At 34.7% G+C, this 144,179-nt stretch overlaps 1 protein-coding gene and 1 long non-coding RNA gene across 7 annotated transcripts; one reads left to right on the forward strand and one right to left on the reverse strand.

The window, feature by feature from the left end:
* Positions 1–1,741: 1,741 nt before the first annotated feature.
* LOC149531576 (uncharacterized) lies at positions 1,742–61,620 on the reverse strand. Of its 6 annotated transcripts, XR_016358575.1 has the most exons (4): positions 61,166–61,620; positions 60,918–60,990; positions 9,299–9,340; positions 1,742–2,145 (listed from the first exon to the last, which is right to left on the reverse strand). It is a non-coding gene; the product is annotated as an uncharacterized LOC149531576 (long non-coding RNA). The 6 variants fall into 6 exon arrangements; XR_016358576.1 differs by lacking the exon at positions 9,299–9,340; XR_016358578.1 differs by lacking the exons at positions 1,742–2,145; positions 9,299–9,340 and adding an exon at positions 19,641–19,877.
* Positions 11,102–12,094, forward strand: LOC149531577 (brassinosteroid-responsive RING protein 1-like). Its single transcript, XM_089810238.1, has one exon. The coding sequence runs from the start codon at positions 11,306–11,308 to the stop codon at positions 11,789–11,791; it is 486 nt and encodes a 161-aa protein (XP_089666364.1). The 5' UTR covers positions 11,102–11,305; the 3' UTR covers positions 11,792–12,094.
* Positions 61,621–144,179: the final 82,559 nt, after the last annotated feature.

The raw sequence follows: 144,179 nt of genomic DNA on the forward strand, positions 1-144,179 counted from the left end.
ATCTTGTGGCATACCTTGTCTTTAAGACCATGGCCTTTGTTGAGAAACATAGAGAACTTCTCCATTTTTATCAATGACTTTAAACTTAGTAGGAATTGGTTGTAAGTCCAAGTGTGCAATAGACTTACATCTACAATTCATTTTATTTTCCCTACAATGTGGAAAGTATTCAACTAACATGGCATCAACTTCTTCTTTCTTCCTTCTCATCTGCATGGTATCTAGCTGAGTGGCTACATCACTAATGATGTCTTGCTTGAAATCTGACAGCAAACTAGATAGCTTCATCTTTGATACTCCTGAATAGCTATTAGACTTATGTGGTAGGTCTATGTGTCCCTTACCTTTCTTTATAGTGGCCATGGAATAATTCAAACATATACTCTGTATATTAGTCAAGTTTTTCTAAGTGATATCTCCTCTTGCCATAAGATATAGAGCATCAATGCTTCTATCATTTACACCTCTCATAAAAATATGTTTCTTTGATTCCTTGTTTAGTTGGTGCTATGTATTAAGCTAAAGGTTGAACATGAATTGTGAAACATCATCTTCTAAGGTTTCATACTCCTTTGTAGATATTTTGAAAATGTCATCCCCTTTCAAATCTTGACCCATGTAGTATTCTTTATACGTTGTAAGAAACAAGTTTCTCATTGTAGGCCAATCTACTAAAACATCAACACCCAGCCCCATGAATCATCTTAAAGCACCTTCCTTTATGATGGATGGAAATTGCTTCAACTTGTGAACATGATTGTTATAGTCATAACTTCTACAAAGGATGTTAAACTCAAAGACGAAGGTTTGAAGGTCTTCATTAATTAGGCCATAAAACTTGGGAAGTGCAACAAATGGTATGTTCTTCAAGTTTCGATTACCTTGCTGAGGAGGGATAGGAAAAGGAAATGTATGCTATGGTTGATCCATTCTTAGAGGAGGACCTAGTAGTAGTAATTGATAGATGACAAGGGCAAGTGGATTATCCTAGTTTTCAGGTTCAGCAAAAAGATCATTCAGATGCAAGGATTCTTTAGAGGATGAGAGTATTCATTCTTGAGAAGCAGCAAATGGATTTTCAAAAGGTTCTTATTCTTCATTATCACTTTGAGGTTCTTCAAGATCGATATTAATAATATCTTCCTAATTATAATGAGGAAGAAATCTTCCAAGGAGTTCTCTTCTTCTATGCATGTAAAATAATGCAAAAATTAAACTAACATAATGACATTAGGGTCAAACTATATTGACACCATCCCTGGCAACGATGCCAAAAATGGGTGGTCATTTTCATACCTTAGTAATGAAGGATTGAACATCCTTTCACAATGATTCTATGGTTAGAAAACATCATGTATTTTACATAGAATTGTAGACTAACTTTCATTTAATTTATCAATTCGGGAGTGTAAACTTGAAATAGTGACTACAAAGTATATGCTATAACTCTTCTTTAAGTCATTACAAATAAGGCAAAGAAAGTGTTAAAGGAAACCTATGCTAGAAACATAAATGATAGCTTAACTTAAAGATTAATATAATGCTACAAATGGTAAACCTATCTATGCACCTATGTTGTAGAAACAATTCACAGATTTTTTTTATCAATGGCTATAGGAGCAACACAATTCTACCTTACAAGGAAATAAACAAGGAAATGAAATCTATTCTAATAGAATAGTACACTCATGAAGTGGGCCCCCTTGGATGAGAGAACAAAAAATACAATCAAGATAAGAGATATAAACTTGAATTGTGCATTCTATTCATTCATGGTGAAATATTACACTTGATTGAGAAATAGTCTCACTCTCTACTACTATGAAAATTAACTTATTCTATTTCTCCTAACCACTGACTTCAAAGTTAGAACAATCATTATTTAAAGGAAACTACAACTAATTCCTAAATCTAAGATCATTCAATTAATGAGGATCAATTACGAACTCATAAAGTTTGAAACAGAAACATCATTAACCATGTATTAATCCTCCAAGAATATAGCAAGTTGTGGAAGCTACATTCATACACGACAACAATACAAAGTAGGGAATGATTCACTCCTCTTGTGAAGATCTAGCAATCTAGTTGGCTTTGGCTTCTTTAGCACTAAAATGTTGATCTTTGAATACCCACGGAAAATACCTACAAAATAATAAATGAACACACATCCTCCATATACATTTACTTATTTCATCATAAATATTAAAGAAAAAATGTAAAGCTCAAATTACAACTCTTGCAAGTCCTACGACTATAAGACAAAAACTACCCAAGACATAGCATAGATGAGGAAACATTTATCAACATGTAATACTACTTCATTTTACCATTTATATCCATGGATTCAAGAAAATATAGCATATTTAAACTATTAATACTTCTATTTCATTTCTTAACGTGTGTGTGTGTGTGTGTGTGTGTGTGTGTGTGTGTATTATATATATTTATATATATATATATATATACATACATATATATATATATACACACACACACACATATATATATATATACATACATATATATATATATACACACACACACATATATATATATACATACATATATATATATATATATATATATATATATATATATATATGTACATATATATATATATTATATATATATATATATGTACATATATATATATATTATATATATATATATGTGTGTGTATATATATATATATGTATAGATATATATATGTACATACATATATATATGTATGTATATATATATATATATACATATATATATATATGTGTGTGTGTGTGTGTGTATCGAACCATAAATTCATGATTGTTTTGCAAGATAACTATTTGAAAACAAATAAAAAGAACTCTAAACGATGGTCTTTTGGAGGCCTATCACTTATTTCATAATCTCCTACTTCTCTGATATTACACATATAACATCTTATCACATCATGAATAACATCTTATCAAATCATGAATCATTATAACTTTTGGTGGTATCAAAGATAACACACCCACTGAATCTTCTTTCATTGCATTGTCTAGAATAGAATGAAACTTTGGTGGAGAAAACTTTGTTAAAAACAATTGGTTAATTGTGTATTGTCTTTGATGTTACAAAAAATATCATATCTTTATTAGACAGTGTATGCAGAGATCACTCAAGCACTAAAAATAGTTTGTAGTGTTTGTTGAGCATTCTAGAGTTTTCCAAGTTCATAAGATAGTGTCTATCGAGTTCACTCAGGTGACAAAGAGAATTTCACAGAAGTTGAGTGTTAACTAACATCCCTCACTTAATGAAGAAAAAGTTGGATGGAACCAATGTTAACCAAGCTCATTAGTTCCTAAAGAAACTTTGTGAAGATGCAATTTAAACTGAGTTCACTTGGTTAACAAAGGAAAATCATTTCTAAGTTAGTGTCTATCGAGCAGGATCAGCTCACGAAAGATTTTCTTATTTTGACATATTCAATTCAATAGATTTGTTTGTTGGTTCTAGCCAAATGAGGAGATGAATATTTAATTATTTTAAGTTATAATCAAGTTGACTTGACAATGCATGATGTATAAATATAAGGTCAAGTTGAGGACTGAATGTGTGCAAATGAATGGAAGAATAGAAGATTCTAAGAGAAAGGGAATTAGGACAAGAAGAATATCCTTGGAGCTACAAAGATATATTTGATTAGAAAGGATCAGTATATAGGCTAGAATTGAGATATATAATCAACAATTTACTTGCATCAGAAATTAGGTCATCTCATTGTTACTCACTAAACATTGTAGCACTGATATAAATCTCTTAACAGAGTTCACTTAAAAACTATTTGTAAATCCTTTAACAAGGTGGCATTTCTAGATCAAAGTGTCTAAAGACCTCTAACAAGGCCATTCCTAATAGGGTGATTAAATCCTCTAACAAGGTCACACCTAATAGTGTGTTTGGTAACCTTTAATAGGGTTGACTCCTAACAAAGATCACTTCAAAAGAGTGGAAAATATTAACTAGTTGCAGTTGGTGGTCTTTCCCAAATTGGGTTTTCATGTTAAATCTTGGTGTTACTTGTGTTCATGCTATTTATTTCATGTGTATGCAGCTAAGTTAAGTAAGGTTAATCACATATAATATCTTAAGATTTTCATGTTAAAGAATTTATTGAGTTACAACATATTATAAGTAGCAACTGAGTGCCTATGTGTTTGTTGAGAAATAATATTTTAGTAAATTTTATGTTCTATGTTGACATCTAAGGGATCTAGGATTTATTTTAGTGGTAACTATTTCACCCCTCCCCTCACAGTTATTCCTCTTATATTTCCAACACAAGCATCATTCTTCACCAAATGAATTTTAGTAACCTATTGACTGATCCGAGTGGTGGATGAAGCTTCCATCTTCTCTTTTTTAGGGTTTGAAAACTTTTCTTTCTTATGAATTACTCAACACAACTCAAATCTTTACTCAATTAATCTTCTCATCTCATATTTTCTCCAAATCACTTTTAAATCTCATTGCTAATAGCCAAATCACCAAATTTTCTCTATGTTCTTGAAATATGTATGCAAGGCTTGAAATAATGTCTTCAAATCTTTAGATATACCTTATTTTGAATGATTTAGAGTCTCTATTAGTGTTGTTTACTCAGGTAGGTGGAAGCCAACTATCTCAGTTGACATTGGTGCCTTTAAACAAGTTCTTTACTATACAACTCGATCTCTTTAGTCTCACTCTGCCTATGCACCAATTTACTTCTTAAGTACTTGGTCTATCTTGCAATGCTTGGTCAACATAAACAATATTACTAGTGTTCAACATTGACTATATAAATGGTTCTATGCACTAATTCTTTCACAAATCTGTACTCATGCATCTTTACTTATGCAAATATGAACTTTGGTACATTTCATGTTAGAAATTGATGTATGATATATCAATTAAGTATATAGTTCCATACATACCTCTTTTTACATGATCACCTTCTCCATTGGATTGGGTAACCTTAACTCTATTTGCTCCACTATTTCCATCCTTTTCTTTTGTTTTCCATGTTTGATTCATCTCCTTATTTATTTGATCAATGCCCACTTTACTTTTACCTTTGTCTCTTATGTGATTTGCTGATGGTACTTAGTCCTACAATTTTTTTCTTAAATGTCTGAACTTGTGACACTTGCAACATGGATTATTAGGTGCATAATTTTGCCTCTAATCTATCCAATAGGGTTTTATCTATGATCAACATTCATATTCTCTATACTCATATTTCTAATAGTTAGAGAAATATCCTTCAAATCTAAGTGTGGTAGTTGCATTCCTCATTCTTGACCTACACTCATGTATTCGATGTTCTTGTTTCTTGCAGTAAAAATAATAACTAGTACATTTTCGTTTCAAATTAAATGTATACCATGTTTACTTTAGAAAATATCTATAGTATGACCAAGTTTTCCATAGTGATGGCATGTTTGTTTTCCCTTTGATTTTGCATGTGTCAGTTCTCCATTCCTAGATGATTCTCCTTGCTTGGTACATGAATCTCCTAAGCCATCAATACTACCAAATGACTTCATAAATTCTTCAAACTATTTTCTTTTTTCCTTTGGTTTGTTGGATCTTTGCATCAATTATTTTTCAATTTTTAGTTCATTCCTCAATATGTCCTTTTGTGATTTGAGATTTTTTATTTCCTAATCCTTTTGATTTAATTCTTGATTTGTATGCATCAATTGATTCATCATGTCTTGTTGAATGTTTGTGAGATTTTGCATATTTAATATCCTTTCTTCAAGTTTGGTGGCCATAACCCTTTTGTCTTCCTCTGCCATAGCCTTGTCTTATTCAACTTTCTTCTTTTGCTTGATCACTTCACATAGTCATATTCATTGGATTTCATGTTCCATTTTTAGTCATCTTATTTCTTCATTTATGAGTTTTTTCTTTTCAAGTGGATTTGTAGATGCTTTGTCATTTGGATTTATTGGCTCAAACAGTCCTTCAATCTCAACTTCTTCGAATAGGAAAATTTTTTATCCTAAATTGCTAATTCCTTTCTTCTTTTAGCAATTTCTTTAGATCTTGTCTTGCTTTCTCAAGTTTTTGCAATATGAGTTGGATGTCAATCAACTAATTTTTGATAACCTTGTCGAGTTTATAAGCCTTCATCTCCAAGATCTAATCTCCAAGCAATTAAGATTCTCCAAGAGATCCATAAGCTCTTATACCAATTAATGATTGATGGAATTATAAATAGGATAATAAGATACCAAGAGGGGAGGGGTCAATCAAAATATTAAACACTTTTACTTTTCAATAAATTATTCACACATTCACAAGTTGTCTTATAGATTTAAAACTTGTAAAATTAAACTTGTTGTAACGTGTAAATGTAATCCATCACATGCATGAAAACACATAACACAATAGTTGTTACTAAGAAACCCTCCAAGTTGAAGGTAAAACTAGGGTGACAATGACACCCATAAATCTTTACTACTGCAGTAATAAAGTTAACATGTCAAGGTTATAATGTTTGACCATAATACATGATCTACCCAATGAGGGGTTTGCCCTATTAAAATATTTTCAAGCTATTAGGTGTCACCTTGTTGAAGGATTTAACCATTACAGTAAAGTAAGGACTCTGTTAGAAGATTTACAAAGATCTGTTAAAACCACTTTGTTATGAGATTTATCCTAATTCAAGTTGACTAGAACTAATTCACTCAACTCTCGGTATGCTCTATAAGATGATTTTGAGTCTCCTCTTTGTGAACTGATCCTCTCTCTTGATCTAATAAAAAATTTCTTCCCCTTCACTATGCTAATTAGGTCACTTTCTCTACTAAGAAATAATAGAACACTTCCACTTACCTTTGATTTAATCTTAATCCTTGACTTCTCTATTCACATATCACTCATTCTCTATCACAATGTTTACATCTCTTTTATCATCATCATATCATCTATGTTAAGATCTTCTCTATTTAAAGAGTTTCATAAAGAGTTTTCTAGATGCTTCCATCTCTTGCCTCTTCATCTGAGTCATTGATCACAAAACATAGGGATCTATGATCCATGTCATAAATGAGTAAAACTCTCTGTAACAACCTCTACAAATATTAAATGCTTCTTCCATGTTAGCTTGAAAATGGTTTACCTCAATGTTTGTATCATTTATAACTTGTATGTAAACTCTAATTTGCTCGGCACTTGCTATCTCTGATACTTGGCATTGCTACTAATTTTGTTTCTATACTATGCTTAGCACTTACTATGTAACTTAACACTTATAAACCTAAATTTCTTGGTAAGTATTGAACTCATCTTGTATAGAAATACTAAACATCCACATACTTTCCTAGCTTCTATAGATATCGGTACATATATACTTATGTGCATGACTCAACCTATATATAGTAGGTAGCTATCGCAGTAATGACCGTTTGACTCTATCTAGTAAATGATTAATTGTTTGACACTAATAAACAACAATAGTTAGAGATACCAACAATAAATAACATATAAAATAACTTGAAACATAACAATATTCAAACATTTGATACTAAGGATTTTAATATGGAAAGCTTGTAAAGGAAAAAACCAACTTGGATCGGCAACCCAAAATTTTCACTTTTATGAAGAAAGCTTTGCTAGGAGCCGACCTTGTTAAATGTTTATATACACATTTTTTGTATGACCTTGCTAGAGGATTTACACTAAAATATCATCTAGACCTTATCACTCCTTAATCTTGTCTAAAGAGTGGCCTACTCTAAAGGACTTATCAACACCATGAATCTATGTTACCATATAAGATTTCATAAACTTGTTAGGTCCACTCGGTTAAGAATTTTTTCTTCTACAATATTTATAACATAAAAGTACAAATGATCTATTAGGTTTAGCACTACCTTTCTTGATTAGATCTCATTTATGCTTGGTCTCTTTATGATATTGATCCTATGACCTTTTTACTTTGTTGATTCACACCTTGACTCTTCTTCACTTTTCTTTATCTCTGCTATGATCTTCTCTCTTCTATGCTCGGATCACCCAATTTCTTCTTTCTTCTTCAATATCTTTTCACTTTGATCCTTTATTACTAACAACTCAACCAATAATCAACAACCAAAAACTTACTTAAATCTTCCTTAAATACTTGTCTATGTACTTCCAGATTCTTCCAAATACTATTTCTTAGTCACAATCATCGATCTCAAGTTCATTGCATGCAAACACTTAGAAATATAATTTTGTGTCCATCCTTATCCTTTTTCAATTTCCATCATCAAATATTCATTGCATTTTTCCTGTCATTGATTTCGTAACAAACTTTGACTTACTCGTTTGAACATCTTGACTATTTTTTATTTCCATCAAAAGTTGGCCTTTGATTCAATGTATTCAAACTTTTTCATCTTACTATTATGTGATGAACATAAAATTTCACTTACATAATCACTTCATCAATAGTGAACTTACTTGGGCAATAAGGAATTTTCAACTTAACATTGCCAACTTTTCAGCTAACACTAAAGTAACTTAGGGAATTTCATCATCCTTCTTTAACCTTGTCACTCATATAGCTTGTATAGATTAATACATTACAATATTATATGATTGTAAAAAAGCCAAAGCAATATTACATTATCACTATCCAACACATTAAAGTGCCTATTGAATAGAATACTTATCAACTATATCTTCATCATATTTTCTTCAAATCCTCTTCATTAATCAAATCATATAGCTCTCTACTAAGTTTTCATAATTTCTAGCTAGCTAAGAATTTGACATCAATGAAAGCATAACAAGAGAGATAACTCTTTTACATTATTTCATAGAATTATTAGTTGCTTTATCAGTTAGAGCTATCAAATATAGCTAGCAATTTATGGTGATAGTTATCTCTTCTTTAATCCCTTGATTTGATAGTCCTAGGGTTTGACAAATTGGATCATATATAATATAAATAATTTGAGTCAATCTAATTTGTGAAAACCTAGAAATTATGTCTTAATCAGATCATTATGTTTAAATATAAGAAACACCTAGCTTAAATTGATGTGTCTCAATTTAAGTTAAAAGAAAATCACTAGAAGAATTAAAATGTCAATTTTCAGATAGACTACAAGTCATGCATAAAGAACATACAACCATAATGATGCCTAGGAAATAGTATAAGCTATATAAGCATGAAAAAATTGCCCATATAAAACATCCAATTTAATAAGTTTTAGATAAGTAATGTTCTAATAAAAAATTAAAGAATACACAAAAGAGGAAACAAGAAAGATAACATCTTGAATCTTACCAGTCAACATCACCATCCAAAAACCAGGTTTTAAGAATCTACCTAGAAACAATAAAAGAGATAGATTGTTAAGAAACAACCTTTATTTTAAGATTTCTAATAGGAACCTTAAGGTCTATTTACTGGATATATAGAATTTGTAATTGCTTAAATTTAGGAAGATTTTATATATGGTAGTTCATCAGACCCAAATAGTAAACTGAATCCAAAATTAATATTATATCTCCCTATTTACCAATAGACATGAATTAATCTATCAACACTTAATGAGTTTAACAATCATGGGATAATTTAGATAGAATACATGGTTTGTTTACTTACTAATTTTTGTTTGTTTGTTTTCATATACAATTGTAAATTATTTAAAGTTAATTTTTTCTAATTATTATTTGTGAAAGTAATTACTCTATTGTTATTACAATTATTATTCAATGAACTTCAATTTATACTTTACATTTTACACTTTATGATGTCAACATTCTAATAATAATATTCTAATTTAAAACAATTTTAACTTAAATATACAAACATTAAGGCACGAACATTATGCAACTATGCCATCTCCTTATTAAAGTAAGCAAGGTTTTATCTTTCACATTAATAAAGAGAATAAATAAGAATGGTAGGAAAGAAAAACCATTAACTTAAAAAATAGACACTAAAATTAGACACAAACAACAATGGCCTTAATTGAGTGCAATCATGAGAAAATCAAAAGAAAGGAGGCCCAACCACTGAGAATGATTTTCTTATATATTGAGTTTGTGTAAGAATAGTTTTTCTCATATTTGAGATTGTTAGACAATATTTTATGATATTGAATATATAGATACATATATACTAGTAGAATACTATTGAAATTAATACTTAAAAACTTATTTAAACTACACTATTTTGAAAATGTTCATTGCAGATATATTCTAATCTTAGATTTTGTATACATTATACAAGTTTGTGAATGGAAGGTTTTCCTCTCAAAAAACATGAGTAATCTTAGAGTAGATTTGATGCTTTTTGCAAAATCTTCTCTTTAACAACAATATAAGAAATGTGTTAAAAAAATTAAAATTAAAAAAAGAAAAACAATATAAGAAATGTATTCCACATAACTTGTTTGCACACAATTCTTAAAAGAATTTATAAAAAATTATTTCACAGTGGGCGCTCACATTTCTTTTTCCAATTGTGTTTAATGCTTCATGGGTTACGCTGATTCGAACTCGGCACACAATCTTGGATACAGCGTCACACATGGATTTCTGTACAACTGCAGATCTTTTAGAGTATCGGACTCAAACCTTGATATTAATTATTTCCTGCTTTGTAAAGATTGTGTATAAGAAAAATATGTAGCTTACTTCAAGGAGGGGTTCGCTATATTTTTCAAGATTCAGACAAGAAGCCAACTGCTGGATCTGATCGAAAATCATGGCAAGTGGTCGGCCAGTTGCATTACAATCCGTCTTCATCCTTTGGATTGAAAATCATTGGGACCAATATAAAATTGAATAAATAAACAGCCGTTACTCCTTCTCCCCGTGGATATGCATTACTGACAACTATGAGCTGGCTATTTAAACAACTACATTGACTTATATAAACTTGGGAAGACTATTCTAAATCTACTTTTTACATCCTTACAACAAACACAATTGTTTTATTGATTCAAGAAATTAGCAGAATTTAATATCAAGTTTAATGACGGTGAATGAATTACAATTATTTTAACTTACATATAACAAAGACTTGAAGAAACTCATAATGAAAGCTTGCATTACCAAATTAAAAAAAAAGTGGGAGAAATCGCTAAATTCTGCATAGATTTGGTAGTTGAAGAGAATAAGGTAGATTTTAGGGTTTCCACTTACCCTGAGAATTAGGTCTTCAAAATCTTCTTCCACAATGATCTTAGGGATTCCCTAGCCAGGGTACAATTTGGAATATAAATATCCCCACTTGTAATGTAGAGAAAGCACTAAGATTTGAGCCTACACATTTTTGTAAGCCATGGGATTTCCTGCAGGCCACCATGGCTTCCTTATAACAAAATTGCTGAGATGCTTAGCGTTTGTGTTTGCTTTTATAGAGAGTGCAGTGAGTCATCTAGTTTCTTTTCGTGGGATGAGCAGTGGAAACAATGGGCGGAGAGAAATTCAAGAAAATATCCCTTGCGTCAATTCAATGGCACCAGATGGTGAGATGCTTAGAAGTAAATTGGCCGTCATAAAATTTGGAGAGAGTTGTAGGGAGATAGAGGAGGATGTTATGTGCGCCGTGTGCTTGAGCTCGTTGGAGAGAGATGATGAAATTAGGGAGCTTTGTAATTGCTCTCACATGTTTCATAGGGATTGTTTGGATAAGTGGATTGATCACCATCAGACTACATGCCCTCTCTGTAGATGTCCTCTGATTTCACAGACTCAAATGGATCACAATGATGAAGATTGGATCTCCTTTCTATTCCAAGCTGGAGATTTGGTTTATTCAGTTTAGCACAGATATGGAGAATCTGCTTGTAAAAATGAATATGGGTTTGACAATTCCAGAACAAAGATGTATACACGGTCTCTGTTTTGATCACAATTCAGAAGAATGTTGGCTCGGAGGAAATTGAATCAGCGAAAAGCCCACAATACAGCCGTCAGCAGAATTTCCTTCATAGTTTTTTTCTGTTCACAACTTGAAGGAGCTCCAGCACAGATGGCATAATGCAGATTGAAGCATTGTTTTTTACATTTGACTAAGGTCAATTGTTTTATAATTCAATAAAAGTTGTGATATTGTTATCAATATTTATTTCTGTTTCACGAGTGGTAGTTTATATGAATGTATTTCTTATAAGAATGAATTGAACACTTAGAATTCATTAAATTGAATTAATTGTCATAGATGTGAAACACTAGTCTTTCCCAGTACATTTCAATAAATATCCTACATTTCTAATCTAACAACATTTCATATATAAAAATATATACCTTCGAAGAAACTCATGCTGAATTTGTGACAGTATTTCTTATCCTTTGTTTTGGCTATTAGTCATTTGTAAATACTTGAATCATCCATGATTATGTTTCCTAAATACAGTTCTAGATGCCAGATTTCGGATATAGAGGGTGAATTTTCTCAAGTGCTGTTTTCTGATAAATATATTTGAATGGACACTGTGTAATAGAATAAGCCATGAGACATGAAACGGCAAAGTATTTTTTGATCTTATTCTCTTACCCTCTAAATTTTGTAAATGGTTACAATGACGACATTACGATCTTCACTATTCTTTGAATAATTGACCTCTCGTTCAAAGACACCTTCTATTTTAATAATACCATTCATAATTTGTGTGTTGTTCCCATGCTCAACATGTGCTTGATTTATCAATTTATAAAGAATGAAAAGCCAGCTAGACAATCATGGTTTACAGACTAATTGTGAGAAATTATATTAAAATCAAACTTAAACTCACAACCCTAAACCTAATCTTTGCTCAGCACTTAAAAGTTGCTCGGCACATGAAGGTGCCGAGTGCCAGTTTTACTCGGCACTTGATGGTGCCAAGTGGTAGGTTGCTTGGCACTTGATGGTGCCGAGAGTGACAGGCAATAGGTGCCGAGTGAACTCGGCACAAAAAGGAGCTCGACACTTGAAAGGTCAGCAGCAATAGATGCCGAGTATGCTCGGCTCCAAAGGAAATACTCGGCAACAATAGATGCCGAGTGAGCTTGGCTCCAACTAAAGTTTATAACTTAGAAAATTCCAACATGAATGCATTCACCATTAAAACCAGAGAGCCAAAGCTTTAAGCTTTCAAACAAATTTCTCAAATGCAACATACAAGGGAAGATCAATAGATTCAAGTATGATTGCTTGCTTTCTATTCAATCTTTCATTAAACTATTACAAAATCTGGGAGCATTCGGCTTCAACCAGAAAACTCTAAAATAACCCTACACTGATAATACTTCAAACTTCAATAAACTTTAAACCTACAACTCTAATGGCTGCATACAATGGTGCCTGGAGCAATCACCGCTTCAACAGGACCAAAAAAAAAAACAAACAACAACAAACTCACAGAATGAACAAAGGAGACACGTGCAATTGCAGACACAAACTTCCTTCCTCTTCGTTCTCTGCTCAGCTCTGCAACTTCTCTCTAATCTGCTTAATCTGCTAACTCTCTCTGAATGAATGAATAAAAACATTCCTTTTTGTCATATCTTTCCCCCTCAACGTCCAAATTCAAAAATCTCACCTACCAAATTTATGTTTTCTATCTGTTCTGCTACTCGTCAGGTGGTAGGTGGGTGTTTGGCTTCAGGGGCAAACGTCAACTGCTGTAATAAATATTACAACACTCCCCCTTTGTCCCGAGCCAAACAAAATAAGGATCACAACTGATCTACATCAACTACACCAAGACACTCTCTTAGGTGTACAAAAATTCCAATGCCTAATGGCTTGGTGAAAATGTCTGCTAGTTGCTACTCAGACTTGCAAAAATCTGTTTTGATATCACCATTCTCCACCAACTCTCTGATGAAGTGATATCTAATCTCTATATGTTTGCTTCTCCCATGGAAGACTGGATTCTTGGACAATGCAATTGATGAGATGTTGTCACAATAAATTGTGGTTCCATCCTCTTGCCTTTCATTCAAATCTGTCAAGATCCTTCTTAGCCAAATTGCTTGACATGTTGCTGCATTTGCTACTATGTATTCAGCCTCTGTTGTAGATTGAGCAACAATAGGTTGCTTCTTGGATGCCCATGAAATTGCACCCGATCCCATATGAAACATGTATCTAGAAGTGCTCTTCCTATCATCTATACTTCCAGCCCAATCACTATCTGTGTATCCCACCAACTTGAAATCATCGTTTACAATATATAAAATTCCAAATCCCTTGGTACCTTTCACATACTTTAGGATCTTTTTTTCCACTTGCCAATGGGAATCCTTTGGTGTTTTCATAAATCTGAAAATCAGACTTACTGCATGCATTAGGTCTGGCCAAGTTGCAGTCAAATACATTAAACTTCCAACCATACTCTTGTATAGTGTTGGATCCACTCTCTTGTGAGAGTCTTCCTTGCTCAACTTCAGACCTATTACTGTTGGTGTGGAGGCTGCCTTACTATTCTGCATTTTAAATCTGTCCAAGATCTGCCCTACATACTTTTCTTGAGAGATGAAGATGCCATCATGCATTTTTTTTACTTCTATGTCTAGAAAGTACTTCAAGAGACCAAGGTCTGTCATTTCAAATTCACTTTTCATGGCCTCTTTGAATTCACCAATTAGAGCCTTGGCATTACTAGTAAAAATTAGATCATCTACATACAAGACAACAATCAATACATTACCATCTGTTGCCTTGATGTAAAGAGTGGGCTCACCATTGCTTTTGCTAAAGACATTACTCATCAAATATGAGTCAATCCTACTATACCATGCCTGTGGAGCTTGCTTGAGCCCATAAAGAGCTCTCTTCAATCTATATACTTTGTTCTCTTCACCTGCAACTTCATAAGCAGGTGGCTGCTCCACATCCACTTCTTCTTTCAATACACCATTTAGGAAGGTGGACTTCACATCCATTTGAAATACCTTCCATTTGTGTTGAGCTACAATTGCTATGACAGCATGCACGGTTTTCATTCTTGCAACTGGGGCATAGGTCTTATCATAATATCTTCCATACTACTGTTTGTAGCCCTTGACTACCAACCTTGCCTTATGCCTATCAATCTTGCCTTCAGCATTGCATTTGGTCTTATAGACCCATTTCACTCCAATCACTTGCTTCTTTGGAGGCAGTTCAGTTAACTCCCATGTCTCATTCCTTTCTATGGCATCTACTTCCTCATCCATGGCATTATACCATTTTTTCTCCTTAATAGCTTCCTCAAAATATATTGGATCACTATGAGAAAATAATGCAAAATTAACACTCTCATCATAATCTTCATACCTTTCATCTTAGTATATCTCCCTAAGACTCTTGGTCTTTCTTGGTAACAAGGAGGAGACTATGGGATTAGAATCTTCATTGTTGTTGCATTGTCGACTAGCTCGGTCTTCACTAGTACTTGGCACTGACACTCGGTCATGCCTAAAGGAGCTTGGCAATGACTGAACCTGCTTGCCTTTTCTTCTATTTTCTCCTTCTTCTTGCTGTTCATCAGCATCTTCTTCACTCATAATTGGCACTTTACTAGAAGTTCTTGGTGACTCATCAATAGAACCATACCAAGACTGATTTTAAAAAAATTTCACATCTCTTAAAAGCATCATCTTGTTGTTCAATGGGTCATACAATCTATATGCCTTTGATTCTGAGCTATACCCTGTGAAGATGCACTTCACACCTTTATCATCAAATTTTTGCCTTTTCTCTTTAGGCACATGTGCATATGCAACACATCCAAACACCCTTAAGTGCTCAACTGTCCATCTTCTTCATGACCATGCTTCCATTAGAATTCTATAATGAACTACCTTTGTAGGACACCTATTAATTAGGTAAACTGTTGTTGCCACAACCTCTCCCCAAAATTCAGTTGGAAGACCTTTCTCTTTTATCATGCTCCTTGCCATTTCAACAATGGTCCTATTCTTTTTTTCAGCCGCTCCATTCTGCTGTGGTGTATAGCTGACTATGAGCTCTTTTTTAATGCCATGTTTCTTGCAAAAATTTACAAAATAATTGGAGGTATACTCCCCTCCTCTATCTGATCTAAGGACCTTGATATAGTGTCCACATTCTTTTTCAGCCTAGACTTTAAATTCTACAAATTTATCAAATGCTTCAGATTTATTTCTTAAGAAATACACCCATGTCCTACGACTGAAATCATCAATGAATGTCATGATATAAGTACTCCCCCCAATGGAAGTAACTTGCATAGGACTGACTAGGTCAGTATGCACTAACTCTAATGGAAATTTAGCCCTCCTAGAATTTTTAGAATTAAAAGGAAGCCTATGTTGCTTACCAAAAATACAAGCCTCACACTTGTCACAAGAATTTTTTACACGTGGCAAACCATCTACCATTCTTTTATTTGACAATAAATTTAGACTAGCATAGCCAAGATGACCATACCTGAGATGCCACAACCGTGAAGGGTCTTCTATCACACTCCTTAGAGCTGATTGTGTGTGAGGTGCAACACAAACTTGAGATGAGAAACATGTCTCTATCCTCAAGGGAAACATTCTGTTCTTTGTCATTTGAACTGCTGTAAGTAATTTCTTGCTCCCATCCTTTTCATGAAAGACACACCTGTCATTTTTTATCAGCACTTTGTATCCATTTTGAATGAGTTGACCAATGCTCATCAAATTGTGCTTCATACTAGGGGTGAAATACGCATTTTGTATTTCTCTTTTCTCACCTTTCTTGGTGCGGACCGTAATAGATCTTTTGCCCACAACTGGTAGGGTTCCATTGTTACCCATTTTAATTTCAGATTTGAAACTCTTGTCAATGAATGAAAACAAGGTTTCATTGCCACTCATGTGGTTGCTACATCCACTGTCAAGGTACCAAACCTCAGGGCTTCCTTCTTCACCAACATTATACATCATGAAGGCAGTAGCATTAGGTCCACTTCCCATATTCACATCAGCCACATTTGCTTGTCCTGAGTGATCATTCTACTTTTTCCAGCATTCATTTGCAGTATGCCCATATTTATGACAGTAGTAGCATTCTACATTACTCTTATTTGAGTTGTAGTTTTTCTTACCTCCTCTTGAAGTATTTTGAGAGCTACTTGCTCCATCTGCTCTTCTTGAGCTTTCTATTGTAGCATTCCTTTGTCCTCCATTACCTCGGCCTCTGCCTCTAGAGTTCCTGCCTAAGCCATTTCTTCCTCTCCCCATTCCTCTTGGATTTGACTAAGCCTTGAATGCTTGCTTTTGAGAAGTAGAAGATGTAGATCTATTGATCCTATGCTCATGGGTTTGAAGAGAACCCATCAACTCATCCATTGTCAAAACAGTGAGGTATTTTGCCTTTTCTATGGTCATGACCAAATTGTCATATTTATGAGGTAAACTCCTCAATATATTTTCCACTATCCTCTGCTCTTGATAGTCTTCTCCATTTGACTTCAATTGGTTAATCACTTTGGAGGTTCTTGAACTGAAGTCTGCAACTGATTCATTCGCCTTCATCTGAAGGTTCTCAAACTCCCTCCTTATGTTCTGTAGCTTTATTGTATGGACTTTATCAGTCTCCTTCAAGTTCATCTCAAGGATATCCCATGCTTCCTTTGCATAATTTGCTGCTGCAATCTTTGAAAAAATTGTCTCTGTCATTGCTGCTTTAATAAGACTTAATGCCTTTTCATCTTTCCTCCTTGACTCTTTCAAATGAGTCTTCTGTGCATTTGTGAGAGCAGCATACTAAGTTGGATTAGTCACATCATTGAATCCATTGACCACAAACTCCCACAAATCATTTGCAATTATTATGGTCTTCATCTTCTTTGCCCATGTATCATAATTTTGTCCATTAAAGGATGCTGGCTACTACCATATCTTTCCTGCATCTCCTACCATGTCAAATATCTCAAGAAAAATAAATGCCCTAACTCACTGTGGATGTGGGGCCTCAAAGCTCTGATACCATGTGAGAAATTATATTAAAATCAAACGTAAACTCACAACCCTAAACCTAAAATCTTTGCTCGGCACTTAAAATTTCCTTGGCACATAAAGGTGTCGAGTGTCAGTTTTACTCGGCACTTGATGGTACCAAGTGGCAGGCTGCTCGGCACTTGATGGTGTTGAGTGACAGGCAACAAGTGCCGAGTAAAAAATTTCTCAAATGCAACATACAAGGGAAGATTAATAGATTCAAGTATGCTTACTTGCTTTCTATTCAATCTTTCATTAAACTATTACAAAATCTAAGAGCATTCGGCTGCAACCAAAAAGCCCTAAAATAACCCTAAACTGATAATACTTCAAACTTTAATAAACTTTAAACCTGCAACTCTAATGGCTGCATACAATGGTGCCTAGAGCAATCACTACTTCAACATGACAAAAAAAACAAAAAACAAACAAACAACAACAAACTCACAGAATGAACAGAGGAGACACATGCAATTGCAGGCACAAACTTCCTTCCTCTTCATTCTCTGCTCAACTCTGCAACTTCTCTCTGATCTGCTTGATCTGCTAACTCTCTCTGAATGAATGAATAAAAATATTCCTTTTCGTCATATCTTTCCCCCTCAATGTCCAAATTCAAAAATCTCACCTGCCAAATTTATGTTTTTTGTCTGTTCTGCTAGTCGTCAGGTGGTAGGTGGGCATTTGGCTCCAGGGGCAAACGTCAACTGCTGTAATAAATATTCCAACACTAATTACTCAACTTTGAAATAGGGTGGAATTTCTTAGTTTAAGGTTATCTTTCCGATTTCAAGTATGTTTTTTTAATTATTTGTTTATGATTTTAATTTTTTCTATATTTTGGTTGTAATTTCATGGGTCCATTTTAATGTGTTCATATTTTAATATGTTCACTGTATTCATGGTTTTAATTTTTATTTCAGTTTTAAACATTATCATATAGTAGTTTATGTGAGAATTTTAAACATCTGAGATTGTAAAAATAGCAATACACATTGATGTAAATAAACACTTTGAAGAAAATAAAATAAGTTTATATAATTATGCATTATAGCAAGATAAATTTATTGTTTAGATTGTTGATAAGTTCATATAATTATGTATTATAACAAGGAAAATTTATCGTTAAGATTGTTGAATTGGTTGTTCTCAATTTTTATAGGAGTCAATTGGAAGGAAGCCAAAGTGTAGAAACACTTCCAAATGTTAATATAACAAGAGAGATGATGCTGAAATTTATCTCAAAAAACTTTAAACTATTGCAAGCTGAATAGAATTATACAGAAAATCAGTTATAGACATAAACACATAATAGCAAATATACATGGGAAACCCTTTCCAAAAAAACCCACCACTCTGAAGTTTGACTCATTTGTATTATTAGCAACGAAGTTACATTACGAGATCTAGAGTCATAACTCTCTAAGAGTAATCATCTAGATATCTCAATCCAACTTCTTTTCTCTGTCTCATAATTCTCTACAAGAATGCCTTTACTTAGATAATTTTCATATAAAAGGAAATAGTTTCTAAAGCATCCGCATTTAGCAGTCTACAAATTATTTTAGAAAGTTCATTTATGCAAAACACTTGTCTTAAAAGAAAAGCAAAGAGAATAAATGAGAGAAAAAGAAAAATTGTTTATTTTCTTCTCTAAGAGCATCCTTGTGGAAGATTTCTTCTTCATTTAGAAATTTCTTGAAAAAGAATAAATAAATAAAATAGTAAATCATGGTAAGGTTGATTCGCCTTCTCCTAACAATCTTCCACTTGACAAAGACCTTACAAGAGTTACAATATCGCATCATTGGCCCCAAAGCCCATAGAACCAAAACACCATCTAAACTTCTTAGTGCTCACTAGCTTTGTCAATTCATCTGTTACATTCTCCAAAGTAGCAACGTTTTTCAACTTCACCTTTCCATCTTCCACTATGTCATGAAAATAATAATATTGTACATTAATGTGCATTAAATATTTGCATGTAAATAGCATTATTTGCTAAATAGATGGCACTCTAGCTATCACTACAAATAGTAATCTTGTGTGCATCAAAACTACTATCAAAACACAATCTCTTAATCCAAATGGTGTCAAGACAAAAGATGGTTTGTATGAATGGTTAGTTATGCCTTTTAGTTTGACTAATGCACCTAGTACTTTTATAAGGTGGATGAATGAAGTTCTCAAGAGATTTTAGGGTAAATTTGTGCTTGTTTATTCAGATAATATTTTGATATTTAGTAAGACTAAGGAAGAAAATCTTGAGCATGTTAGACAAGTATTGCAAAGATTGAAAGAGGAGAAGTTGGAGATTAATTTTTAAAAGTGTTCATTTATGCAAGAGGAACTTGTACATTTTAGGTTTTGGATTTTAGGTGATGGTTTTAGAATGGATGTTCAGAAGGTTAAAGAAATTTTAGAATGGACTACACCTAAGAATGTGGTTGAGGTAAGTGATTTCATGGTTTGGTTAGTTTCTACAGAAAGTCAGTTTAGAATTTTACTTTTGCTAGTAATGCTATGATCGAGACAATGAGGGGAGATAGAAAGGATTTTAAGTGGACACATGGGTTTGATAAGGGTTTTGAGACTTTGAAACAAAAGGTTGTTTAGTTACCTATCTTAGCTTTTCCTGATTTCAATAAGGTATTTCAAGTTGAATGTGATGCATGTGGTAGTGCAATAGGAGTTGTGTTGAGTCAAAAATTTGAACCTATTTCTTTCTTTAGTGAGAAGTTGAATGATGCTAAAAGGAAGTATTCCATGTATGATCAAGAGTTTTATGATATTGTTCAAGCCTCAAATAAATGGAAACATTATTTTATTCCTAAGGAGTTTGTGTTGTACACTAATCATAAAGCTTTATAGTATTTGAGAAGTCAGCATAAGTTGAATCAGAGATATATGAAGTGGGTTGAATGCTTGCAGGGTTTCACATTTGTGATAAAGCATAAGAGTGGAGTTCCAAGTTGTTGATGTAGTGAGAAAAAGATGTTCTTTTTTTATCGAGATGAAGGTTGAAGTTCTTGGTTTTGATGAAATAAATGATTGTATGATACTGACCCTAATTTTTTAGAGGCATGGAAAGAGTGTAGAGAGACAAATATATCAAGTCAAATGAGTAAGTTTGATGAATATTTCAATTAAGAAGGTATGTTATGAATTTAGTTGTGTATACTAAGGAGTTTTATGAGAGTTAATTGGATTAAGGAAAAGCATTATGGTGGATTGGTTGGACATTTTAGAATTGTTAAGATATTGAGTTTCTTGAAGGAGAACTATTATTGGCTACATATATATAAGGATGTTTAAAATTTTGTAAGGTGTTATAGAAATTATCAAGTTACAAAAGTAGTAAAGTAAAATACTAGATTGTATAAACCTATTTATGTTCTTGAGAAACATTGGAGTGACATCAATATGGATTTTGTTCTTGAAATACCTAAGGCAACAAGAGGGTATGATTCCATATTTATTATTGTAGATAGATTTTCAACAATGGCATATTGTTGATAATGTTGATATTTTCTTCAAAGAGATTGCTAGATTTCTTGGATTACCAAAAAGTATTATTTCTCATAGAGATAATAAGTTTGTTGGTTATTTTTGGAGGATTCTATGGAAGAAGATGGGTATTGAGTTGAAGTTTAGTTTTACATTCCATCCATAGATTGATAGATAGGCAGACGTTGTCAATAAAAGCTTTTGTAATTTATTGAAATGTTTAGTTAGAGATAAACTAAGTAATTAGGATATGATATTGACACAAATTGAGTTTGAATATAATATTTTTTTGAATATGAGTACAAGAAAAATAATTTTTGAGAGTGTTAATGGAATGCATCCAGAATAATATCAAATTTGAGGGATGTTGTTTGTGAAGAGATGTAATGCCATGCTCGCGAACCCAAAAGAAATAAACCTACTATGTTACAAAATTTACAAAACTATTTTTAAAAAAATTTAAACAATATCAAAGTAATAATAACATGGAAGTAATATATACATACATGTCAAGAGCACGTGATTAGTTACACATATAGTTTCAACTCCTCAAAGGTTTCTTCATGTTGACTCACATTTAAGAAAGTTTTATTAATAAGTTTAAGTCTCAATTACAATGTCCATAATCATAAAATGATTAAACACATACATATTCATATAAGCAAATGCATAAGTACAAGTAATAATATGAAAGCACATCTAGTGAATAAAATCCATTGTACATGTAATTAAACCTATTTGTTACACTCATTCATTGCCCTAGCCATGGTTGCAGGCTCCATGCTCGTGCCTGAGCCCCTACTCATGCTCCTGCTCATGCTCGATCCTAGTTGCTATGTGTAGGGGTTGGAGGTGCTAGTGTTTGTTGAGTACCCTTGTTGTCTGCTATCATGGTGCCCTAGCCACTGATTTTTCCTTTTCTCATTATTGAGCCAGATTTTTGGAACACATTGGGAATCTGACTATTCACATTTATAGCATGTGCTCTCTCACTATTTGATATATGCTAGGGTCATTGGTTGTTGGTATTATGCCTTCTACCCCCATTTCAGCTAGATCTAGGTCAGCTTCTCCTATGCCTTCAGGGGGTAGGGCTACCTCTTATGCCAATGTGGTTGCATTCGAAGTGAGTCTTCATGGTGTTGTTCAAGTTGCTCATGTTGGGCCTTCTTGTACCCGTAAAGTTTCCCCTATAAGTGTACCAAACCCTATAAGGGTATTTTTAGACCTAGATACAATTGATGATATTTACAGTATGACAAAAGAGCTCTCTAGCTTTGCTATTATTTTTTGCTTTCGATGTTTTTGGTCCTCTCTTGCTAATCTTCATGCTTGGATCACCAAGCATTGGGAACCAATTTTAGATTGTGATGTCCACATCTTTCTGATTGCTAAAGAATTTTTCATAGTAAAGTTTAAAAATGCTAAAGATAAGAAGACTATTTTGTGTGATAATAGTTTTTCATAGTTGGACAGATATCCACTTATGGCCAAAGTGTGGCATATGAATTTTGATTTGCTTACAAAATCATTTAATAGGGTTCCTATTTGGGTTTGAATTTTGAATCTCTTGATGCATCTCTAGTTAGATTCTATTTACAAAGCTATTGGGGATGCTATCAATGATTTTTTATATGTGGACTCAGACAATTTAGATATTTTTCATTCGATGTGTGTACGAATTCTTGTAGAGATGGATATGTCAAAGGGCCTTCCAGAGAAGGTTTGTTTGGAATCATTGAGGGGCTCTTGGACCCAAATATTGGATTATGAAGGTATCCCTTTTTGCTGTAGAAAATGTCATAAGACAGGTCACATTGCTACTCACTATGCTACTGTGAAGACTAAATCAAGGTGACCACCTTCCTGGTGGTTAGGGGCCTCTTCTAAGCACTATATGATGCTTAAGTCCATGGATGCACCTCTAGATCTAGTGGATGACCCTGTGGATGATTCCCCTATAGATGATCATTTGGTGCCGGTGTTAATGGAGGAAGTCTAGACTCCTGGTTAGGACCATGTTCCTTCTCTTGCCCTTGTTCCTATATCAGATGCTCCTCCTAGTCCTGTCGAGGGCCAGGACCTTGTTCCCTCTCCTACCCTTGCACCTATATCGGATGTTCCTCCTAGTCTTGTTGGGGGCCAGTTGGTTCTGGGCTCTCCTATGGAGATTGTTGTTTCTTCTAATTCCACTAGGTTCCATTGTTCAGTTCCTTTTAGGGATTGGATTGTTGAGGCAGCTAAGGTGGAGGATGGTCGGACTATGGTAAAAAGGGAGAAAACTAAGCCATCTACTCCTTCTTTAGAAATGAACCTCTGATCATGCAAGGGAGGATCTAAATCAAAAGGCAAATCATAAGCTCCATTGTAGTCTCTGGCTCTTAGTTCAATCTTTTACCCTCTAGCTAGGTCTTTGTTTTTGGCTAGTGATAGGCTTTTCTATCACCTTGGTTACCCTTTGTTTGGGGGGTGACCAATTTCTCATTTGTCTATTGTACTTTTACTTCTGTACTTATTAAAATTTTTAGACTTGTACAAGGTTTTAGGCACCCTTCAAAACTTATTTTACTTAATCAAAAACATCCACTGCACATGTCACAAGGTATGTGAAAATAGATACAAGTACATCAATATACAATACAATATCCTGTAGGATCTCAAGTCACATGATACATAGATACATCAAATGAATAGAAGTCTTCAAGATAAGATAAGATAAGATAAATTTATTAATGTCCAACAAAAGACCACAACATGGGTCTATGGGACTAGAAGCTTACAACAAGGAAAAAGAAGACAAACAGAGCACCAAACGGTGTCCAAAAAAGAACAAGCACAACAAAAGAAGAAGAAAGCAGGAAACATCAAAGAAAAGATTAGGTATCTGTCTTCACAGGGAAAAAGTCCAATAGTGATTGATTTGTGTGGCTACCAGAAGCCTTGTAATGAAGCTGAGCGCTATGAGAGGAGTGTGGCTGGCAAAAAGGTCCCCTACAAGGTCTCACCAATCTGGAACAGCCTATGCTAGGGAAACTGTACTATCGCTTCACACCCTGAGCTAGAGTTAAGGGCGAGAAGAAGGTCATAATAAGCTGTGCCTGGGTCTGACTCCTGCGAAATGAAAGTTTTAAAGTATGGTCATGAAGCTGTAAGGACTCATGAAGATAGAGTGCAATGTAACACTGATCAGTATACCTAGAAAAATTTGAGAGGGATCTGCAATCTCTAAACAGACAATAAAATCTCCCTCTAATCTCGTAGTATATGGGGCATGTGAAAAGAAAATAAATCTCAGATTCAACCTCTACTAAGGTACGAAGTGTACACACCTGATCCTCTCTAGCAATATGGTGATCGACCTAAATTCAGAGTTTGTGCGAGCCCACCCTAAAGGAGCCAAAGGAGATATGCAGGGCGTGAGTCCAGTATCTATGTAAGTACTTAGGGCATACAATAATCTCATCTCAAATGACTAAGAAGTGCTCAGCGTAGAAAGCCATCCTTGGACATAGTCCCCCTAGAGGATCCACCCAGGTCCGTGTGATATACTTCCTATAAATGTCAAGTATGACATGCCCGTTCAACTCCTGTCGAGAAGGGAGTAGATGAGCAAGGGCATCTAATGAAAACTGGTAGGGAGGAAGATGATCAATGTCAATCCCCACTGAACTCAGTAGGATAGTAGCCTGAGCATACCAACCGCGGGCTCTAGTGGCAAGATCAAAGTCAGCAATAGCAACTGAAGAGTAGTATGCTAAATGATGGTATATGTGTTGGCCTTCCTTCGAGTCAGAAAAGCCACAAAGACGGTGGAGAAACCAGATCAAGTCAAAAATGGCTACAAGTCTGAATGGGTGAGCACCGAACTCGGCCAAAATAATACTATGGGGGATAGCCGTGACATCCGATAATCCAATGGAGGAGCATAATCTAGGTACTCTCAATCTTGGCCCAATGATAGTGGTATGGCTGTATCAAAGAGCATCCAAAATCTGTCAATCTAAGGGGGGCCCAAATGGTAAAAATACACTACCTCCCAACCACATGGTCACCTAATCAGGGTCCCACTCCCATCATGTAGGAGAGATAATGTAAGATCCACACATATATAATCAAATCATAAAATAATCCTAGGCAAGGAATCTTGATAGCCAAAACTACCTCAAAGGTAATATATATTATTCAAGAAGAAGAGATCATCAAAATAGAAATAATACTCATCCAATACCAACACCATAAGTGAAGTCAACATCTAGATATGTAGACCAAAAATTTACAACCACCTCGAAATCAATGTCAAGTGTCACAAGCACAATGACCAACAGATAACAACTATCATCAATAAAAGTAAACCACCAATCACTAACTCCAACAATAAAAACACCACCAATGAATAATTGATCATTCATTAATAAAATTCAACTATCAACAATAAATAATATCCAATAAATGAGTAGCAACTCACAATAAATGCATCATCAAAAGTAATATCCAACAAGTACACTAGTAGATGCAAATATTAAAAAAACTATGAAGGAGACTCAGGCTACATACTATGGAGTGTCATCACATAAGCTAACTCTAAGATTACTCTGGCAGTCTCTCAAGACCCCAACCCCTTGGTGACTCTATGTAAAACCAAAATACCCTCTCATGAAGACAAGAATACTAGTCATACCTCTCAAGGTATCATCTCCATCTCATCCTTAGTCTATACAAGCACTCAAGGCATGGACAAATAAAAATCTCTAGCTTATATGTTTAATGTATCTCAAGGAAAAGGGCTAGGCAAGATTTTATTATTATTAGATATAGACAGTAAACAAATACAAAAGTTAACACTGGTTCACAATGAGGAGACATTGTCTCACACTCCTATGATCAAAAGGAAGAACCAGAGTATCAATTACAACCACTTTGGGCCCCGACCCCCATTGCAAGCCACTCCCATAGATATTTACCTATACTACCTTCTCAAAAATAACAAACCACAATAGTGTCTCATACCACAAAAGTAATATTGATTGAATTTGGTTCCTTAACAGGCAACCTAAAAAATAACATTGGTTCTTGAAACCCAAGTTCTCATAAATGCTCAATAGCATAAAGCTCATAAAACATAAATCTCAATTCAAATTATAAAGTTCATCATGACATCTAATCAAATAATCATAAAAGAAATCTCAAAAAATGCCTCTAGTGCACATCGTAATTTGGCTAACTAAACAACTCAACAAGAAAAACTATCAAGAAAATAAACATCACAAGACTATAAATAGAATATCAGAAAACACATAGTTTTTAGCCACGTGATTCAATTTCAACAATTTCTCCTATTTAGTTTGGGTCATAAGGATATGTTTAAAAAAAAATTAAGAATATACATGTTAATATAAATTGTTATGCTAATATACTTATTTAAAACAATAAGTATTTAAATGTCCAATCTTTTTGTGCATATAAAATATCATGCAATATTATCATGTTATTAATTTAAATAATCTTAAATCATAAATGATTTAATTAATAAAATAAATGTATATTATTATATTTAAATACTAATATCAATTTCATTTCTAAAATATTAATTTGACTTCTATTTAAGTGCAATATTAATACTTGTTTTTTCTTTAATTCATAATGCAAATAGAGATAAAATTATAAATTTAATTTAATTATTTATAATTTCTCTCATAAAGTCAAATAGTTATTAACTAAATGATTACAAAGTGAACTCTACCACAACTTCTCTTAAAATATAATAAAATTATATATATTTATTTGATAACTTTCCTCTTGCATTAATAAATATAAAATTATTTATATGCAACTAAAATTTTAATTATACTTAAAGAATCACTAATACTAACATTTACTTTATAATTAAATGTATAATATTTATTTAATTTTAGAAATTAATAAATTATTATTATTATTTTAAAATAAATAAATATAAAAATTATATTATATTTTTATAAAATAAAAATATGTATACAATTAGTATTTTCACATGTCTTTGACCTCTCAAATAATGCAACCATTTTATACTTAGTTTTCTATTTTTAGCATATTTATTTTCACATGCATGTATAAGTTTAGTTACAACATGTTTTCCTCTCAATTAATCTTTTTTTCTTTTTTCAATAAATTTTGTAAATAAATTATTTTAGATATAAGAATAATATTTATCTATATTAAAAAATTTCATGATAATCACATAGTTCTAATGACAAATATAAAGTTGAAATCATAACTAATCAATTTATTGTTTTCTTCATAATTTGCATAATCAAATATTCCTTATATTATCTAAAGGGGTATAAAAGAACACAGTTATAATATTTTTCTATAGTTTTTCTATAATTTTCCTTAGTCAAGTTTTCTTGATTAATAAGTTTTTCTTTTTCAAAATCTACAACATAATTCCTTATTCAACAATCACTACAGTAAATTAATAAGCAATATGCAAAACCCAGGAAGACATGGAGTAGATAGATCGTTCAATAAAATTCTACAATGAATTTTCAAAGCCTACCTCAAAACCATAGCTAAAATTTAAGACAATCTGTGAATGCATGCAAATTAAAACCCTTTCAAACTTTCAACAATTCTTTTGATCCAGTTCTTAATTTTGTTCCCCAAAACTTGTGTCACTGTAAAATGAGCACTAGATCTCTGATAAAGAGTTCGCCCCTAAATTTGGGCACTAATTATGCATTCACGAAAGGGAACTCACTGATAAATTATAGTTTATTACTTTATTACCTTTTACCTTTTCATGCACAACTATTTTAGATATTTAATTACAAAATATCTTAACTTAAATAATTAACTTTATCTCTTTAATTAATTTTCAAAGAAATTTTTTTAAATATATTTATTAATTTAATTAATAAAATTATTTAGAATTTATTACTAAAATCAAATGCCTAAATAATTATCATTAAATTAAATAAATATAACTATGCCACAATTAGAGCTATAACTTTATCTGTAAATTTCATTCTTTTATATTTTATTTTCCTCTAGTTTATTGATTAGTATTATTAATTAGTGCAAGCACTAATTAAAACATAGTTTATTATTTAAATTAATGATAATAATCAAAGTACATTGTTTAAATGCAACTCTAATTTAATTATTATTAAATAAATAATTATAATAAAACAATATTTAATATTTAATATTTTAATTATCTCTTTGTCCAACTTCTCTAATTAAACTTTTAAACTAAAGAACATATTTAATTAATTTATCATTAAATAAAAATCATCGTATTCTAATTTCTCTTTAACCAATTTTTTAAATTTAGACTTCTAAATTTAGATTAATACCTTTAAATTAAAGCACATATTTAATTAATTTTTTAATCAATTAAATATTGTCATACTTTAATAATATTTAATAATTCTCAATATTATATGATTAATTAAAATATTATAATTAAATCATTTACCTAATAAATCACATAGCAAAATCTACATAAAAGCAACATTACCAAAATAGACCAAAGCTCAAAATCAATCAACATAGACAAATATAACATCATGGATTTTTAAAAGTAGGGAAAGTCAATTACGAGTCCTCCTTGCAAGACAAGTATTTAGACTATGGTTTGGATTGGAATCTGAACATTATCTCCCCATTCTTACCATTGAGTTATTGTAAAAGGGCATGCTCATCCTGACAATTCAAGAAAGTTGATGCCTAGTACCTACATTTTTCATAAATGATGAGCATGTACATATATATAAATATATCTAAACTAAACAAGTAATGGTAGGGAGTGGTACATTGTATAGATTTTGACTAGTATGTGACTACAAATCCCTCCTTTAACCACATCAAAAATGACAAACAAAAAGATAAAATAGACAAACACCATACACATGCAAGTATAAGGTAAGTATCATAATAATTATAAGTCAAACATCAAATGCTCAAATAAAATAATACATTGTTATGAATATGAAGTAATCATCATTAAAACATCATTTGACATTGCTATGAAAGAAATCACATTTATTAACTATGAATCATTAAAGCATCATTAATGCACTAGTAACCATAATCATTAAACAACACATGAGATATAGTCAACTAGGTAATCATCATTAATATATCTCTAGTCCAAGTTATGAAATAATATCCTTGAAACTTACACATCCATGAAATAGGCATAAAAAGAGTTTGGTAAATATAATGAGAAAACAAACTATGGGTGGACGCTACAAGAGAAGAGAAGTGTTGAAGGGGAAAATTTTTATGGTTTTATGAAGTCTTTGCATGAGGAAGTTAAGTTGAAGTTCGAAAAAAGTAATAAGAAGTATAAGGAGAATGTAGATAGATCTAAGAGACATCATTTATTTGAAGTTGGTGATGAGGTGATGGATCATTTGAAACAAGGTAGATTTCCTTTTGGAACATATAGTAAGCTGAGAATGAAGAAATTTGGACCTTGTAATATTTTGATGAAGTTTGATAATAGTAATGCTTATGAAGTTGAGTTACGTGATGGCATAGATATATCTCCTACATTCAATGTTGCTGATTTATATGAGTATCATGAGTCTGATGATGAAGTTTTTGTATCAAATGATTATTCTAAGAAGAATATTGAAGAGGTTGAATAGATATTAGATTAGGGAATTGGTAAAAGAACAAGAGGAAAGATTATGATGAATATTTAGTGAAGTGGAAGAATAGACTAGTTGAAGATGTTACATGGATTTCTCAATCTAAATTGGATTCAGCAATCATAAAACTAGAAGAATGAGATATTATAGAAAACACATGTATACATGGGGAAATCCTTTCTAGGTAAAAACCCCACCCTCCAAACCATCAAGCTAATGTGATATTCAACAAAGAGTTATAATAAATTTTCAACCTTCATGTAGAGATTTAAATTTTCTCCATCCTAGAGAAAATCTAGCAACTTAACCTTATGCAAAGAACTTCTCTTCTCTCTCTTACATCTCTTCAGTAACTCATTATATTTTAGAGTTTTTCATACAAAAGGAAATAATTTTTAAAGCATCTACATTCAATGTAATTACAAATTATTTAGAAACTTCCTTTATGACAACTCTTGCATAAAAAATAAAGCAAGGAAAATAAAGCCCAAAAAATAGACTTTTTGTTCCAAAGTCTATCATTGTGGAAGATTTGATCTCATTTAGCATCTTCCAAAAATGTATAAATAAAAATCCAATAAAGCATCATAAGGTTGAGTCACCTTAACCCAACATATAGGAGGTACTTTGTTAGAAGATTTACAAAATCCTTTTCTAATGAAGCATGCCCAGTTAAGAGCTTACAAGATGATTGTAATGGTAAGATAAAACAAAATGGTATATTTAATAGGTGGCACACCTTGTCTTGTAGATCTCTTGGGTATACCATGAATATCTCTAGATCTCCCTGTCTATATTGGCTTTCCCTATGATCACTATTGTAACACCTTTTTCTCTTGCATATTCTTTTCTAACTCTATTCACTAGTCTATTGTTCAACTCTCTTTTTGAAACTTTTTAAAATCCTTCTTCCTTGCACAAAATGAAAAACAAGAACACAAAAATTAAGTGTATAATTTGTTTACACTTCCTACCATATGGGTGCTAAAACTCTTTTCAAACAATCTTGCTTAGAATGATGCTTGCAAACTAGTCCTAAATTACCCATGCCACCTATGAGTAGGGATCCAGACTGGTAGGCCTGCTAATTTCCCAGTTAGCCTATTTGTAGCTCTTGACCATCACATTTGAGAGCACTCAAATCATATGCCTCATCAAATCAAGTTGTTTAAATATTCCTCTCCAATATCACATCAATGATGACTCAAATTCCTTTCTCACTTCTTATTTTTGTTTAACTCACCTTTTGTTTTTACTACCTATCTTTAACTCTCCCCATATTTTGACCGATGTAAGTGTTTATCGATTGTCATTTGGTATTTGCATCCCCATCTTCCTTTATTCACCAATTTCTAATCAATAACAACACCATGAGATGCCAAGTGATATGCATCACCAATCTTCATGCCAATTTGATTTATAAGTCTAAAAATTTCCCCTCTAGCATTGATGAAAAAATCTCCAAGTGTCCCTGGCCTTTATGCCTTTCCCTCTTTTATTCCTTGAACTATTTCAGTAGAAGACTCTTATACCAGTGTGGACCTATTCAAAAATTTGATGGGACTGCCCCTCAACATAGTCTTCTTTGTCTTGTTTATTTTCTGCATGAATTTGCATCCTTGTCATCACATTTCATTCTTGATCTCTTCTCCCCCTTTCTATGATACTTGTGTTCTCCTCTTTGTATTTTCCCCTTATCTAGTTTGTGTATTCCCTTCATTCTATATAAGCCATCACTTATGTTTGTGTACTCCCCTAGTCTTATTTGGATGCTTCCTTTCCTCATCCTTCTCCTCTTAATCTCCTCTTTTTTGTAATCCATGAAAAAATGTATTAACACAATGGTCACAAATTGGTGAGGATCCCTTTGTAACATGATCAAGCACTTTTAGGTTGTGCCTTCTATGACTCTTGGAGATACTTGGGAGAATTTATCCCACTTAAAATGTTTGTCAGATGTTCTTCAACCCATTCAATGTGCTAATTATTTCCTTGGAAATTTATATCTCAACATTCTTTATTTTTTCTTTAATAATTCCTACAAGGGGTTATAGGAAAGATTTGACTTCTAAGAGCTTGAGTGTTCTCTTCTCATTTTCATAGATGGATAATCTCTTGAATCTTTATTGTGAGTTCCATTGTTTAACTAGTCACAATGTCATATGTGCTTTACATTTTATTAAGATCTTGTTGAGATTCCTTCATGATTTTATCCAAGCTAAGCATAAATATAGATGGATTTGATGTTTTTTGCGGTATTGGCGTGATTTCCTTTACTGCTTCAACCATTGTTTCTTTGGCTTGTGATAGTGATACCTTTCTTAGGTCAAGAAGATTCATGAGATTTTCCATCTGTCTTCCTTCAAATTTCTTCACTACTACCTTCTCAATGTCCTCAGCCTGTCCTTCAATGTTGTCAACTATTTTATTAAGTCGACTTATCATATTAGTACTAGATTCATGGGTGAAATTTGTAGCTAAATCCATAATCAAATATTTGGTTTTAACCAATGTCCATGCTTGCTCATGTCTCTTTATTTCTTGCAAAAGGATTTCATGTTAATGAACCAATTTGAAATATTTCTTCAACTCCTTTGAGTTTATCTCTCCTATGTTTCCTTTCATTTTGTCAATCTTCTCTTTGAGTGATTGTTTTTCCTTTTCTTCTTTTGTATCATGCTCAAACAATTCTACTTCATCTTCCAAGCTAGAGGATGATGAGATTGAAGAGTTTTGACCCTTAATCTTCTTCTTATTTTCCTAATAATATTTTTATTCTAGGCTTACCTTACACTTTGATGACTTGGGTTTCTTGACACTTTGTTGTGCTTGGGACTTACTATCTGAAACCTTGGAATTTGATGGCACCACCTCTCTTATAGGTGACTTGTGTGTGTTTGTGAGTTAGGAAGGAATGTATGTCAAAGGTGGAGATCGCCCATCAAAAGAAATCACCGACCAACGTCAGTCAAGTTTCTTCAGCATGTGCCAAAAATCACAGTGCAAGATCAAAAAATTGTTGGGCTTCTTCACCGAGATGCTTCTCCACAACATGAAAGAGAGATGAAGTGGCGTACACAACCCGTACCCATGGAGACTAGAACGTGCTCAAATGACACATTCTCCTTGTGTGACACTAGTTGGACTGCAAGGATGGCCATTCTCGATTCCCTAACTACATCAGTGGTCACAAGGAAATGATTAACATTGCTGAGGCTTTGAAAAATGGTAGGCTTGTTGGTAAACAGATTTGTCACTATATAAATTGCCCAATGGAGTGTATGTGGCAAACCATTCATAACAGTTGGATAGGCCATTGATGTCTAGCCTTCCTTTGCATTTAGAGGGGCAGCTCCCTCGTATGATATGATTTTTAAAGGGTTTTTCGAATAAATAATCTAAAACTTTAAAGATTGAGAGAAAGTAGTTCAGGATAAACGTATCGTATGACATCACAACTTTCTTAAGTAAATAAGAATGATAACAAAGGTGATCAAGAACTATGCTTGAAAAGGACTAGTATTACCATGCAAAGTCATCATTCATAAACATTCGCACAATACCATGAGAATGTTCACTAAAAAAGAATCAATAGTTGATTTTATAACAAGAAACCAAAAGATCATCTCATTTCATTTCCTTGTACCAAGAACATAATAGAGATTTTTTATTTCAGAGACAAAAACTGTACATACTTTTCAAAATTTATCTCTTGATCAAAATTTCAGCATAGTGTTCGCTTATTCTAAAGCCAAAAAAGTCCCTTTACAAAGACAAAAAGAGTCCTTATATAGACATAGATGTTAATAACTACCTCTTTGTGGTTAATAACCACCTCCAAAGTATGTAATTTTGGAGAGGTTAATTAACCTCAATAAAATTAACCTATAGAAGGACAAATTTTTAAAACAAAACATTTAGCTAGAATTTCTAAGGATGTATACATATCCAATTACTGGTCTTCTAGCTACTAACTCTATCTACTCGATACAATTGACTTATCCTAAAAAGCCTTGTAAGCATCGAGGATGATAATCATTGATTCATAATTTGGGATGAACACATTCTCCATCCTGAGTTTAGCTATGAAGTAACTATCCTAAATTTCTTCTGACTCTTGTCGATAGGCTAAAATGTTACAATCTCCTAGAGTGATTGCAACTAGGCTGAGCTTCATCATAATTGCAGCATCTGATACATGATTCTCTATTTTTGAATGAATTTGGATACTAAAGGAATCAAGAAGAAACTGGAAATCTATATGCTAAAGATCATTTACTACTGCCCCACCTGTGATAGTAGAGACTCATTCATCTGTGGCTTTTGTTTTTAGCTACTCCCAAGAAGCTATTAGTTTTTCAAACGTAGTGATCCCTTTGCTGATATTTATCATTTTCCAACCAACACTTTTACTCCAGATATGTGTTTGGTTCTCACTTGGATCAACAATAATCTTCTCAAGAAGTAGGATACTTGTATCTAACTTGGCCATTTCTTTTAATTCATCAGCTACTTTTTGCCAGGTGAATTTTTGTTCCTTGCTTCTTTCTAGCTCTTTAGAAATTTCATGTATCTATTCAATGGCTTTTCCATATATTTCCTTCACTCTAGTTATGAGTTTTGAAGCATCTTCTATCATCCTGTTTATCTAAGCTTCAATCATCATTCTATGTGACTTGTGTTTGTTTACTCTTTCAACAACAATATGATCTAAAATACCATTAGGGCCTACTAAAACTAGTGAAGTAACCACTGCTTTGGCATTAGAGGAATCAATGATTGAATTGATATAAGATACCAGCATCTGAACTTGTTCCTTGAGTTGCTCCTTGGTTCTTTTCTCTTTCTTCACCCTTTGTAACATCTAGGTAGCAGTCACTTCAAAATTTTGAAAATCTCTTTCTATAGTAGATGGACCAAGATCAACCTTATCTAGAATGAAGTTTGATTTGGATGCTTCATCAAAACTCTTTTCAATTATGGGCTTGGCTATTTCTATGCATAGGTTGCCTGAAGTTTTATCAACGGCTAACCTGGACATCACTTTGGTCCTTTTCACCTTAGGAGGCTTCTGAAGGAAACTAGAGATCACATCAAATGGAGGCGAGATCATTTGAACAACTTTCTTCTTCTTTTGAAAACTAGACTAGAACCATGATTGCGTAGTATCCGAAACTTTCATGTCACCTATTATATTTTCAGAAATCATCATTAAATCTTTTGAATTGGATAATTGATTATCCAGCTGTGTGATGTCTATTAATGATATCTAAGGAGGAGAGAGACTCAAATGAGGGATTGCTACATCATGAGAGGATGTAATGGAAATGTGTGGTTCAATAGCTTGGGGAGTTCCTTGATCCTTCATATTAGGCTCATTCCCTTCCTAATTTGATCTAGTAGATTTAATTTTCATCTTTTTCCTCCTTTTCTTTACTATAAACTTAGCTGGATGATTTAGATCTTCATCTTGATCTAGAACACTTGCATCTAATTGCTAAATTTTCTCACCAGAAGTTTCCTTTAATGCCATTTGAGATGATTCTCCTTGATTACCTCTTCTCTCCCTACTTTGGAATTCAACAGCTATTTTTGGCTTTGACTTTACTAACCCAATCTCTTATTCTTTTAAGGACATAAGCAGTTCTTTCTTTCAAGCTTTTTAACTTCCAAATTGACCAATCAATAGGAGGAAGATCTAGTAATTTGATTTTCTCATAGTAGAATGGATCAACCAAGGAACCTTCATCATCATCTACACTTGTCACATCAATATCCACCTTGAAGTCTATTACCTGCCTTACTGTAAGTCACATCCAATCTCTCTTCCCAACTTCAAAATCATTTTCATAATCCTTCCAAAAGTCCTCTAGAGCTGGAAAGTGACCCAAGCTGGGATTGAGCTTTAACTCATTAACTGCAACGAGTAGATGCAAGGAGTCGGGTCTCAATTTCGTGGAAGTCTACAGATTGAGATTGTACTCCTTTAGAAAAGGGTACATGTTTTTAAAAAATGGGTACCCGTTTTAGGCTCGAGCACTTGATCCTAGATTTAAAAATTCGGCACCCATTTTTTCAAAATTGGGTACCTATTTTTTATTTTCAAAAAATGGATAAAATTGTATTTTTTAAAAATGGGTACCCTTTTTTTACTTTTAAAAATTGGGTACCCATTTCTAAAAATTTAAAATTTTGTTTTTTGTGGGGATTTTGTATGCCAATTTGACATTTTCAAAATGGGTACCTATTTTTTGAATTTCAAATAATGGGTACCCATTTCTTACAACATTGGGCGGGACTTTTTTCTTCCACTTCAAATTTTGGTTTGGGATAGGCTTGGTGAGGCCAAACTTATGCCTTGACCTCCCAAGATTTGGCTAAGGCATTGAACTGACAAATTCATGCCTTGCAATAATTTTTAGAGGGTCTTCCCGATCAAATTTTTTTATGAAACAAAGACCCATTAGAGCTCACACTATCTTGATTTCAAAAATATAAATTTTATAGTGCTATAATTTTATTTACTAGTTTTGCATTATTTTTTAATGAAAGGTGGTACCTAATGTAAAATAGTGAAGTTCACTAAAACATTAATAACTTTTTTATTTTATAATTTTTCTTAAATTAATTTATATGTCATCAATCTACATACAATTCTTTTGAGGTTAATTTTTTTTTTTTTTTAAGTGAAATTTTGATCAAATTATGGTGTCCGTACACGAGAGGTTTTGAAATTTACCTTTATAACCAATTAATAATTAATAAAAAATAAATTTTTTAATAAAAAATTAAGGAAAAATATTTTCATCAATATTAGGTGTATTAGGTAACTCCCTTTAAAAGGATTTATGAAAATTCATTCATTTGTGTCAAATTATGGTGTCTGTACACGAGCATGGTATGGTCCTGAAACGGGCATTTTGAAAAAGTGGTTTTTAAGGATCTATACCAAAAAAAAAAATCTATCATATGGGTACACAAATAAATTACATATTCAAAAACTAGATTTCAAACACTAAAAATTTTATTTCTAAAGGTTTTTTATAGTCAATCTCTAAATACCTCAAATTTTGACATCAATTAGGTTTTGAAACTTACCTTTATAGCCAATTAACAAGTAATAATAAAAAAATTATTCAATAAAAAATTAAGGAAAAAATATTTTCATCAATCTCAGGTGTATTAGGTAACTCCCTTTAAAAGGATTTATGAAAATTCATTCATTTGTGTCAAATTATGGTGTCTGTACACGAGCATGGTATGGTCCTGAAACAAGCATTTTGAAAAAGTGGTTTTTAAGAATCTATACCAAAAACAAAATTTATCATATGGGTACACAAATAAATTACATATTCATAAACAAGATTTTGAACACTAAAAATTTTATTTCTAAAGTTTTTTTATAGTCAATCTCTAAATACCTCAAATTTTGACATCAATTGACAAAAATATCAAAAATAGGAAAAACACTTCCACTTTTTGCCCAAAAGTGAGACCCAGCTTCTTGCACTTACCCCAATGGATCTCTCTATATTCCTTGCATCTAATGCAATGTCACAACTATAATATCTGATGCCGATAGGAAAAGGTATTTCATCTATCATCCTGTTCCTACAAAGTTTATTGATTTGACTAATCTACCTACACATTTCAATCAAGAGCAATTTATCATCAACTATTCTAGGTAGCATTAAGGGACACCCATCATAGGCAACTAACCTAATATAAGTGAACTTCGGGAACTATATGAAGACACTTCCATATTTTTGTACTTTCATTGTTGCTTCTGGTGAAATTCTAAGTCCCATGTTTCTTTGGATTTCTCTTACAGTCAGCATTGTGAATGCATCATTCACTCTTCTAAAATGATGCAGGCTATTGTCATACTATATCCGAGGAAGATGATTGTGAATTATAGAGGTATCATCATGTATACCTTGTCGGTTAAGCCCTGGTCAACTTTTGGTACTTGTAATAGCGTATAAAAGGTATGAAGTCATATAGAAGCAATCATTTTCTTGAAGTTTCATGAGTTGTCTATTCAATGAGTCACTAACAATTTCAACCCAATCAATGTGTTGCTTCCCTTCGCATACCATGTTAATAAACAGGGACATCCAACCTTCGAACTCATGTGAATCTCTAAGTCCAACTATCCTGCTTAATAGAGTTACCATGTTTGCTATGTCTTCTTTTTGCAATGATCTGTGAATGGATTTGGCCAGTTGAGATTTCCCTTTCCCTGGTTGCAAGAGCCATGACCTAGCAACAGTGTTCAAACACTAATTTTGATTTAAGATAAAGTACTCCTTAGCGGTTCTTAGATTGATATTGGCATATTGCACTCTGGTAGGCAATTGGAAATGTTAACCTCATAATGGTTTTTGACAATTGAGTGCCAACACACTTAATTACATTCTACATTGGAGCCAAGTACATCATGTATGCCGAGCCACAACATGAGCTGAGTTAGAAAAGACATCAGGTGCCGAGTAGCCTTTAGGTGCTGAGTGAAGATCAGGTGTCGAGTGAGTACAGGTGTCGAGCATGATCCAAGTGTTGAGCATCATTCTAGTGCCGAGTCTTAAAGGATGTTGAGCAAGATAAGAGCATATACAGAAGCCAAGTTACAGAAGGTGTTGAGCATCAGGAAGCAGTAAGTGCCAAGTAACATAGAATCAACATATGAGTTTGAAACTTCACAAACTCAGATGTAAAACATTTTCATAGCCGAAATAAGAAAAATCTCAAAGGATCTAAGTGATAAGATCAAATCATTTATATTTCCTATGCAATCTACATGTAGCCAATAAGAAAAATGGAGAAGGCATGCAACCAATAAGAGATGTGCAAGGAATAAGCAAAAATCAGAGATTAAATATGGATTGTAGATCCATACCTAACCCTAAGTCTTCGAGTGTCTTTATAAGGAAGACGAAATTAGATTGAGAAATGAGAGAGCATGAAAAAGTGTATAAGGAAATCTAATATCAGAGAGAAGAGAATTAGATCATAGAGGATCAAGATCACATAAGAGCAAATCAAGTGCCTGTATTCAGCAATCGAAGGATTGTAAGCCATCAGGTTTATCATACCTAATCCTCTTTAACCATTGTATTAGAAAGTAAATCCTATAATGATAGGTTAGCTTAGTAGCTATTTTGTAAATCCTTTCAATAGGTGATTAAATCCTTTAACAAGGTAACACTTCATGTAAAGTGTTTGAAATCCTTTAACCAGGTCACTATTGATATAGTGTAAAGCCTTTGATATGGCATGCCTTTAACAGGGCCAACCATCAGAAGTGGTTAAACATTATTACTGCAGTGATTTTGTGGGTATCATTCCCACCTCAGTTTTACCTTCCTGTTCCTAGAGGGTTTTTAGGTTAACAAATCTTAAATGTTATGTGGTGATGCATATTTGTTTCTTATGATTGCTTAAAGTTTATATGCATGCATGCTCATTTCAAAATATGTTATTAAGGATTTGAATCAGTTAAAAGGGCTAATACTTCTGATTCACCCCCCCCCCCCCCCCCCCCCCTCAGAAGCATTCTTTCCAACAAGACAATCCAACAATTGGTATTAGAGCTCAGTTTCTCTCACAGAGAAGCCTAACAGCTTGGAGGAAAAGATCTAAGGATGGAAGTTTTCAAACTTGAAAAGATCATTAAAAACCAAGTGATAGATGTGCATCTCGCTCTACAAAAGGTAGAGGAAGCTAGAGTGGAATTAAGAAAATCTTTTAAAAGAAGAAAGGAGATAGTCATAGCTGAAAATGGCATACACTACAAGGAGATTGATACCACACAAGTGTTTGCCAATGGAGACACTAAAGAATTTGATGCAGCAATAGTAGAACTGATGGAGAAAAAAAAAGATCAAGCAAATGAGATAAGATCTCTCAAGATGGAACATGAATGACAGGCCATAATACTATGTGAAATCACTGAACAAAAGAAAAGAGCAGTTGAGGACAAAGTCATGATGGAAGATGACAAAAGAAATCTTACAAATAGACTGGAAGAAAAGAGTGTTGAATTAACAAGGATTTCAAACATGTAGATGGATACACTTTCTCAAATGATGAACCTTCATCATGAACTTAATATGAAAGATATTGAGATCTCTACTCTGAAGATACAAAATGAACAATTACAGAATGAACTAAATAGAGAAAAGGAGATAGTAGAAAATCTCAACAAGTCAAGTGAAGCCATAAAGTAATTTGTATAGTTACTAAAATTCCCAAGATCAACCCATGATACATCAGGACTTGGATACAATAGCACTGAGGTTGGTGAATCATTAAAGAGTGTTGAGCAAAGAAGTGACAAAGGTAAGGATTCTAAACCCACTTGTCATTACTGTAATTAAAAGGGACATACTGCTAATATTTGCAGGAGTAGAAGAATCAATCAGCCAAATAAAAGCAAGAGTTACTGTCAACAAAGTTAGTAGATGCCGAGTAAACATAGCTGCCAAGTGGATGTTGAGTTGAAGAACATTTGGAAGCCGAGTGACAGGTGTAGGTACTAAAATGCATTAAATGCAAAAGTTTCTTCTGTTGTTAAAAAGTAAAATTCAATTCATTCCTGAGTCATTCAAACAAAGAGCGATTATTTCGAGCACGTCTGAGCAATTTTCAAGCTTTCAACCAGTTATTTGCAGCAAATCAACATCCACCCAAGCGATCAAAGTATCTATTCAGGTATTTCCCACAAGTGTCGAGTTTTACAGTTTGAAAAGTTTTTCTTTAAAATTGTTAAAACCCTAGTTTGGATACAAATAGCAACAAGCTCAAAAATGACCCAAGAGAAAAAGAGTCATGAAATTCAACTTGTCAGCAACGAAGTTAAGCAACCTGAGTTTAGACCAATACCAGAGGTTGCATACAATAATGATCTCACTGGTGCCCTATCCACCATTCCTGAAAAAGTCATTATGGTTTAGGATGTGCAAAAATGCTACAACTGTAAAATATGAGCCATAGGAGATTTGGAAATCTTCAATGCCTATGACAAACTCTGCGAAAATGGTATTTTGAAAGATGAGTTTTATATCATAGAAAAGAAGGGTTTAACCAAAGCCCTAGTTTTCCCAATCATATTCAAAAATGAGTGGATACGAATTATACTCAGCAGAATCTATGATGGATCATTATGGCTAGAACAAGGGCAAGTTAAGATTACTAAGAAAATGGTTCATAGGGTTACTGGTTTTCCAACCCTAGATCAGCCAAAAACATTGAGGAGCAAAAAGAAGGAAACAATTAAGAAAAATACAGGTGCAAAGTGGAACAACAGAGGAATGACCATAAATACTGTCACTAATCCTCTTTTAGATTTTTCTGCAAGGATCATATCACATAAGCTCTATGAATCCAGCAGGTTAAATAGTGTACTCTGCATAGCAGTTGATGTGGCATACAAAATTGTAAAGAAAGACCACACTTATGATCTTGTAGAACTATTGCAACAGATCAATGAAAATCTTGGAGCTATTAGAAAATCCAAGGGAGCACAGTGCGAATTTGGTTCAATATTGGTTTGCATGTTCTTCTATGTAATCAAGGAATTCCCTTCATTTGGCAAAGTCAACTGGAGTCAAAATGAAACAATTGTTGATCAAATTAATGATTTTATTGGACAAATGGGAGATAGCTTTGATGATCAAATGTCTATCTATTTTGAGGATTTCAAAAATGCAATGAAGAACAGAATGAGGATACCAGTCTCCTTGGTAGAAAAGCATATAAATGACATATGTTTTCTTGTTGATATTGATTACACCTACATACAAGCAGTCCTTCCTAGAACAAGATGGCTAAGACCATTAGGATATGAGCTTGATGTTGACCAAGCTTCTGCAACCATCACAGCTTTACTTGCAGAGGAAATGGACAAATCTGCCCAGGCATTTGGGACATATGACACTATAAAATCAAGAGTTGTTATAGAACTCAAGATAGCCTCAGCAGTAAAGAAAAAGGACAAGTTGGTAAAATAGATAAAGAAGAAATTTGGTGTTGAAGAATCAAGTGCAGCAAGTGAAGAAGAAGAGATCAGTGAAGGAGAAGAAGAAGGTGAGCCAGAACAAGAGCCACCCAAAATGACTCAAAAACAAGGTGAAGAGAAAGATGAGAGTGCCGAGGAAACAAAAACCAAGGAAGCACCCATCAGAGGCAAAGTCATTAAAAGGAAAACAAAGACCTCTCTTGCCTCTCAGCCCTCACCAAAGAAAGTTGTTATGCAAATGCCAAAGAAGCCAACAACCAGAGCTACAACAAGGACCTCTACCCAGAAGGCTAAAGAGGAAGCCACAAAGAAGAAAAATACAAAGGCACAGGAAGGGCCAAAAAAAAGGAAAAGATATGTGGCCCAACCTGATACTGATGAAGAAGATCAGATTGAAGAGGTAAGTCCTCCTAAATCTTCAATTGATATATTATGTAAGAAGATTAGGAATGGAGACCTAAATGAAATGAAAATGCTTGATTTCAATAAGTTTAATAAAGAGGAACAAAATAGCATAGAAGAATCAGTCTATGCATTTATGGCACAGTTCAAGTATACACCTCTTGAACTAGATGGAAAATTGCCAAAGGAATTGTCTAAAATTGTAGAAGACAGATGGCATTTCTGCCTAATGATGGAGAAAGAAATGAGGGAATCAACCCTAGCAAAATTACTACCTGATTTGACAAAAGAACAGGTAACTCAAGCAGTCAAAAGGCATAATAAAAGGTTTACACCAAAATATAGAGCATTCTCCATCCTGCAAAACAAAATTGAAGAAGTTGTGCAGAGAAAAACAAGAGTATGGAAAAACTTATACAAAACATTTGAAGATGTTATTGAAGAAATATACAAAGAAGAAGCTACTGCCAAATCGGAAGAAAGAAGGAAGAGAAGAGAAGAGAAAATCGAAGAAGAGAAAAAGGTTGAAGAAGAGGAAAATAAGAAAGAAAGAGAGGAGGAAAGGAAAGATGAAGAAAAAGGAACTGATGAATAGAAAAGTGTGCAAGACACACATCCTTCACCTCCTAGCTTGCCTCACTCACCTACCACACCTACAAAAATCATAAAGATTAAGGATATTGTTGACACCACTTGTCAAAACATCAATCCACTAACTACAGCGGATCTTACCAAGATCCTTGACCAAACAAATCTACAAGCACAATTATGTACAAATTCCATATTGGTTAGTGTGGATAGTCTTCAAAAGTCAGTAGATAAACTTAAAGAGGTCAAGGTGCCATCAAAACAACCACCTCAAATCACACAAACTACTGGACTTACATTTCTACCACCTCCGTCACCACCAAGATTAGGCACTCAAACTCATCAGGAGCCAAGTGCAACAATAGAGGTTATCACAGGGACAATAGCTTAGATAGTGAGTACACCCCCAGTAGCAGTAACACAACAAGAAGAAGACAAGCAAGAAGAAGAGGACAAGGAAGAAACCCAGAATAAAGAGGAGTCTACAATACAAACTTTGATAGAATTACCAAAAACAAGAACTCCCACCAAATCTAGTCATGAGCAGAGCACTGAAAAGATAATTTTACATGTCAGTACTCCAAGTTCAAGTTCTACAAGGGTAGCCAGGACCATACATTATGGTATTCCTGAGCTTGATGAAGAAATCAAAATACCCTATTATGATTCAAGCTCTGTCAATGAGGAGAAGATGAATGAAATACAAAGTGCATTGGATAAGAGGAGGAGACAAGAGGCAATGAGAAGAGACTACAAATACAAGCAGGCACTGAATGAAATAAAAAGATATATTCATGGATGCTTTTAGTCTTTAACCTTCAAATGCAAACAGGCCAATACTTGAGCAATTATCTGATATAGTTGATCAAGTAAATAATGAAGACCATGATACTAATGCAAAACTATTGGAATCAACCAAAAAATAGCTAATAACATAATTTTGGGACAGGTTGACCTAGCCAAGAAATTAGAAAATGTAAAAAGTGTATTAGGGAACATATTCACCCTTTACAGTAAATTGTGTGATTTTTCCAAGTTCACACACGAAATAAATCATAAAATTTTGAATCTTGAGAGCAAATTAAAACTCTCCAGCATGCAACTACCCTCCGATCCTGCACAGAGTGCAACACAATTTTCTCATACCTTACACACTCAGAGGGAATTAGCTGTATTATCAGCAGAAGAGGCCACTATCAAAGAAAAGCTAATGCAAATTCAAGCCTCCATAACTCCTCACTTAGAAGTATTGCACAAGGAGAAATTGTATGCAAAAATAGTCCTGAAGAAGGATCCCAATATTTCCACACATGAAGGACTTGTTGATCTTGTAGCATAGCTTGCAATCGAAAAAAAGTCATTGGATATTGCCTTAAATAACTGGGATGCAGCTCTCCAAATACTCCTTGAGGTAAACAAGACATTTTTGGCCAAACATGGCATTACTATTTAGGACCCTTTGACATAAGTATCAAAAAGGGGGAGATAAGTCTAAGGGGGAGATAATATGTTGAAGATATATTAAAGAGAACATTAAGCATAATGGCACAAGACATTGGCACAATCGACTCAGGGGGAGTTACACAAATTTTGAGGTATATATACGTTTTGCAATTTTGAGTAAGTTTTTTTTTTAATCTCTGTATATACCGAGTAAGTTTAGTACATGTACTCATAAGGTTAGTTAAGTGTTTTTGTCACTCATGTCAAAGGGGGAGATTGTTAACCTCATAATGGTTTTTGACAATTGAGTGCCAACACACTTAATTACATTCTACATTGGAGCCGACTACATCATGTATGCCGAGCCAAAACATGAGCCGAGTCAAAAAAGACATTAGGTGCCGAGTAATCTTTAGGTGCCGAGCAACCTTCAGGTGTCGAGTGAAGATCAGGTGCCAAGTGAGTACAGGTGCTAAGCATGATCCAAGTGCCTAGCATCATTCTGGTGCCAAGTCTTAAAGGATGCCGAGCAAGATAGGAGCATATACAGAAGCCAAGTTACAGAAGGTGCCAAGCATCAGGAAGTAGTAAGTGCCGAGTAACACAGAATCATCATATGAGTTTGAAACTTCACAAACTCAGATGTAAAACGTTTTCATAGCCGACATAAGACAAATCTCGAAAGATCTAAGTGATAAGATCAAATCATTCATATTTCCTATGTAATCTACATGTAGCCAATAAGAAAAATGGAGAAGGCATGCAACCAATAAGAGATGTGCAAGGAATAAGCAAAAATCAGAGATTAAATATGGATCGTAGATCCATACCTAACCCTAAGTCTTCGAGTGTCTTTATAAGGAAGACGAAATCAAATTGAGAAATGATAGAGCATGAAAAAGTGTATAATGAAGTCTAATATCAGAGAGAAGAGAATCAGATCATAGAGAATCAAGATCACAGAAGAGCAGATCAAGTGCCTGTATTCAGCAATCGAAGGATTGTAAGCCATCAGGTTTATCATACCTAATACTCTTTAACCATTGTATTAGATAGTAAATCCTATAATGATAGGTTAGCTTAGCAGCTATTTTGTAAATCCTTTCAATAGGTGATTAAATCCTTTAATACGGTAACACTTCATGTAAAGTGTTTGAAATCCTTTAACTAGGCCACTATTGATATAGTGTAAAGCCTTTGACAAGGCAGGCCTTTAACAAGGGAGACCATCAGAAGTGGTTAAACATTATCACTGCAGTGATTTTTTGGGTATCAGTCCCACCCCAGTTTTACCTTCTTATTCCTGGAGGGTTTCTGGGTTAACAAATCTTAAGTGTTATGTGGTGATGCATATTTGTTTCTTACGATTGCTTAAAGTTTATATGCATGCATGCTCATTTCAAAATATGTTATTAAGGATTTGAATCAGTTAAAAGGGCTAGTACTTCTGATTCAGCCCCCCTCTCAGAAGCATTCTTTCCAACAAGACAATCCAATAGGAAGGCAATGAATGGCAATAGAAACATGATCTAGATAGACAATAACTTTATTATTTGATGAAATAACTTCTCTAGTATTTGGATGATAAGCCTTCATGCATTCCAATACTAGGTCTGGGCACTGTGCTGAAATGGGATGCCCTCCTACTCAAGTTAAGCCACTTTCCAAAATCTTTCCGGCGAAAGGAGTCTTTTCCTCGCTCTCAAGAGATGACCAAAACTCTTGAAGGAAAACACTTCCTAAAATGGTATCACCAATGTCTGGAAGCATACCTTTTAAAATGGGGGCATAATCTAGCCTCTGATATTTATACTTCATGGCTTGATTATTATATTTTTCTCAAATATGTCGAATGTCTTCAACCCCACACTGTACTCTTTATTTCCTGCTTCAAAGTGACAAACCAACTATTCTATTAAAAAGATCTACCAACATTACATTTGACTGAAGATGACCATGTTTTGTATTAAACATTCACAAGAATTTTTGTCATGCCCAGCCTATCATTTACTCATGGATCTGTATGACATTCATGATGCTCCAACCTATATGTAGGTTGCCAATTGTCAAAGAAAACAAGGATGCTAATCTGAATTTGGATGACTTAATGTTTGGAGACAAACTCAATGAAGCTCCCCGAATTATGGGTCAGTAATGAGCATTTCATTTTGTCAAACATTTTGTTAATAGTCTAGATGCTTTGTCCATGTTCTCCACTTTTCTATTTAGGCATTACATCAAACAAGTCAAGTGCAGTCTCATGTATTGCTTACATCCTCCATAACATGTCCATGGATTTGAAAATGAACCATTAGAATTCTCTTCGATTCAAGGCTCTTGAAACTTTTAGAAAGAGCGCCACAGAACTCAATGGTATCGATATGAAAAAGGACAAGATCTATGACCAATCTTGACACTGCACTCAATTTCGAAAGCATGAAATGGCCCCAGTGGTCTTTGCACATTTCTAATGTGAAAAGCTTGAGCATCATCGCAGGTGCATTCCTTTCTTTACGTCATCTCAAAGCCACAGTCCTGTCATGCCTTTCCTTCACTCATTCAGATAAAATTATTACTGAACCGGACTGCCACCTTCCACCACTCAGGCTATGGCACCAATCTTATCATTGATAATGGTCTCCAAACTATACAAAAGCTCTCACATTTATCATTCATTCCATTTCTGCAAAGGTTCTCATATTTATCATCAATTCCATTTTGATGTCTATGAAAGCTCTCTATTTTCCTTCTCTATCAAACGAGAAAGATAAGCATTGGTAAATCGTAGAAACATGGATAATCATTTGGGAAAACTATAATCTAGAAATGGATTCATCCACAAGACCATACAAGAATACCCGCAGGCTTATTCACCTTGGTGCACTTAAGTTGGCGGTAGAGTGGACTGGGTGGCAAATGACTGTTTTGATAAACCGCAGGTTTAGTTTTTTTTTTTCTTTTTCAATTGTCTTTATCCTACTGGCGTGGAGAGAACAGTGTGCTCCTTTATAAAACTTGAAACTTGAAACTGTTGCCGTCAACTTTGTGCAGTGGGAAAGTGGCGTAAAGGCCCTAGGTTGAAACCCCAGTGAATGTGAAGTACTGACTTCAATAAGCGCTTCAATATTATCTTACTATATGAGGGATATTACTTCACTAACGCCAAAGATATTACCCTCAGTGCCACATTTTATACACAAGCTGGTATCTAATGTACGACAGTAGAAGAGCTTAATTCAAGCCTTTAAGAAACTTCCACATTGTTTATACAATTTGAATTACCTCCCACTACGCATGGTGGATTATCAGGAACTTCATCACAGGTTAATTAAAATGGAATTCAAATCAAATGCTTTGTGCGGCAGGGTAGCAGATAAGAGACCTCTTCTCTTTGGTAATGTCGTACATTTATCTTCTTACTGTTCCCACTTTCTGTTCACTTGTTTTATTTCCTCAGATATCCGCCTCCCAAAAATTTTAATAACTTTCATCTTCTTATCAGGCGGATCTTTTAATCTCTCTTTTTAAATTTTATTTCAAGCCATTCACATATCTAATTTATCATGGAGAAATTTCAAAGAGGTTAATAACCATCTCAAAGAGGTTAATGATGATAGAAGGAATACGTGATTTTGGAGAGGTTAGTTAACCTCTTCCAAAATACATAATTTGAAAGTTATCATTGACCTGTTTGATAGGTTAATGGTTAATGATAAACTTGTAAATGCGTAATTTGGGTCCTCTCCATTAACCATTAACCTGCAATAACTTGAGGTTCAGAAGCCTGATTTTGAAAATTTCGAGTGCTAGGTGGAGCTGAGAACGAGCCGAAGATATGAAGATTCAGAAATTCACAAAAAATCAGAAATAAAATAATCATTTCAACTATTAAAATGAGATGTATTTCACAAATAACCATAAGATCAACCAGATCAAAATTGAGACATTTTGATAACCGAGTAACAAGGCTCAAAATGGCCCAGTTGGATGACCTAAATGGTCAAATTTTTTATGTCTTTCATTAGTATGTTATATCGGTCTTTTGTTTCAAAGATCCATAATTATTTTTCTCTTCCTTGCTTTGTCTCCTTTCTTTATTTCTCATGATGTAATATTTCCAGAGAGAATTGAGCTTGTAAGCATTTTCCAGTTCTGATTGATGCAGCATTCCAATATTTGTTAAATATGTTTAGTAAACATGATTACCAGCCTTGCTCTTGAATGGAGTTTTAAAATATTTGTTGGTTTATTTATATCTATTACTATGTATGTTTCCTGATTGGAACATTTGCTAGTTTCTATTTTATCTTTAGTAAACATGATGAACAATCTTACTCTCACACTAAGTTTCCTAATTTTATTGTTTTTGCCAGTTTGTTTAGATTCTTCGTATTGGTTATTTTGCACCCCCAAAGGTCTTCACGTAATATGCAAATATTTATGTTAAAAATGGTGATAATAAATAGTATAATGTTGTTATACTTATTATAATGAAAGTACAGTGAACACTTTGCATGCATATGATATTTTCAGAACATTAATTGTATGAGGCATACATATATAAAATTTAATACAGAGAAGAAGGTAATTTTAGAGTGGTTTACTAATGCTCTATGTTCTGGGTCAGCTCCAGCAAGTATAACCCAAAAGTTCTAATTCCACTTTGAATTGTTAGTTCTATAATCACTACGTAAACGAAAATTTGTGAAATTGAGACACAGAAGGGCACTATCTTGTTATGTACAGCAACAACACCTCAACCTTTACCTAGATCTGAAAGATTGCCAGGTAATGATTGAGGAGACTCCAAGTAACTCAATAAAGAATACATAAAGCTAGACAAAAACCGGTCGCCACAGCTTCAGATCTTATACAAACAACTATGTCAGCAGTTGTTTTCTCTGTATCCCCCATCATGTCTGCAACTGTTTATTTTGCTATACATTGTTTGAATTTTTAGATTGTATCCACTCTCTCAGTCAAATCCAGCTCTGTAGGCTATAAGATGCATTAGTTGAGAAAAGATAATGTAACTATGGCTAGAAAGAGCCAAAGTTCAAACTTGTGCATAGTATCATTCTAATATTTAATATAAATTTCACACTTCTTCATTTATGCTTCTCCTATTTTCATCATTTTGGATTTTACATTACCAAGAGATTAAAATGTTAGAAAGTAGTTCAAATGGTTCCAATAATAATGTCAGAACAGAATATGTTTTTGAAGGAACATATTAATTGTATCGAAGACACTTCTCGTTATTGAATGCTTAGAAATCCCATACTGATCTACCATTTCCTGAAATTAATTTGATGATTGCTTCAGTTGGATAAAAACTAAGTAGCAGAATAAGAGGCAAGCTTTCTAATTTGAACTTGTAGCTCTTTAAATCCACCATAGAATCGATTCTTATATTTCATCATATAACTCTGATAAAAATATCTATATAACACATTGCATGCTTCATACACCTTTCACTCTCCATATTTCACTCTCTCAGTGGAATCCAGCTCTGTAGAACTGTAGGATGCAAGCTTGAAGGTTGAGTATGAAATATATGATACCATGAGTTGAGAAAAAATAATGTAATCACTCTATGAAAGAGACAAAGCTCATATTGGTGCATAGTTTCATTTCAATATTTAATATAATTTTCATGTCTCTTATCTATTTCTTCTTCGCCTGTTTCTATCATTTTTATTATAACTTTACCATGGGATTAAAATGTTAGAAAATAGTTTAATTGTGGATATAATAATAATACTGTTTTTGCTTTAACATATTCATTGTATCAAAGACATTTTTGATTGGTGTATGCGTAGAAATCAAGAGCACATCAGTCTTGGTCTACCTATTTCTAATTTTAAGTTGTCTATATCTAATACCAATCTGCCATATAATCCAATCTGCCACATAATTTAAGCCTTCTGCAGGCCTCAAAATAGATCGCTTGATGTCATCCAGTTATAAAATTTTAAGTTTTTGAAATTAATTTTATGACTGCTTCTATTCCATGAAAATTTAGTGGAATTAAAAGGCAAGCTTTCATAAGACTTTCAAACTACCGTACAATTTATTATTATATTTTTTCATAACCAAGTCTAGTTAACATATCTGTACACTTGCATGCTTCTCAATGATGTTTAATATACAAACACAAAATGTACAGAGGGATTAATGTACGTGACTAAAATAACAAAATCGCTGCTACTTAATGCGAACACAGTCCATTGACCTTCCAGCTACACGTCAACTTTATATAGAATTAAATGGTAGCCAAGAGAAACAAACAATATATCAGTAAATTAGCATTGTATTAGGTGAGAGTTGGTCCATCTGTTGTATGTATACTAGAGGATATCCATGACTGGCCAGAATTTACAAACCAACACGAGTTTGCTTGTTGGAAAGGTTTATTATTATTGTTATGGCATAGGGCATGATTTCGCTTCCTCGAAAAGTTATCCAAGATAAAATATAAGCCCAGCAACAAAATAGAATGCTCCATGCAAAATCTTTGCTTTCTCTTTGTCAGCAACCAGGTGGCATTTCTCATAATGCACATTACTACAATTAATATATGGTACTCTGATCCATAAAACAGAAAATCCAACATCCTTCAAGATTAAAAAGTGTTCCTTCTTAGACTGACCATCCTCCATGTCAGTTTTTAAACTACAAATTTTTCCCTCCAAGTAACAAACCTGCAGCATCTCCCGCAAGAACTTGGCTGCTCTGCGCCTCTTGTTTAAGCTAGTTCCATTTTGGGAAAGCAACAAATAAATGGTTTAGAAACTGATTCCTCAAGAGGCTGTGATGCCTACGCCACTTTACTCCAACATCTCCTTTATGAAATTTGGCATTGATTTGAGTCTTGTTTTTAAAATGTTATTTTAAATTGGCGAAGTTTGTAACAATTTCTGGAAGCCAATGAAGGCTAGAATTAGTCCATATTTATGGACACTGGAAAATGCTTCATTAGGAAAACCTTTCATGGAACTTTTTTTTTGGGAGTTATCTAGAGGAAGAGATCTAGTAGTCGCTCAGGCTAGATCTTCTAAACTGTAAGTCGAATTATGTCAATTATTTTGATGTACCTCCTTAGGTGACTGAAGAGATTAAAGCTAAGATTTCAGTGTTTGGGCATTTACAAATCTCTCTTTGTATGGTGTGGACTGTGAAATAGTGGAAACGTATCATTTTACAACACTTGCCCATTACCCATTATATTTATCCCTCAATAGTCGCTCACCAAAAGATACAGTACTTGTGACACAAATAGACCAAACAACAACCCAAAAGAATAAAAAATGATCAACTATTAATATCTGTGTAATTGACTATTAATACATGTGTTATCATTTTCCATAGCAAAATCGTTAAACTCCTAACCATTACTGAGTCTCTTCCCTAAATCATTCCTCTGTTTTTTATTATTTGGGATTTCAGCAAATACCATTTTTAGGCGCAACTTTTGGTATGTTCATCTTTTAGCCATCTTGTCCTCATTCTGTCAAGCCTAAATTATGGATAGATGCCGTTAGGAATAGTTTGCAGTAATATGCTGCTTCGTTTCAACTTAAATTATTTACCAGAGGCGCAGTCAAGTACATCTGGCCAAAGTGAATTGGATTCTGATGCCTCTTCTATTAATTTTTATTGTGTTTGGGATATGGAAACTTTCGTGTGCTCCTGCGTTTCTTTTGAAATGCATCTTTGATCAATATATGGACATCTATCAGAGATATATTTGCTGCTACTTGAAAGAGTGCATCAATTAAATATATTATCATCGGATGCACATGATCTGTTCGAAACAAGAGTAACCCATCACAACACATTGTGGGTAAACCAAATATGATAAATGCAAAGGTCTATGTCAAATGCAATTCGAAGAAATTCAAATCTCAGAATAGCATACAAACATACAGCATAGCATCTTGAAGATTTAGGAAGGATGATGCGCGAGTAAAATGTTTGACAAAATGTCTTCATTAGCTGTCACCTCATGAAATGCCCTCGCAGATATCGCATAGAATGTCATGATTGCAAAAAAAACCTACACTGACATTAATTTTGTGGGAAAGATTTGCAAAATGACATTGTGTAACGGAAATGAGATTTAAATTTGTAAGGGTTATGGGATTGAGGGACTCTGAGGATTATTACAAGATGAATCTTGATGGCATTCGAGGCTCTTAGATGACCATTTTCTTAATAAGGATTTGATTTGACATTGTGTGATGTTAGGTTACTTGCTGAGGCAACACTTCTGTGTATTTTGGAACACATCTTGATCACTGTCATTTTTGCCTAATCACTGTAAAGATTGTTTGGTTGAAATGGACCACAACCTGCACTTTATTGTGCCATTTGTTCACCCCACTTTCCTTTGAACAATGCTGGTTGTAATGCTTTTATCTAGATTGCTTAAGAAGTGTGATTTAAATAGTTTGAATTCTTGACAAATATTGAATTTAATTGTATTCAATGGTGTGCTATGTTTCAATAATTGGAAGATAATGAATTGCAGTCTAGTGGTTGAGAACTCTATGGTGATATTATTATTTTTCTCTATTTTGATAGTAGTTTTTCTTTGTTTCAATGAGTTGTGTGATCCATTGAAGCTCTTATTTCTTCTGAACATTGAATGCAATAATCACTTCACATAATGCACTGATTTGGTTATACTTGCAGGATATTTTCAAGCAATTTGATAATATTTTTAAAGGATTGGATTAAGTGGATTGTCCTTAACGTTTCAAAGAGAGTTACATATTCGAGATGATTGCAATGTGAGATGTATTTTAATGTTGGACATAAATTGTGAAGATCTGGCTATTGAAATGTTTCGAGTTTGTTTTCTGTAGCATAAGAAATGAATACTCCATAAGTAAGAAAATCATGTTTGCAGAAGCTGGTAAATTTGAATTTTAATAATTGGTATAAATATGATTTACTGGGCGGTGGTATGCTTGTTTGGATTAATGGGTTTCCATCCATTTTACCAGTAGTTTCGTGTCACTGCATTTGAAATAGGTATATTCATTGAAAAATGGTTTTCTAGTTGATTACTATTGAAAACGTAGAATCCTACAATATAAGAAAGGCAAAGGAAATTTCTATTACTCATTTTCTCTTTCTGAGATACCAGCTTCTAGCAAGCTTGTTGGGTGTGTATGTGAAGCCCAACAGTCATTCTTTTATTATGCATATTTTATTACGTTTCCTTTCAATTGTTTGTCTCTTCACTTCCTTTGAGACTCTATAAATATGTAATGGAGGTTCATTATTTGATTCATTGTATTTGAAGAGCTGAAGCAACAGCTGTAATGTAAAGTTTAAATATTTACATTAATAGAGATCTTCCCTGCAGTGTGGACGTAGCCACAATTTGTGGTGAACCACGATAAATTGTGTGTTTGCATTTCTCTTTTCTTTTGCTTGTTTTGTTCATTTCCAGTTTACAGTTTCAGCAAACTTCAAAATTGGTATCAGAGCTTGGTTTAGATGCTGGGATTGATTTTGGTGTTTGAAAATCTGGAGTCATGGAAGATTTGCGAGTGCAGAAATTCTCAGGACAGAATTTTAGCTTGTGAAAAGTTCAAATGCATTCATTGTTAGTCAAGCAAGACTTGGCAATAGCAATTGATGGAAAGGCAAAGAAATAGGCTGCAATGAAGGATGAAGATTGAGTTAAAACTGATGATTAAGCAAAGGCAACAATATTTCTTTCTTTATCACAGAATGTTTTATTCAATGTTCACAACGAATCTTCGACAAAGGAAGTTTGGGATAAACTTCAAACTATGTACGAAATAGCCTCAGCTGCAAATAAAATATTTATTATGAAGAAGCTCTACAAGTTGAAAATGAAGGATGGGACTGCGATGTCGAATCATATAAATGATTTGAACACCTTGCTATGCCAAGCAACCTCCGTTGGCATGACACAAGATGATGAATCTAAAGCTATCATCTTGTTGTGTTCATTACTGGATAGTTGGGATCCCGTTGTTATAGCAGTTAGTACTTCTAACTCCTTAAACAAGAAGTTTGTCTATGATGAAGTTATGGCAACTCTACTTCGTGAGGATATGCCGAGAAGCAATAAGGAATCCTCATCCAGTGAAGCCTTGACAGCGGTCAGCACCGAAAATAGAGGAAGGAGCCAAAATAGAGGAAGAAACAATCATCATAGCAGATCAAAATCAGCTAAGTGCTCAAAGTCAAGCGAAAAGAAAGGAGGAGACTGCTGGTTTTGTGGTAAAAGTGGTCACGTAAAAAAGGATTGTAGAGGTTATAAGAGAGCACAAGAACAAGTGCGGGAAAGTCAAGCCAACACCGTCTATGACAAAGATGATAGTGTGCTGATTTTATCTACAATCGAGACCACTTCAGCCTCATGGGTTTTGGATTCCGGCGCATCATTTCATGCCACCTCATGTACGGAATGCTTCTCGAATTATCAAGAAGGTAAATTTGGTGAAGTATACTTGGGTGATAATAAGGCATGTGAAATAATAGGAAAAGGAGATATTTTATTATCCTTGAAAGGAGGCGTTAAATGGCTATTAAAAGAAGTGTGTCATGTTACAAAACTAAAAAGAAATCTGATTTTCGTAAGTCAACTATTTGCATAAGGTTTTGTCACTTCTCTAACTGATTCATGAAAAATCACAAAAGGATCCATGTTAGTTGCAAAAGGAGACAAGATTGGGAGCTTGTATATCGTAGAAAATATCGGTGAAGTGGGGGCTGCCATGACAATTGAAGATAGCAATTCAGAATTGTGGCATCAAAGGCTTGATCACATGAGAAAAAAGGGCCTTGCTGTTATGTATAAAAGGGAGCAATTACCGGGCCTAAAATCAGTTGACTTACAATTTTGTGAACATTGCCTTTATGGAAAATAGAAGCGGGTCAGCTTCTTGAGGACCGGACATGAAAAGAAAGGTACTCTTTTGGCTCTTGTTTATTCTGATGTGTTCGGACCCACCGATGAAAGCTCTATTGGAGGAGCAAACTTCTTCGTCACCTTCCTTGATGATTGCACAAGAAAGGTATGGATTTACATATTGCATAAGAAATCTAATGTTTTAGCAAGTTTAAAAGCTTTAAGGCTTTAGTTGAGAATCAGTCTGGCCACAAAATAAAGTTCTTGCAAACGGACAATGGCGAAGAGTTTTGTTCATCGGAGTTTGATTCATTTTATGTGGATAATGGCATTCGTAGAATTAAGATTGTTCCATTCATCCCGCAAGAAAATGGAGCAGCAGAGAGGATGAATAGAACAATCCTTGAGAAATCTCGATGTATGCTCTCAAATGCCAGTTTAGGCAAGGAGTTTTGGGCAGAGGCATGCAATACAGCGGTATATTTAATCAACCGAAGTCCTACTTCTCGGTTGGATTTTGGCATACCTGAGGAAGAGTGGCTAGGAAAGAAAATATCATATTCACATATCCGGGTGTTTGGATGCGAGGCTTATGTACATGTTTCGAAGGAGAAAAGGAAAAAGCTTGATCCAAAGTCACAAAAGGGCATTTTTGTGAGCTATGGTGAAGACCAGTTTGGTTTTAAAATCTGGGATCCAGTTGGGAAGAAAATCATCAGAAGTAGAGATGTCATCTTCAATGAGAAGGTATTTCCAGCATTACACCATGAAGAAAAAAAAAAATGTGAATATGCCCCTTTCTCTATATTTGATAATAACTCCAACATTGAAAGAAATCAAAACAATGTTCCTTCAAGCAGTTTATCTCCTAATTCAGTCTTAGCTCTTGTCCCTCTATTCTCTTCTTCTACTAGTATGTGGAGTCATTCTAACACTAGTGGTGAACAGAGTAGTCATAGTTTTGAAACTCCAATTTCAAATCAGAATAGAGATGATCATCCTCTGTTTGAGTACAGAGAAAATGGCAATTATGTTGATGAAGTTACTCTCCCTATTGATGCACCTAATCACAAGCATGAAGTAAATGTTGGGAAAATAACTTCAAATGCTGGATCATCTGCACATACAGTTGGCCACTTGGATGCAGACAGAGACATGACAAATTCCCATGCTCCTCCTACAATACACGATGAGCATGGGCTGAATCTCCCAATCGCTGGAGGAGCTTGGCATAGTTACTGCAGTCAGTAGTTCACCCATGGCTCTCCAGCTCCTCATTATGTTTCGCAGGGTAACATTTTTAATAATGCTCACCACCACCGAAAGTTGACTGGTCATGCACGGGAAAGTGCCACCGATGGAAGCATGAATCTTTAAAATACTGTCAGACTTGGCTGCCGGCATCTTTCTCTCCCTTACGGTGGATCATTAACCTCCTCAATAGGTCACGCAGGGGATTTACAATGCAATAATAGTAAGCATGTTCCTGCAGTTGTACCGAGCCTGCATACGGTTGAAATCATTAATCAGAATGATTCAAATGTCGAAGAACACGTCCATTGTAATCTCTGTCCCCACATGGGTATAATAACAGAGCCCAATACACCCTTTTCAAAGAGCATGACTGTTCTTGGCAGAGGCAAGGGTGAATGCGGTGGTTCCAATTGCTCACATTGTGGTCCCTCTGATCAAGATCTTTATAATACTCAGCCACAGGTTCCTCATTATCATACAATTCATGAGTCAGGTGATAATACTGTCAGACCTGCAGGAGAATTGGATAATTCACATTATGGGTTAAGTCCACCCATGAGTCAGCTTGAAGCAAGGGCTCAATTTACTAGTGAGTAGAGTCACTCACACAACTATGATTCAAAGATTGATTCTGTGCATTCAAATTTTAAGAGGAGTTCTTACACATCTTCAAAAGGCAGTGAGTTTGAACTCCAAACACAAAACTCTTTGGATAAAGAAAAGGAACATACTGATCATAATGAGAATGTTTAGGGGTGGAGGAAACCTACAAGACAGAGAAGGCTTCTTGCCCGATTCTCTGATTATGAACTCTTGTACTCCGAAGAAGCAAAGTCAGAACTCTTGCTTTCAAACCAAGTTGAACCAGCAAGCTTTAAAGAAGCTTGTAAAGCATTAGATTCCCACAAATGGGAGGCAGCAATGTAGGAAGAGATGAATTCTCTAATGCAAAATAATACTTGGGATTTGGTTTCTTTGCCACCAAATTGGAAAGCTCTCAAAAATTGATGGATTTATCGATTGAAAGATGAAGGTAAAAATCAGAAGCGGTATAAAGCCAGACTGGTTGTTAAAGGTTTTGATCAGCAAAAGGGGATAGACTTCAATGAGATCTTTTCTCTCGTGGTCAAGATGACTACGATCCAGGCTATTCTTGGTTTAGTTGCTGCTCATGATCTTGAACTTGAGCAGCTGGATGTCAAGACCACATTTCTCCATGGTGATCTAAATGAAAAAATTTACATGATGCAGCTCAAAGGATTTATTAAACGTGGTAAAGAAAACTTATATTGCAGATTGAGGAAGAGCTTGTATGGTCTCAAGCAAGCTCCGAGGCAATGGTACCTCAAGTTCGATCAATTCATGAATGGAACATAATTTCATTCGATGTGAATCCAATCCATGTGTCCATTACAAGAAGTTACCTGATGGTTCCTTTATTCTTTTACTTCTCTATGTTGATGACATGCTTGTCACCGGTTCATCTATGAAGCTAATTTCAGAATTGAAAGCAAAAATGTCAGAAAGGTTTGCCATGAAAGATTTAGAGGCAGCGAAACGGATACTTGGCATGGACATTATCCATGATAGGCACAAGAAGGAAATAAAGCTTTCTCGAGAACACTATGTTCTTAAGGTACTAGAAAGATTTGGCATGGCAGATGCCAAACCGGTCAGCACCCCTCTCGCTAATCATTTTAGATTGTATTTAGCCATGTGTCCCAAGACACAAGAAGAACAAGACTACATGAAGAACATCCCTTATTCTTGAGTAGTCGGTAGTCTTATGTATAGAATGGTGTGCACTCATCCGGATATTGCCCAAGTAGTGGGGGGTGTCAGTAGGTTCATGAGCAATCCGGGTAAACAACATTGGGATGCAGTAAAGTGGATCTTGAGATATCTTAAGGGCACTTCTAATTTTGTACTGTGTTTTGGTGGCAAAGACACTTCACTCAGAGGTTATATAGATTCAGATATGGCTGAAAATTTAGACAATAGAAGATTGACTACTGTTTATGTTTTTACATTTGCTGGAGCAGCAATTAGTTGGGCATCAAAGTTGCAACAAGTGGTCTCACTTTCTACTACTGAGGTTGAATACATTGCTCTCACTAAAGGAGCAAAAGAGTTGATTTGGTTGCAACGTCTGTTTGGTAATTTTGATTGTCCTCAACAAGGATCAGCCTTGTATTGTGATAACAAAAGTGCCATTGACTTAGCAAAAAATGCAGTGTTTCATAGCAGGACTAAGCATATTGAGGTTCGCTATCATTTCATTCGAAGTAAACTTGAAGAGGGAAAACTTTGGGTCTTGAAGATTAACACCGAGGAAAATCCAGCTGATGCACTTACCAAGGTTGTTCCACGAGAGAAGTTCGAGTTCTGCCGAGCTTCTCTCGGCGTTGTAAAGAAATAACAGTAGGGAAATTCAAGGGAGACTCATAAATTACCGCTGTTGGACTTTAAGTGGGGGTTTGTTGGGTGTATATGTGAAGCCCAACAATCATTCTTTTATTATGCATATTTTATTATGTTTCCCTCCAATTGTTTGTCTCTTCATTTCCTTTGAGACTCTATAAATATGTAATGGAGGTTCATTATTTGATTCATTGTATTCGAAGAGCTGAAGCAACAGCTGTGATGTAAAGTTCAAGTATTTACATTAATAAAGATCTTCCCTACAGTGTGGACGTAGCCACAATTTGTGGTGAAACACGATAAATCTTGTGTTTGCATTTCTCTTTTCTTTTGCTTGTTCTGTTCATTTCCAGTTTGCACTTTCAGCAAACTTCACAAAGCTAACCAAAGCCTACTAGGAGACAAATAAAGAAGAAGAAATACTCAATTCTACTATTTATGTGTTACAGTTTTCAGATTTATGAATCCAATAAGTTGTTTGTTTAATGACAATGCGACTTTCTTAGGATGGTATAAGAAATGATTATATATGCACACATTCTAAAAGAGCTTTTTCCTTTTCTTGTTGCTTCTTTTGCCCCTCTCTAAGAAGATGGATATTTGGTACAAGTTTCTTCTTATCTGCTAGTGAGATCTAGTGCTGTGAAAAACATGAGCTATTGCTTATGTCGTAAATGAGAGTTGTGTCTTTTGTAGCTCCCTCCAAACCCATAGATATTTCCACATCTGTTATTGTTTATTTCGAGGCATCAATTTGACCACCTATCTAATTGGGCATGAGCCTCACTGTCTCCTACTTGTACACCATTACCACAACAATGTTAACTTAAAAAGTATTTTTATATCGGTATATCCCTTGCACTGCTTCTGTTGCACGTAAAAGTTTTATTCTAAGGGAAATTAAATTTTCAAAAGTCAAAAACAGTACATTGTCATGGACCCAAAACCCCTTGATTCAGAGAATTTTTTGTAAACTTCTTGACACCTTACCTACATGGCATTGGTTTTATTGATTGTATGGCTCTCTTAAAATACTGAAATTACCGGAAACTCTATCTTTTTCCTAATTCTAAGAGTTCTACTACATCAGCAGTATTTGTATTAAAACTTCGTTTCTTTATGAAACTTTTACAATTTAGGGCCACAACTAAATCGTTATAGGTCTTTATCCTTATGAGATACGTTAAACTGATGTAGACGGATCTTCTTCATCACTTTCTAGATCTCTGAATCTGAGAAACGAAAGAGAGAAACCAATTTGATATACAATCTTTTAACCAACCGTTGCATTTTTTTGGTCTAGATTGAAGTGAGACACCAAGTTTGCCGCTGATACATAGAGATTAGTCTAAAGTGACCAGACATTGTCTTCTCTTAATTGGTCCCTTGGTTCATGCGCGGGATCCTTATAACATCCACTGCAATTATCCTATTGTGTCCTTTTATACACTTGTCACTGTAACATTCATTATTCGGGTGGGGAGTAGCTTGATTGATAAGCTATAAATTTTGGGTTATGCCCAAAGTAGCAAAACAAAATGGAATAGTATGCATGAGTTGGCGACTAGGCTATTCAACTCTAAGCAGGAAGGGTTCACAATATTTTTGGCATGTCCTATCAGAATCTTTAAGGAAATCCAACATATAAAGATGGTATCGATTTGCAATTTTGAAGAAGAAATCCTTAATGAAGTCAATTTATTTTTATAAACCCATCTTCCTAATCGAGTAAATTTGAATATAACAGAGGATGCAGAACTCAATCATTACAAAAGCAATCTGGGCAGAAGTATTTGACACATACTTGTCAGTATGATTGAAGCTTGCTGTCCTAGTCTTTCTTACATTTCTCCCATTAAAATACGTATCCAATTTGGCTGCAATACAACCCACTCTTTCTTATTCAACCAAGAACAGTCAAACACAAACCCATTAAAACACAACAAGTGTACCACAACACATTAAAATGACACCCATTCAACATGTATTTGATCTCAATCAGAATGTTAAAACTTTCAGCAAATTCAATTGAAAATGGATAAAATGCCTCACCTCTGGATTTGTCAAGCTCAAATATTGTCACAACGCTAAAACAGAGCAATGCCGCCAACACCCATGACCATAAAATCCACCAAAATTAACCATTCTCTCCATGGCACCCATTCAATACTCAATTCCAGTAAATCCAATGCATTAGACACTAGGAATCGAGATTCAAACCAAAAAAAACATTAAACCAAAAACCTGAACACTATAATCTTCACCAATTCAGAGATATCTCACACTCCATTTGTTCTGTTTCTGAGGAAAGAAAATGGAGAGCCAAGCAAGCGATTAAATATTCGTTTTCCAGACATAAAACCATGCGAAAGAGTGGAAGGATTGCCCAACAAGAAACATCTGCCATTAAACCACTAAAATAAAAATATCAAAGAGCCAAGAAGGAGGATCTAATGGAAGTCAAACTGTTTAAAAAAGCTTCTCCACCCAACGTCATTGAGAAATGCTAGAAAAAAAAATGACATATACAGAGAACTGTCGTAGGCTTTTCACACCATCGCCCCATTGCAAATGGGGGGCCCCCTTTTGTCTCTTGGTCTTGTTCTTTTGGCTTTAGTTCTTGATAGTATTGGGCTAAATCTTCTAAAGTTCGCTCTTTCAAATGAGAATTGATAAAATTGGTCAAATGTGAAAAGTGTTGTCCATGTGGCTCTGAAAATGGAAATTATTTGCTTGTTTGAGAATTGAATGTCTTGACTTACTATTTTTAGAAATTCTATTATTAGTAAGTCTATTTTTAGTAAATTTCATTGCCTCTCAGATTGCCCTTATTTTGACTTTTGGGAAACTTACTATTTTTAGAATGTCTATTTTTGGCAAGTCTACTTCTGCAACAAGTGAGCTATGGTTGATAAAGAGCCAAAAGGGTACGTGTGTCTATATCCAAAAGAATGAGCAAGCATGACAGTCAATAAAAAAAAAAATGCTTAAGTCTGTAATCACCCATGAAATATCCAAAAGTAGAAAGGCATGAAGATAATAGGAAAAATGGTTGTCGTGGAATTCTTCCATCATGGACAAAATCCATGATCTTTCAAAAAATCCAGCCTTGGAGAAAAATGGTGGTTGCAGAATTCTTCCATCATGGACAAAATCCATGATCACTCAAAAAGTCTCACCTTGGAGAAAAATGGTTGTTGCAGAATTCTTCCATCATGGACAAAATCCATGATCTCTCAAAAAATCCAGCCTTGGAGAAAAATGGTTGTTGTGAAATTCTTCCATCATGGACAAAATCCCCGATCATTCAAAATTTTCAGTCTTGGAGAAAAATGGTTGTTGCAGAATTCTTTCATCATGGACAAAATCCATGACCACTCAAAATTTCTACAAGCAAGAGAATTAGAAATCATGGAAGCAAATATGGCTAAGTGTTGGAGATTTGTCCTTCATAGAAGCAAAAACAGCGAAGTGCTAGAAATTCCTCCTTGATGGAAGAAAAAATGCTAGTGTTGGAAGTTTCTCCTTCATGGAAGAAAAATTGGCTAAGTGTTGGAAACTTTCTCCTTCATGGAAGGAAAACTAGCTAAGTGTTGAAGATTTCTCCTTCATGGAAGAAAAAATGCTAGTGTTGGAAGTTTCTCCTTCATGGAAGAAAAATTGGCTAATGTTGGAAACTTTCTCCTTCATGGAAGAAAAAATGGCTAAGTGTTGGAAACTTTCTCCTTCATGGAAGAAAAACTGGCTAAGTGTTGGCAATTCCTCCTTGATGGAAGAAAAAATGCTATTGTTGGAAGTTTCTCCTTCATGGAAGAAAAATTGGCTAAGTGTTAGAAACTTTCTCCTTCATGGAAGAAAAAATGGCTAAGTGTTGGAAACTTTCTCCTTCATGGAAGGAAAACTGGCTAAGTGTTGAAGATTTCTCCTTCATGGAAGAATAAATGGCTAAGTGTTGGAAACTTTCTCCTTCATGGAAAAATCCTCCCTCTGAGAATCACCCAACTGATAAAGTTTTCTTAGCAGAAGCCACACTATCTGGATGGTGTAGATTACATGAGACTAGTCAACATTCTAAATTACTGTGTCACGAATTTCAAAGAGCAGTAGATATTTTCAAGGGAGAAGTGAGGAACACTACCACATCTAAGAATCCTCCTCCTACGGGATATGAGATGGTACCCTCACCAAGATATGACTAAGCATTGGTTTTTGATGATTTTAAGTTTCCTTCTCCTGGTTCTCAGGATTACATGCCAATACAAGCTAATAAAAAATTCCCACCAACTTCAGCAAATGGTCCTATAGAGATGCCACGTTATCAAGTCCCACCAGAAAATCAACCTCCACCAGTATCCCCAAATGAATCATTGCATAAGGATGGATTTTTATTCCCTCCTCTATATAATAGTGTCTTGGTGGAAGGAACAAGTGAAGTGCAAGCTTATCAAAAAACATCTAGTAATACTCCAATAAAGACGTATCAGAGGAATTATAGGAACCATGAGCCATTAACATCATCAGTTCCTCCAAATAACTTTTCAACTCCCCCACATCCAAATGCGAACAATAATCCTGAGCCTCTCAGAGATTCCCCTGAATATCGACAACTCACAAGCTCTCAAGGAGATAGAGGCCAATCTCCCATGACAAATTTTTCACAAAGTGATAAAGGAAAGAATAATCTTCAATCCTCTGCTCAACAAGGAGAACAAAGGCAATGTGAAAATCCAGGAAAAAAATAGAAAGGAAGTCCTTCTAGAGAGGAATCGAAAAGGTTTAGTTCTTATGTACTAGAGGAATTCAAGAAAATTAAAGCGAGTCTTTCACTATATGAATTGATGAGGATTTTAGAAATTAGAGATACATCATTGGAAAGTTTCAATGATGCCCCCACAAAGATTGTCTCTCAAAATGTATCATATCCTCCAAGAGGGGTATCCAATCTCCAACAATACAATTTTGCGCAAAACACCAATGTTGTAGATCATGTATCACCATATGCATCTAAGCTTGCTGAGAATCCTTCAAGTTTCATTGGAATGGTGCAAAACTCTCAAGATGATCAGAAGGTTACATCAAATAGACAAGTATCTTCAAAGGATCCATCACTAGAAATGATCAAAGATAATTCTCCTATAGTGGAAAGTTCCATGACAACTCAAAATGGGAGAAATTCTATACATAACAATGAGACATTTGATTCAAAAGGGTAGAAGCCAATGGTTTTTTATCAAGGGAAGGAGGAACCTGCACCTTTCCTAGTATCTGTTAGAATTTTCGGAAAAATGTTACATAATTGTTTAATTGACTTTGGCGCATCAAGTAATGTAATGCCATTGGACATATGTAGAAAGTGGGGATTGATTCCACTTCAGACTGACAAGAAAGTCACACAATTCGATGAAACTGAAGTCCCAGTCGTGGGAGAGTTGAATAATATTCACATGCAATTAGCCTCTGATCCATGTATTCAAAGTTGTATTGACATATCTGTTGTGGATATTCCTGAAGGGTATGGCATGCTTCTTAGTAGAGATTGGGCAAGGAAATTGAATGGTTATATTGCAAAGGACTTTTCACACATGTGGCTCCCATGGAAGGGAATTCCCAATCAGATAAGGATAGAGAGCACTCCAAGGCTCTGGTTGTTGATCATTGAGTATGGTGAACACAATGAGATCTTGTTTATGGAAACCACTTTGGGATCATATATTCCCAAAACTGGAGAGGTTTTAATGTTGCAAGGTTACAATCAAGGGGGATGTCTTGATGTGACTCCAACTTTCGCTAAGGTACCAATTATGGTAATTCAGAACCCTCACTGAATGAAGGAATGTTTGAGAATTTTAGGAATTTTGTCCTAAAAAGCATTAAGCAGGAAGTTGAACTAGGAAAAGGTGCATCCATTCAAAATCTGTTGTTACCCAACTAGTGTAGAATACATGATGCTTTTCATTCTGAGATATCATGCACCATGTGCAAAGAAGCAATTGCACAAGTTTCCAAAATGGTTCCACAAGCATGGATAGCAGAAAATGTGGTCAAAATGAACTCATCTTGTATGAAAATTTTAGACCCACAACAAGAAAGAATTCGAGAAGGTGAAATAGGACAAGAAGAACATCAAAAAGAATCCAAGGATTCAAAGATAAAATCACCCATGGAATATGAAAATGATCAAGCATGGACTCTATCCTTTGATGGATCCAAATCAAAGAAAGGTAGTGGAGCTGGTGTTGAACTCATTAGCCCAACTGGAGAAACATATTTGGCATCACATAGGTTGCAGTTCCCTTGTACTAATAATGTGGCTAAGTATGAATCATTGGTCATTGGATTGCTCCTCGCTATCCAAAAGGAGGCCAAAATCCTACATGTACGTGGAGATTCAGACATAGTCATTGGACAGGTACGCAAGAAATATACATGCCATGATAAAAGATTGGGTCAGTATCAGAATAGAGTTTGGGACCTAATCGAAAGCTTTGATGCTTTCAATATTAAAAGGATAAGCCGAACAAGCAATCTAGTAGCAAACTCTTTGGCTCAATCTGCAAGTTCATTAGAACCATTAGCCATGGATTGTGTGAAGAAATTTACAGTTGAGCTGACTTCAGTACCATCACAAATTTTCAAGTGTTTGAAGATGACAAGCATATTCTTGATTTTTTGACAAGCTCGAGGGTATTTGAAGCACAAGTCATAGATGAAGGAGAACAACAACAAGCTCAATTTGAAATTGATGAGATTATGAATTTAAGGACAAATACCATTCCAAAAGGAATGATTGAACTAGAGAGAATTTTTGATGCTGACAGACTAAGTTCCCTCAAGTACCAAAGTAATGAAGGAGGGGAATGTGAAAAGGTGAACTTGGGAACGAGGGAAAATGTCAAGAATGTATTTATCGGGAAAGTTTGTAGCCCCATAGAAAAGGAGGAAATATTGAAGCTTATGAAGGAATTCCCTGATGTAATTGCTTGGGGATATGAAGATCTGAAGACATATGATACATCTCTCATTAAACATACTATTCCATTAAAGCCAAATAGTAAACCATTTAGACAAAGGCAGAGACCAATGAATCCATTTTTAGAACCACTAATACATCAAGAAGTGAAGAAGTTATTGTCAGCAAGGATTATATTCCCAGTTCAACACAAAATGTGGGTCGCCAACCTTGTACCTGTTAGAAAGAAGAATGGAGAGATAAGGTTGTGCGTGGACTTTAGAAATCTCAACAGAGCTTTAGAGAAGGATAATTATCCAGTGCCGTCATTAGATGAAGTGATACAAGTTGTTAATGGTTCTGAAATGATGTCATTTTTAGATGGTTATTCTGGATATAACCAAGTGATGGTAGAAGAAGAAGATAGACTAAAGACGGCATTCACAGTTAAGTGGGGTACATTTGCTTATAGAAGAATGCCTTTCGGTTTGATCAATGCAGGAGCCACTTTTCAAAGGGCCATGGATTATGCTTTCAGAGGCTTGGTAAAGAAGTGCATCATCATTTACATGGATGATCTCATAGTATTCTCTCAACGCAGGGAAGATCACATTAGTGATTTGAGGAGAATCTTCCAAAGATGTAGAAGATATGGGATTTCCTTGAATCCAAAGAAATGCATACTCACTGTCACTGAAGGGAAATTGTTAGGACATGTAATATCAGAACGAGGAATCTCAATTGATCCTAAGCGCATTGAGGCAATATCAAAGATAGGATTGCCAGCTAGTCAGAAAGAATTAAAGTCATTCTTTGGTAAAATTAACTTTGTAAGGACGTTCATAACTAGAATCGCAGAGATAGTAAGGCCATTAAATGACATGCTAAAGAAAGGAGCAAGGATAGATTGGACACCTACAGCAAAAAGGCATTCGAAGAAATCAAGCAAGCAATTGTGGATGCTCCTGTTTTGTTGAGTCCTGACTACACCAAGCCTTTTTATATATATTCTTTTGCCTCATAACACACTTGTGCAGCTATCCTCACCCAGAAGGTAGATGATCAGGATGAACATCCTATTGCATTCATGAGTTCACCCATGAAAGATGCAGAATTGAGATATCCAAATGTTGAAAAACAAGCTTATGCTTTGGTGAAAGCAATAAAGAAATTTTGACATTACATCCTAAGAAGCAAGGTTTATGCAATAGTTCCTAATGCAGCAGTAAAGACTTTGCTAATGCAAAATGAATTGGGAGAAAGAAGAGGAAAGTGGATGACAATTATTCAAGAATATGACATGGAGATACAACCAATGAAGTTAGTACGAGGACAAGCTCTAGCCCAAACCCTATCTACAACTGGTCCCGAGTTAGTACAAGTATATGTGTTAGAAGAAGTATCCCCGGATGAGTGGTATGATGATATTGTTCATTATTTGTTGAACCATAAGTCTCCATCACACTTGAACTCTGTTCAAAAGTATTCATTGAGAATAAAGAGTCAAAATTTTATGCTTCAAGGATCTATGCTATATAGAAAGAATCAAGATGGGGTTTATTTGAGATGTGTTGGAAAGGAAGAGGTTGGACACATCCTTGAGCATTTTCATAGTAAATATGGAACCAGACATGGAAGTGGTTTGGCTATGGATCATAAAATATCAAGAGCAGGGTATTATTGGTCAACCTTGTTTAAAGACACTTATGAATATGTGAAGACTTGTCACACATGTCAGATAGCTGCGACACGTGAAAAAATCCTGCTATGCCATTACAACCTGTTATTGAAGTAAAACTGTTCGCAAAATGGGGGTTAGATTTCATCGGTCTCATTAATCCACCATCATCAGGACACCACCAGTATATCCTGACTACTACAGACTATTGTACCAGATGGACTGAGGCTCAATCGCTAAAAAATTGTACAACAGAGGTTGTTATCAAATTTCTTGAAGAAAATATCATTACCAGGTTTGGATGTCCCCATGCATTTGTATGTGATAATGGGCCAGCATTTAGATCATTGAAGTTCTCAAACTGGGCATTTGACTATGGGATCACACTAAACTTTTCATCAAACCACTATCCACAAGGGAATGGATTGGCAGAATCAACAAACAAAAATCTATTGAGTGCAATGAAGAAGTTATTAGACAATAACCCTAGAGATTGGCATACGCAACTGAGATTTGCACTTTGGGCAGATAGGATCAGAATAAAGAGTTCTTTGGGGACATCTCCATATCATTTGGTCTACGGACAAGATCCAATTTTTCCTATCCAATTGAGGATTCCAACACTACAATTCATGCAAGATTTTATGGAAGGAGAAGATAGAGTGCAGACACGTTTGACCCAATTATTGCACTTGGAAGAGAAGAGGGATGAAGCATTAGAAAAGTTTGCTAAACATCAAGGAGTTGTTAAGAGATGGTTTGACAAAATGGCAAAGGTTAAAGAATTTCAAATTTTAGATCTGGTACTTCGCTGGGATAAGGCACATGAAAAGAAGGGTGGACATGAAACATTTGATAATCTGTGGAAAGGTCCTTATCAGATTTCTAAAATTTTGGGAGATAATGCATTCAAGCTTAAGACTCTAACAGGAAAGGAAGTCCAATTGCCTATCAATGGGCAATTCCTCAAGCATTATTTCTGCCCTTAGGTTTTCTTTGTAAAGCCTAACTTGTTTATAGTTAGTTTAGGTTTTCCTTTGTGGTGTGTTTTTGTTTTTGTTTTTTCCTATTTTTAGTTAGGTGAGGGTTTTGGTTTGTCTCCCCTCTCCTGGTTAGGAGTTTTGGCTTTGTGTAGTTTAGGTTTCTTTCCCTTGTTTATTTTGTTTTCTTTTTCCCTGGGTTGTCTTCCTCGGGTGGTTTGGTTTTCTTTCTTCTTTTGGTTTTGTCTTCAATTTTGGCTTTTGCTAGGTGGCTCATAGTTGTGAGAATCTCTTTTTGCAAGTGGGGTGATATGATGATTTGGTTATTTCATCTGAAGATTTCACCAAGTTTTGTTTATTTCATTTCTTGGATAATTATTATGAAGAGCATTAGAATCTTGGCTATCCTTCATATATTTTCAGTGGGTTAGAAAACATACTTAACTCGAAAGGTTAATCATACATTGTGTCTTGACACATGAACTCTGAGGTTGCCACATATTTCACACTCTTAACTATTGCTCTAAGTCCATTTATGTATCTTTGGAAAGGTCATGACTTGTGAAAATTTTAAAATCTTGCTTTAGCGCCACTGTAACTCCTAAACCCATTGTAAGCTTCATTGCTTACAAGCCAAGAGAAAAGAAAGAATTGAAATACCAATTCAAAAGGAATAAAAAATAAAATGATGAAATAATGAGATTGGCTTTGGGGCTACACAGAAATCTCCATAGGTGTTATAAAGAATAATTCGCCGGAAGTGGAGCAATCTCCATTGGTATTATAGCGACAACTCCACCGAGGCTATGGACGCCTGACTGGCAGCGGGGCAATGTCCAGGATGCTTTTGAAGTCAAGAGGAGCCAATAACTTGTCATAATCAATCCTAGGATTTTTGAATGGTCTCTTCAAGCTGGAATTAATACATTTGCACACACTTAGGTTGTCGCAGAGTAAATGTGTTTTGATCCAATATATGATTATTCTCCCCTTTTGAGCTTGTTTTCTCTCTTATTGATGACGTAAGATTGAGAAACCAAAGATTCTAAGTTTGGATTAAGTTTTATCCTTGAAATGTTTGTAACATTTCACCTGTGGAGTCGCCAGATGTTGTGACCACTAGTCACACCATGCCCATGCCTGGGACCCCCACCATTTTGTTTGGATTTTGCCAGCTTTTTTGCCAGCTTTTTCCTTTTTTCGTGTAGCGTAGTTTTAAAGAAGTCATGGAAAAAATGAAATCCTCCAATCCTTAAGAATCCTGCTTTCCATTAAGGCACGAAGCACAGTTTTAAAGAAGTCATGAAAAAAATTAATCCCTCATTCCTTGAAAATTCCGCTTTCTATAAAGCGTGGAGTGCAGACTTGAAGGAGTCATGGAAACATTTCATAAAGGATAAAATCCTTCATTCCACTAAAAGCCCGCTCCAGCAAATTTCGAGCACAGAATTAGGGATTGCAATTTTTATCTCCAATCCACGCGTAGATATCAGGATTGATAGCGCAAGCCTGAAGATAGTAAGCGAAATGTTTTAGAAAAGACAAAATCCTCCAATCCTCAAAAACCTCGACCTATTAAGGCAAGGAGCGCAGTTTTCAGGAAGTGGAGGAATGTTTTGAAAAAAATGAAATCCTTCATTCCTTGAAAACCCCAACCTCCTGAGCATGGAACACAATTTTTTTTTGGGAAATACCATGAAGAAAAAATCCTCCATTTTGGGAAAAGTCGGATCTCGTGAATTATGGAGCACAATTTTAGTTTGGCATAGAAATATTATCATTAAAAAATTAAATATTAGTTTAATAATATTTAATTTGATTTTTTTTGAAGAATAATCCAAAAAAAATAAAAATGGAAAAAAAGTTGCAAATGAATTTGATTTTTCATTTAAAAATGGAAGTTAATTAAATATTGATTTTTTTTTAATTGATATTTAATTAATAAAACTAAAAAAAATCAAAATAGAAATACTTAGCTTCATCATGAAGTTAAGAGCATTAAAGATAGCAACTTTTTGAATCAAGTAGCAAAAAGGTGACAAGTGGCACAAAAAATGGAAACCGTAATGGTTAAGTAAAGTAGCTGCCTAATCTTAGTCTACAGCTTTAAAGGCATCTTTTTGAAGAATGATTTATATAAGATACCCTCTCATTCATTCAGGCTCACACAGAAATTTGAAGAGCAGATCAAGAATAGGAATAAGATTTGAGGAATTCAAGGAAGCAGATTTTGAATCCTATCAGTAAGGAATTTTCTTCACAGTGAGTTGTGGAATTTCATTTTTTTTGCGAAAGTGTTGAAAAGTGAATCTTGAAAGGAGTATGGAAATTTTGGCGAAAATCCAAAATCTTTGTCTTATGGACAAGTCATATATGTTGTTTTTAATGCTTTCCTTGTATAGTCTTATGTATGTATGTTTTCTATTTTGCAGGAAAGGAAAATGGCAGAGCCTAGGGGAACGAGAGAAACACGAGGACAATTGATAAAGAATGAAAGGAGAGGTTTCTATCCTAAATCCAAAATCATGTCAAAGTGGACAGAAATTGGAGATACAAGTCTTGGCGGCCTTGATTTGAAAGATTTTAACCAGAGAATGCTTGGATATAAAGACTATCACCCAACATACCTGGCTACAAAAATTGTGAGAAGTGGAATTTTTACTGCAGCTGGTTTCCCTCCTTCTTTTCAGTATCCAGAGTTAATCATGGAATGTACCAAGCATTACAATCCTAGAGACAGAACCATCCGGGATTTAGAACGAAATATTTTGGCAGATTTTTCTTCGACATCCATTTCTGAAGCATTTGGAATTCCTTCAAATCCAAGGATGGTCACAAAAACACAAGAGCAAGCACTGAGAATCTATACATATGGAATCAATTTTTGTGAAGAAATAATCAACAAAAGATGGTTGAAAAAGAATAGACCACATCATTCCAAGATTCCTAAAGAAATAGTATGGCTCAACTTGTAGAGGGAATATAGTGATATGGTCATGATGTTGAGTCGCATATTTGGCATGCCTTATTCTTATAGGTTTGAATCTTGGATGTGGTATTTTGTTGAGCAGGTAATGGAGGAAGGTGACAGAATAGATTGGGCTGGGCTCATAAATGATAACCTAAATGAGCAGTTGATGAATCTAGAGCATACAAGGAAATTTTACATGAGCTCCTATTTCATCTACATGCTAGCACGGAGGACAAATTATGATGGACTACGATGCAAAGGACCAATTGGAAGCGGAAGCCAATACCTCAAAGTCCACGAATGTTACCCGCAGTTGTATTTGTATTCAAAGGATGATTACATGAGGGTTAATGATATATTTGCCATGCGCATAGTAAGAAAACTACAAAAGAGGCCACATATAAGAATGTCAATGGGTGCAATGAAGTTGGTTGAAGAATATGGCACCTGGTTCATTCAGTTTCCCACCTTTTCATACATCCAAGTTCAAGGATTCTCCACGGAGCCATACAAACTTCCTAGGTATCCAATAGATAAGATGGTCTTGTTAGAGCTTACACGACAACTTACTAACTATGACAACATTCAGAAAGGGAAGAAGAAGTTGGGATTGCAGTTTCCAATTTGCATAGGAGAAGGGAAAACTGAGGTATGCCCATGTCTAAAAGTTGCAGAGAAATCATCAGATGAGCTCCACTTCTTTTGCCTTCTGCTTTATCCAAAGAGGAATGATTTTGATCCTTTCAACAAGATCTCATCAGCAAGAGGGTCAAAGTACCAACACAAGGTTCACCTTGAAGACTTTTGGGCAAATGCAGCAGACGAGAATGAGATTAGAAAAAGATTGCATTCAAGACTACCATTGAACATTATTAGAACATGCAACATATTCAAGGTTCCTGATCAAATGGAGGAGGACCCAAATGTGATGTGAAAAGGATTCAATCCAAAAATGACAGCTCAACCATTTGATTGGAAGAAGAAAGAAATTACAGATCTCGAAACTCTTTCAAAACTAGTCTTAGATTTTACAAAGTGGTGGATCGAGCGTAAGGTTGAAAAACTAGTTGCACCAGCTAATGGATTCACATATAGGTTGCTTGGCCACAGACCACTTAGGGATGAAAGATCAAGGAAAATATTTGAAGGGACTATTGAAGAAAGGGGAACTCCATCCGAAGATGTAGGAACCTAGAAAGGGAAGGAGGTACCTCGAGAAAAGCATCCTAGGATTGAGGAAGTCATCCATGAATCTCAAAATAAGAAGCAAAAACACGGAGATGCTCCCTCTTCTCCAAGTCGAACTCCAAGTGTCCAAGAGATAGAAACTTTTGAAAGGCAGGATGTAGGGACAAGTATAAGGAGATTTGAGCAAGAAGAGAATTTGGATAGACCAATTCATGATAGGTTGAGTATAAATGCTTATGAAAAATCCATGCAAGAAAGAGGGAGAGATCAAGATCTTGCTACAAAAGAAAGTCTTGCCACGATCTTAGAGCGAGAAATGATTAATGATGGAGATGGTCCACTAGAGGAAGAAACTCCAGGGGTAGCAATACATCTTCCAAGAGTCGAAGCTATAGTTCCTGAGGTTACAATGGATAGTCCAGGAGGTGAAGAAGAGATTGACATTCAAGCAGTCCAAAGGAAAGAACAATTGGTAATTCTGAGGGACCAAAGTATACCCATTCCGGAATGGTTGAGGCAATGAATTCAATTGCATCAAAAAAAGGAGGTTGATCTAGCAATTGAATTACAGGAAATTTTGGACCGATCAAACCGATCAGAAGAACAAGGGAAAGCAAAAAGATATACTGAATTCATCAGAGGAGAATCAGGATCCAAAATCTTGCAGATTGCGACTCCCACAGTTGACAAAGGGAAAAATCAGATTGCTCCAGATGAATATCGTGTTACAGAAGTAAATCTTGGTCGGGCCTCCCAAGAGCAAATATTGGAAGAATTTGATGACTCCACATAGGCTTTGAAGGATAGGCTGAAGAAAGTAGAAGAAGGGTATGAAAAGAAGAAAAGAGAAATTCGGGCCTTATGTCAGTACATCAATAACTTGCCTCATCTAGCATGAGAGGAAGGTCCATCATTTGTCCCTCCAACAGGTGTTTCTAGTGAAGTGGTAGGTGATATTGATAGAATCAAGCAGATTGCTTAGGGTGCAAAGATTTGGATCGAAGGAATTTAGGAGGTAGCCTTCAAACATGCAGAAGAATTAGTGCAAGTGCACAATAGGGCATTGGCTGCAGTCTTTAGGATTCAGTGCATGGAGGAATCATGGGTGGATGAGTATATTTACCAAGAAGAGGTGATTGTCGACATTCAGAGTCTGATGGATACCCCAAAGCAAGAATTGATTGATGGTCGAGTTATCAGGGAGGGGGATTTCTATGATTTTATTTGATGGTATAGTGCAGTGATCATGGCTAATGAAATGTTTGAGAGCTTTACTAGGGAATCCAATCGATGGAAAAAGATTGTTGATAACATCAAGCAAGGAATATCAAATGTAGTTGCATCCTTGTTATCACAAAGATTAGGGGAAGAGGAAATGACAACTGATAATCTGAAAGTCAAGTTAGAGGAATTCTTTTAGCTAAACGTATATGGAAGAGATGATTTTGAGAACTTCTCCATCTTCTCAAATACAATGCACACTACTAAGGACTTACTACCAGATTGGGATGAAAGCTTGGGAAAAGCAGAAAGAGCAATTGCAGTTCTAGAATTCAAGCAAGAATCTGCACCAAGCATCAGTACAGAGGATTTGGAAGTAGTATTAAATTGATTTCGATCTTTCAGGCAAAGAAATCAAGGATAGATGCATTAAATGTAGAGTGGGTGTGCATAGGGATCATTTATTACACCCACCTCCTTCTTAAATTAGCATGCATGGTGAGCATTTATTACCCACTACAGTAGTGGATTCCTTATGGCATTGATGTAGATTCCTTTCCATTGCCTTAACCCTAATTAGGGCTGATGTGGCATGATCTCGGCCATCGGTTATTGTGATCATCTGAGCCACCTGTTGTAATCGAGGACCTATATAAAGGCCTCATTTCTCATTTGTAAGGGAGATTTTTTTTGAGATTGTTGCTATGAGTTACTAAGATAATAAAGTTTTCATTGGAATTTGGTGAATACTTGATGTATCTTAGTTCTTGCTTGTTGTCCTCAAATTTCTTCAAGTAGATTAAGTTTAGCATAGTCAATGTGTGGTGATTACAATGGAGAATATGATGGTGTATTGATGAATTCCTTTGATTCATACTTTTGACGTTTTAGCGATTCTAATTTTTTGTGTAAAGTTAGCCTGAACCCCTTTCATGCATATGCTCAACTTCTATCATTTGTATACATTGTTCTTTATGATGGTGTATGTAGTGATGTGAAAATCTTTGGCATAACCCTTGAAGATTGCACTGGTTCATGCTTAGTTGTAGTATAACTTGGCGAAGCAAAATTCAGTAAGTTGAGGAATTTGTCCACTAGAATACTATTTTTTGTTATCACTACCCTTAGCATTAGAATAGAATTCCTAAACCCATCCTATTTAATTTTTGTATATTCTGTGAAAAATCCAAAAAAAGTGCTTCATTGCAAAACCTTAAGATAGCTCCCACATCCAGTATGGCTTGAAATGAATATGAATAAACACGTAAGGCCCCTTGTGATCATCAGCAAATCACATCAACCACCGATCTTATCCATAGTCAAGACCTGGCATTAAAGGAACCTTGAAGTCATTGTATGATCTTCTAGCAATCTTAGCATACACAAGACTTTATTCAAGAGAGGATAAGATATTTTGATATTTTGTTCTACTATTTGATGAGTCATAAAACACACATCAACAAGAACTTGTAGGGAAAATCATATAGCAAACACAAACTATTCAGCATATTTAAATCTCTATATGACGCTCTCTCTCATTTTTTTAAATCTTCTTGTTCTTCAATCGAATCCTTATAGAATTGTTGAGTAATGGAGCAGGTTTGCCTCCAATGGTAACAATTTTTTAAATTCTAATAGTACAATTGGGATTTTTTTTCTCAACAATAATCTTGAATTCTTTTTTCAAACACTAACTATAACACATTAATAACAACAAACTTAAAAATTTAATTTTTTTAAATTATTCATTCATCTAGGCAAATGTAAAAAGGTAAATTGGAAATAGGCCTATATCAATAAATATAAAAAATATTAAATAAATCAATTATAAGTTAATTTAGTAATAAATGTTAATTTAAACAAAAATAATTGAGAATAAAGGTAGTTCAGGTTAAAGTTTCAATAAATTTGAATTGGTAACAAATTATTAAACTTAAAACATTCATGAATTTTAAATTTAGGTAAAATTTAAATCTAAATTTCAATAATATTATAATTGAGTTGATAATTATGATAAAATAATATAATTGGTATAGTTGATATTATGCATAATTTTTAATTAATATCAATTTGTAGAGCATTGTTTGAAAAATTATGAAAACTAAAAAAAAAAGTGCATATCTTACATAAATTTTTGAATGAGCTCTACAACCCGCGCCCATAGTGTGTACTTCTGGTGAGGGTCCCTCTCCTCTGGATCAGGTGCAAGTATGTTCAGATTTGTGCCTTGTCCTTTTTGCTCAATCTTTTTTTATTGAATCCCTTGCCCCCACCCCCAGCTTGGAGCTGCACTTTCCTCATCTGGTTCCTCCTAACTGCCAGATGATTTGGCTTTCCTTGGTGTTTTAGCTCCCAAGGAGACTGACAAGAATGTTGACTTAGGGAAGGTGGAGATCCCTAAACTGGGATGGAAAAATAGATTGCTTTCTCACAAGATTTTCGTCTCTTTAGAAGGGCCTAGGATTTCACATTGGAAAGATGGGCCATAGATCTATTTACCTAACTCGATGGTCAACAATATCTCACTCGGGTTTGCCCATGCTTTGGTGGGTTGCTTTGCTTCTTTTTGACCATCCATTGAGATGGTTAGGAAATGGCATTCAATGAGATAGAGACTCAAGGGCTTAGACAATATCTCAGTGATAACAGGCAATCCTTTTCTACTTAGCTTTCTATTTGAAGAGGACAAGTGTGCCATCTTGGTGGGATATTAGAGACTAGGAAATCATGCATTTACTTTGGCCAAATGGAAGCCTCAGTTTGACATGACTACATACCTTCTCTGTATGGAACCAATATAGATAAGAGTCCATGGTCTCCTGCTAGAGTTCTAGGATGAGAATATTTTCAGATGGATTGGAGACTCTTTTGTGCATTTCATTAGAGTTGATAGTGTTACTCTAAGAAAATATAGACTTGTTTTCACAAGATTTTGTGTGAATGTGGACATCAGAAAAATCCTACCCAGTGTAGTGGTTTTGAAATCCAAATGGAGGATGTGGACTGAACACATCACATATGAGAATACCACTATGCTATGTCAGCAATGCTCCTCATATGGGCATGTTATCTCTAAGTGCCTTTTGAACTAGGAGAAGGAGAAAGGAAAGAATGATAAGGAGAAGGCGATAGTGGTAGGAAGGACTAATTTTGGAGAGTCCTCTAGCACTTCCCCCCACTAGAGAATCAAGGGGAGGTAGAGGAGAATACAGTGAGGGGGATCCAAGATAATACAAAGCAGAAGATAGTGATGGAGGATTACCCTTTCTTTGAGGCATTAGCTAAGCTTGTCTCTTCACCATAAAAACATAGTCAAGAGGAGCCTCAAGAGACTCTAGAAGAAGGAGAAGTTCTGAAAGAAGCGATTTGGAGCTTAGAAAGGACTCCCTTAGCGAATATTGGGTTACAAAATCCTTTGGTTGGTCACTTAAGGAGTTAGGAGGGAAGAAAGTGTTTCTCCCAGTTGGGGAGGTAAGGAATGTCCTTCCAGTTGTGGACCCAAAGGATTCCAAGGATGGGAAGGTTTGCATGCTGAGTATACCTTATAGGAGTGGATTCGGGTAGGAAGAGGTGGGGGGATTGTGCTTCACCTATAAGCTCCCGAATAGTGACTCTTCAAATCAGTGAGGAAGTGTTCTCCCTATCTATGCCAATATTGAATTACTTGTTATTCCTAACCCTAGCTATGGGGGGACCCTTCTATGGGCTGGAATACAGTGAAAAGAATGACTTGTGCAACAATTAAAGCTGATGTGCACTTTGATTCTAAGATCAAGAGACCTCTAGAAAAGAATAGTAGGAAAAAAGCAACTACAAGGAACATTACTCAAGGTACTCAACTTACCTTGGAGGATACTCATAGATGTAGGAAATGAAGATTATTTCTTGGAATATGAAGGGGCTTTAATAGCCCTAGGAAATAGTATGTTATTAAGAAAAAAATTGTTGAACATAAAGAAGATATCATTCTTATTCAGGAAGTTAACTATTAAGAATTTTGAAATTTTGGTGGCCTACATTTTCCAAGTCAAGGAAGAGGCCTCTAGGACTATAGGATCTCTAGAAGTTGATAATATGATCCATGCTAGTCACTTTAACATGCCTCTTTACCATTTTGATAATTTTGGATAATTGGAGGATTAATCTTTAAGAACATGTATAATTTGAGTGACTTACTCATTCACAATGACCTCCTTGATATTAACCTCCAAGTTTATCCTTTCACCTGGTCTAATAGTAGGATAGGCAATAACAATGTAGGAGCATCCTAGGGTTGTTAGCAATCCTAGATATTGGAGGGATTTTGGATTTGGAGTTGAGGACTTAGTCACCAAAGGAGTGGTGCTCAGTCATTATTAATGGGTGTATTGTTAGATGAGGTTCTTAGCCATTGAAGGGGCTTGGTCGGTGAAGGTGGTCAAAATATATTGTTGCTCATCAATACTTGTGGGAGCTTGGCAATGCTTGTGGTGGTTGTTGATGGTTGACAACATGGCTCGCGGGGATTTGTTTAGATGACTTGGTGCATTAATTGCATGAGGATTGAGATTGTAACATGGAGTTTGTGTGGACCTATTTGGGTCTTGGTTAATTGTTCTAGATGTATTTATAAGTGTTGTAAGCTTTTTAAGGCATTTGGTATTTAATATCTATTCTAGGTCGACTTGTGGCTCAACATGTATTTAATGTAAGGTTTAATTTAGTTTGTAACTTACTAGGCCAAATTATGGCTTAGTTGGGTACAAGTAGGGGGTCTTGTGGAGTCTTAAGGGAGAATTATCTAGCTTCAAGAAGAGGATGAAGTAGATGAGTGAACTTTGAGAAGAGTGAGTAGCCGAGGGTTGGAAAAAAATGGGATTGCTTCGTGGGCTTGCTAGCACAAGTTTAGATCTTCTTGGAGGTTCTACCAGCGTGTGGTTCTAGATTAACTCGTGTTTGGGTTGGATCTCAAGGGATCTTGTAGAACTATTATTGTAATTTTTATTATATTTGGCCATAACCAAGAAGGCCTTACAACATCACACATTGCATGTAATTAGTTATTTTATTAATAAAGAGTTGCATTTGGAATCAAATTGTGCATCTTGTGTTGTGTTTTTGCTCTATGGTTATTTGTTGGGGGCTAGGACATCTCTGTTGGGGATTCTCTTGGCTTTTATTGGATCAGATGGTATCTAAAGCGAAGGTTTTTCTAAGTGTGTGGACATATCACTGAAGCTAAGGTTGCTTGCACTAGGAACTAGGGTGAAGATTATCTGATTGAAGGTTTGATTTGATTGATTTGTTGTGGAGGGTTTGCAAAAATCTTGGAAGATGCCTCTAAGACAGTTGGACCCTAGGGAAATTGAAGATCTTTGTGATACTGTGGAAACAAGGATCTTAGAGAAGATTAAAGAAGAATTCAAATTTGAGATGGTACTGATGAAGAGTGATATGATCTCTATGATCATAAGTACTATAGGTGGTGTACGTTGACATGTGGGTACTAAAGATAGTTATGAGGAAGTTGCTGAAGACTTTGAGGTTTCTAGATCAAGTGCTGAGGATATAACAGATCATGTGGAGAGACCTATGAGAAATAGGGCTTGTCAGTTTGATAGACCTAGATCTTAGTTGAAGCTAAAGCATAAGATAGAGGGGTTACTACAAGAAGTTGGGTCTCACTTTTGGCCAAAAAGTGGAAGTGTTTTTCCTATTTTTGAAATATTTTCTCAATTGATGCCAAAATTTGAGCCATTTAGAAATTAAATATAAAAAAAATTCAGAAATAAAAATTGTAGTGCCTGGAATCTTCTTTTTGAATATGTAATTTTTTTGTATACCCATATGATAGATTACTTTTTTGGTAAGGATCTTTAAAAACCACTTTTTCAAAATGCCTGTTTCAGGACCATACCACGCTCGTGTATGGACACCATAATTTGACACAAATGAATGAATTTTTGCAAATCCTTTTAAATAGAGTTACCCAACACACCAAAGATTGATGAGAATATTTTTCTTGAATTTTTTAATGAATATTTTTTAAATTAATTTTTAATTGGCTATAAAAGAAAATTTTAAAACCTCTCGTGTATAGACACCATAATTTGATCAAAATTTCACTTTTTTCAATTTTTTTAAACTTCAAAAGAATTGAATGTAGATTGATGATATATAAATTAATTTAAGAAAAAATATAAAATAAAAAAGTTATTAAAGTTTTAGTGAACGCTGCTAATTTACATTTAGGTACCACCTTTGATTAAAAAATAATAAAAAAATAGTAAATAAAATCATAACTCTATAAAATTTATATTTCTGAAATCAAGATAGTGAGAGCTCTAATGAGTTTTTGTTTTGTAAAAAAATTTGATCAGGAAGACCCTCTAAAAATTATGGCAAGGCATGAATTTGTCAGTTCAATGCCTTAGCCAAATCTTGAGAGGCCAAGCCATAGGCTTGGTCTCACCAAGCCTGTCCCAAACCAAAATTTGAGGCGGGAAAAAAAATCCCTCCTCATGTTGTAAGAAACGAGCACCCATTATTTGAATTTCAAAAAATGAGTACCCATTTTGAAAAGCTAAAAGTGGCATGTAAAATCCGCCAAAAGTTTTTAAAAATAAATTTTTAAGAAACGGGTACCTATTTTTTACTTTTAAAAAATGGGTACCCGTTTTTTATTTTTAAAAAATGGGTGCTCGTTTCTTAAAAATTCAAATTTTTAATTTTTTGAGAAACGGGTACCCATTTTTTGAAAATAAAAAATAGGTACCCAATTTTAAAAAATAACAAGTGCTCGGTTTTTAAATTTAGGGTCAGGCACCTGAGCATAAAACGGGTGCTCATTTTTTAAAATTAGGTACCCATTTCTAAAAGGTCTCATTTTGCAGATTTGACTTCCACGGAATTACGACCCAACTTTGTGCATTCACCCAGAGGTTTCAAATTTCTTAAGTACTTTGAATCCTAAAGACCTGATTGATTGGATTGGTGAATTGGAAGACTACATTGAGTTAGACAATATTGGAGACCTACTCATAGAGAGGTTGACACAAACTAAGCTGGAGCGACATGTTGCTCTTTGGTGGAATGAATTGTAGAGAGATAGGGAAGAGGAAGGTGAAATGAAGATCATTAGATGGAGATCAATGGTGACTAAACTAAAGGCCAACTTCATTCCTATGGATTATGAACTTGAGTTTTTTAAGAAGTTGTAGAATTTGAAACAAAAGGATATGATTGCGAAAGATTACACAAAGGAGTTTTACAAGTTGACTATTTTGTTTGGGCATAGAGAATTGTCTAAGGAGAAGGTGGATAGATATATTAATGGTTTGAGATTCAATATTTAGAATGAGGTTGGTATGTTGAATATTTCTTCAATTGAGGATGCTTATCAGTATGCTTTGAGAGGAGAAAAGAAGTTGAAGAGGAAAAATCAAGGTAGTTCCTAAGGGGAGGAGAAGTAGGACTACTCGATAAAGGCTAAAACAAGTGTAGATGATGAACCAAACCATATTGATCAAAAGAGAATGACAAGTTGAGGTGAGTTTAAGGGTACTTGTTTCAAATGTCATGAAGAAGCACATAGAGCTTATAAATATTGTAAGGCTAGTGACAAAAGAGTTGTTATTGTGAATAAAGTTGAAAACCATAATAAACCTGAGAAAGGAGATCTAATTTATTGGCTCAATGAGTACTAGTTGGTTAGGAAACATTGCAACCTTATCAAAGTCATAATTTTTTTAGGACTCGTTGTAAGTTTGGTGGTAAAGTTTGTAATATGATAGTGTATAGTGGTAGTACTAGTAACTTGGTTATTGAGGGGATGGTTCAAAAACTTAGTTTGAAGTGAGTAAGACATCCTTGTCCTTATAGGATTGGATAGATAAAATATGAACATGCTTTGGAAGTAAGGGAGTAATGTCTTGTTGATTTCTAGATTAGGCAATATAAGGATCAAGTGTTATGTGATATTGTGGACATGAGTAGTTATCACATATTACGTGGTAGACTTGGTAGTATGATTGCATGGCTATGCATGATTGTATCAAGAATGTGATTACAATTATGAAAGATGACAAAAGGCATTCCCTCTTTCCTTTGTAGAATGAAGAACTTGGTAGAAGGAACTTGAGTATTGGTACCCAAGTTGAGTTGAAGGATTCTAAAAGGGTTGGATATCAGAGTGGAGAACAAACCTATGGAACATTGAGGATGGATGTGAAGGAGTGGAATAAGGAAAAGAGTGTACAAGTTGAGGACCTGTAGGACATGTATGTGAAGAACTAGTTTGGGAATTATATTTGAATACCAGAAGATGTTCTTCTAACTTCTGAGAACATCTTTTCACACTTGGGGTTTCTAATGCAGGAGCATCTTAGGGTTGTTACCAATCTTGCAAGTTGTTGGGATTTTGGATTTTGAGTGGAGGACTTGGTCACCAAAGGAGTGGTGCTTGCTCATTATTGGGTGTAGTGTTGGCCAAGGTGCTTAGTCATTGAAGGGGCTTGGTCACTCAAGGTGCTTAGCATATATTGTTGCTCGACAATGTGTGTGGGAGCTTGATGATGCTTGTGGTGGTTGTTGATTCTCAGTAGTGTGGCCTATGGGATAGATTTTTCATGGATTTGTCTGGATGACTTGGTACATTAATTGCATGAGGATTGAGATCATGACATGGATTGATTGTGGGAGTTTGTGTAGACCCATTTGGGTCTTGTTTATTTATTCTAGATGTATTTATAAGTGTTGTAAGCCTTTTAAGGCATTTGGTATTTAATATCTATTGGAGGCCGAGTTGTGGCTAAACATGTATTTAATGTAAGGGTTAATTTAATTTGTAACTTACTAGACAACCTTGTGGCTTAGTTGGTGTTAGTGAACAGATTGTCCTTCGAGAAAATGCATACAAATCTGACCTCGAATGCCAAACAAAAGGACAAATTAGCACCAACAGTTGGATAGGTTATTATTAGCTTAATAACCTTCCTCTGAATTTTATCGGGTATAGCTCCCCATGAAAGATTTACAATGAATTAATTATAGGTACTTTTGACCAGAAAGCACAAAAGGATAACAAGCCTCTAGCTGTAAACACAGAATAGATGTGAAACCTAAGAACTAAAAAGAAAGGAAACAGAATAAAATAGATTACACAAAGTTAATCTGCCGTACACTGCATTACATAATGTAAACAAAAATGTATCTTCCATCCTCTTGAGAGAATTAAAAAAATCAGAGCTTTAAAAGACGTTTTGAAAAGATGATGCAACAAGAAAACAACGATATTGAAATGTAAAATTCAGAAAAAACTGAAAATGATGCAAATTTCATGATTAGTGGAAGGAAAATGCACCATAATCAAAGTTCTAATGTAATTAACCTCCAGCCTCCCTTCCCTGACTACAAAAGATCGCAAAGTATCTTGTACACATTACAACCAAATCACTATTTCAAGAAAGGCAAAAAATTCTTTCACAATGTTACATCAACCATTAAAATCCTATCTCTAAATTCGACACAAAGTTCTGGAAAAGAGAAATAACCCCTGCTCTGCCTCTTACAGCCTCTCAAGAAAAATGGAATAATTTGCAGAATCTCCTTCCCTTCTAGAGCCCAAAGTCTACAATCGGAAGTAGGAAGAATGGAACCCTGTTTGCTTAACGATTTCAGTCTTTATAGAATTTGGTGGAAAACTGTTCAATTTCTATAACTGATTCTTGCAACTATCCCCTCTTTGGTTGCTTCTATTCCCATCTTTTCAGTCCTTGCATTCCTTTAAAATTCTCCCTCTCTTTACCTTGTTTCTTATTTTAATTAAGGATTACAAAAGATATACACTGCTCTCTGGTAAGTGACATATGGCTGATGAATCATCAAATATTTTATTTAAGATTATCAATTCTCTGAGTTAACAATCACTTCCTAAGGTAAAGTGACTTTTTCTTTATTTAAACTAATAATCGGCCAACTGTTTGTTGCCACGTGTTTTGTATTTTGCATTAATTTTGGAAGCTCGAACTGACTCAGCCATCATGATCTCGGGTATCAAAGGATGCGTTTGAGCATATGTATGTGAGAAAGGCACCACCTCTTCTTATAGAAGATTCAAACTATCTACACCAGCTATTATAATGATTGTATTTGCACTCAAGGAGGAATATTGTATGCTTTGTATTGACCATTGTGTCAAATGGTTCATCTACATCCTTTGGGCCTTTGATCAAAATGATTGTAGAGGATTTCAAACATCATTAACTCACCCTTCTTTTGTTCATGCCACGGGTTGGGGTATCTTTGCACAGGTCTTCTATATGTCCATTCACTAAAGTGACGCTGAAAAGGGTGTCAACTTACAACCCTCTCTTGAGCATGCATAGCTTTGGAGCTATTTGGACACACTTCTATCTCCATCTTAAGTAACTGACTATGCTAACAACGTTGAATTTATACACATGTGTAGGCATAAGCAAAGAATGACTTAGAAATGTTTCTTTAATAGAGTAATGGTGACAGATGCATCAGATTCTATTATGGAATCCTTGCCCTGTACTTAACATTGAGCACGCATCCTTTATATTTTTGCAGTCCATACCCGATTATCTTTGACTTGAAGGTCATCTTCATGCCCAACGCTATACCTAATGATTGTCACACGTATTGAGCCTAAGACCATATGGGTTTTCGAATGATGCACACTGCACTATTCTCGATTAAAGCCGAGCTTGAGCCTAAGTCTTATTCACCTGATAGCGTATCATATATTAATGTTGAAGTCTTTCATTTGATTTTATTTCCATATTGATATGAGATGAATGATTCGTGGCTTTTAAACATTAGTGCGTGGGTTCCATCCTTGTGAGTCTTAGCATAGAGTGGGCTAGCATGATCGATACTCATATGCCTTTGCAACTTACTCAATGACTACTCAGATTGGCAACATTGTTACCTTATGGAGATATCTATCCTTACCTCTATTCTCAGATTTTAGTTGAACAGTATGGTGATGCTTTACAACTCAGGTTTTATAATAAACTATGGAACTAAGACGTGGTGCATAGTCTTGATTCATGTTTGGTGAAGCCTATCCCAGTCGAGCGGTCAGCATATACTTTGCTATAATTTTATGAATGCTTCCATGCTATAGGATGTCCAATTGTTAATTCTCTGATATGGGAGAATCTATGCAGGTTCCAACACTACTTTTCCACAATGTCTCCATTCATAGACGAGTCCCTATGACTTGATATGTGCTTACTCTAATGCTCTTTGTTGAACACTCCACATACATTCATCCTGAAGCTTAAATGATACGTTGTCCAAGTTCTGTGTAGCTTGCAACTTTAAGAATCTCCAATAATGGATTGGCAATTATCATCAAAATCCTCTAGCTCACATGTTTTCTGGCAATCTACTGCAACAACGTAAGTCAAGATGTGAGAGGGACACCCGATTTGTGATATTTTAGGGAAACACTTTTAATTGCTCTCACTCATAAAAATTTCACATGCTCGAGCTCTGTCACTATTGTAGTCACCAAGAATATGTATGTATTTTTTCATCTCTCTCTTTGAATAACCTCATTGAATGATGGATTATTGTTGGTTGTGGCTCTCTTTAGATGTTGGATCTTCAAACATCAATATTGAACTCATGTTGAAAACTAGAATTTTCACTTCAACTTTTGTCAGCCAATGAACTTGGGAAATGAACCTTTCTAAACCACTGAACTGGCCTTCATCTTGACCTGTACTTTGCACTTTCTCAAGTCTATGAACTGGCAGAACCTAAGCTTAAATGATGAAATTCTGAACTTTTTGAAACTGATCCTCCATTTTCAAACGCATTTGAACTAACAAATCTATCTCTCAAACCACTTTGAACTATCAAACTTCTTTCAACTACTTTAAAATGAGTTCAAAGTACTTCAGAGAGATTCAAAACTTGAAATTGAAAGTTTTAAAACCATGTCCACATTGATTGAACATGAACCATTCAATCAAGACTGAGCTCGAAAACTAATCATGTATCCTAAACTTTCTTGAATTAATGGATTTGCATTTCGAACTTTGATTGAGCCTTTGAATCATCGGACTCATTGAATCTTTGAAATTTTTGAGCTGGTGGAATCTGATTCAGCCAACCAAGTCTGAGCTTAAAACATGAATTGAGATTGAATCCGGGTACTAAACTGAACATGGGCTCTGAACTTTTATGTACTAAAAATTCTGCATTTCAAACCCAGAATCTGAACTTCACTTGTATTGAACCTGTAGGATGGGTTACCTAAACCATTGAACTACTTTGAACTACTTTGAACTGAAGTTTGAAGTGGTTCAAACTCTGCACTTGAAGTTTTAAAACTATGATCATATTGGATACTAACAGGGGCTCTAACTGTGGGACTGATTTTGATACAAAATTAGAGAACTGTAGCAATCTCTGGGAGAAGAACAGTGCCTCAACCAATGGGAAAATAGAGTCAATAGGAAAAAGAAGACCAGGAGTTGCTTGTAGAGAGGGCAGAGCGGAGCAGGGCAACACCAACAAACCAAAACCAACAACAAACCAAAATGACCAGAAGGCCTAAAGCTTGCGCATTATTCCAAACTACCACTACGCACAACAAAAACTTATTTACAATATTTACAAAGGTAGGAAAAGAAACCTACCATAAAGACCAGAAGAAAGAAGAACTTAAGTGAATCAATTTACTGGTTGAAAGAAATAGGAGCCGTTTCTAATCAGCAAAGTGTACCACAATGGAATAGGTCCAAACCATTGCTTGATGATGACTCTTTTAATACTGAACTTCAAAATGAAAAGATACATGCATATGCTGAACCAATTCTCTTTTCAAAAAAGCTATGACTCATCATAGTACTCATCTCCATTGAAGAAGTAATCCTTCACATTGGCAGGATCTGATTCCACCTCAGGCTGAAGAATATGAAATGGAAAAGCCTCTCCAAAAGATGATGTGTAATCCTAAGAAATATCGTCATGCAAGCTCAACTCCTGTGCATGGCCATGACTAGTTTGTATCCATAATGATGCCTCCTTCAACATAGGATCATCTCTCAGGTATATATCTCCTTCACTTCTTTCAAGGAACCAACTATCATCATTCATACCACAAATACCATCCATCTCTCTTTTCAGAATGTCATCACATATCTCAACATTTCTTTTACATTCCAAATCAGCAACATTATGCACAGATGAATGAGAACGGAAGTCTTCAATACACGCTTCATTCTGGAACTGATTTGAATAGGTACCTAAGGTATGATCAAGAAAATGATCCAACTTAAGTGATGGTAGAGACATACCTATGGTTTCTTCTTCTTAATAGGTGAGATTTTCACATGGTGTTTCAGCAGAGTTTTCACCTGGCCGGGGACTATTGAACAGACTTTCATTATTTAAGTGTGATTTTTGAAACTGGAAAAGAGGATTTTCTTTGATAGCAGTATTCTCATCAAACCCCATTGGCATGAAAAGTGGATTAAGGTGACTCCAAACAATTTTATCCTCATTAGCATATGACACCTTACTATCAGCACAAGTTTCAAAAGAGGAATATGATACAGCTTTAGCATCACATATGACAGATTCTTTAACTTACTGATTACAATTTTCAAAATGCAAAGAATCATCAATATTCATTCTTTCAGTGTGATTAAACTCCTAAATACCATTCTAAAAATATTTATCATCTAGACCATTTGAAACTAGATAACATTCCATACCTATAGATTTGAGAGATCTAGCCTCTAGAGTAAAGAAATATTGCGGTAAATCCTTGTTACTTGAATTTACAAGCTCTTCAGCATTGCTTTGCTCCTCCTCATTAATTTCAAAATGGACGCAACAGAATCTTGATATCTTGGGAGTAGGATTGGCTTCTTTTAGAATGCGTTTATTTTTTGTAGCCTTTTCATCAAGGCACTGTCGCTATCCACAATGGTATTCTTTCGTTGGGGGAGTCCTTATAGATTTCATACCTCTAAGAATTAGAGCATCATCTAATTTGGTTGCTTCTTTCTGCACATTTACCAAATTTTACATTCCAAAGCGTTGTAACCAAAACTTGACTTCAACATACATAGCATCAATAAAGAAGCATACTTGATTTCTTTCATTTGGTTGGTTGGTTAGAGGAATTTTACCAAGAGTCTAATTAAACCTATCAATGAACTCCCTTACAGATTCATCATCTTTCATCTGAATTTGAAGAAGGGTCACCAATAATTGATGGGAATTAATTGTGGGCTGAAATCTTTCCAGAAATCTCTACTTAAGATCATCCCAAGTTGTAATACATCCATCTTGCAAATGCTGAAACCATTCTGCTGCTTTTCCCATGAGGCTTTGACCAAATAACCTGATGAACACATCTTCATCCTACACACAAAGAATCCCGAATGCAACAATAACTGCTTTGATGTGATCTGTCAGATCTTGTGCTTTGTCTCCATCAAACTTGGGAAGATATTCCCATGACCTTTTAGGTAAAGTTGAATAATGGGCTAGGGAAAATGGTCCAATCTGAGCCCCCCATGGCTGTATTGCAACTATCACCATAATACACGTTGGAATTCCAACAACAAAGATTCAATAGGTTCAAATTATAGAGTCGCCAATCTCCTACACATGGAGATAATCACAAAACTAAGGAAGCAATTGTTAGGCAATTAAATCTTCACTTCTTCCCTAGTAGAGTTGCCAAAAATCTGTTAGTGAACAGATTGTCCTACGAGAAAATGCATGCAAATTTGACCTCGAATGCCCAAATGGAAGGACAAATTAGCACCAACAGTTGGATAGGTTATTATTAGATTAATAACCTTCCTCTGAATTTTATCAAGTACAAATCCTCGTGCAAGATTTACAATGAATTAATTATAGGTACTTTTGACCAGAAAGCACAAAAGGATAAAAAGCATCTATCCGTAAACACAGAATAGATGCGAAATCTAAGAACTAAAAAGAAAGGAAACAGAATAAAACAAATTACACAAAGTTAATCTACCGTACACTACATTACATAATGTAAACGAAAATGTATCTTCCATCCTCTTGAGAGAATTAAAAAAATCAGAGCTTTAAAAGATGTTTTGAAAAGATAATGCAACAAGAAAACAATGATATCGAAACATAATTCAGAGAAAATTGAAAATGATGCAAATTTCATGATCAGTGGAAGGAAAATACACCATAATCAAAGTTCTGATGTAATTAACCTCTAGCCTCCCTTCCCTAACTGCGAAAGATGGCAAAGTATCTTGTACACATTACAACCAAATCACTATTTCAAGAAAGATGGAAAATTCTTTCACAACGTTACATGAACCATTAAAATCCTATCTCTAAATTAGACACAAAGTTCTTGAAAAGAGAAATAACCGACGCTCTGCCTCTCACAGCCTCTCAAGAAAAATGGAATAATTTGTAGAATCTCCTTCCCTTCTAGAGGCCAAAGTCTACAGTCCAAAGAAGGAAGAATGGAACCCTGTTTTCTTAATGCTTTAAATCTTTATAGAATTCGGTGGCAAACTGTTCAGTTTCAATAATTGATTCTTGCAACTATCCCCTCTTCGGTTGCTTCTATTCCCATCTTTTCAGTCCTTGCATTCCTTTAAAATTCTCCCTCTCTTTACCTTGTCTCTTATTTTAATTAAGGATTACAAAAGATATACACTACTCTCTGGTAAGTGACATATGGCTGATGACTCATCAAATATTTTCTTTAATATTATCGATTCTCTGAGTTAACAATCTTTTCCTAAGGTAAAGTGACTTTTGCTTTATTTAAATTGATAATCGGCCCACTGTCTGTTTCCATGTGTTTTGTATTTTTCATTAATTTTGGAAGCTCAAACTGATTCAACCATCATGATCTCGAGTATCAAAGGATGTGTTTGAGCATATGTATGTGAGAAAGGCACCACCTCTTCTTATAGAAGATTCAACCTATCTGCACCAGCTATTGTAATGATTGTATTTGCACTCGAGGAGGAATATTGTATGCTTTGTATTGACCATTGTGTCAAATGGTTTGTCTACATTCTTGGGCCTTTGATCAAAATGATTGTAGAGGATATAAAACATTAGTAGCTTACCCTTCTTTTGTTCATGCCGTGGGTTGGGGTATCTTTGCACAGGTTTTCTATATGTCCATTCACTAAAGTGACTGTGAGAAGAGTGTCAGCTTACAACCCTCTCTTGAGCATGCGTAGCTTTGAAGCTATTTGGACACACTTCTATCTCCATCTTAAGTAACTGACTGTGCTGACAGTGTTGAATTTATACACATGTAAAGGCATAAGAAAAGAATGACTTAAAAATGTTTCTTTAATAGAGTAATGGTGACAGATGCATCAGATTCTATTATGGAATCCTTGCCCTGTACTTAACATTGAGCATGTATCCTTTATATTTTTGCAGTCCATACCCGATTATCTTTTACTTGAACTTCATCTTCATGCCCAACACTATACCTAATGATTATCACACGTATTGAGCACGAGACCATATGGGTTTTCAAATGATCCACACTGCACTGTTCTCCATTAAAGCCGAGCTCGAGCCTGAGTCTTATTCGCCCTATAGCATATCATTTATTAATGTTGAAGTCTTTCATTCAATTTTATTTCCACATTGATATGAGGTGAATGATTCATGCCTTTTAAACATTAGTGCGTGGGTTCCATCCTTACAAGTCTTAGCATAGAGTGGGCTGGCATGATCGATACTCATATGCCTTTGCAACTTACTCAATGACTACTCAAATTGGCACCATTGTTACCTTGTGGAAATATGTATCCTTACCTCTGTTCTCAGCTTTTAGTTGAACAGTATGGTGATGCTTTAAAACTTAGGTTTTATAATAAAATATGGAACTAAGACCTGGTGCATAGTCTTGATTCATGTTTGGTGAAGCCTATCCCAGTTGAGTAGTCAACATATACTTTGCTATAATTTTATGAATATTTCCATGCCATAGGATGACCAATTGTTAATTCTCTGCAATGGGAGAATTTGCAGGTTCCAACACTATTTTTCCACAATGTGTCCATTCATAGGCGAGTCCCAACAACTTGATATGTGCTTACTCTAATGCTCTTTGTTGAACACTCCACATACATTCATCCTGAAGCTCAAATGATACATCGTCCAAGTTTTGTGTAGCTTGCGACTTTAAGAATCTCCAATTATGGATTGGAAATTATCATCAAAATGCTCTAACTCACGTGTTTTCCTTTAATCTACTACAACCACGTAAGTCAAGATGTGAGAGGGACACATGATTTGTGATATTTTAGGGTAACACTTTTAATTGCTCGCACTCATAAAAAGTTCACATGCTCAAGCTCTATCACTACTACAATCACCAAGAATATGTATGTATTTGTTCATCTCTCTCTTTGAACAACCTCATTGAATGATGGATTATTGTTGGTTGTGGCTCTCTCTACATGTTGGATCTTCAAACATCAATATTGAACTCATGTTGAAAACTAGAATTTTCACTTCAACTTTTGTCAGCCAATGAACTTTTGAAATGAACCTTTCTAAACCACTGAACTAGCCTTCATCTTGACCTATACTTTGCACTTTCTCAAGTCTATGAACTGGTAGAACCTAAGCTTAAATGATGAAATTCTGAACTTGTTGAAACTGATCCTGCATTTTCAAACCCATTTGAACTAACAAATCTGCATCTCGAACCACTTTGAATTATCGAACCACTTTGAACTGCTTTGAAATTAGTTCAAAGTACTTCAGAGAGGTTCAAAACCTAAAACTGAAAGTTTTGAAACCATGTCCACATTGATTGAAAATGAACCATTCAATCAAGATCGAGCTCGAAAACTAATCATGTATCCTAAACTTTCTTGAATTAATGGATTTTCATTTCGAACTTTGATTGAGCCTTTGAATCATCGGACTCATTGAATCTTTGAAACTATTAAGCTGGTGGAATCTAATTAAGCCAATGAAGTCTAAGCTTAAAACATGAATTGAGATTGAATTTGGGTACTAAACTGAACATGGGCTCTGAAATTTTATGAACTGAAAATTCTGCATTTCAAACCCAGAATCTGAACTTTTCTTTTATTGAACCTGTAGGACGGGTTACCTAAACCATTGAACTACTTTGAATTGAAGTTTGAAGTGGTTCAAACTCTACACTTGAATTTTTAGAATTGTGATCATATTGGGTACTAACAGGGGCTCTAACTGTGGGACTAATTTTGATACAAAATCAAAGAACTCCAGCAATCTCTGGGAGAAGAACAATGCCTCATCTAATGGGCAAATAGAGTCAACAGGAAAAAGAAGACCAGGAGTTGCTTGTAGAGAGGGAAAAGGGGAGTAGGGCAACACCAACAAACCAAAACCAACAAAAAACCAAAACTACCAGCAAGCCTAAAGCTTGCACATTATTCCAAACTACCACTATGCACAACAAAATCTTATTTACAATATTTATAAAGGTAGGAAAAGAAACCTACCATAAAGACCAGAAGAAAGAAGAAATTAAGTGAATCCATTTACCGGTTGAAAGAAATAGGAGCCTTTTCTAATGAGCAAAGCGTACCTCAATGGAACAGCTCCAAACCATTGCTTGATGATGACTCTTTTAATACCGAACATCAAAATGAAAAGATGCATGCATATGCTGAACCAATTCTCTTTTCCAAAAAGATGTGACTCATCATAGTACTCATCTCCATTGAAGAAGTGATCCTTCACATTGGCAGGATCTGATTCCACCTCAGGCTTAAAAATATGAAATGGAAAAGCCTCTCCAAAAGATTATGTGTAATCCTCAGAAATATCGTTATGCAAGTTCAACTCCTATGCATGGCCATGACCAATTTGTAGCCATAATGATGCCTCCTTCAACATAGGATCAGCTCTTAGGTATATATCTCCTTCACTTCTTTCAAGGAACCAACTATCATCATTCATACCACAAATCCCATCCCTCTCTCTTTTCAGAATGTCATCACTTATCTCAACATTTCTTTTACATTCCAAATCAACAACATTATGCACAGATGAATGAGAACGGAAGTATTCAATACATGCTTCATTCTGGAACTGATTTGAATAGGTACCTAAGGTATGATCAAGAAAATGATCCAGCTTAAGTGATGGCAGAGACATACCTATGGTTTCTTCTTCTTCATAGGTGAGATTTTCACATGTTATTTTAGTAGAGTTTTTACCTGGCCGGGGACTATTGAACAAACTTTCATTATTTAAGTGTGAATCTTGAAACTGGAAAAGAGGATTTTCTTTGATAGCAATATTCTCATCAAACCCCATTAGCATGAAAAGGGGATTAAGGTGACTCTAAACAATTTTATCCTCATCAGCATATGACACCTTACTATCAGCATAAGTTTCAAAAGAGGAATATGATATAGCTTTAGCATCACATATGACAGATTCTTTAACTTGCTGATTACAATTTTCAAAATGCAAAGAATCATCAATATTCATTCTTTTAGTGTGATTAAACTCCTAAATACCATTCTGAAAATCTTTATCATCTGGACCATTTGAAACTAGATAACATTCCATACCTATAGATTTGAGAGATCTAGCCTCTGGGCTAAAGAAATATTGCAGTAAATCCTTGTTACTTGAATTTACAAGCTCTTCAGCATTTCTTTGCTCCTCCTCATCATTTTCAAAATGGACGCAGCAGAATCCTAACATCTTGGGAGTAGGATTGGCTTCTTTTAGAATGCGCTTATTTTTTGAAGCCTTTTCATCAAGGCACTGTCGCTGTCCACAATGGTATTCTTTCGTTGGGGGAGTCCTTATAGATTTCATACCACTAAGAATTAGAGCATCATCTAATCTGGTTGCTTCTTTCTACACATTTACCAAATTTTGCATTCCAAAGTGTCGTAACCAAAACTTGACTTCAACATCCATAGCATCAATAAAGAAGCATACTTGATTTCTTTCATTTGGTTGGTTAACTAGAGGAATTTTACCAAGAGTCTGATTAAACCTATCAATGAACTCCCTTACAGATTCATCATCTTTCACTTAAATTTGAAGAAGGTTCACCAATAATTGATGGGAATTAATTGTGGGCTGAAATCTTTCCAGAAATCTTTGCTTAAGATCATCCCAAGTTGTAATACATCCATCTTGCAAATGCTAAAACCATTCCACTACTTTTCCCATGAGGCTTTGAACAAATAACCTAATGAACACATCTTCATCCTGCACACCAAGAATCCTGCATGCAACAATAATCACTTTGATGTGATCTATTGGATCTTGTGCTTTGTGTCCATCAAACTTGGGAAAATATTCCCATGACCTTTTAGGTAAAGTTGAATAACGGGCCAGGGAAAATGGTCCAATTTGAGCCCGCCATGGCTGTATTGCAACTGTCGCCATAATACACATTGGAATTCCAACAACAAAGATTCAACAGGTTCAATATATAGAGTTGCCAATCTCCTACACACGGGGATAATCAAAAAACTAAGGAAGCAATTGTTAGGCACTTAAATATTCGCTTCTTCCCTAGCAGAGTTGCCAAAAATCTGTTAGTGAATAGATTGTCCTTCAAGAAAATGCATGGAAATCTGACCTCGAATGCCCAAATGAAAGGACAAATTAGCACCAACAGTTGGATAGGTTATTATTAGATTAATAACCTTCCTCTGAATTTTATCGTGTATAGCTCCCCTGCAAGATTTACAATGAATTAATTATAGGTACTTTTTACCAGAAAGCACAAAAGGATAACAAGCATCTATCTATAAACACAGAATAGACGCGAAACCTAAGAACTAAAAAGAAAGGAAACGGAATAAAATAGATTACACAAAGTTAATCTGTTGTACATTGCATTACATAAGGTAAACGAAAATGTATCTTCCATCCTCTTGAGAGAATTAAAAAAATTAGAGTTTAAAAGATGTTTTTAAAAGATGATGCAACAAGAAAACACCGATATTGAAACGTAATTCAGAGAAAATTGAAAATGATGCACATTTCATGATTAGTGGAAGGAAAATAAACCATAATCAAAGTTCTGATGTAATTAATCTCCAGCCTCCCTTCCCTGACTGCAAAAGATCGCAAAGTATCTTGTACACATTACAACCAAATCACTATTTCAAGAAAGATGGAAACTTCTTTCACAATGTTACATGAACCATTAAAATCCTATCTCTAAATCAGACACAAAGTTCTGGAAAAGAGAAATAACCCACGCTCTGCCTCTTACAACCTCTCAAGAAAAATGGAATAATTTGCAGAATCTCCTTCCCTTCTGGAGCCCAAAGTCTATAGTTAGAAGGAGGAAGAATGGAACCCTATTTACTTAATGCTTTCAATCTTTAAAGAATTTGGTGGCAAACTGTTCAGTTTCTATAACTGATTCTTACAACTATCCCCTCTTCGGTTGCTTCTATTCCCATCTTTTCAGTCCTTGCATTCCTTTAAAATTCTCCCTCTCTTTACCTCGTTTCTTATTTTAATTAAGGATTACAAAAGATATACACTACTCTCTGGTAAGAGACATATGGCCGATGACTCATAAAATATTTTCCTTAAGATTATCAATTCTCTGACTTAACAATCACTTCCTAAGGTAAAGTGACTTTTTGTTTATGTAAACTGATAATCGGCCCACTCTCTATTGCCACGTGTTTTGTATTTTGCATTAATTTTGGAAGCTCAAATTGAATCAGCCATCATGATCTCAGGTATCAAAGGATGTGTTTGAGCATATGTATGTGAGAAAGGCACCACCTCTTCTTATAGAAGATTCAAACTATCTACACCAGCTATTATAATGATTATATTTGCACTCAAAGAGGAATATTGTATGCTTTGTATTGACCATTGTGTCAAACGATTCGTCTACATCCTTTGGGCCTTTGATCAAAATGATTGCAGAGGATTTCAAACATCATTATCTCACCCTTCTTTTGTTCATGCCGCGGGTTGGGGTATCTTTGCACAGGTCTTCTATATGTCCATTCACTAAAGTGACTGTGAGAAGGGTGTCAGCTTACAACCCTCTCTTGAGCATACGTAGCTTTGGAGCTATTTGGACACACTTCTATCTCCATCTTAAGTAACTGATTGCGCTGACAGTGTTGAATTTATACACATGTGTAGGAATAAGCAAAGAATGACCTAGAAATGTTTCTTTAATAGAGTAATGGTGATAGATACATCAGATTCTATTATGGAATCCTTGCCCTGTACTTAATATTGAGCACATATCCTCTATATTTTTGCAGTCCATACCCAATTATCTTCGACTTGAAGGTCATCTTCATGCCCAATGCTATACCTAATGATTGTGACATGTGTTGAGCCTGAGACCATATCAGTTTTCGAATGGTCCACATTGCACTGTTCTCCATTAAAGCCGAGCTTGAGCCTGAGCCTTATTCACCCGATAGCATATCATATATTAATGTTGAAGTCTTTCATTCGATTTTATTTCCATATTTATATGAGATGAATGATTCGTGGCTTTTAAACATTAGTGCATGGGTTCCATCCTTGCGGGTCTTAGCATAGAGTGGGCTGGCATGATCGATACTCATATGCCTTTGCAACTTATTCAATGACTACTTGAATTGGCACCATTGTTACCTTTTGGAGATTTGTATCCTTACCTCTATTCTCAGCTTTTAGTTGAACAGTATGGTGATGCTTTACAACTCAGGTTTTATAATAAACTATGGAACTAAGACGTGGTGCATAGTCTTGATTCATCTTTGGTGAAGCCTATCCTAGTCGAGCGGTCAGCATATACTTTTTTATAATTTTATGAATGTTTCCATGTTGTAGGATGTCCAATTGTTAATTCTCTGCAATGGGAGAATCTACAGGTTCCGACACTATTTTTCTACAATATCTCCATTCATAGGCGAGTCCCTATGACTTGATATGTGCTTAATCCAATGCTCTTTGTTGAACACTCCACATACATTCATCCTGAAGCTCGAATAATACGTTGTCCAAGTTCTGTGTAGCTTGCAGCTTTCAAAATCTCCAATAATGGATTGGCAATTTTCATCAAAATGCTCCAGCTCACGTGTTTTCCTGTAATCTACTATAACCACATAAGTCAAAATGTGAGAGGGACACTAGATTTGTGATATTTTAGGGCAACACTTTTAATTGCTCGCATTCATAAAAAGTTCACATGCTCGAGCTCTGTCACTACTGCAGTCACCAAGAATATGTATGTATTTGTTCATCTCTCTCTATGAACAACCTCATTGAATGATGGATTATTGTTGGTTGTGGCTCTCTGTAGATGTTGGATCTTCAAACGTCAATATTGAACTTATGTTGAAAACTAGAATTTGCACTACAAATTTTGTCAGCCAATGAACTTGGGAAATGAACCTTTCTAAACCACTGAACTGGCCTTCATCTTGACCTGTACTTTGCACTTTCTCAAGTCTATGAACTGGCATAACCTAATCTTAAATGATGAAATTTTAAACTTGTTGAAACTGATCCTGCATTTTCAAACCCATTTGAACTAACAAATTTGCATCTCAAACCACTTCGAACTATCGAACCACTTTGAACTACTTTGAAATGAGTTCAAAGTACTTCAGAGAGCTTCAAAACCTGAAATTGAAAGTTTTGAAACCATGTCCACATTGATTGAACATGAACCATTCAATCAAGACCGAGCTCAAAAACTAATCATGTATCTTGAACTTTCTTGAATTAATGGATTTGCATTTCGAAATTTGATTGAGCCTTTGAATCATCGGACTCATTGAATCTTTGAAACTGTTGAGCTGGTGGAATCTGATTAAGCCAACGAAGTTTGAGCTTAAAACATGAATTGAGATTGAATCCGGGTACTAAACTGAACATGGGCACTGAACTTTTATGAACTAAAAATTTTGCATTTCAAACCCAAAATCTAAACTTCGCTTGTATTGAACCTGCAAGATGGGTTACCTGAACCATTGAACTACTTTGAACTGAAGATTGAAGTGGTTCAAACTCTACACTTGAAGTTTTAAAACTGTGATCATATTGGGTACTAACAGGGGCTCTAACTGTGGGACTGATTTTGATACGAAATTAGAGAACTCTAGAAATCTCTGGGAGAAGAAAAATGCCTCATCTAATGGGCAAATAGAGTCAATAGGAAAAGGAAGACCAGGAAGAGAGGGCAGAGGGGAGCAGGGCAACACCAACAAACCAAAACTACTAGCAAGCCTGAAGCTTGTGCATTATTCCAAACTACCACTATGCACAACAAAATCTTATTTACAATATTTACAAAGGTAGGAAAAGAAACCTACCATAAAGACTGGAAGAAAGAAGAAATTAAGTGAATCCATTTACCGGTTGAGAGAAATAGGAGCCTTTTCTAATCAGCAAAGCGTACCTCAATGGAACAGGTCCAAACCATTGCTTGATGATGACTCTTTTAATACCAAAATTCAAAATGAAAAGATGCATGCATATGCTGAACAAATTCTGTTTTCCAAAAAGCTGCGACTCATCATAGTACTCATTTCCATTGAAGAAGTGATCCTTCACATTGGCAGGATCTGATTCCACCTCAGGCTGAAAAATATGAAATGGAAAAGCCTCTCCAAAAGATATTGTGTAATCCTCAGAAATATCATCATGCAAGTTCAACTCCTATGCATGACCATGACCAGTTTGTAGCCATAATGATGCCTCCTTCAGCATAGGATCAACTCTCAGGTATATACGTCCTTCACTTCTTTCAAGGAACCAACTATCATCATTCATACCACAAATCCCATCCCTCTCTCTTTTTAGAATGTCATCACATATCTCAACATTTATTTTACATTTCAAATCAACAACATTATACAGAGATGAATGATAACAGAAGTTTTCAATACATGCTTCATTCTTGAACTAATTTGAATAGGTACCTAAGGTATGATCAAGAAAATGATCCAACTTAAGTGATGGCAGAGACATACCTATGGTGTCTTCTTCTTCATAGGTGAGATTTTCACGTGGTGTTTCAACAGAGTTTTCACCTGGCCGGGGACTATTGAATAGACTTTCATTATTTAAGTGTGAATCTTGAAACTGGAAAAGAGGATTTTCTTTGATAGCAGTATTCTCATCAAACCCCATTGGCATGAAAAGTGGATTAAGGTGACTCCAAACAATTTTATCCTCATCATCATATGGCACCTTACTATCAGCACAAGTTTCAAAAGAGGAATATGATATAGCTTCAACATCACATATGACAGATTCTTTAACTTGCTGATTACAATTTTCAAAATGCAAAGAATCATCAATATTCATTCTTTCAGTAAGATTAAACTCCTAAATACCATTCTGAAAATCTTTATCATCTGGACCATTTGAAACTAGATAACATTCCATACCTGTAGATTTGAGAGATCTAGCCTCTGGGCTAAAGAAATATTGTGGTAAATCCTTGTTACCTGAATTTACAAGCTCTTCAGCATTGCTTTGCTCCTCCTCATCATTTTCAAAATGGATGCAGCAGAATCCTGACATCTTGGGAGTAGGATTGGCTTCTTTTAGAATGTGCTTAGTTTTTGTAGCCTTTTCATCAAGGCACTGTCACTGTCCACAATGGTATTCTTTCGTTGGGGGAGTCCTTATAGATTTCATACCACTAAGAATTAGAGCATCATCTAATCTATTTGCTTCTTTCTGCACATTTACCAAATTTTGCATTCCAAAGTGTTGTAACAAAAACTTGACTTCAACATCCATAGCATCAATAAAGAAGCATACTTGATTTCTTTCATTTGGTTGGTTGGCTAGAGGAATTTTACCAAGAGTCTGATTAAACCTATCAATGAACTCCCTTACAGATTCTTCATCTTTCATCTAAATTTGAAGAAGGTTCACCAATAATTGATGGGAATTAATTGTGGGCTGAAATATTTCTAGAAATCTCTGCTTAAGATCATCCCAAGTTGTAATACATGCATCTTGCAAATAGTGAAACCATTCCGCTGCTTTTCCCATAAGGCTTTGAACAAATAACCTGATGAATACATCTTCATCCTGCACACCAAGAATCCGGCATGCAACAATAACTGCTTTGATGTGATCTGTCGGATCTTGTGCTTTGTCTCCATTAAACTTGGGAAGATATTCTCATGACCTTTTAGGTAAAGTTGAATAACGGGCTAGGGAAAATGGTCCAATTTGAGCCCCCCATGGCTGTATTGCAACTTTCGCCATAATACACGTTGGAATTCCAACAACAAAGATTCAACAAGTTCAAAATATAGCGTCACCAATCTCCTACACATGGAGATAATCTAAAAACTAAGGAAGCAATTGTTAGGCACTTAAATCTTTTCTTCTTCCCTAGCAGAGTCGCCAAAAATCTATTAGTGAACAGATTGTCCTTCGATAAAATGCATGCAAATCTGACCTTGAATGCCCAAATGAAAGGACAAATTAGCACCAATAGTTGGATAGGTTATTATTAGATTAATAACCTTCCTCTAAATTTTATCGGGTACAGCTCCCCATGCAAGATTTACAATGAATTAATTATAGGTACTTTTGACTAGAAAGCATAAAAGGATAACAAGAATCTATTCGTAAACACAGAATAGACACGAAACCTAAGAACTAAAAAGAAAGGAAATAGAATAAAAAAGATTAAACAAATTTAATCTACTGTACACTGCATTACATAATGTAAACAAAAATTTATCTTCCATCCTCTTGAGAGAATTAAAAAAATCAGAGCTTTAAAAGAAGTTTTGAAAAGATGATGCAACAAGAAAACAATGATATTAAAACGTAATTCAAAGAAAACTAAAAATGATGCAAATTTCATGATCAGTGGAAGGAAAATACACCATAATCAAAGTTCTGATATAATTAACCTCCAGCCTCTCTTCCCTGACTGCAAAAGATCACAAAGTATCTTGTACACATTACAACCAAATCACTATTTCAAGAAAGATGGAAACTTCTTTCACAATGTTACATCAACCATTAAAATCCTATCTCTAAATTAGACACAAAGTTCTGGAAAGGAGAAATAGCCCACACTTTGCCTCTCACAGCCTCTCAAGAAAAATAGCATAATTTGCAGAATCTCCTTCCCTTCTGGAGCCCAAAGTCTACAGTTGGAAGCAAGAAGAATGGAACCCTGTTTGCTTAATGCTTTCAATCTTTATAGAATTTGGTGGCAAACTATTCAGTTTCTATAACTGATTCTTGCAACTATCCCCTCTTTAGTTGCTTCTATTCCCATCTTTTCAGTCCTTGCATTCCTTTAAAATTCTCCCTCTCTTTACCTTGTGTCTTATTTTAATTAAGGATTACAAAAGATATACACTGCTCTCTGGTAAGTGACATATGGCTGATGAATCATCAAATATTTTCCTTAAGATTATCAATTCTCTGAGTTAACAATCACTTCCTAAGGTAAAGTGACTTTTTCTTTATTTAAACTGATAATTGGCCCACCGTCTGTTGCCACGTGTTTTGTATTTTGCATTAATTTTGGAAGCTCAAACTGACTCAGCCATCATGATCTCGGGTATCAAAGGATGCGTTTGGGCATATGTATGTGAGAAAGGCACCACCTCTTCTTATAGAAGATTCAAACTATCTACACCAGCTATTATAATGATTGTATTTGCACTCGAGGAGGAATATTGTATGCTTTGTATTGACCATTGTGTCAAACGGTTCGTCTACATCCTTTAGGCTTTTTATCAAAATGATTATAGAGGATTTCAAACATCATTAGCTCACCCTTCTTTTTTTCATGCCGCGGGTTGGGGTATCTTTGCACAGGTCTTCTATATGTCCATTTACTAAAGTGACTATGAGAAGTGTGTCAGCTTACAACCCTCTCTTGAGCATGCGTAGCTTTGGAGCTATTTGGACACACTTCTATCTCCATCTTAAGTAACTGGCTGTGCTAATAGCATTGAGTTTATACACATGTGTAGGTATAAGCAAAGAATGACTTAGAAATGTTTCTTTAATAGAGTAATGGTGACAGATGCATCAGATTCTATTATGGAATCCTTGCCATGTACTTAATGTTGAGCACATATCCTTTATATTTTTGCAGTCCATACCCGATTACCTTCGACTTGAAGGTTATCTTCATGCCCAACGCTATACCTAATTATTGTCACACATATTGAGCCTGAGACCATATGGGTTTTCGAATGATCCACACTACATTGTTCTCCATTAAAGCCAAGCTCGAGCCTGAGTCTTATACACCCGATAGCATATCATATATTAATGTTGAAGTCTTTTATTCGACTTTATTTCCATATTGATATGAGATGAATGATTCGTGGCTTTTAAACATTAGTGCGTGGGTTCCATCCTTGCGGGTCTTAGCATAGAGTGGGCTCGCATGATCGATACTAATATGCCTTTGCAACTTACTTAATGACTAATCGGATTGGCACCATTGTTACCTTGTACAGATATGTATCCTTACCTCTGTTCTCAGCTTTTAGTTGAACAGTATGGTGATGCTTTACAACTCAGGTTTAATAATAAACTATGGAACTAAGATGTGGTGCATAGTCTTGATTCATGTTTGGTGAAGCCTATCCCAATCGAGCGGTCAGCATATACTTTGCTATAATTTTATGAATGTTTCCATGCCGTAGGATGTCCAATTGTTAATTCTCTACAATGGGAGCATCTACAGGTTCCAACACTATTTTTCCACAATGTCTCCATTCATAGGCGAGTCCCTATGACTTGATATGTGCTTACTCCAATGCTCTTTGTTGAACACTCCACATACATTCATCCTGAAGCTTAAATGATACGTTGTCCAAGTTCTGTGTAGCTTGCAGCTTTAAGAATCTCCAATAATGGATTGGCAATTATCATCAAAATGCTCCAGCTCACGTGTTTTTCGGTAATCTACTGCAACCATGTAAGTCAAGATGTGAGAGGGACACCCGATTTGTGATATTTTGGGGCAACACTTTTAATTGCCCACACTCATAAAAAGTTCACATGCTCAAGCTCTGTCACTACTTTAGTCACCAAGAATATGTATGTATTTGTTCATCTCTCTCTTTGAACAACCTCATTGAATGATGGATTATTGTTGGTTGTGGCTCTCTATAGATGTTGGATCTTCAAACATCAATATTGAACTCATGTTGAAAACTAGAATTTGCACTTCAACTTTTGTCAGCCAATGAACTTGGGAAATGAACCTTTCTAAACCACTGCACTGGCCTTCATCTTGACCTGTACTTTGCACTTTCTCAAGTCTATGAACTGGCAGAACCTAAGCTTAAATGATGAAATTCTGAACTTATTGAAACTAATCCTGCATTTTCAAACCCATTTGAACTAACAAATCTTCATCTCGAACCATTTTGAACTATCGAACCACTTTGAACTACTTTGAAATGAGTTTGAAGTACTTTAGAGAGGTTTAAAACTTGAAACTAAAAGTTTTAAAACCATGTCCACATTGATTGAACATGAACCATTCAATCAAGACCAAGCTCGAAAACTAATCATGTATCCTAAACTTTCTTGAATTAATGGATTTGCATTTCGAACTTTGATTGAGCCTTTGAATCATCGAACTCATTGAATCTTTGAAACTGTTGAGCTGGTGGAATCTGATTAAGCCAACGAAGTTTGAGCTTAAAACATGAATTGAGATTGAATCTGGGTACTAAATTGAACATGGGCTTAGAACTTTTATGAACTGAAAATTCTGCATTTCTAACCCAGAATCTGAACTTTGCTTGTATTGAACCTGTAGGACGGGTTACCTAAACCATTGAACTAATTTGAACTACTTTGAATTGAAGTTCGAAGTGGTTCAAACTCTACACTTAAAGTTTTAAAATTGTGATCATATTAGGTACTAACAGTTGGGTATATGTAGGGGTTCTTGTGGAGTGGGAGAATCATCGAGCTTAGAGAAAAGGATGAAGTAAAGGAGAAAACTTTGAGAAGAGTTAGTAGATGAGGCTTGAAAATCAATGGGATTTCTTGGTGGGCTTGCAAGCACAAGTTTAGATCTTCTTGGAGGTTTCTACTAGAGTTTGGTTCTAGACTAGCTAGTGTTTCAATTGTATCTTGAGGAATCTTGCAAAATTGTTATCCTTATTATTATTGTATTTGGTCATAATTGGGAAGGCCTTATAGCCTGACTCATTGCATGTAATCAATTATTTTATGAATAGAGAGTTGCACTTGGTATCAAGTTGTATATCTTGTTGTTGAGTTGGTGGTCAGCACCTCCTTTGGGGTTCACGACATGGCTTAACCACCTTTTTTAGATCTAGGTAAATCTAGTCTTTGTGATATTTGTTGAGAGCTTGAGCTTTTGGTGCAACAACAAACATATCAACAATTGGTATCAAAGCCATAGGTCTCGGGTTCAAATTTTTGGAGGTCTCCTTCATTCCATCGATGTGGAACCCCCAGTCAGTGCTAAGAGAGATATTGTTGACTTGGTGGTCAGCACCTTCTTTAGGGTTCACAACATGTCTTAATTTCCTCTTGTAGATCTAGGTAAGTCTAGTGTTTTTGGCATTCATTGAGAGCTTGAGCTTTTAGCACAATGAAAAACGTACCAACACTTGTGTTATCATTCTACTATGTGGTTATTGGCATGGGGCTAGGACATCTCCTTTGGGGATTCTCCTTCCTTGCACTGCATCAAATAAACTTATCCAAGTAAGGTTAGATATATATCCTCATATCAGTATGTTGGGACATTCTCCCTTCCTCTTCCAAGCATTCCCTAGGACAATATCTAATTACTCCATGATCTTATTTAGCTAGGATAATCATAACTCTCCATGTGATAAGCCCTTCAGATATGAGATTATGTGGCACTTGCACCCCTAATTTGGTGAGTGCATTAAAAAATGGTGGAAAACTATGGTAGAAGAAACAACCATGTACAAAATATCAAGGAATACATAGAAAATATTAAAAGAGAGTTGTGTAGTTGGAGAAAATCAACCTTTAAATAGAGACTTTTTAAAGTATAAAAAGGATATTTAGAAAAAGCTTGAGGATTTTTAAAATGCAATAGCAACTATTGACATCTCTGAGGAAACTATTAGATTAGAAAGTGAGCTAAGAAAAAAATGGAAGTTGTAGGGAGGGAAGAAATTTTCTTGAAATAAAGATCATGTATTTAATGGCTTACTAAAGGGGACATAAACACAACTTTCTTCCATTCATCCTCTAAAAAAAAAAAGTAACAATATATTCAAGCTGCAAGGTGATCGAAACAAGGAGCTTACCAAGGAAGTAGATTGGGAAATTGGGCTACTATATACATTCAGGACATCTACAACCAACCAACAATTCCTTGAAACTGAAACAAAAGTGAGGAGCTATTGAGAATCATTACCTTGATGGTGGATTAAGGTATGAGTCAATATTTGATCAAGAAGGTGGAAGTGAAGGAGGTGATTTATAGACTGTATTCTCCATGGGATCCTACAAGGCCTCAGGCCCTAATGGCTTCTGACATATTTTCTTGAATAGGAATTCTAGGAAATCATAAAATATGACTTGACTAATGTTGCTAGAGATTTTATCAATAAAGGAAGATTCTTGAAGGAGATTATTCAAACTTATATTATTGAGGGCCCAAAAGTTTGTGAGATTGTTTGGATGGAGGATTTTCAACCCATCACTGTTTGTATCAAAGTGTATAAAATCCTTTTGAAGGTTCTTGTTAATCAGTTGAAGCCTCTATTGGATAATTTTACTAACTCATCTCAAAATGGCTTTGTTCATGGTTGACAAATTTTCAATGCAGTTAAAATATTTTAAAATAGTTTTTCAAAATTTAGAATGCAAGAGATAACTATCCATAGCTAAACTTCCTTGTTTTGCTTCTCCTTGTCCACTACGATTTGTTTCACTACCTTCTAGCTCCTGAAGGTGAATGTAAATTCCTACATTGCATGAGAATGGGGGTTCTTTAGATTGAGCAACATTGATATGCACACATCCATTTGCCACCTTAGTTCCCTGATACTCTGACTCTGCATTGGGATAACCTCTTTGTTTAGGTACAACATCGATTCCATGTTAGCTATGGTTGTGAAGTCTCTAGGAGCAGGAGTACTGTTATCTTTGATCCCAGACATAGTGTCACTGAAACTTTTGGTTAAGGTATTGGAATCCACATTACCATCATCAAATTGTCAGATACCTATGGGGTTTATAATTTGCATATCTTTCAATATCTCCTTGTCCATCCCAGTGACTTCAAGTTTGACCACTTGAATTTCTTCTATGGCTGCCCTATAGATAGAATTCTTCAAATTCATATTTCTTTTTAGGATAAATAACATGTAAGAATCCATGACCTTTATGGGGTTTTCACTTGGGAACTTCAAAATGCCATACATTTCTACTTCATGTACCTAAAACATGATTGCCTAACACTGACTCTGATCTACCTCCTATATTGAAATGAGGGTCTAAACTTCTCCCAATAATACTTCTCCCTCTACATATGTAGTGGTAAAGTTTAGGATAAATTTACTTCCTTCCTTCATAGTGGACTCCACTCATTCATTCATTTCCTCCAAGAGTAACCTTCTTCTCTAAATTTTCCTGACCAATTGTTGTTTGTCTGATGAGTTAGGATCAAAAGATTGTAGTGTTTGAATCAATGAGAGAGAACTAACATTCATCAAGGAGTCTATACACTTAGCCATGGTGATTATTAGCTTCTTCAGTTCCTTCTCTTCATTACTATATTTTTAAAATTGAGTCAACATATCGTTTGCAAAAAACTTGAAAAAATGATTCCCGATGTCTCTGGAGATGGTCCCCAAATCCACAGTAGTAACCTTGAAGTCTTTAGCATCAATTTCCCTAGAGCCTTCTTTCTACCTATAGGTAGCCACTTCCACTATAACCTTATTCGTTATAGATTCCTAATTAACCGTGTCTCACTCTTCACCTTATTATTCTTAGAGACGTGAGCTACATACTTCGTGACTATGTCTTTAATAGGTATGGACATGGGTTGGAGATTGCATTTCTTAGTCACTGAGTTAGATAACCAAGGTAGAATGGTGGAAGTTGCCACTATTGCTTGGTTATTTTTGGGAGGAGTCATAAAACTAGAATGCACTATGTTTGGAGCTTCTATTAATTCCACATTCTTGTCTTGATTGTCCGATAGAGTAAGTTATTCCCCTTTGTTCTATTCTTGATCCATCGTAGTCTCTCTTTGAACCTTTTCTTGAGATAGCACCATAGACTTGGTTTTAGACTTGGTCCTATGATCTATGAGTTGCTTAGGGAATGTCGTTTCTTTTTTCTTTTTAGGAGTTGAAGTGTCACCTACAACATGAGACAAAAATGGGATGTAAGAGGTTAATGGTTAGAGAAAGAAAATTGCTTTGGAGATTTTCAAATCTATTTCTTGTCGACTGATATCATACTCTTCCTCGTCAACCACTTGTTTTTATAGGCTAACATGGATCTAGTCCTGAGATTTATATCATCCTCTTTTACTCTATTCCAATCTACTTGAAGTTTAATTTTCTCATTTTTTTCTTCCCTGCCTAATTCAACGATTTTTGAATCATCTTCAGTCATTCCATCCAACTTGAACTTTAGTTTTAACGAGCTAATCTAGGGGAGCATTGACCTTGAATGATCTCTCTCAACCACTTCACGCTCGTCATAATAATTTTTCCACAAATCCTCCATGTGAGGAACTAGTTGAGACTGACCCTTTGTTCTGAACAGTAATGTTGAATAACTTTTACTATCAAAATCCCTCCTCCATTGATAAAACTCGAGATTAAAACAGAGTAGGTTACTTTCAATTATAGAAGCATTAATCATAGTGCTATATAAGCCAGAGTGTTGATCTTGATAGATAAAATAGACTCCCATTTTTCTTAAGGAAGATTATCTTTAATTATAGAAAATAATTGTCTACATATCTTCACTCTAAGAAAGTAGTCTAAGGCATACCAAGGTAATTTCATAGGCTCTTCCTCAAATCTGCCTACTCGCAAGTATGTGAACCTTGGAAATTGGATGTAAAAGCTCTCATAGGTTTGGATTAGCTTTTGGGCCTTTGGGGGTATCTTCAGCATTAGGGTTTTTTTGAGACTTAGATGCACATTCCCTATCAAAACATCATGTACTTTTCTAAATTCTTCTAACACTTTGTGCTTCTATAACAAGGGGCAATATTGATAGACAATTATATCTTTACTCCAAGGCTCATGAGGAATGGAGCTAATATTACTAACTCATGCAATGGAATAAGTTAAGTAAGAAGACATATAGAATTCTTCTCTTGAGATCTTTCAGTATTTAAGTTGATTTCTTAGTGAGCTAGCTATCAAATTTTCCCAATCTAGAAATTGCCCCCCAATTCGGATAATATATATGTAGCAATACATCCAATCCTCAAAAATTAAGACATCAACAAATGCCTTAGCTCAAATGCAGCAAAGCCATTAGGTAATGGATATGAGGTTTCATGTGGTCTTTGGTAACTATTTTGTGTAGCCTCAAACTTCAAATTTTAATTTGTTTCTATCAACTTTTAGGCCATGAGGTTGCAATACTTTTTAGGGTTCTCTTGGTACTGAAGTAGGGACTCAATAGGGCCAAAAATAGAAAAGGTACATTCAGGTACACACAAGACTGATGAAATGTTCCCCTGGTAATGGAAAATACTAGCTCGCCATTCCTATTTAAAATACTTTTGGTTCTTGCATCATAATGGTCAATACAAAACTAAAGCAATTTTGGGCTTAAAAGAGTAGGGGGGAAAGTGGCAGCTTCAAGAAAATCATTTGTCAGAACTTCTAAGCATCCTTTAATTCATAAACATCTTAAAGAAAATTCTCTTGTAACTTCTCATCCCTAACTCCCATAAGGTTGGTGTCATAAATTATGAGCCTTTTGCATTCAATACTAGAAACATTCCCAAAACAATGTAGAACATACATCATTATAATCAAAACAAAGAAATTCCCCATCAATGCTCTTGTTTCTCAAAATAATAACACAGAAGAAGAGACAAGAGATTTTTTACATTCTCACCTATAATGTGCTGAAAGAAAACCAAAAAACTTCCCTTCTTTCACTATTGCTCCACCTTCAATTCACCTCAATGCAGGATAATATAATTAACTGGTAAAGTTGGTACTTTTAAACGTAAAATAACATACTAGCAAGAGTACCAGCTCATAATGAGGTATTGATGATGAGATTGTTGTGGCCTAGCATGCACGTTTAAAACTATGATGTTTCTTATTAAATGATCACCTTAAGGGAGTGTCCTTGCAATAATTACAAACCTCTAACAACTGATCTAGCTTCAAAGTAAAAGATTTTCCCTTTTATCACTCTTGATAACAAATCACTATCCACCTCAAGAAATGATGAATTGGAATGGATTCCTTAATCATTATTTTGACATTGTATCTAACATCTTGGGAACTGTCATCTTTTCATGAACCATTAATACTCATGTGCATAAATCCTTAGTAGTAAAACCACTTTGAACTTCTTTGAATCAAGGTTCAATGAGGTTTGAAGTGGTTTAGAAAAATATCTCTACCACACTTGATGGGTCATGGGTAAAAGCACAAAACTGTGTCACCCTTTTGTAAAGGGAAAGGCTAACAAAAGTATAATTGACCACCTTCAATTATACAAAACTGGTATTATTATTTAGAATCTGAAAATGATGGTAACTAATAAAATGTGTAGAAATTAATCAAGTTTAAGATTATAATTTTTAACAATTATTTGGAATAAGAGCTGATATATTTTCATAATTTTTATAGAGAATTCTTTAGCTACTGAAAAATGCTGAAAATTAAGGCTCTAGATCCCACCACAAAACTATATGGAAATAAACTTATTTGCCTTTAATCTTAGACTATGTTATAGATAACATATATATCTAGAACATTCATAAATAAAAATGTCCTTTAGACCTATATTTTCTCTTTTATAATGATTTAAATTTCAACTCACCTAAAATTGATAGTTTTTATCTCCCACCACATTTTTCAAAACAAATATATTTTTACTAGAATAAAAATTATACATTCTAGAAGAGGACGCTCTCCTCTAGAATGTCATATAAGTTTCAAATTTATTTGATATAAGTATGGAAAACTTGCTGAAGCAGATTTTTGGAGTTAAAGGAGAAAATAAAAAACCACAATGGCAACTCAAAACTAGGGCTAAGAAAACCCCAACTAGATGAGAGGCAATAAGTCACCTATTTTAGATCTTTCAAGATGAATAATCTCATGTTCATTCTCAAAAGAAACTAACACATAATTATCAAGAAAGGCAGGGTTTCCATTGTAGTCTTATACAACCACAAGAGGTTGTTAAGCCATGTTGCGAACCCTCTGAGGGACACTAGCCCACTTCCAACAATCCCCCTCCCAGTGTTACTCGTCGTGGCTTACAGGATTCCAACTTGTGACCAAGCTTCGATACCAATTGTTAGAATAGCTATGGTTGTCATTGAACCAAAAGACCAACCTATTAATCCCCAATACAACCAATAGTCTTATAGAACCACAATAGGTAGTTAAGCCATGTCACAAAGCCTACGAGGGACCCTCGCCCACTACAAACATTAATGACCATGTTGGAGTGTGTGTAGCCCATTTAGACACATACAATTGTAACCAATTGGAATATCATTCTCAATAAATATTTTAGGAATACTTGAAGGAACAAGCTGTAATATATTACAAGCTAAGTCACTAGGTTCAAACTTGCTAAGGATGAGTTAGAAATTATTAGAAATGAGACAAATAATTATGAGATATTAAGAAAATCCGTAAATGTGTTTACTAAGTAATGAGATGTCTTTATTCAAGTTATTAATTGATGGGGCACATTCTTGAATTGGGATCAATTATGGTATGATTTTACTCATGAGGAGATTAGATTCCTAAGTCTTGTCAATGGAGCCAACAATAAGAATCATAAAAGTTGATTGCATAGGAGAAGGTTTTAATTGTAAGACAAGGAACTTAGAAAAGAAGGACTCTAGTAGAGGACCAAATCCACAAAGTGAGAAGTAATTGTTCAAGATTAAGTGTTATTGTCATCATGAGTTTGGAAATTATATTAGTGATTTCTCTCATATCCACTAATTTTTTTCGCTTTAGGGTTTTTTAGCAACAATTTTGACAAAAAATATTTTTGTTCATTGTGTTTCAAGTTTCTTTTGGTTTCTTTATGTGTGAATTTTTTATTATGTTATTTTCAATATTTTCTTTGAATAATATTTTTTTTTGATGAATAGTCCTTTTCAATTAATAAAATTTACTAAGATTGCAATTCACAAAAAAGGGCCGGGGGATACAGGATCACCTCGCGAATGAGTTCAATCGACCAAAGCCGAAATAAACAACATGGCCGCAGCCAGAAACTATAAACTATTCATAAAAAAAAACATTTTAAACAACCTCAAGCTGCCAAGGTAGTACCAACAGAGGGAGGAGGATCATCTTTATCAGGAAATCCCCACGCATCAGTGGGATTGTGAGGCAGACTAGGAACAGTCCAGTTGTCAGCAGCATCTGCAGGATCTGGGGTAGTTGCAGTCTCCGCATCCTTCTTGTCTAGCCACGGAGGAGAAATTGCCAAGGCCAGCTGGGGAAACTTGCTAGAGTGCACCCATCTAGGGGGAGGAGTCGAAGACCAGCCAGAAGCTCGCCTAGGGGGGGGAGCCGGGGACTAGCCAAAACCACCACGTAGTGGGGAAGAAAAGCGGTGCTGCCAACTGCCATGACCACCACTAGGAGAGCGATGGCGGGGACCCTGGGAGCGTGGCGTCTGTGAATGGTGGCCAGAGGACTAGTGTCTGGAATGGCGACCGCGAGATGAGGAGGCATCAGCCGAGGCATCTAGAGGCACTCTGGAAATGGTACAAGGAGCATTGCCCCGGTGGTTTAACAATTCCTGTAAGTGGGCAACCTCCAGGGAAACTTTATTAGCTTGCACTTGTATCTGCATAATGACATTGTTACAAATGCATGCCTTAGTGTACATTGCAATGTTAACATCCAAAAAATTGTGAGTGAATAAAACTGCATTCCTATCTTTCCATAGAGAAAACAAAATTTCCATCCTGAAAGTATGCCAAATCTGGGAAAACTTCCTAGGAAATCTGGGGGAATCACCCAGCAGGATCATGTGCCATGAAAAAGGTTCAGGCCTGAAAGGCTTGAAAAAATCATGAATCTAGTGCCAATAATTCTGAGCACACTTGCAAAACCAAAAAATATGCAAGAAGGACTTAGGTTGGCCACAGAAAGGGCATCTAGGATCAGGAACCCCAATGTGCTTGAGCTAAGGCCCCAGGGGAAGACCTTGGAAGGCAAGGCACCAAGCAAAGTGAGCAATCTTAGGTTCAGTAATGGCACTCCAAATGGTTTTGAACCATTTTCTCCATTGAGAAAGTGAAGAATGCAAATGTCACCATTGATTAAGCGTGTCCACCATCGAAAGGTGGGGCAAAAGCCATCTGTATCCCATATTGGGCTTATAATTGGTAAATGGAGTGGCAAGAAACCACTTCCAATCATACCACCAAGGACGAACAGACTGAATCCCCACTTTATGAAGTAAGTGCACAGGGATAGAAGACAACAGAAGGTCATAAGTCTGGTGATCAGCACGAACAAGGCAGTATTGAACTTGCATATCATCCCATGACCTGAAATTCATGGTGACTCTTGAAAAAATGTCCTTGGTAGTGTAGATGCCACGTTTAAAGAAACACAGAGCACTGACACCTTGGGTCTTGGAAAGAGGAATACCCTGGAAGGTAAATAGGGGAGACCACCAAATGCTCTGTTGATTTAAGGACAACCCATTGCGAAACTCATCACCAACCCAACAAAGCCAAGGTTTAACAACTTCCCAGGCTTTTCAGATGCTCTTTATAACAAAAGAGCCCTGTATGACCACTGGTTCATGCATAATGAGAAGGGTCTGAAAACCAATCCCCTTCCATGCCAGTCTGTTAGTAGGGAAACCTAAAGAGATGCAATGCCTGACAAGAATTTTCTAGGCTTCATCTCCAGAAATAGCTCTGATAATCCATTTAGCACAGAGGGCAAGGCCCTGCTTTCGAGTGGAAAGTAGGCCAAGACCCCCAGATTCCCTTGGGAGACAACAGAAATCTCAAGCAACTCTGTGAAAACCATGATGGTCAGAACCAGAGGTCCAAAGAAAATCTCTAAGCAAATGTTCTAATTTGAGATAGGAAGCTTTGGAGGGAGCCCAACAAGAAGAATAATACACATGGGTGGCAGCAAAAATCTTAGAACAAATCTAGAATTTACCAGCAAGAGAAAGTGGCTTAGTGATCCAATAATCAAGCTTTTTGCTAATCTTTGTAAGCATAGCATTTCAAAGTTCCATAGGGGAAGCCTGGAAAGCAAAGGGAATGCCAAGAAAGCAGAAAATTTCTCCATGAGTAACCCATTTCCATTGGAATTGTCCGAGCCAAGGTGGAGTTGGCAAAAAAGACTGTCAGTGGCAGAGCATTTTATGCCATTGAGTGACAGAGCCAGAGGCTTGACAAAAAGTGTCAAGACAATTTAAAGCATTTTTGATGTTTCCTTCATCTTCAAGAAGAGTAAGAAAAGAATCATTAGTAAAATGACCATTGACTAACTATGAGGAACAATCAGGCAAGGAAATGCCACGAACCAATCCTAAAGACATAGAGTGAGCAAGTAAATAACCAAAACCTTCAGCAGCAAGGACATAAAGTGCTGGAGCTAACGAACAACCTTGTTTGATGGAATGAAAAAGTCCAAAAGCTTCAGATTGCAAATTATTGATGGTGATGCAAGAATTAGCATCACCAAAGAGCATCTCCACGGACCGAAGGAAATTGGGACCAAAACCCAGAGCCTGAAGCATAGCCAAAATGAAAGGCCATTCAATGCAATCATAGGCTTTAGCAAAATCTATCTTTAAAATGATAGCCTGCTGCTTGGACTTACGGGCCCATTCCATACCTTCCTAGATAGCAATGATGTTGTCAAGAATATACTTGGATTTGATGAAGCCAGTTTGTTCAGACCGCACAATTAGAGGAAGCATATGGCAGATTTTGAGAGAGAGCCCCTTGGCAATGATCTTATAAGACACATTCAGGAGGGTGATGGGCCTCTAGTTGTAGATGTCCTTAGGATCACTAGCTTTAGGTATGAATTTAATATTGCCTTTATTTATGATCGCTCCTAAGCTTTTAGAATGGTATGCTTCAAGATAGACTTTGTGCAGATCAGGACCAATTTGCTCCCAAAGATATTTGTAAAATTTATAGGGAAATCCATCACACCCAAGGGATTTGTCATCCGCCATGGAGTAAACTGCCTCTTTAAGGTCTCGGAGGGAAAGAAGTTGCTCACAAAAAGCGCGTTGCTCAACTGCGAGGCGGTTTGGAGTAATAGTAATACACTTTTTGAGAGCCTCCTCCTGAGCAACTGAATGGCCCTGTGAAGCAAAAACGTTCTCATAGTGAAGAACAAAAGCTTATAGGATGTTAGGTAGACTGGAAGAACATTAGTTCCCTGTATTATCTTTTTAATCCCAACATTGGTATGACGGGCTCAGAGAGCTTGGAAGAACTCCTTCGAGGCTTTGTCGCCAACCTCCAACTAGTGGAGATGAGCTTTGATTTGAGCTCCTCGGGCAGCATAGTTATTAGCAATTTTCTTTTCATGGCGAAGCTTGGCAAGCTGAAGTTGAAGATCCACATCAAAGGGGTTGAAGGTGAGTGCTTCAGAGGCTTTTTTGAGGGCAAGGGTGTTGGCTTCATAAGACCATTTTTTGAAAATTGCCAGCTGACGTCCGTAGATGCGCAAAAAATGAGCCGTTTTGGTAATGGCGTCATTCCACCATTGAATCCAACCTCGTTGGTAGTGTGGATGTGGTTCCAAATTCCAAACACGTTGTATGTGGGAGATGGTGGAGGCATGCAATAACACAGACGTGTTGAGGAAGAATTGAGACTTGGTCACTTTGGGGACAGCTGTTTGCCAACAAATGCAAAAATAAATGGGATAGTGGTGTGACAACGTCACATCTATTAGGGGAATGATAGGTAGATCACAATCTTCAAAAAAGGAAAAAAAAGATTGCATCGAGATCATAGCATGATCAAAACGTTTCAATATGTGGTCAGGACCGGCTCGAAAATTGGACCAAGTGCGCTAGGCCCCATTATCATGACGGCGGCTAGTATTGGGATAGAAAAGGCCCAATTTATGATGCATGTAAAACCAGGCTTCTCTTTCCCTAGCTGTCCAACGGAAAGGCAGAATGCCATCTTTGTCAGAGGCCACTTCAACCATATTGAAGTCCCCACATAGGACCCAAGTAGCTAGCGACAGGTTGTCAGCAAGCCAAACCCACATTTGTGCCCTTTCCACAGCATCATTGGAGGCATAAACATTAATGACTCCAAAAGAATGATTGTTAATGGAAAGCAAAAGCCAAATAATATGGTGTGTGGGGTCAGAATCGTGCGAAATAATAATAGAATGAAGGTGAAGTGATAGGAGAGTAACTACACCACCTCAGCTAGCTTCATGCTGAGAAGAAAATATGACTCTATCCTACCAAATGATGTGGCATGCAGCAGAAAGCATGAAACTAGAAATCTTAACTTCTTACAGGCAAAAAAAATCTAAATTCCCAAGTCTATGATGGGTATCCCAGAAATAGAATTTTTTGGGGAGGTCTGTAAGACCTCAAACATTCGAAGAGAGGAATTTCATGAGAACTCTTCCATATCATCCTCTTCCTCTAGAGAGGATTAACTATTCTGCAAAAAGGTAGAAACCAGGTGAAAGTCAGATGGGAAATCCTCTGGACTTACAGCCTGTCATTTAACCCCTGATATCTTTGCACGTCCAAGAGGACTACGAGAATGCCTTGTTGCTGGTGGTATTTTGGAAGAGAATGCAAGAGGAGAACGAACCCCAGCCAAGGACAAGGCCCTGGTGGCTACCTTAATCCCCTACGAACTAGTAGGGTTTGAAACCTATGAAATTGAAACAAGTGCAACAGAAGCTGCTGGTGTCTCCATGCTAGCAGGCGGTGACACTTCGACGGAAGCAGGAGGAATCGCAGTAACTGTTGCATAGGATGGCTTGGGGGCCAAAGGATTCAAGGTAGGCTTGCCTTTGCGCCCAATAGTAACCCATTCTTCTTTTTTTCCTTCGACCTGTTTGACAGGCATCTCTTTAGGCTGGGGTTTGACCCTAGGCGTAGCCAAAGGGCAATCCCTGATCTTGTGTTTCGTAGACTAGCACCTACAACAAGTGTTAGGTAGGTTCAAATAAAGCACCTTCTATGTGAAGGTTTGAGTGCCAATTTGGGTTTTCATAGAATCCTTGAGATCTTTAGAAAGATCAACTTCAATGCAAACACGCAGCTGAGGGCGAGCATTAAAAAATTTCTCTGGCTCCTTTGTAACAACTTTGCCAAGGGCTTGGGAAATAGATTCAATAAAAGGCCAGCAGGGCAAGGGTAGACCTGGGAATTCAACCCAAACAGGAACCCTAAGCTTTTTATCATCCAAGATAGAGAAGTCTCGGGACCATTTCTAAAAAACAAGTAGAGAGGAATGCACAGACCAAGGGTCGTTGGTAAAAACTGCATCTTCTTGCGACGAGTTAGCGAAGCGAAATAAAAAAAAACCTTTGGTAAGGTTTTGCACAACGTCAAGGCGGACTCCATGAGGAGTCCAGCTTTTTTTCACCCATTCTCTTAGCATAGCTTCAGGGGGAGTCCTACCAACAAAATACCCTATCAAGGTATGTTGTTCTAACCAGTCACATGCAGCATCAAATTCTTGCAAAGGAAGGACAATATCATGATTACCTCGTGGAAAACCTTAGGGACAAACTTGCACGGGCATTTGTTCGATGGCGGCGCCATGGTAGTCTAAAGTAGCAGCGTGAACACTAGAAACAAATGGTTCACCACTGGTCAGAGCCATTATATCCTAACCTAAAGCTCCCACAGTAAATGCGGTATGACAAGTGCTGACAGAAGGGGGGTGCAAATGAAGGGCCGTACGCAAAAAAAACTGAAAGTTCGCATGAAGCAAGAAAACCCTAGCAGAGTGAAAAAAGTAGCTCGACCGTTTAATACAATATTTTAACTAAAGATTCTTTCATTTTGAATAATATTTTGAAAATTGAATACTCTATAAGATAAGAGATAAATAATAAAAAACTACAATAGAATTTTCATAATTCTCATAGCAAGTTGTACAAATCACGAGTTTGCAAACTCATTTAGAAGCAAATCATGTCATTGGTAAACATTTGAAAGGAGATTGATAAAGTGATAATAGAAAAAACAAAGGCTTTTATAGTTTAACTTGGGATTTGTGTCCCTTTTAGGAAATTTATGATATTCAACGAAGCACATTTGAGTAAGACAATTGTGAATTCCTAGAAAGTAACCATTTTAGGTAAACGGAGAGTGCAAAAACCTCAACATAATCTAGACCTACAAATTGTCATCTATTTTAAGTATAAATAAGATTACTTATATTCAGTTATAAATGACATAACATTAAATTTTCATTTTTTTAATAAATTAAATTTCCTCAACCTTTATTTCAAAAACACAACTAGAATCATTATAAATAGATTTAATTATTTCATTTTTCAAGAAAAACTATTCTATTTGATAGAAAATCTTATATCATCTATAAGATCAACCTTTTTTAATCTAATATTACTAAACAAACATGCCCATTCAATTGAACATTAAACACTAAGAGATTTGAGAAATTTTTCTAGAAACTTTATTTATCTTTTCATTTCCAATACTATAACTTTACATTTAATATTATTCTAAATCTGTAGCTTTTCATATGGAAAACATTAAAACTCATACAACAATTCTAATAAACAATCTTAAGTAAAGTTTTATAATAAATTATATTAACATAAGAATTGTGATTGAAAATCCAACCTCAACCATTCTCTTTGTTATGGAATATTCTGCCACTCAATCTTGAATGTAGAGTCTGGTATCTCTCGTGAGTTTGATGATGACGACAATGAAAGACGAGGCGAAAGGAGAATGTGCAGACAATCTAGTAATGTGATATTGTCCAAAAGCATCTTCAAACACTCGCAACATTGTAAAAATCACTATTGTGATGTTACGCTGTTTGACTAAGCTCTAAATCATTGAACTCTTGTTCAACGATACCTTCTCTTTTCATAATTACCATCCATAATTTTTGTGTCGTTCACATCCTCCAGATATGCTTGATTTATCTATTCATTGATGTAGGCTCTCATAGTCAAAGAGAAGGCAGGTAGACTATCATGGTTATGCTTGATAATCTATTGATGTAGGTTATCATAGTCAAAGAGAAGGCGGGTAGACTATCATGGTTTATGAAACTTACTATGGACGTTCAATAAAGTGGAATCCCCTGTCATGGTTTCGTCTTTTTTTCTGTGACCGGCGTAAGATACTACTTTTATTTTTCACATGGAACTGCCTTTATTTTGCTGAGGACTATTGGGTTTTTTTTAATGTTATAGACCAGATTCTTATTCAATTGAGATGACATTTATCATTTTGTGTGCGGAGACCAAGTGATTTTTAAACATGAGCAATATTTAGTCATCATAGAGCTAATATACTATTTGTTTTAGTCTTTAGCGTGTGGGTTTTCGTGCTTGTCGAATCGCGCCCGACTCTTTCTTTCATTGGTTATTCGTAAGGTTAATTGCTCGTCATTTGTGTTCTAGCAGGCCTAAGCTTATTGTCAATCAGATTTATTATGCAATTTGTGAGTAACAAAACTTGCAAGTTTGAGTACTCAACATTCGTGCATTCAAGGATTCAAAGAGCTTTATTGTATTTTAGTTCCTTAATACTCTCATTTAGCTTAAATTGCAATCATGTTAGATTAATCATTATTTACTTTCTTAGATTATATTTTGCACGTTCATCTAGCTTAATTTCATATATTTGCATTGAAAATTTTAAAAATCTAGATTAACCTTGCATTCATACTAGTTAAAATACCTTGTTCTTAGTTGGTCTAACGTTATTGAGTTCTTGATTCTTAGAGCAGACATTCAAACCCCAACTAGATAAAAGGCAATAACTCACCTAGTTTAGATCTTTCAAAATGAACAATCTCAAGTTCATTCTTAGAAGAAACTAACGTGTAAATGTTAGAAAGGCCAGGGTCGCCGTTGAACCAAAAGAGTAATATATTAATGTCTGATAGAACCAACAGCCTTGTAGAATCACAAGTGGTAGTTAAGCATTGTCACAAACCCTATGAGGGACACTGGCCCACTGCCCACAATCCCCCTCATAGCATCACTCGTCATGGCTTATAGGATTCCAACCTATCACCAAGCTCTAATACCAATTGTTAGAAAGGCTAGGGTTGTTGTTGCACCAACAGATCGACCTATTAAGCCTCGATACAACCAATAGTCCTATAGAACCACAAGAGGTAGTTAAGCCATCTCACAAACCTTGCGAGGGGTGCTCACCCACTACCAACAATAATGAATGTGTTGAAGTGTGTGTAGCCCATTTTGACACATATAATTGACACCAATTGCAAGAGTATTCTCAGGGAATTTTTTAGGAATACTTGAATGAACAAGGTATAAGATGTTACAAGTTAAGTCACTAGGCTTAGAATTGGGAAGGATGAGTTAAAAATTATTAGAGATGAGACAACCAATGATGAGATGTTAAGAATAACCCTAAATTTTGGTTTACTAAGTAGTGGGATGTCTTTGTTCAAGTTATTAATTGACAGGGCACATTCCCGAGTTAGGATCAATTATAGTGTGATTTCACTCATGAGGAGATTAGATTCCCAAGTCTTGTCAATGGAGCCAACAAAAAGAATCATAAAATTTTTATTGAATAGAAGGTTTTCATTGTTAGACAAGGAACTTAGCAAAGAAGGGTTCTAGTAGAGGACCAAATCCACAAAGTGAGAAGTACTTGTTCAAGATTAAATGTTTTGATTAAGGAAAAATAGGTTTTGAAAGGACTCAAAACCTTGTACAAAGAGAAAAGAAAGATATAGTAATGAAGGATCTTAAGAAAACTGTGGAACACCACCTAACAAACTAGAGGAACTCGCTATAGTTCTGAACAAGAGGGTTAACAACCAACCTAGAAAAAAAATAAAGGATCATCAAGATTTACATTTTGATCCAATCTTTTGAGAACCTAAAGACATATTAAACAAAGGTTTGGAGGATTTATCTTTTTTCCCTTTAACTAATGTCCATCCATCATCCACCTTTTCAGCAACCATCTTCCATTTTAGAGATAAACTTGAAGAACTAGGGTAGACCACAAGAGTAACCATAGGAGGGAAAGAGGTAGCACCACTGCTAAGACTTGTAGAAGAAACATGGGTATTAATACCAACAACAATAGGAGATAAGATAGTTGAACTAGCTCCAACATCAATGTTCTGGATAGAGCCAACAACAAAAGAAGGGACTACCTTAACATTTTGAACCAAAGCCATCTTAGAGACAACATCCATATCATCAAAGACATCATCAGTAGCTTCTACCAAACAAAGATAATTCTGAGGTGATAAATCCACCCCATCCCCTTCCTTAGAAACTTTACGAAATGATGGTCTGAAACCCCCAACCACCAAGAAGGTGATTTCTTCGATCTAACCTTACCAGAGGAACACCACACAACAAGATGGCTAGTCTTGTGACATTTCCTACATCTAAAAGGAATACCCTCATTATCAAGATTCGGGGTCTAAGAACCATTTGGAGAAGCCAAAGTAATTATATGTTCAAGGATTCCCTTAGAAACATCAACCTCCATAAGAATGTGAGCATATTCATCTTAAACACTAAGTGTTATTGTTGTCATGAGCATGGACATTATATTAGTGATTTCCCTCATCTCCATTAATATTTTCCCCTTTAGGGTTTTCTAGGGACAAAATTTCCCAAAATATTTTTGGTTATTGTGTTTCAAGTTTCATTTGGTTTCTTTTTGTGCGAATTTTTTGTTATGTTATTTTTAATATTTTTAGTAAATAATATTTTGGCTATTGAATACTCTATAAGATAAGAGATAAATAATTAACAACTACAATAGAATTTTCACAATTCTCATAGTAAGCATCACAAATCATGAGTTTGCAAACTTATTGACAAGAAAAATTACTTCATTAGTAAACATTTGAAAGGAGATTGATAAAGTGACAATAGAAAATAAAAAGGCTTTTATAGTTTAACTTGGGACTTGGGTCCTTTTTAGGGAATTTATGATATTCAATGGAGCACATTTGAGTGGGACAAATGTGAATTCCAAGGAAGTGGCCATTTTTAGATAAATGTAGAGTACAACAATCTCAACATAATCTCTCTACAAATTGTCATCTATTCTAAATATAAACAAGGTTACTTCTATTCATCTATAGATGATGTAACATTAAATTTTCATTTTTCTAATAAGTTAAATTTCCTCAACCTTTGTTTTAAAAGCACAACTAGAATCATTATAAATAGATTTAATTATTTTAGTTTTTAAGAAAAAACTATTCTATTTGATATAAATCTTATATCATCTATAACATCAACTTTTACTTTATCTAGTATTAGAAAACAAACATGCCTATTCAATTCAACATTAAACAATAAGATATTTGACAATTTTTTCTAGAAACTTTGTTTAACTTTTCATTTCCAATGCTATAACTTTACATTTAATGTTATTCTAAATGTTAAAACAATTTGTATCTTTTCATATGTGAAACATTAAAACTTATACAACAATTCTAATAAACAATCTTAAGTAAAATTTTATAATATATTATTTTAACACAAGAATTGTGATTGAAAATCCAACCTCAACCATTCTTTTTGTTATGGAATATTCTATCACCTAATCTTGAATGTAGAGTCTAGATGTAACCATCCATGTATTGGCACACTCTCCATGCAAGGATCCCAAGCATCTACTATTGTTGTTAATTTAGGCATCACTATATGATCTAGAATGTTATGAAGTACTGAAGCCGGTAGTAACTTATCACATGACTCTAGAAAATGTAGCATAGCGTCAGGGTCCCTTGGCTACTAGGAATTTGTGGCAGCTATTCTCACTTCTATAAAAATAACTTTAGTGAAGAATTGAGTGTAAGGAGTTTAAGAAGCAAGTTTTGTTTCTATGTAAATGCCATAACCACAAGGCTCATTCCTTTGTAAAATCCTCTACCACAATGAAATTATGTCTAAACCATGCAAAGGATGTTGAAATGGTTCAAAACCTAGAAACATTCTTATAAGCAATGGATACTTGGGATCATCATAGGGAGATTGTGCCAATATTTGAAACACTCTTATAAGCAATTTTTGATGTAGTACATGATAAATTTTACAACTTGTAGTCCTCACAATATTTGGACTATAAATTCTCAAAGACAATTGCAAGTGATTCCAATGTCATAGTACCTACTGCAACACTTTCTTGGATTCTATCAAGTGGTTCCCATAATATCCTCTATTTTGTCTAGTATTGTTTCTATCATGCAGTCTCTTTCTAAAGCCAGTCATTTTCCTTCTGGCATATTACCACATACTCTCTCTCATACCTTAAATTTTGGTTATCAAACTTCTAAATATCCACCTCTACCATATCTAAACTCAACTTGATATTGTGTTGTAACTCTAGCATAGGTGTTTGATCATCAATAGCTTTGATTTCTACATTCAAGTTTTCAAGATTGGTCAACACCCTCACTTGAAAACCTCTCATGTCAAGCACTTTGTGTACCATTTAAACACCATGTTCTTGCTTATGAGCTAAAAATTCTTTAGGTGCATTTTCTTGTAAAACATTAATTTTGTTGAATAATGGTAAACTCTTAGAAAGTGCATTGTTGTTTTCAAGTATGTATGTATATATGTATGTATGTATGTATATGTGTATGTGTATATGTATGTAAATATATGTATATGTACATGTATATGTATATGTATATATGTATATATGTATATGTATATATATGTATATGTATATATGTATATATGTATATGTATATATATGTATATTTATATATATATATGTATATGTATATATGTATATATATATATGTATGTATGTATATGTATATATACATACACACACACACACATATGTGTGTGTGTCTATGCATGTATGTATATATAGAGAGAGATATTGTGGATTGTAGATTATGGATTATAAACAAAAAAATGAAAATGATACATTAACTATTCCCCATTTATTTTGATCAATTGTGGAGAGCTAGGCATGAAAGAGGGTGGAGAGCTCTAAATGTCAATGAAGATCAGTTGAAATCTAAGATTTTGTTGTTGTTCCCTTATGATCATTGCATCTCATTTTTATGTGCTTGTGATCTTTGCATTTCATTGCCATGCCCTTGTGATCTTTATGCCCTTTCTCTACGGTTTCATTGCCATGCCATGCCCTTGTGATCTCTGTACCCTTGCTCTATAATTTCATTGCCATGCCATGCCCTTGTGATCATCTTACCCTTGGTCTAAAATTTTATTCAAGGGGAGAAGAGGTACATATGTAAATTTTTTTGTTTTCTTTCTAAAGATGTATCTCTTTATATTTCCCTCAGTAAGTGTATATAAAAGGTTCTCTTTATGTATGTGTGTGTGTGTGTGTGTGTGTGTGTGTGTGTGTGTGTGTGTGTGTGTGTGTGTGTGTGTGTGTGTGTTTATACACACGTGTATGCATCTATGTATGTATGTATGTATATATAGAGAAGCTTCTCTTTATGTATATGTATGTGTATATATACATACACACACACATGTGTGTCTATATATATATATATATATATATATATATATAAAATTTTTGAGGTGCTTATTACATCTTAGCACAACAAAAAAATTGATCCAAAATTACATGCATATTTTGGAATCCAAATAATAAATCAATAAAATTCACTCAACTTGTGCTAAGTGACTTACCTCAAAATCTTGCACACAAATAATATAGACTAGGAAAAATAGGCAAAGTTTGTAAATTTTTTTTACAAAAACATACCATAGTATATAATTTTAGAAAGAAACAAGCCATAACCTAGTTAAATGGGTCTAGTTGTTGATTAGCTAGGTTGATTACAAATTCTTATGGAACTGTCATCAAATTAGGTCAAATAAAATGAACAATCAGTTGTTCCTAGCTAGCAGGATCAAATACAGTTTTCCAAGGTGATAAAATTGCATATGTAGATGCATTAGTTGCATGAAAGGAATGAAGTGCATTCCCAAACTTATAACAATTGGTTGAATATAAAATCTCCATAGTGATGTAGAGGTAAGGGTGGTGAGAGTCAAAACCAAGTTAATCCCACTTAAACCTATAAGGAAAGTACAAGGTTCCCCAAACCCTCTAGAAAGAAAAAAGTACATAAACAACTCCAACACCTCCCAAATTATTAGGATGGGTTTCTTAGGTGAAATAAAGGTGGATTCAAAATATTTCAACATAATTTTGGTCCTCAAGTAACATCCAATACCCAAATCCCTCAAACTATCCTAAAGGCCCAATTGATTTCCTAGTAGCCCTGCAGTGACACAAAAGTGAACTTTCCTCTCAAACTTTCCATAACATTCCACTAAAAAATGGTGGGTTTAGATACCCATTAAGCCATACTACAAAATATTAGAAGGGTTACATGTGTTCCTTTGGACCATATCCTATTATTACCATATCGTGGCTCAAATATGCATGAAAAGAGGGCAATTCAACAAAGCAACTACAAGTTTCTTGTATTCCCAAGATTCCACACACTGGATAGTCTCTTCTTATGTTGTAAATAGTCCAAATCCAAAAGGAATTAGTCCCAAAACTTGTGTAACCCCAAAAGACCCAAATTAGTCTCCTATAAATCCTCAAAGGTAGGGTTTTGTAAATATATATCTTCCTTGAGCACCTTCACACTCAACTAAAGGTTCTTTAACCTTGTATCCAGCATAGAAAATCACTTCCCATCACTATAGACTAACCTCTAATGGCTAGAACTCTTGTTGCTACTCCATTGCCATGAATTTAGTACCCTTTACTTCACCAACTCGAATAGTGATTACCAATCCTTAGATCTTCCTATCAAAAAATTGTTAGATATAATTTGTACATACTATTACAAGATCATTCCATGGGAATTAGACTCCTACATTTTATGGAATGATCAACATTTCAAGTAGAAACTTGAACTTGTTAATGAAATTAATGAAACCCTTAAAGAAGTGACAAAAAACTTGGAAGAAATGAATTTACCAAATCTCATTGCATTAGGGATTGATCAAAAAATATGCAAAAAAAGTTTATGAGATCATAAGACTACAAGAAATCAATTATAGTCAAGCCACCATGTACCAAATGCTTGAAAAATGAAGCTTTTATTGGCTCTCTTTGCGTAGTCTGTGCAATTGATCAATCCCAATAGTACTATCTTCGTACAATTCCTTAAACTTGACTTAATAGTGTCCCTTGCAACTATGAAAACTGATTTGGATCAGCTTAAATGCCTAGTTATTCCTAAAACTCATTAAATCTAATTTCTCCCCAAAATTTAACTAACAATTGGGATCCAAATATTTGAATTTCTCATCTTACAATTTATTAAATAAAATAACTAATTAACCCACTAAACTTTCCTATTATGTCTTCAAGACCAATTTAACCAATTCTAAACCTTTCTAAGACTCCTAAGGACCCAATTAACTTGAATATGCCATTATGCCCATATTTCATTATCAAAGATCCTAAGGTCCTTAAAAGGTCTTCTATGATTCATTACATTTTTATCATCTTTAAAGCCTTCTAAGGCCATGATTATCTTTAACCCATGCCAATTGATTGGGTTAAAATCCCCTTTTCCTCTGATCCATCTTCTTTAGTCTTCTTTGGGATCCTTGCATGTCCTGATGCTCTTGCATCACATACAGGCCCAACAATGGAGGCCAAGGGCATAACCATGCATGTATTCAGATAGTCCTTTTATGAGGATCCCAAGTATCTACTACTACTATTAATTTCGGCATCACTATATGATCTAGAATATTATTAAGTACTTAAGCTAGTAATAACTTCTCTCATTTCTCCATAAAACATAGCATAGGTTAAAGGTCCCTTCACTCCCAAGAATTTGTAGTAGCTATTCTCACTACTGGAAGAATAACTTTAGTGAAGATATGAGTTCAAGGAGTTCAAGAATCAAGTTTTGCTTCTATGTAAATGCCATAATCATGAAGCTCATTCCCTTGTAGAAGTCTCTACCACAATGACATTAACTCTAAACAATGCAAATGATGTTAAAGTGGTTCCTAACCTTGAAACACTCTTATAAGAAATGGAAAAGAAAATGTAGATGCAATACATATCTTAGTATTATTTATGTATATGTATGTATGTATGGATACATATCTATATGTATATATGTGTATATATACATACATACACACACATATGTGTGTGCCTATGTATGTATGTATGTATGTATACAGAAAGATCTCGAGACAATAGAAAAATTGATCCATGTGCATACATATTCTAGAATCAAAATAATAAAACAATAAAACTCACTCAACCCATCCTAAGTGACTTACATCAAGATCCTACAAAAAAATAATGCAGACTAGGAAAAATGGACAGAGTATGCAAGAAATTTTACAAAAACATATTATGGTAGATATTTTTAGAAAGAAACAAGCCTCAACCCTGTTAAATGGGTCTAGTTGCTAGTTAGCTAGGTTGATTACAAATCCATATAAAATTGTCATCAGATTAGGTACAACAAAATGAACAATCAACTATTCTCAGCTAGCAGGATCAAATCCAATTTTCCAAGGTGATAAAATTGCATATACAGATGCATCACTTGCATTATAGGTATGAAGCATATTCCCTAATTTATAATGAATGTTTAGATCCATCCAGACACACACCCAACAATGGAAGCCAAGGATGTAACCATGCATGTATTGGCATAGTCTACCTATGAGGATCCCAAGTATCTACTGTTGTTATTAATTTGGGCACCACTATATGATCCAGAATGTTATTAAGTACTGAAGCTAGTAGTAACTTCTCCCATGTCTCCAAAAAATGTATCATATGTTATTTTCATGTATGTATGTATGTGTATATGTATATGTATGTATGTATGTATGTATGTATGTATGTATGTATGTATGTATGTATGTATGTATGTATGTATGTATATATATATATATATATATATATATATATATATATATATATATATATATATATATATATATATAGATGTTATGAATTTTGGATTATGGATTGATAGAAAAAAGAAATGAAAACATGACATTAATAATTCCCCATTTATTTTGATCAATTCTAGAGAGCTATACATGAAAGAGAGTGGAGAGCTCTGAACATTGGTGGAGATCAGTGAAAATCAAAGATTTCATTGTCATGCCTTGTGATCACTACATTTTGTTGTTGTTCCCTTGTGATCTCCACATTTCATTGTCATGCCCTTGTTATCTTTGTATATGTATCTATGTAAGTATAGATGTATATGTATATATATACATGTAAATATACATACATACACACACAAATATTTGTGTCTATGTATGTATGTATGTATGTAATATATATATATATATATATATATATATATATATATATATATATATATATATATATATATATATATATATATATATATATATATATATATATATATATATATATATATATATACATGCATAGACACAAATATGTGTCTGTCTATATATGTATGCATGTATGTATATAAACAAAGAGATCTTGTCACAAAAAAATAATAATAAAATTCACTCAACATGTAGCATGGACACATGTGCGATCAAAATGCCTATTGGTAAGTAGATTTATCTCTTTATCTCTCATTTTTCATGTCTTTATTTCACTTGAAGTATTATTTCTTAGGGTGAAATTTGTAATATTGGATTCATTTTATGTAGGAGGTGATGAGGACATTCCTAGATTACCCATGTTAGATGTACAAGAATACTAAAGAATTGTGATGAATTTCCCATGAGAAATGAAGATGGATTTCACATGAGAGTAGTCGATTAGATGTACAAGAATACTAAAGAATTGTGATGAATTTCTCATGAGAAATGAAGATGGATTTCACATGAGAGTAGTCGAACTGCCATGTAGTTTAAAGGTTGATCCTTTCTAAAGATTTTAGATGTTAACAGGGAGTTTATATATATAATTTGGGGTGGTGAGGGTTTTGCCAAATGAACTCCCACCTTTACAAGGTTGGCACTGATTAGTAGAGAATATTAAACTATTCGCGAAACTAAGTGAAGCTCAACATTAACCTATGATTGCATGACAACTAACTATGTGAATATCTTAGTTTCAAGAAATGCGAAAGGAGGCCATAGTTCAATATGAAAACTCAATTCATATACATACAATATCAGGTGGAGTTGAGAAACATGTAGCAGGTTTGCATTTTTTTAGTGGTCTTTAATTAGTTATTTTAAGTTATAGACCATCATGAACATTGTAACTTTGACTCTTGTAGCTAAAGTTCTAATGTTTGTGATGGTCTATAATTTTCAAAACTTAATAGTCCTATTAAATAAATGTAATCATGCAACATTTTTTCATCTCTGCTTATTGTCCATGTATATAGAAGGCAACTGCATGTGTATTCTTGATTCAAATTGACTGAATCTTATTTTGGATGCGATAGAAAAATGACATGCACCAGAAGATGGGAAAATGACATCACTTTTGTAGGTCTAGAACTTTTTTCTGTACTTTAAAGATTGATCCTTTCTTAAATATTTTAGATGTTAATAGGGAATTTAGATGTTAGGAGGGAGAGGGGGAGGGGGGGAGGGGGAGCGGGTGGGGCCAAATGAGCTTCCACCTTCACATGGTTGGCCTTGATTATTATAGAATATTAAAAAATTCTCAAAATGAAGTGAAGCTCAACATTAACCTATACTTGCATGACAACTAACTGTATGAATCTAGAAAATAAAAATGGTTTTAAAATATAACATCCCCTTAAGGCATAATACCCATCATTGAAATTGGGCTTAGAATGGTTGAAATGCATGTTAGGATTAGCCTATGGTAGCTACCCAAGATAGAATCCCAAATTGTATTTCTCTCCACTATTTTTTTACACACGTTTCACAACCCCCTTCAAAATAGAAAGAATGTGACACACTGCCTTCGAACAAACATTTCAATCTATGCTTTTCACTTGTCTTTCTCTAAATCTAGATGGGAATAACATCTTACTTAGAGAGAAATTGTTGTGGAGGACATGGGTTATTCATATATACTAATTTTCTTTGCACCCACACTAGTGAAAGATGTGTTTTGGGTTTATGATTGTTGTACACCAGCTTGGAAGGTGGTAATTCTTTGAGATAATAGTGTTCATTTTAATGGTCTTAATCAAATTATGTCAAGAAGTTTTTTAGATGTGGTGGTTAATTTCCAAGGAAAAGGAAAATGAAATAGAGGGGCATAAGATGTTTGATAGGAACATGTGGCTCTCTGGTAGGAAGAGAAGAACAAGGGACATGAAAATGTAGCCATCTCATCACAACTATCCATTTCATTCATCAATACCTTGATATAATTGGTCACTTTTATTACTGCAAGCTATTTAACATGAATTTAACTTCTTGGTCACATTTAGTAATCAAATTGAGGGATAAAACATTAATTTATGGTTCTTTTTTAATAATTTAGCCCTTCATCACAATTACAACAACATTTTCCAATGATTAGCCATCACTTGAACACCAAAATAATCATAATTACGATGACCAATTCAAATGGTTCAACATTGCCTCCACATCACCACTATTACATGGACTTCATAATTGCAATGAAGTTAGCATGACCTCTTGCCCATTCCTTCTTCCAAGTTATGATAATTTTATTTGTCACAATTGTGATGGATGCTCTTTCCATTTCATTTTACGATAGAAAAAGTCTAACACCCATCCAACAGGAGCCAATTTGTGGTTCTATCGCTTGGGCATTGGGTGGCCGTCACAATTGTGGCATCCTATCATTGCAATTTAGGTCCAACTATAGTAATGTCTAAATTTGATTTAATATGCAACTGGATGAAAAATGAGAGAGGTTGTTTTAAGATTATTATAGTTGTTAGAAACAAAAATATCAGGTATATGTTGAAATTTTAGTTTTCTTAAAAGATAAGGGTTAAAAAGTTTCTATCAGATCAATTTAATTTGCAATATAATTTTAATCCTTTTTTATGATGTTGAGGTCTTGTAATTGGGAAGAGTTGATCTTTGAAGAACTAATTTAGAATCATATAATATTATAGCCAAATAAAAATCTATTAACTGCGACTTTCAAAATTAACTATACATGTGTTATCTCGAAATTCAAGCTAATATTGCTACACTAATCAAGGTATGAATATTTTTGATGCTTAGTCCTTGGGTGTGAATATCAACCATGGGTTATCACAAGGATTTTTCAAATATTTCTTTTTTTTTCAATTTTTAAGATCTTTTTGGACTAAGCACCAATCTAGTGTATTGAAGGAAAACATATGATCATGTGAGTAGCTCTCACAACTATGAAGAAAAAGGTAACATAGTATTTATAGTGAGGGGCTATAATTTTTTATATGAATACTATTAGTATTTTGATACAATTATGGCTTACACGAAGGTAGGGCTTCTCAATATATTATGCATTTCAAACAAACATTTGCATATTAAAATTTAACTTTTCTATAAAATCTATTATGATTAGCCAACTATGCACCATTTTTTTAATCAATTTCTTATTGTCATATCTATTAATCAAATGATTAACTCATTATTAGTTATTCTCTTCAACTCATTTTATTGTGTCATCTTTCAATCTTACTCAAATTAGGGAACATAATGGGCACATTTCTCTACATCAATCAAATTAGGCTTCATTTATCTAGTTAATATCTAAAAGCCTTCATGGCTAGGGGCATCTCATCTCTAGGAACATATTGGGTTCCTCTAATACATGCCAATTTGATATTGTCCTATCAATCAATCAAATAATTGACTCGCCTATTAGTTATTTTGGATACATTTCTCTACATAAATCAAATCATGCTTCATTTACCTGATTGAAATCTCTAATCCCTCATCGCTAGGGCATCTCATCTCTATGGATATATTGGGTTCCTCTAAAGAATATCAATTTGATGTTGTCCTATTTATCAATCAAATGATTGACTCACTGTGAAACATGCAAAGGATGAATAACTAGGGCCAATGGCTCACCCGACTATCCAAACCACCCTGCAAGAGTTAACACAAGGAACAACAACCAAAGGAGGAAGAAGAGTGAAATAATTTTATTGATTCATTAAAAAAAAATCTTCATACATGCCCAGCTGTAAGGGCTTCTGGGTTATGGACAATTATAAATACATTGACATTCATGATCCAACTGCAACTTTGCACTTTCAATTCTTCTCTATGATCTGCTCCTCGAAACATTTCCTAAATCTAAGCCTAAAAACTCTATATATACTTGCCAAAATAGCTTATAGATTATTCTAGAACATTACATAAGAGGAGGGATGACCCAACAATGGTCTGGACACATCCCAAGAAAAGATCTTGACATAAATGTCATGATTGAAAATAAATCCTGCAAGTCATCTCACATAAATCACATCCAAATACTGACACTCGGCATACACTGGGTAACTCGGCACATGAAGGAATTTCTATAGTAACTCGGCACATGAAGGAACTGCTAGGCACATGAAGGACTGCTAGGCACATGAAGGAACTACTAGGCACATGAAGGAACTAGACTGCTAGGCACATGAAGGAATTGGACTACTAAGCACATGAAGGAACTATTAGGCACATGAAGGACTACTAGGAACATGAAGGAATTTCTAGGAACATGAAGGACTACTAGGCACATGAAGGAGTTGCTAGTCACATGAAGGATTTGCTAGGAACCAACTTGTAGAATGAACAAAAATGAGGAGGATAACAAGGCAACCTAGGATGCCCCTGCATCACACTGTCGGTTGTTTTGGTCAACTCATGATAGTTCTTGTCATCTTTTATAGATAGATATGTAGGTGTTCTACATGGACTTGTGAGAATCAAGCCTCATTGTTGGGATGATTTTTCTTTATGGAGAAATATCTAGTTGTTCTGAGGGTTAAGATTCATTTTGGAGATGATCCTAATCTCTCAATGGATAGGTATCTAGGTGTTCTATCTAGACTCTAGAGGATTAAGCTTCATTCTGAAGATAATTTGAAACTCTTTTTAATAGATAGGTATATAGGTGTTCTATCTAGAATCCTAATGATTAATCATCATTATGAAGATAATCCTAAACTCTTTTCAATGGACATGTATTTGGTTCTTTTTAATTCATATAAACTAACCTCTCAAGGATTGGCTTTCATCCAACCAAGTTTAGAATCAATTCTATCTTATCAATTTGATATTACCAAAAACTTAGAAACAACCTCAATTCCCATCTTGTGTTCAACAACAAACCATTCTTTGAATGAATGTATTGTTCACACATTAATTCAAAGAGGGACAAATGTGAAAACCCAAAATTGTTCTAATAAACCAATTTTCTCCCAATATTTAGTCACTCATCAAAAGTCCTAATTTATTAGGTATTTCTAATCCTACTTCTCTACTTGATCTAGGTATCACTTTCATGAAATCCTAAATCTGTAATAATCATATACTCCTATTTAATTTCTAAATATCGACTTGATTTATCTAATAAAAAGCCCCAATTGAATTAATTCAATTAAAGGTCCTAGTGCATTTGATTAAATTAAATCATCCTTTTCACCTAAATGACACATAGAAAAAAGGAATTAAATATGTTTAATTAAATAATATCTTATCATTTTGATTATTCATTTTATTGACAAAATCATCAAATATGAGGTAATATTTTATTAAATTCCCAAATATCTTCCAAAATATTCTCTTGAGTTCAAGAATGGAAACTTGAGTTAAATTTAAAAGAAAAGGTCAACTTCTCAATTAAATCCCTCTCAAATAAGAAACTTCAATTTCAAAATGAACTCACATTTAATCTCCATTGTTCATATATTTTGATCTCAACTATTGATTGATTTTGGATTTATCTATAGATTGGAACCTCCATCTCTCATTTGAAGGATGCAATTTGTGAGTTCCAAAACTCTATCAATTTTAGTACTCAACATTTGTGCACTCAAAGAGCTTTAGTACTGCATTTTAGTTGCTTAATAATCTCATTTGGCTTAAAGTGCAATAATGCTAGATTAACCATTCTTTACTTTTTTAAATTAATTTTGCCCATTCATCTAGCTTAATCTCATATATTTGCATTGGAAAACCTAAAGATCTAGATTTATCTTGCATTCATACTAGTAAAACTTATTTTTTTATATTAATTTTGCATGTTCATCTAGCTTAATCTTATATATTTGCACTAAAAATCCTAAAAATCTAGATTAATCATGCATTCTTACTAGTTAAAATTCTTTCTTTCTTAGCTGGTCTGTGGCTACTCATCTCTTGATTTTGAGAGTAAACATTCAAACCCCACCAAGTCACCTTGTTTAGATCTTTCAAAATGAACAATCTCATGTTCATTCTTAGATGAATCTAACATGTAATGACCATGTCGAAATGTGTAGCCCATTTGGAGACATACAACTGGCACTGAATAGAAAATTATTTTCAAGGAAGTATTGGGGAATACTTGAATGAACAAGGTATTTAAGATTCTACAAGTTAGCTCATTAGGCTTAGACTTTCTGAGGATGAGTTAAAAACAATTAGAGATGTGAAAAAATGATGAGATATTGATAATATCTCTAAAAGGGTTTATTAAGTACTGGGATGTCTTTGTTCAAGATATTAGTTGATGGGGCACCTTCTCGAGTTGGAATCAACTATGGTGCAATTTCATTCATGAGGTGTTTAGTTTCCTAAGTCTTGTTAATGGATCCAAAAATAAGTATCATAAAAGTTAGATTGAATAAGAGAAGCTTTTCAATGTTAGAAAAGGAACTTAGCAAAGAAGGGTTCTAGTAGAGGATCAAATCCACAAACTGAGAAGAAGAAGGACATGTTCAAGATTAAGTTTTATTATTGTCATGATTTTGGCCACTATATTACTGATTTCCCTCATCTCTAGTAATATTTTTCCCTTTAGGGTTTTCTGGGGATAATTTTCCCAAAACATTTTTGTTCATTGTGTATCAAGTTGCTTTTGGTTTCTTTATGTGTGAATTTGTTGTTATGTTATTTTCAATAATTTTGTGTTTAAATTTTTGGCAATTGAATACTCTATAAGATATGAGATAAATAATTAATAACTACAATAGAATTTTCATAATTCTTAGAGTAAGTTGCACAAATCACAAGTTTGCAAACTTATTTACAGGCACATTACTTCACTTGAATACATTTGAAATGTTTACAATTTGATAATGTGCTAATAGAAAGGACAAAGGCTTGTATAGTTTAACTTGGGGCTTGGGTCCCTTATAGGGAAATTTATGATATTCAACAAATCACATTTGAGCGAGACAATTGTGAATTCCTTTGAAGTAACTATTTTTAGATAATTGTAGATTACAAAAGCCTCAACATAATCCCTCTACAAATTGTCACCTATTATAAATATAAACAAGGTTACTTCTATTCATTTCTAAATGACACAACATTAAATTTTGATTTATCTAATAAGATAAATTTCCCCAACCTTTGTTTCAAAAGAACAACTAGAATCATTATAAGTAGATTTAATTATTTCAATTTTAAGAAAAAACTAATCGATTTGATGAAGAATCTTAAATCATCTATAAGATCAACCTTTTTATCTAGTACTAGAATACACACATCAAATTGATGCCTATTCAATTTAACATTAAGCACTAAGAAATCTGCAAAAGCTTTCAAATATACATAGTCCAACTCTTCCTTTACATTATTAGAACCTTACATTTAATATTATTCTAAATATTAAAACAACCTGTATCTTTTCATAATGAAAACTTTATAACTGACACAACACTTTTAAATAAACAATCTTAAGCACTATATTATAATAAATTATTTGAGCATAATAATTGTGATTGAAAGTCCAACCTCCATTCCATTCTCTTTGTTATGGAATATTCTGCCACTCAATGTTGAGTATAGAGTCTGGTATCTCTCGTGAGTTTGATGATGACGACGATGAAAGACGAGGCGAAAGGAGAATGTTTAGACGATCTAGTAATGTGATATTGTGGAAAAGCATCTTCAAACACTCGCAACATTGTAAAAATTACTATTTTGATGTTATGACGTTTGACTAAGCTCTAAATCATTGAGCTCTTGTTCAAAGATACCTTCTCTTTTCATAATTACCATCCATAATTTTTGTGTCGTTCACATGCCCGAGATATGCTTGATTTGTCCATTGATGTAGTCTTTCATAGTCAAAGAGAAAGCAGGTAGACTATCATGGTTATGATTGATTATCTGTTGATGTAGGTTCTCATAGTCAAAGAGAAGGTGGGTAGAATATCATGGTTTATGACACTAGTATGGACGTAAGGTACTAATTTTATTGTTTACATGTTTGCTGAAGAATATTGAGTTTTTAAATGTCATAGATATAGATTGGGTCTACTTTAGTAAGTTAATGTTTTACTACAATTTCGAGTCCGCAAGATATATTCATTCATCTTCAGCTTTTACTGGGAATAATCAGATTCTTATTCAATTGAGATGGCATTTATCATTTTGTGTCCGGAAACAAAGTGATTTTTGAACTTGAGAAATGTTTAGTCATCATAGAGCTATATACTATTTGTTTTAGTCTTTACCGTGTGGGCTTTCTTGCTTGTCGAGTCGATTTCGACTTTTTGTTTCATTAGTTATTCCTGAGGTTAATTGCTCGTGATTTGTGTTCTAGCAGACCTAAGCTAATTGTAAATCAGATTTATTATGCAATTGGATAAAAAAGGAAAGAGGATGTTTTAAGGTTATTGTAGTTATGAGAAATGAAAATATTAGGTATATATTGAAATTAGTTTCCTTAAAAGATAAGGGTTAAAGAGTTTCTATTAGATCAATTTTACTTGTAATATAATTTAAATTCATTTTTTTTATGGTGTTGAGATCTTGTAATTGGCAAGAATTGATTTTTGGAAAACTATTTTAAAATCATTTAACATTATAGTCAAATCAAAATCTATTGACATAGAGTTTCAAAATTAATATACGTGTGCTACCTCGAAATTCAAATTGATATTGCTAAACTAATCTAGGCATGAAGATTTTTGATACTTAGTCCTTGGGTGTGAATATCAGCCATGGGTTATCACAAGGATTTTTCAATTTTATTTTATTTTTCAATTTTTAAGATCTCTAAAGACTAAGCACCAATCTAGTGTATTAACACAGGGAGAGATCAGATAACCAGGGCCAAATGCACACCCAATGATTCTGAACTGCCTGCAAGAGTAAACACAATGGAAATCAAATGCAATAACTGTAAACATGGGAGATAGAGGAAAAAATTCTTTCATAGATTCATCAAAATAATAGATACATGCCTAGTTGTAAGGCCTTTTGGGTTATGACCAACATTACAATTCGGATTCAATCCACAATGATCAAACTTCGCATCTCAGCTTGCTTCTACTCTTTCTACCTACTACTTTGCTCTAACTACCTCCTAAAACTCTACTCAAGATCCATTTAAATACATTCATAGCCACAAGTCGGCCTGTTGCAATTATAAAAAAATTAACCCTTATATTAAATGCTAAGATAAGCCACAAGTATGCTCTAAGTAGATACCTTACACAAAATTAAATGCGAAGGTCAGCTTCAACAAGAAACCAAACATAGACGACTTAGCACATAAATGACCAAAAAAAATGCTACTACTAGGTGAACTCAACAACACTCGGCAACTGAAGGAACCCAGTAACACTTGAAAACCAAAAGAACTCTGCATGCTCGGCAACCAAAGGAACTTGGCATGCTCAGCAACCAAATGAACTCAACAACACTTATCAACCAAAGAAACTCACAATGAATCTAACTCGACAACCAAAGGATAACTTGGCAGCAATTGAAAACTTGACAAGCATAGAGAACTCAGCCATGCAAGACATTACAACTCGGCAACAATTAAGAAACTTGGTAAACATGCAAGATAACAATGCAACCCAAGATGCTCCTCCATTATACAACTGGGGTTGAAAGAAACGAATCTTTAGAATTATTGAGATGTCACAACCTAAGATGAATCCAACTCAAATTGGGAAATCTATGTAGCGTCATCAATTGGTCTAGACTTCCATTTTCCCAAACACTCATAGTAATCATTTCCTCTTGTTCTCTTACCAAGATTTGGATCCAACATATGTTCAATCTATTTAGTCTACTACTTAAGATAATTATCTGATACAACAACTTCATCATCTGATTCATGATATTTATACAAATCTACAAATTTGAATATATGAGATAGATCCATGTCATTAGCTAACTCAACTTCATAAGCATTACTACTATCAAACTTCTTCAAGATGTTACAAGGTCCAAACTTCTTCATCTTCAACTTACTCTATGTTCCAATAAGAAATCTTCCTTTATTCAAATGAGCCATCACCTCATCACCAACTTCAAAAACATGATTCTTCTCAATTTGTTAGCATTCTCCTTATACTTTAGATTACCTTCTTCCAATCTTGACTTTACTTCTTCATGCAAAGACTTGATAAAATCAACAAACTCTTCTCTTGCAACACTTTTCTTCTCTCCACCAATCATATCCCTTAAATCTAATATCCCTTTAGGCTATATTCCAATGACAAATTGAAAAGTTGTTTTCCCTATACTCCTATTCACAAAATTGTTATATGTAAACTTAGCTTGTGCCAATACCATCTCCCAATTATGTGGTTTGTCTCCAACTAAACACCTCAAAAAATTTCCCAAGCTTCTGTTCACAACCTCTACCTTTCCATGTCTATGGATGGAAAGTAGAACTAAACTTCAACTCAGTACCCATCTTCTTCCAAAAAGCCTTCCAAAAGTAACCAACAAACTTACTATATCTATCGGAAATAATACTTTTTGGTAATCCATGAAATCTAACAATCTCTTTGAAGAAAATCATAGAGCCATGCTCATCATATGATGTCTTATTACAATGTATAAAATGAGCCATCTTAGAAAATATATCCAAAGCAATAAATATAGAATCATACCCCTTTATTATCTTAGGCAATCCAAGAACAAAATCCATACTAATGTCACTCAAATATTTCTATTGAACAAAAATAGGTGTATATAATCGAGTATTCTAACTTACTTCTTTTTCAGCTTGATAAACTCCACAACTCTTTACAAACTTTTGAATCCTTATATATCTAAGCCAATAATACTTCTTTTTCAACAAACTAAATGTCTTATCAATTCCAAAATGTCTAGCTAATCCACCACTATGTTTTCCTTAATCAAACTCAATCTCATAGAATATTAGGAATGCACAATTGAATGCCCTTAAATAACATATCTTTTTGAATAAAATACTCATCAAACTTACTTGGTTGTTTTGTCAATCTAGCTGCTCTACACTCTCTCCACATCTCAAAAAAATCAGGGCCAATATTAGACAACTCCTTCATTTCATCAAAACCAATAATTTCAACCTTCATCTTAGTCATGAAATAATGTCTTCTTCTCAATGCATTGACAACTTGGTTAGTAACTCCACTCTTATGCTTAATCAAAAAATGTAAAACTCTGCAAATACTCAACCCACTTCATATGTCTCTAATTCATCTTATATTGACTTCCCAAGTACTGTAAAGCTTTATGATCAGTATACAACACAAAATCCTTAGCATTTGAATAATGTCTCCACTTATTCAATGCTTGAATAATAGCATAATACTCTTGATCATACAAAAAATACATTTTTAAAGCATCATTCAACTTCTCACTAAATAAAGCAATAGGTTTACCTTCTTGACTGAATACAACTCCTATTGCACTACCACTTGCATCACATTCAACTTCAAATACCTTATTGAAATTAGGCAAAGCTAAAATAGGAGACTTAGCAACCCTTTGTTTCAAAGTCCCAAAACTGTTATTAGCTCCATGTGTCAATTTGAATTCCTTTTAATATTCTCTCATTGCCTTAGTCATTGCATTGGAAATGGAAGTGATTTTTTTTATAAACTTCCTATCAAACTTGCTAAACCATGCAATGATCTTAGCTCAACCACATTCTCTAGTATAGACCACTCCAAAATTGATTTAACTTTCTCAAGATCCATCTTCAAACAATCAACTAAAATTACAAATCCTAAAGACACAATCTCTTCTTGCATAAAAGAACATTTCTTCAAATTAATCATCAACTTTTCTTCTTTCAATCTTTGCAATACTTTTCTAACATGCTCAATATGTTCTTAGTCTTAGTAAATATTTGAATATCATCCAACTAAAAAATCACAAACTTAACCAAAAATCTTTTAAGAACTTCATTCATCAACCTCATGACAGTACTAGGTGCATTAGTCAAACCAAAAGGAATAACCAACTATTCCTACAAACCATCTTTTTTCCTGAAAGCAGTCTTCCATTCACCACCTTCTCTAATTCTGATCTAATGATAGCCACTTTTCGAATCAATTTTGGTAAAATAATTTGGTCCACTCAAACAATCCATTATATCATCCATCCTCGGCATAGGAAACCTATATTTCACTCTGATCTTGTTGATAGCTCTAAAACTAGTACACATTCTCCATTCTTCTTAGGTGCTAATACAATAGGTATAGCACATGGACTAAAAACTTTTAGCAATAGTTCATGCCCTTGTCTATTAAGTTCTTCATTCACTATAGCTATCAATCTATATGGTGCTTTATTTGGAACACTAGCTTGATGAATCAGATCCATGCAATCACATATACTTCTCATTGGAGGTAAACCATCAGGCGTATCTTGTGCAACAATATCTCTATACTTAGTCAAAAATTATGTAATTTCCACTAACACTTGGTAAATACAACCAGTTCCTATTGTCTCTTAGTTACCACTAGCTTCTATCACTCGGTCACTACTATCTAGCCCTCAGTTAGTACTTTTTTTTACTCAGTTGTTATTAGCAGAACTCAGTCTCCTAGGAATTATGGCAAAAAAAATTGATTTTTCTTAATTTCCTTTTCAAATTTCTTTCTATTAGCCATGTAAATTCTTATAGTAGTACACTTAATCACATCTGAATTTTCAATCAAATGTAGCAATATTTTCTTTTTCCCATTCACCCAAAGACTATATTGATTAAATCTTCCATCATGTATAGCGTATCTATCATATTGCCAAGGTCTACCCAAAAAAATTATGAGAAAAAGTCATAGGCATAATATAATACAAAACTTCATCAAAGTAATGTCCAATCTTGAATATCATAATACATTTCTCACTTACCAATATCTTATTCTCATCTTTGATCCATGAAATATAATAAGGTTTAGGATGCCCCAACCTCTACAACTAAAACTTTGCAACCAACTCTTCTGATGCCAAATTTGTAGAACTTCCACTATCAATGATCACCTTGCAACATTTTCCAGCCATCTTACATCTGGTCTTGAAAATACTTTTCCTTAGAATAGGTTCCTCATCACTTCACTTATTACATAAGGTTCTTCTCACCATCATATTTTGTCCATCCTCAGGTCCACTAGGTGAACCCTCAATGTCTCTATGTATCATAGCGTTTATGTTACCTTTCCCACTTTTAGAAGATCTACATTTAAAGGATCTATGCCTTTCTTTGCCACACTTAAAATAGTTACCATGAAATCCACCTTTAGAAAAATAATTACCTCCTCCTCAACAAGAACCGATACCTTCTCAATAGGAATCACCACCTCTGTACTCAGTCTTTCCTTTATCATCAATCTTTCATTCATATTTTCCCTTATCTTGCATAGAACTTTCAGATCTACCAACTTCTCCATAAGATCTACCACTGCCTCTTCAAAATCTACCACTTCTACCTCTCTATCTTTGTTCATGATTCTTTGTCAAGATCTCCTCAGCCTTAAGGGCGTATTGATATGCTTCCTCCACACTTTCCAACTTCACAAAACTTATCTCATCTTCTATTCCAGAACTCAATCCATTTATGTACCTTGCAATTTTCTTAGCATCATCATCCACATGTCCAAATTTGATGTCCAATCTATAAAATGCTTTAGTATATTCCTTCACATTCATGTCACAAAACTTATCTCATCTTCTATGCTAGAACTCAATCCATTTATGTACCTTGCAATTTTCTCAACATCATCATCCAAATGTCTAGATTTGATGTCCAATCTATAGAATTCTTCACTATATTTCTTCATAGTCATGTCTCTTTGTCTCAAAGTTCACATCTTCCTCAACAAGGTAACTTGGTAATCAACAGGAAGGAACTTGTTCTTTACCTTGTTCACCATCTTTGGCGAAGTCCTCATCTTCTCCTTTCCTCTCCTTTGTCTATCAATTTGCAAATGCTCCTACCACAGTGAGGCATGTCCTTTCAACCTAGTAACTACAATATTCACTATCCTATTATCAAGAGTGTTTTCATAGTCAAAGAACTTCTCCATTTCAAAGATCCAATCCAACACAATATTGGTATCCAATTTTCCATCACAAGGAACAAATTCTACAAGAGGTTTTGAATTTTCCCTAGACAATACCCTCAACAATCTTTCCTCATCTTTATCTTCTTTAGGTACTGGATTAGGGTTTGGTTCTACTCCTTCATTATCACTCACATCATCAAGATGCACTCCTCTTCTATGGGCTATTTCTACAACTTCTAGTGTAGCTAAAGTTTCTCTCAAAGTATCCAATATAAAATTGTCAACATTTCCTCTATCTTGAACCATCTTTACAATTAGGTTCTTGCAACATCGTAACCCTCTTCAAGTTATAGTCCAAAACCATAGATTTGCAACCCTACAACAAAATTCACTTAGGGTTTTACATGATCCAATCTTTAGAAGGATGAACTTCCACTCTGATACCACTTGACATAGGGAGAGATGAGATAACTAGGGCCAACGAAACTCCCAACTATTCCAAACTACCTGCAAGAGTAAACATAACAGAAAAAAAGCACAATAGGAACAAAAATGTGAGACAGAGGAACAAATTCTTTCACAAATTCATCAAAATAATAGATACATGCCCAGCTGTAAGACCTTATGGGTTACAACCAATATTACAATTTTGATTTAATCCATAGTGATCAAACTTCCCATTTCATCTTGCTTCTACTCCTTCTACCTACTACTTCACTCTAACTACCTCCTAAAACTCTATTCAAGACCTCTTTAAATACATGCATGGCTAGAAGTCACCCTGTTGCAATCATAAAAATATAAACCCTTATATTAAATGCTAAGATAAGCCACAAGTTATCTCTCAGCAAATACCTAACACAAAATTAAATGCAAAGGTCATCTCCAACAAGAAACCAGACATAGACCACTTAACACATGAAGGACCAAACAAAATGTCGCAACTTGGTGAACTTAGCAACACTCAGTAAGAAAAAGAACATGGTAACACTCAACAACTAAAGGAACTCAAAAAAATAAAAGAACTAAAGGGACTCAAAAATTCTCAAAAATAAAGGGAACTCAACAACGCTTGGCAACCAAAGGAAATTGACAACCACTTTAACTCGAAAACCAAAGGATAACTTGGTAGCAATTGCAAACTTGGAAAACATAGAGAATTGGACAATGCAATACATTGCAACTCTATAGAAATTAAGGAACTTGGTAAAAATGCAGGATAGCAATGCAACCTAGGATTCTCATGCATCATGTATTGAAGAAAAAAATTTGATCATGTGACTAGCTCTCACAACTATGAAGAAAAAACTTTACTTAGTATTTATAGTGAGGGCCTATGATTTTTTATACAAATAATATTAGCATTTTGATACAATTATGGCTTACACTAAGGTAGGGCTTCTAAATATATTTTGTATTTCAAACAAACATCTACATATTAAAACTTAACTTTTCTATAAAATCTATTATGGTTAGCCAACTATGCACCATTTTTGTAATCATTGATGTAACTCTCTTTCTATTAATATATAGTATATAGCCTTTTTCCCTTATTTAAAAAAATACTTATGTATTAAATCTATAACTAATTTTGTTTCAAAATAAATGTGATATTATATTAATCATTTTTGGGAATATGAGCCTTATTCCTAAGCCTCTTCTATAAAGAGTCAAGAATCAAGGGGTATCTAATCCACCAAATTGACTAGGGGCACGATTATAGTCTTGTCCCTTTTCAATCTTGGAGCCACACACTCAATGAGACTTGTCAATATAACTTTAGAAATATGTCAAGATTTTTTTTTATTAATTTATTTTTTATGTATATATTATTTTTTCAAGTTTCATGAGTGTATATATAATTCACTTATGCAAATTATATATGAATATATGTACAAATATTTACATAATTGCCTTTACCTTTTCCACCATTTATATGAGTTTACATTATTTTTCACATTTTACATGAATACAAAAAGAAAAATCTATAATCAAAATATTTAATTGAGTATATTTTGAGTTGTCATAATTTTATGTTTTGAGTAAGAAAGAAAGGATTTGATAGGCCTCTGAAACTTGGTACAACAAAAAAATCCTTACAAAAGGACAAAAACCAAAGCTTAGATAAATAAACAAGCTTCCAAAGTTGAGCCTAGGATTTTTGACAGCTACCCATAAACTTGTAGGGTTTTTCGAAGGACCCCCCACTGTAATGAATTAATTAAGAATCCCAAACCTATCAACCCTGCAAAAACAACCATGACTTCCCAATAAAAAGAAACAACTA

Source organism: Cupressus sempervirens, chromosome 11, assembly GCF_028749045.1.
Source record: "Cupressus sempervirens isolate cs-2001-9-10 chromosome 11, ASM2874904v1, whole genome shotgun sequence".
In the NCBI taxonomy this organism is placed as follows: domain Eukaryota; kingdom Viridiplantae; phylum Streptophyta; class Pinopsida; order Cupressales; family Cupressaceae; genus Cupressus; species Cupressus sempervirens.

What these genes read in the sequence shown, in the direction of transcription:
- LOC149531577 (XM_089810238.1), top strand. Translation starts at nt 11,306, where the DNA reads ATGGGATTTCCTGCAGGCCACCATGGCTTCCTTATAACAAAATTGCTG.